General features: G+C 49.8%; 8 protein-coding genes, 2 long non-coding RNA genes and 2 pseudogenes across 32 annotated transcripts in view; 5 read left to right on the top strand and 7 right to left on the bottom strand.

Moving 5' to 3' along the window:
- 4930479H17Rik overlaps nucleotides 1-4471 on the top strand; it is a 7350-nt gene extending 2879 nt beyond the window's left edge. Inside the window, exons 2-3 of the long non-coding RNA XR_881936.2 lie at nucleotides 3203-3723; nucleotides 3867-4471. This is a non-coding gene — a long non-coding RNA (RIKEN cDNA 4930479H17 gene). The remainder of the gene's footprint in view (nucleotides 1-3202; nucleotides 3724-3866) is intronic.
- A 24221-nt stretch (nucleotides 4472-28692) lies between these two features.
- On the top strand, nucleotides 28693-29659 carry Sdhaf1 (succinate dehydrogenase complex assembly factor 1). Its single transcript, NM_001033140.3, has one exon. It carries the CDS (start codon nucleotides 28739-28741, stop codon nucleotides 29093-29095), a length of 357 nt encoding a protein of 118 aa, NP_001028312.2. The 5' UTR covers nucleotides 28693-28738; the 3' UTR covers nucleotides 29096-29659.
- A 2363-nt stretch (nucleotides 29660-32022) lies between these two features.
- Nucleotides 32023-36252, bottom strand: Syne4 (spectrin repeat containing, nuclear envelope family member 4). 2 transcript variants are annotated; one of them, NM_153577.2, is made up of 8 exons: nucleotides 35982-36252; nucleotides 35668-35806; nucleotides 34695-34838; nucleotides 34301-34495; nucleotides 33977-34225; nucleotides 33026-33100; nucleotides 32337-32395; nucleotides 32023-32244 (listed from the first exon to the last, which is right to left on the bottom strand). In NM_153577.2, the coding sequence occupies exons 1-8, from the start codon at nucleotides 36107-36109 to the stop codon at nucleotides 32067-32069; spliced, it is 1167 nt and encodes a 388-aa protein (NP_705805.1). In that variant the 5' UTR covers nucleotides 36110-36252; the 3' UTR covers nucleotides 32023-32066. The 2 variants fall into 2 exon arrangements, with proteins under 2 accessions (NP_705805.1, NP_001277494.1); NM_001290565.1 differs by lacking the exon at nucleotides 33977-34225.
- Nucleotides 36253-36764: 512 nt separating this feature from the next.
- Alkbh6 (alkB homolog 6) lies at nucleotides 36765-42315 on the bottom strand. Its single transcript, NM_198027.3, has 7 exons — nucleotides 42234-42315; nucleotides 41509-41587; nucleotides 41014-41082; nucleotides 39168-39228; nucleotides 38680-38831; nucleotides 38361-38477; nucleotides 36765-37149 (listed from the first exon to the last, which is right to left on the bottom strand). The coding sequence occupies exons 2-7, from the start codon at nucleotides 41560-41562 to the stop codon at nucleotides 36886-36888; spliced, it is 717 nt and encodes a 238-aa protein (NP_932144.2). The 5' UTR covers nucleotides 41563-41587; nucleotides 42234-42315; the 3' UTR covers nucleotides 36765-36885.
- A 385-nt stretch (nucleotides 42316-42700) lies between these two features.
- On the bottom strand, nucleotides 42701-59373 carry Clip3 (CAP-GLY domain containing linker protein 3). 3 transcript variants are annotated; one of them, NM_001081114.2, is made up of 14 exons: nucleotides 59226-59373; nucleotides 58702-58926; nucleotides 54081-54220; nucleotides 53902-53995; nucleotides 53552-53713; nucleotides 53030-53148; nucleotides 52020-52256; nucleotides 49087-49222; nucleotides 48804-48932; nucleotides 47555-47698; nucleotides 47337-47460; nucleotides 47092-47156; nucleotides 45237-45309; nucleotides 42701-44262 (listed from the first exon to the last, which is right to left on the bottom strand). In NM_001081114.2, exons 2-14 carry the CDS (start codon nucleotides 58865-58867, stop codon nucleotides 44208-44210), a joined length of 1644 nt encoding a protein of 547 aa, NP_001074583.1. In that variant the 5' UTR covers nucleotides 58868-58926; nucleotides 59226-59373; the 3' UTR covers nucleotides 42701-44207. The 3 variants fall into 3 exon arrangements, with proteins under 3 accessions (NP_001074583.1, NP_001347692.1, NP_001347693.1); NM_001360763.1 differs by having other exon boundaries at nucleotides 58702-58913; NM_001360764.1 differs by having other exon boundaries at nucleotides 58702-58890.
- A 1457-nt stretch (nucleotides 59374-60830) lies between these two features.
- Nucleotides 60831-70974, bottom strand: Thap8 (THAP domain containing 8). Its single transcript, NR_144498.1, has 3 exons — nucleotides 70588-70974; nucleotides 70369-70460; nucleotides 60831-61535 (listed from the first exon to the last, which is right to left on the bottom strand). It is a non-coding gene; the product is annotated as a THAP domain containing 8 (long non-coding RNA).
- Gm50588 (predicted gene, 50588) lies at nucleotides 61772-61966 on the bottom strand (annotated as a pseudogene).
- Nucleotides 69160-110930, top strand: Wdr62 (WD repeat domain 62). Of its 17 annotated transcripts, none has more exons than XR_391062.4 (33): nucleotides 69160-70912; nucleotides 75875-75966; nucleotides 77058-77120; nucleotides 78684-78741; nucleotides 79291-79461; nucleotides 80252-80389; nucleotides 80737-80919; nucleotides 83126-83286; nucleotides 85797-85986; nucleotides 88319-88456; nucleotides 89602-89780; nucleotides 92921-93012; nucleotides 95138-95263; nucleotides 96815-96882; nucleotides 96964-97085; nucleotides 98677-98752; nucleotides 99424-99535; nucleotides 99613-99676; nucleotides 100268-100390; nucleotides 101156-101289; nucleotides 103400-103452; nucleotides 105563-105781; nucleotides 106530-106595; nucleotides 107108-107235; nucleotides 107534-107637; nucleotides 107927-108034; nucleotides 108133-108322; nucleotides 108556-108670; nucleotides 108794-108923; nucleotides 109003-109054; nucleotides 109241-109837; nucleotides 110354-110490; nucleotides 110584-110930. XR_391062.4 is itself a non-coding variant. In XM_011250543.3 (33 exons), the coding sequence occupies exons 1-33, from the start codon at nucleotides 70733-70735 to the stop codon at nucleotides 110845-110847; spliced, it is 4599 nt and encodes a 1532-aa protein (XP_011248845.1). In that variant the 5' UTR covers nucleotides 69160-70732; the 3' UTR covers nucleotides 110848-110930. The 17 variants fall into 17 exon arrangements, 14 of the variants coding, with proteins under 14 accessions (XP_011248845.1, XP_006539943.1, XP_030098315.1 ...); XM_011250543.3 differs by having other exon boundaries at nucleotides 107162-107235; nucleotides 108191-108322; nucleotides 108535-108670; nucleotides 109184-109837; XM_006539880.4 differs by having other exon boundaries at nucleotides 107927-108025; nucleotides 108191-108322.
- Rps12-ps5 (ribosomal protein S12, pseudogene 5) lies at nucleotides 87404-87887 on the bottom strand (annotated as a pseudogene).
- A 2562-nt stretch (nucleotides 110931-113492) lies between the features above and the next one.
- Nucleotides 113493-117771, top strand: Ovol3 (ovo like zinc finger 3). 2 transcript variants are annotated; one of them, XM_011250616.3, is made up of 6 exons: nucleotides 113493-113850; nucleotides 114195-114293; nucleotides 115115-115702; nucleotides 115782-115846; nucleotides 116532-116733; nucleotides 117421-117645. In XM_011250616.3, exons 3-6 carry the CDS (start codon nucleotides 115609-115611, stop codon nucleotides 117627-117629), a joined length of 570 nt encoding a protein of 189 aa, XP_011248918.1. In that variant the 5' UTR covers nucleotides 113493-113850; nucleotides 114195-114293; nucleotides 115115-115608; the 3' UTR covers nucleotides 117630-117645. The 2 variants fall into 2 exon arrangements, with proteins under 2 accessions (XP_011248918.1, NP_001276746.1); NM_001289817.1 differs by lacking the exons at nucleotides 113493-113850; nucleotides 114195-114293 and having other exon boundaries at nucleotides 114303-115702; nucleotides 117421-117771.
- On the bottom strand, nucleotides 117681-118994 carry Polr2i (polymerase (RNA) II (DNA directed) polypeptide I). Its single transcript, NM_027259.1, has 6 exons — nucleotides 118664-118994; nucleotides 118532-118586; nucleotides 118245-118318; nucleotides 118087-118161; nucleotides 117950-118001; nucleotides 117681-117783 (listed from the first exon to the last, which is right to left on the bottom strand). Exons 1-6 carry the CDS (start codon nucleotides 118720-118722, stop codon nucleotides 117721-117723), a joined length of 378 nt encoding a protein of 125 aa, NP_081535.1. The 5' UTR covers nucleotides 118723-118994; the 3' UTR covers nucleotides 117681-117720.
- Tbcb (tubulin folding cofactor B) lies at nucleotides 118871-126939 on the top strand. Of its 3 annotated transcripts, none has more exons than NM_001360649.1 (6): nucleotides 118871-119488; nucleotides 119799-119942; nucleotides 123368-123464; nucleotides 124033-124175; nucleotides 126523-126595; nucleotides 126721-126939. In NM_001360649.1, exons 1-5 carry the CDS (start codon nucleotides 119375-119377, stop codon nucleotides 126577-126579), a joined length of 555 nt encoding a protein of 184 aa, NP_001347578.1. In that variant the 5' UTR covers nucleotides 118871-119374; the 3' UTR covers nucleotides 126580-126595; nucleotides 126721-126939. The 3 variants fall into 3 exon arrangements, with proteins under 3 accessions (NP_001347578.1, NP_079824.2, NP_001347577.1); NM_025548.4 differs by having other exon boundaries at nucleotides 124033-124224; NM_001360648.1 differs by lacking the exon at nucleotides 118871-119488 and adding an exon at nucleotides 119677-119710 and having other exon boundaries at nucleotides 124033-124224.
- The last annotated feature ends 9682 nt before the right edge of the window (nucleotides 126940-136621 follow it).

Here is a 136621-nt window from a genome sequence, read left to right as displayed (position 1 = left end):
AGAGACAGAAAGATAGGGCGTGCTTGAAGGACGAGCTTGAGGGAGCTGTGGTTGGAGCTTCCAGTGGGAGAACAGGCAGGGCAACAGGTGACCTGGGGTGCCCCGATGCTGCCCCAGAGCACTGTTGTGCCAAGGAGGGGGCTGGGCAAAGAGAGACAGCACTCAGAAAGCCACCTGACCCCTGTGGAAGGGGAAATTGAGGCACGTGGTCAAGAACAATGTGTATGGGAGGGGGTGGCTCTGCTTGCTTTAAAGGGAACGGAGTGTCCACAATTCTGAAGAAGGAACTGGGCAGGTCCCAGGATCAACCCTGTCCTTCATTCTCAACTGTTAAGTGTTCACGGGGAAGGAACACGGAGTGGCCGCTTACACAATGCCCATGCTAAGTGCTAGAAAATCTTAGAACCCAAGAACACTCATGAGTTGTGCTGGAAGCAACGCTGACAAGAATTTGAGAACATGGAATTTAAAAGATTTTACTCAGGATGTGTTCTGGCCCATACTCCCTGGAACCCCTGGGGCACAGTGCACTCTCCTCAGCCCCATGGGTACATCAGCACTTCTACTTCCTTCTAAATGCTCTTCCTGCCCCAGGGCTGGGGATGAACCCCCCCCCTCCTTCATCTTCTGTTCTTCTCAGCTATCAACCTGAGCCTGTGTCTGGCATCCTAATTTCACATCTGGCTTCCCACCGCTTCCTTGGCCCCCTTTTCCTAGATAAATATGCAACCTGCCTCAGCGTCTTTCCTGGCCAGCACCTTTGCCCAGTTTGTATTCCCACAAGCCCTGAGGATCCACTGTACCTCCCCATCCTCCTTTTCCTAGTTCGAGTCTGGTCTAACACTGCTTTAACTACCCGGATTCCTCCACGGACCTCCCTCTGGGATCCTGGCCACAGCATTCCTCTCTGACCCAAACCCTTCTTAGTGTCAAACCTGTCGGCTGCATATAAGCTTCCATGGCTCACCAGGGTCCCGGTTCAGAGTCAGAGCTGTCTGGGAGGCTGAGACAGGAAGGTTGCATGACTTTTTGAGTTTGAAGCCAGCCTGGGATACATCACAAGACCTTGTCTTTAAAAAAGCAAACAAAACCCTTCACTTTGGGGTATCTATGACCCCCGCCTTCCTCGAGTACCATCTCCAACATAACACTCCTTCAGTGTAGACAGAATACTAACCATTCCCAGGAAGCGAAGGCCCTCCCATCATGCCTTTCTTCCCACACCCCCTCATTTACCCTGCTTGGGATGACAAGCCTCCCGGGAAAGCGACACAGGAAGCTGTGGAAAGAAAGCTCCCTCTCTCTTTATGTCTTACCAACAACAAAGCTTCTAAGGAGAAGAGAGTTAGAATATGGGGGAGAAGGTGTTGAGAATCTGCCCCCCACCCTGTCTTTCCCAGCCCTCCTAGCTCCCCCTTCCAGCTACTCCCTTGTAGGAGCAGTCCTCGAGGGGACAGGAGAGGGGAGGCCAAAGCTATCCCTTGGAGGCCTCAGCGCCCCACCCTCCAGATCTCCTCATCCAGCCTTCCCAGTATTCTCTCCTGCTCTGTCTCCAGTCGCTCCTGCAGGCCAAACGGTAGGCCTCCAGGTCTCCTTCCCTAAACTTGGGCGTTCCCTAAAGTCTCCAGGTCCTCTTTCAGACGCAGCAGCGATCTCTACTCCCTTCCTCGGAACCCAGGCTTCCCACTGCGACCCTTCCTAGGGCCTCAGAACTTCTAGCCAAAAGCTTCTTCCTCCTCAGCAGGCTATGGAGGCTGTTCCTCTGTTCTAGAATGTTCTTCCGGTGTCGGCTTCCTCACTTGACCGCTTTGCCCCATTCTTCTGTTTACAGGAATATAGAGCCTCTGCTCCCTCCAAACACGATCAAACCAGTTCTCTATACTCAAAGACCCTTTTCTAGTCCTAATGTCTCTCAAATAAGCTCTCTCCTTCTCTCCTTCCCCACCAAGTCTCCTTCCCTTCCTTCCTGACTCTCTCCCCACTCGTCCCTCTCTGCCCTTCCCTCACATCCTCCTCTTCCTCCTCTCCCTCCTCCTTGTAATTCCTCAACATTCCCTCGTCATGTGCCTGTTCATCTCCAACATGTCTCACCTCCTCAACCAATCCCTCTTCCCCCCCTCTTCCGCCATCTGCCTCTAGTCTCTAACCCCACAATTCCAACCTGATGGTAACAGGTCAGACTGGAGCCACACATCCCTTGCTGCTTCAGGGAGCGTGATGAGGGCCAGGACCAAGCTTAAAGATGGTACACAAGTGACTTGTAGTATACACAGCTCCCCCTGGGTCCCGATAGGCAAGAGCCCCAGCCTACCTATCCTATCCATTTCTGGGAGTGTGCCCACAGGGAAGAGGGTCAAGAGGCCCTCTAATACTCGGTCATCGCTGCCTTCATACCTGCTCGAACACCTTGATGCTCTGGATTTCCCACAGACATGTGGATGTACAAAGACGATGGCTGGTGACCTCAGAGCCAAGGGTGGAAAGGCTGCCTGACATGGCTCAGTGAAAGTGGAATTTCTTTGGACGCGATTCTGGCTGGTTAGGACAAGATCTATTGACAGACTGTGCCAGTAGATACGACAAACTGGTTCTGGAAGCATAATAAGGCAGGCAGACCAGAAAAAGTAAGCCATCTCTCCCAGCTCTGTGAAGTGTGTGTGTGTGTGTGTGTGTGTGTGTGTGTAGCAGCTTTTTGAGATGAGGGAACCAGAGCCCACAGAAGTTAGGTGTATGGTTCAAGTTCCCATGGCTTGAAAAAGACAGTGGGGATTCAAACCTGGCGGAATGGCCTCCCAATTTACCCAACTATTCTGGTTCCCTCCTCTGCGCTCCGGGTTCACTCAGACTCAACAGCTGCGTTTGTGGGTTTCTAGGGCCGCCGCTTAATCACAGCTTTCTTGGAAAACGGGGGCGCTGAGAAACCCGACTTCCGGCTGTGTGTGTGTGTTGCCACCGCCCGAAGGGCCCCGATGGTGGTGCTACTGTCAGTACCAATGAGCCGGCGCCCAGTGCCCGAGGGCTGCTGAGGAATCCACGTGGGCGAGCCTGCCTGGACCCAACGCCGCGGCGCCACCTGCTGGGCGCTCGCGGTGATGCCGCGGCTACGGCCGGGCGACTCGCAGTCAGCTTTCTGGGGTAATGGGCCTCCTGCTGCACATAACCTGCCTGTCAGTATTCTTACATCTTGAACCCTTCCTTCCAGGAACGGCAGGTGTAGAGCAGAATGCGGGTGACCAATCAAGTTCCCATGATATGCCATTCATCCGGTGGCACTGATGATTGGACATTCTTGTCAGCAAGCAAGACACAAGGGTACCAACTACTGCTGCTCAAGGGTGGCAGGGACCGCCAGGGCCTGGAGAAGCGAGAAGACCTGTTGAGGATCAGGGTCGGGAAAAATTACAAAACTACATTCTATTCCTCATGAAGCCGCCCCGAGACCGTTTTTAAAATTCGAATCATGTCCCTTCTCTACTCAAAATCCCCCAGTGCAATCACCCCGCCTGCCAGCAGCGCCAGAGTCCTGACAGTGATTTATAAGTCCTACATGAGGGACTGGAGGTGGGGCGCACCCAGTTGATAGAGTGCTTGCCTAGGATGTACAAAGCCCTGGGTTTGATCCCCAGTACTTGCCTATTCTCTCAGCACTCTGGAAGTGGAAGCAGACACACAGAAGTTCATAGTGATGTGCGAGACAAGCATAACATCCTGTCTCAAAATCAAGTAGGTGAATTAAATTTAAAATTAGAGCCGGTGAGATGGCTCTTCATCTCACTGGTTGCTAAGCCTGACGACCTAAGTTCGAGTCCCCGGGACCCACTGAGCAGGAGAGCCTTGGCACCTACGAGTTGCCTTTTGCTGGGCAGGTCTGCAAGCTTTGGACCACCTCTTTGGCAGCAGTAGTGGCTGGGCGTGGTGATGGTGGTGTGTGCACACCTTGGTACTGCTGCGTCACAGGCCTATAAATAGGTGAGGCTTTATGGGCTAAGTGGTAAGTGCTTTTATATATAATGTATGCATGCACATTATGTAATATATTCCTCACAGTCAACCTGGAGGCAGGTCTTTTTATTATCCCAGTTTTATAGAGAAACCAATTGGAGGTCGAAGGCGCTAAATCATTGCCCAGAGCCACACTCAGAGCAGGTGGCTGCTTGTAACCAAAATTCTCCGGGGCTATTGGAAAGGAGCCGCTTTGCCTAAGCAGCACAAAGCTTTGCGCAGACTCTAAATGCGGTCGGGCGCTGGCCATGGTGCTGAACAGAATAGCCGCAGCTTCTCCGCTTGAGATTGTCAGGTAACCTTGGAATTAAGGAGCTCTTTCTCAACCATGGTGATGAAAGAAACGTGAAAGTGTGTTCGGAAAGAATCTATAGTTTCTCAGCAACGAAGACAGAAATTTTCCTGTCTCACAAATTCTGGGACCAAAGTATCTACTTTTTTGTTGTTGTTGTTGTTGTTGGTTTTTCGAGACAGGGTTTCTCTGTGTAGCCCTGGCTGTCCTGGAACTCACTTTGTAGACCAGGCCAGCCTCGAACTCAGAAATCCGCCTGCCTCTGCCTCCCAAGTGCTGGGATTAAAGGCGTACGCCACCACCACCCGGCTCGAAGTATCTACTTTTATTATTTTAAAATATTTATATTTATTCATTTATTTATTTGATTTTTGGAGACAGGTTTCTCTGTGTGGCTCTGGCTGTCTTAGAACTTACTCTGTAGACCAGACTTGCCTCGTATTCAGAGATCCACCTGCCTCTGCCTCCCTAGTGCTGGAATTAAAAGCATGTACCACCACTGCCATTATTATTATTATTATTACTACTACTACTACTACTACTACTACTACTACTACTAACTATTATTATCTTCGAGCTGTACTCTGGAGTGGGGAGCAAGCTTGGAACCCTGACCCAAACTAGATGAGCTCTCATAAGTCACTTCCCCTCTCTGACCTTCCACTTCCTCCTCTGTAACAGTGGAGAACACACCAACACACCATGTATTGGTAGCATTTTAAAAAGGAGAACCCAGTACAGTGATCCATGATTATATCCTAGTACTTAGGAGGTGAGGCAGGAGGATTGTTCTAAGCTTAAAGCAGCCTGGGCTATATACTGAGTTCCAGACCACAGTAACAACGCCTACAGTACAGTAGATATTTGTTCTAAACAGGGTCTCATTATGTAGCTCTGGACCTTGCTTTGTGGACCACACTGGCCTTGAACTCACAGAGGTCTGCTGGACTCTGGCTCTTCGGTGTTGGGATTAAGGGTGTCCACCACACTGGCTTCTCCTCTTAAAGAATTCCACAAATATATGGTGAGTTGGTGGTGTTCTCCACCTTTACAGAGGAAGCAGATGATCACCACTTTTAAGTGAAATTTTATACTATATTTTTTTTAGACAGGGTTTCTCTGTGTAGCCCTAGCTCTCCCAGAGCTGTCTCTGTAGGCAGGATGGCCTCAGACTCACAGAGATCCTTCTGGGATTAAAGGCATGAACAACCTCTGCCTGGCTAAGACAACATATCTTAAGTCACAGTCAAAAGACTAGCAGAGCTAAAGAGATGGCTCAGCAGTTACATGTTGCTTTTCTGGAGGCCATGGGTTCGAGTCCCAGCATAAATTTAGCAGCTTACAACTGTGGTTCACTGTATTTATGTGATATAGATGTAGTGAAAAGTAAATCTTTTTTTAAAACAACCATTAGAGCTGAAATTTGTACCTTGGGCGCCTGGCAGAAAAGCTCACACCTTCACAGCACGTGAGAGACCAAGGTGGTAGGATTTCTCTGTGTGTAAAACCATCCTGGGCTATACAGTAAATTCCAAGCCAGCCTGGACTACAGAGCCTGGACTACAGACCTTGACTAAAAACAGTAAGTAAATAAATAAATAAATAAATAAATAAATAAATAAATAAGAAATCCTGAATATCCAAAGGTCTTGGAATACAAGCCCTGATTCTCATGTGGACACCCCTCCCCTACCATACACAAAGTCTTCGTTGCCATAGTGATCCATCACAATTAATAGTAACAATTTTGGGGGTGAAATAGACATGTCAATTTTGATACTAAGCACCATAAAGTTATGTGCAGATTATACTAAAGCTGTGATTTCTTTGTGGTAACAAACAGATTTTATATAGTAAGTTTTATGTCTCGGCATTTTCTGAGACGAGGTCTCACCATATAACCCTGTCTTGCCTGGAAGCCTCTATGCACACCAAGCTGGCTTTGGACTCACAGAGATCTGCCTGCTTTGCCTCCATCAGAAGGCTGGAATGAAAGGTGTGCACCATCACACTCAGGTCGGCACTGGTTTGTTTTTTGCCTTTGGCACAGCGTAGACCCATCGTAAGCACTGGAGGTTTCAGGGGCTGATCCTCTACTTGTGTGCTAATTTATGTCAAAGCGCTGTATTCCATTTTGATAGAAAGTACACAAAGCGATCCAGGTCTGGTGCCACATACCTGAGATCCCAGGAAGGCCCCATCTCAAACGAGCAAGAACTAGGAATATGGTTCAGCAACACAGAAGTGGCCTTGAATTCACTAGTGAGGAGGGCTGGGGATGAGGCTCAGCAGCAAAAAATCATTTGCCGGCAAGTGTGAGTGTGAGGCCCTGGGTTCACTGCCACCATTAAGAGGGAGATAGAGGGCTGGAGAGAGGGCTCAGCGGGTAAGAGCACTGACTGCTCTTCCAGAAGTCCTGAGTTCAAATCCCAGCAACCACATGGTGGCTCACAACCATCTGTAATGGAATCCGATGCCCTCTTCTGGTGTGTCTGAAGACAGTCACAGTGTACTCATATACATAAAATAAATAAATTTTTTTTAAAAAAGAGGAAGATAGAGTGAGATAGAGAGAGGGAGGGAGAGAAGTATATAGACCAAACAAGATTACCTAAACAAGATTACCTACCTACTCATGTTGACTTCAGGTACCAATAGCTATGAAAAATGAGTGCCTCTTCCTTGGAAGTGGAAGCATATGCTCTCTCTCTCTCTCTCTCTCTCTCTCTCTCTCTCTCTCTCTCTCTCTCTCTCTTGCCCTCCCTCCCTCCCTCCCTCCCTCCCCTCTCTCTCTCTCTCACACACACACACACCACTCTCAAGGATGCTTGATGTGGCAAACTAAGTCCTCCCAGGATATGTTGTGCTTTGAGATGCTTGGCTCTGGGCTTGGGCAGGGCATGTGTGACAGGGCTTACATGGAAGTCAGACTACAACTTGCATAGTGAATTCTTCCCTTCCACTACGTAGGTTCCCTAGGCTCAAACTCAGGAAGCCAGGCTAGGTGGCGTGTGCCTTTCCCCCATCCCATAGGCGCTCCCCCAGATTTTTAAATAATTGAATCCAGCTGTCTTCACAGCTCAGCAGCTGCCTGCTGCCCTTTTCTCTAGCCAGGCTGTGCTGAGCACTGCCGTATTGTTCCTCAGGCCTGGCCTTCTCTTTCTGCTGATGCATACAAACCTACTTGATTCACAGCTGACAGACCTGCTGACTTCTGAATGCTGAGGAGCCAATGCCAGGGAGCCTGGGAGCCCAGATATGAAAGCAGGTCAGCGATGAATCCAGGTACCAGGATCCAGCTCTGACTGAGGGAAAACTGGACCCTTCCCAGGAATCCCTTTCTCTCCTGGTAATGCCACTTCAGTCCCCAGGCCCCTGCAATGTCTATGCATGTTCTGATGGGTCCACCTGTCACCTTGGAACACACAAGCCTAAATGTGAGCCCATTACCCAAGTCATCTGGGCACATGACCGGTTTTAAGACGGTGTGTGTGTGTGCGTGTGTGCATGAGTGCACATGTATGTTGGTTCTTTGAGATGGTCTCACAATTCTGTAGCTAATTCTGATCTTGAACTTGAAATCCGCCTACCTCATTCTCTGAGGCACAGCCCAGCATCCATGAGCAGAGGCAAACAGATTTCGAGACCAGTCTAGTCTACATAGCAAGTTCCAGGACAGCCAGAGTTACCTAGAGAAACCCTGACTCAAAACAAACAAACAAACAAACAAACAAACAAACAAGCAGAGGCAGAAAGAGAAAAAGAAGAGGAGGAGGGAGAGGAGGAGCAGCAGCAGTTGCAGTAGCAGCCATTTCCAGCATTGTTGCCACATATGGCCTCTGCTCAGCTTGTTGCCACCAATTGAAGGGTTCATTTGTGTATGTGTGTGCATATGTTCATGCGGGGTGTGTGTAGGCCAGAGTAACATAGGTATCTTTCTTGATCTTTCCCTGAACCTGAAGTTCATCCATTAGATAGACTATCTGGCCAGCAAGCCCAGAGATCTTCTCTGTCTCTCCCACTGCAGGCAGGCATTAGGGCTACAAGTGGGTGCCACCATACTGGCCTTGATATGGATGGTGGCATGCATCTGAGTTCCATCACAGCGCTCCCATTGCTTACTGAGCCACTTTCCCAGACCTATAACAGAGTTTGTGTTTCTTTTATTTGTTGGTTGGTTTTTTTTAAAATTTGTTTTGTTGTTGTTATTTGTAGAGTGTAAGGGGTTTTGCTTGTTTTTGTTGTTTGTTTGGTTTGGTTTGGTTTTTTGACAGTGTTTCTCTGTGTAGCCCTGGCTGTCCTGGAACTCTTGGTAGATCACAGGCTGGTCTTCAACTGACAAGAGACCCATCTGCCTCTGCCTTTCAAGTGCTGGGATTAGAGGTGTGCAACACCACACCACACTGGTTAATTAATTTTTAATTAATGGGTGTTTTGTTTTCATGGATATTGGTGTACTACAGCCATACACTGCCCATGGAGGGAGGAGAGGGCAGTTGTGAGCTACTGTGTGGTTGCTGGGAAACAAATCCTGGTCCTCAAGGAGAGTAGCCAGTGCTTAACTGCTGACACATCACCCACCCAAGTTTTAATATCAAGACCATGATACATCCTTCATCTTAGATCACTTTTAATATTTGGGAATTGTAGGGGTGATTTGGGGGGTGGACTTTGTCCGGCAGTTGTTTGTTGTTGTTGTTTGTTTGTTTGGGGAGAGTCTAGCTCTAACCCAGGCTAGCCTAGAACTCTGGAACTCACTGTGTAGCCCAGACTCAAACTCAAAGCAGTTCTGCCTCAGCCTCCCAGAGCTGGGAGGACACTGTGAAGCATGCCCAGCTGGCATTGAAGGTCTGACACTCCTACCTTGTCAAGTTCCTCTGAGAAGGGCATGAGTTTAACACAAGAAAAGTGCTTGGACCAGAGCCCGGGTCGAGTTAAGTGCCCCGGGAAGAGTGCTTACTGCACCGACCATTCCCAGCATGGCCTCCGAAGCCTCCAAGTCTTCTAGGACCACGTGGTGTAGCCACTGAACATCCCAAATTTCTCCTCGGGGTAGATATAGATATCCTGTTGTAAGGTTCTTGGTACTAGATTACAGATATATCTGTGTATATGTAATCATTTTGTTAGCATTTATTAATTGTACAAGCTAATGGGTTTCATTGTGACATTACATACATACATTACATACATACATTACATACATTACATACATGAATATGATGTACTTGGTCCTCTTCAATGCCTTATTCCTGTGTCCTGCTCTCCCCTCCCACTGCTCCCCTCTCTCTTCCTTAAAGCTGCACCTGCACTTCCTCCTTCAGTCATTGTCTCCATTGCTTTCATTTTTAATTTACTATCGTTACATGTGCACATACGCAACAATCTCATGAATGCAACCTGCTGAATCTATTTAGCATTGCTCCAGTGCATATGTTCTTAGGGCTGGCAACTTGGCATCAAATAACCACTTAGAGTAGTGTATTTAATTAGGTTATTCTAAGTAGGAAGAACAAATGGGGAAACAGGCCAGGCATGGTGCACACACCCACAACCCCAGCACTTGGAAGGCAAAGACAGGACAATCAGAAGTTCAAGGTCAACCTTGATGACACAGTGAGTTCCAGGTTAGCATGTGAGGGTCCCCCTCCTCTGCACCTATGTCCCCTCTCTGCCCCACACTTCTGGGCAGTCTCTCTGAACTTTATAGCCCCTTGAACTCTCTCTTAGGCATTCTGTAACCTGCTTATCTGTATAGTATTAGGTGAAGTATTGATGTGTGGCCTGAGCAGTAATATTAGTAATTAAAATTAGAATATAAACCTGTGTTTGGAGGCTGCAGGACTTAGCTAGGCTGGCAGAATGCTTGCCCAGAATCACAGAGCTCTGGCTGGGTTCATTCCCCACTTTGGTGTACACTGGGTGGCGTGATACACATCTGTAACTCCAGCACTAGGACACAGAGGCAGGAGAAGCAGAAGTTTGAGGTCATGCGTGGCTATACAGCAAGTTAAAGAGAGGAAAGAAATGAATGGCCAGCTATCAATGGAAGTCGGGACTATTTGACAAATTGCAGCCAAAGTAATCAATGCAGCTTGTGAATTTATTGGTTAATTGTGGGGAGATACAAACCTGTCCACCCATGTTTCTTTTTTTTCTTTAGTTTTTACAGTTTATGTGTGTGTGTGTGTCTATGTGAATGTATGTCTCTCTATGTATGTGTGTATGTATATTTCTCTGCGTGTCTTAAGTGTGTATGTGTGTATGTATGTATGTATGTATGTATGTATGTATGTATATTTGTGTCTGTGTGTGTATCTGTGTAGAGAGCTGTATGTCTATGTATGTATGTGTGTCTTGTGTGTATGTATGTATGTATATTTGTGTGTATGTATATCAGTGTGTCGTGTCTGTGTTATATGTATATCTCTCTGTGTGTCATGTAAGTGTATTGTGTATGTATATCTGTGTGTATATCTGTATGTTTGTGTGTGTTATGCATATATCATTTATGTATATCTGTGTGTATGTCTCTGTGCATATATGTGTGTCTTGTGTGTGAATGTGTGTATGTATCTGTGTGTCTATGTAAATGTATGTATATATCTCTCTGTGTGTGTCTCTGTGTATGTGTATATGTATGTGTGTCTTGTGTGTATGTATATCTTTGTATGTGTTGTGTGTATGTGTGTGTGAGTGTGCATGTGTGCCTTTCTGCCAGTTGGTAGAGTGAGGTAGCACAAGCCATGATGTACACGTGGAGGTCAGAAGACTAGTTGCAGAAAGTCCTCTCATTCCGCTATGCAGGATCTGGGCATCAGACTCAGGCTTGCAAACTTGGCAGCAAGCATCTTTGCCTGCTGAGCCATCTGGCCAGCCACCATCTATTTTTCTAATAGAACACACTCACGACACCAGGCAAACACTCTATCTACCGCTGGGCCATAAAGACCTTCAGTGTCTTCATTGTGGACTCATAATGATAAGGAGGCATACATGTAGGACTGTAGTGGTGATCAAATAGCTAATGTGGAGAGTCACAAAGACTCCAAAGACCTGACTTCCTCAGCATCCCCAGCCCCCACTCTTCCTCTGTCAACTCCAGCTTTTGGTCCCTGCCCCCACAGGAGAATCAGTGGCTTCAGCTGGGTAGGATGCAGTTGTAACTGCCCTCCTTGGCAGCATTCGGTGATGTGAGCTGTCCTGACCAGTGTACCTCCCATGCAGCCCTAGCATGCAGTGGCCATCTGACTCATGTCCCTTAGACTGGCCTCTGTGCCAAGTCCTACTTTAAACTTGAACTCATTAGATGCCCCAGGCTGGCCTCAAATGTGAGGTCCTCCAGCCTCAGTTTCCCAAAGTCTAGGATTACAGGTGCGTGTACCACACCTGGGCCCTGCACTGTCCTGGCACCTACAGTCCCCAAATTCCATAGCCTGTGTGCTTTGAGGACAGGCACAGCACCTGGAACTACTGTGCCGCGTTTTACACGACCCTGCACTTCTGCACTCTTGTCTTCCTCGGTGTCTGTGTTCACCCTGCAGGCATCTGGGAAAGGAGATTCTTGGAGCTAAGTGCTACATCCCTTAATTCCAGAGGCTTATTCTCCTGTCTGGGGTAGGACAGGCTATATGTACAGGGCAGGATGGCTGAGTCGTTGAAAAGAATAGGTCAGAGGTGTATGTAGTTTTCTTGTCACTGAAACAAGATTCCTAATGGAAACAACCTAAGAGAGGAAAGAGTCACATGGACACACGGGGTAGGAGCACCACCCATCATGCCAGGGAGGATCATCTACCACACCAGACAGAAACAACCTAAGTGCAGAAAGGATCACGTGGACACAGGGTGGGAGCACCACCCATCATGACAGGGAGCACTGTTCATCATGCCAGGGAGCATTGTTCTTCACACCAGACAGAAACAACCTAACAGAGGAAAGTGTCACATGGACTCACAGGGTGGGAGCACCGTCCATCATGCCAGGAGAGGCAAGGAAGCTGGTGCACAGTGGGTTGTTGCATCGGGAGCACATGGAACAACTTATTCAAGTCTTCATGAATCAGGAAGCAGAGAATCCTGGCAGGAAGCAGAAGTGAGCATCACCTTCAAGGCCCACACCCTAGCCAGGGCTGGAGAGATGGATCCATGGTTAAGATCACGTGCTGCTCTTGCAGAGGACCAGGGTTCAGTTCCCTGCACCCGTGTGCTGGTTTGCAACCATCTTTAACTCCAGTTCCAGGAGATCTGTTCCCCCTTCTGACCTCCACAGGTACCATGCATACATGTGGCACACTTACATACATGTAGGCAAAACACATGAATCAAATAAAATGAATACATTCAATAAAAAAATAAACTTAAAAAAAAAAAGATTCTCCCACCTCCAGCTACTCACTTCTACTTGCTGGCCCTCAGTTCCAAAATAGCATTTCCAGCTGGAGACAATATGTTCAAATGCATGCGTCCACCTATGGAGACATTTCACATTCAAGTTGTACAGTGATATCTGTGGTCTGGATTCAGGTCTTTGGAACCATGATGGGGTGATGGTCCCCAGATCTTATGGTTGAAGACATGTTGGTGTAGGACCAGGAATTCTGAGTTCTTGCTCTCAGGGAACTAGAACACTTAAGGTCTAGATTCCAGGGCATGAAGGGGTTTCTCTGCCCTTCGATAGGGACTTCCAGGGGCTGCGAATTAATACAGCTCCACTAAAAAAATGAATGGTTTTCTGGCTTGGTGGACTGTCCATTCTAGGAGGTGGGAATTCTGGGACAAAAATTCTGAGTCCAGGAACTGTGAGATGCATCAGAGGATAAAGGTCACTGTCACCAAATCTGATGACCTGAGTTTGATCCCTGGAAGCCAAACGGCAGAAGAAAAGAACTGGATCCTCAAAGTTGTCCTCTGACCTCCACAGGTGTGCTGTGACACATACAGCTCCCCTCCCCCATCACCACATATGCTGATCATGGTGTCGTACAGCTTCAATCCCAGCACTCAAGAGGTAGAGGCAGGCAGAGCCCAGTAACTTTGAGGCCAGCCTGGTCTACAAAGTGAGCTCTAGGCCAGCCAGGGCTACATAGTGAGACCCCCCCCCATCTCAAAAAAATAATTTTTTTAATTAAAAAAAGAACACATGGGCTGGAGAGATGGCTCAGTGGTTAAGAGCAGTGACTGCTCTTCCAGAGGCCCTGAGTTCAATTCCCAGCAACCACATGATGGCTCACAACCATCTGCAATGGGATCTGATACCCACTTCTAGTGTGTCTGAAGACAGCTACAGTGTAGTGTATTCATATATGTAAAATAAATAAACCTTTTTTAAAACTAAAATAAGCCGGGCGGTGGTGGCGCACACCTTTAATCCCAGCACTTGGGAGGCAGAGGCAGGTGGATTTCTGAGTTCGAGGCCAGCCTGATCTACAAAGTGAGTTCCAGGACAGCCAGGGCTACACAGAGAAACCCTGTCTCAAAAAACAAAAAAAAATTAAATAAATAAATAAATAAATAAATAAAATTTAAAAAGAACACACACATGAATTCTGAGTCTCACACTCAGGCTGTTGAGTGTTTTTATTCCCAGAGGAGAGCCCCGATTTCTTTTTTTAATTGACGAGTTATTCCTTATAACATCTTTGCTCTTGTGCATGGCGTGTACACATGTGTGAATCCAGAAGACCCGTGTCACAGAGCACACCCAGTACATGTACTGGATGTGAGAGAACAACCTTGCCTGCCAGGTTAGCTGGCCTGTGACGTCCAAGGTCCCTCCTGTCTCTGCCTCCCATCTTGTAAAAACACTGGGATCACGGGTGTGTGCTATCACACCTGGCTTCCCTGTGGCCTGGGAGTGTGAGCTCAGACCCTCACACTCCATACAGCAAGTGCGCTACCCACCGAGCCACCTCCCAAGCCTGGAAATCCTGGAGCTCTGCGGGGCCTTCCCGAGCCGCTGAACTTAACCACCTGGGGAGCCAAGGAAATTTGGTAACACTGATTCCCCAGAGCTCCACCCCCTTGTCCACCCTCACCCTCGTTTTCCCAATATGTGTTTGAAACTGGAAGAATGCACAAAGCATGGCCGCTGTGGAGAGACTTCTCTCCCACACCCCTTGGAATTGAGCCACAAGGCGCTTGCTTTTCCAGCAGCACACAGACGCCACCTAGTGGGACTTTGTGCTAACTGCAATGGGTGATTCCATATATGCCCAGAGGGGACACTTAGCTAAATGCGCACGCAGTGCTGGCGTTGCCTATAGCTGCTTGGTCCGTTCTCCTTCAGCAGGTACCCAGATACTGCTGGCAAGATGCTACTACTGGGGACTGGAGATTGTTCAACGGTTAAAATGTTTGCCTTACAATGTGAGGGCCAGAGTTTAAATCCACTGAAAAAGGCATGGTCATTTCAGTCCCAGAAGAGGAAGACAGGGGCTCTCCAGAAAAAGTTAGTGACACTAGCTGTAGTGACAAGCTCTGGGTTTGACTGAGAGATCCTGCTCCGGTGAATACAGTGGAAGCTCCATCAAGGGTATTCCCAACACCAACATCAGGCTCCCCGCATGCACACGCACAAAGGACCACGTACACGCCCCCACATGCTCAACACATGCAAACATGTATATACCTACATGCACCCCACACTCATGCATGAAAATGGGAAGAAGGAAGGTTCCATTACTACCAGCATCCCGTACCACCCTACCAATCACCAGCATCCCACCAGCTCTGCCTGCATCTGTGACATCCTTCTGGTCCTCCTGAGGTCCTTGCATCAGTACCATGAGTTGTTGGCACTGAACCCCTATTTTCAAGATCTCATGACTGATACATATACTCAACTCCACTGTGAAACCTGCCAGCTACTGAGTGGGCAAGGCTTTCCCTGGTAGAAGCTAAGCCTGTGGCATAAGTACCGAGGGCCTCCGTCCAACCACTTGGTTGCTCATCTGGAAAAGCTGGCTCCGAGTCTGCCTGGGCTCAGTTCACGATCCATCCTTGCGTGCCATGCACAAATTAGTTCTGAGACCTTATGCTTCCTCCTGGTGCCAACCTGACACCCACTCACTCTATTATAGCCCAGACCCTCAACATTTACCCAACCTGAAGTGTGTACTCTGAAATCCAGTTCCCAGTTCGTAACTGACATTGGCAGTACTTACGTAGCAAAGGCAGAAGGACTGTGAGCTCAGATCCAGCCTGGGCTGTACAGCGAGCCCGTTTCCCCCAAAAAAACCCCAAAAGGAATAGATACAAAACAGCATCTTCCAGCTCTTACATCCCTAAACCCCAGCCCTTCCACACTTTAGGGACTCAGAGCCGACTCCTCTAGCCTCAAACTCATACTCATCCCAAAGACTTATGCACTGATGCGAGATCAACCGCTGCTCTTTTTTTTTTTAAATATAAAACAATCGATGTGAATGTATTTAATATACACTGCTAGGGCTCAAGCAGACTTAATTAAAAAAAATAACATCACAGCTTAGTAATCAAGGAAAAGTCAGACCACCTAAGAAAAAAAGGTGACACAAGAGAGACTAGACAGCTTGAATCAGGGCTCTTGTTTGCCCAGAGCTCGGCAGCATGGTGTGTCCAGCTATTGATACTGAGTTGTCCTAGCGGCTCCGGAAAGAAAGCAAGATAGTCCTGACACCGCATAGCTGAATCCCTTATTCTTGAGGATGTCCAGTCAGATGCTGCCCTGGGTGGCCACACTGGAGTGGTAGCAGGCTGTGAGGAACTCCACTGTGGGTGTGTTGGAAGGCTAGCCACTGGAGAACCCCGGGGAGAGTTTACAGCTTAGGTCTTCTTCTTATACTGTACCAGCTGCTCCATGAAAGGTCCATCAGCAGGTTGTCTGATTCGGGAAGGCAGAAAGCCCTTTGTCACCAGACGGGTCATCCTGAGGGTCATCAGCACCTGCTGTCACCTCCTCTTGCCCACAGGGCCCTGGGTGGCACCCTGCTGGGCCCCACTGCCTTGTGAAAGGCCCTTCCTTTCAGACAAGGTGCTTCCTTGCCAACACTGGGTGAGGAGACGAAGGACAGCTACCAGCCACCTGCTCTTTATGTGTCTGAGGCTCCTGGCTTTGGTTTTGCCCAAGCTGAGCTCTGCATCCTTGCTCTACACCTCCTTGCCTTGGCTTCCCTGTTGCTCTGTATCTCCTGACATACACCTCGCTCCTCGCATCTCTCTTCTAACTCATGTCATCCTCCCGGTCCCCTTTGCAAAGGCATCAGGTACCCTTGCCCTCCGTCCTGGTTAAGGTTTCTACTGCTGCGATGGAACACCATAACCAAAAAGCAAGCTGGGGAGGAAGGGGTTTATCGGGCTCACACTTCCACATGGTAGAGTATCAATGAAGGATGTCAGGACAGGAACTCACACAGGGCAGGAATCTAGAAGCAGCTGGTGCAGAGTTCACGGAGAGGCGCTGCTTATTGGCTTCCCCTCCATGGCTTACTCAGTCTCCTTACAGAACCCAGGACCATCTGCCCAAGGGTAGCCCACACACAATAGGCTAAGCTCACCTATAATAATCACTAATTAAGAAAATGCCCCACAGGCTTGCCTACAGCCTGATCTTACAGAGACATTTTCTCAATGGAGGTTCCTTCCTCTCTGATGACTCTAGTTTGTGTCAAGGTATCATAAAACTAGCCAGGCTACCCTCTTTCCCCCATAGCTGTGCACGCCCCCTTATTCCTAGATCCCCTTACCCTTAATGCAGGCAGAGTGCCTATGAAATCACCCGCTCTTCCAGCTGACCGGAAGCAGGATATCTTTGCACATTGTCCTGAGGCCTGTAGTTGCTATTCACTAGGGGCAGCTACTCAAGTGGTGCACTGCTTGTGACCTACTTCAACCTCCTGTGTGGCCTCCGCAGTCCCATCAGTAGCCATACAGCCAACGACTCACAGCTGCTGAGGTCTCAGTCCTGTGCTACCTGCTATCCTTGTCCAAGGTTAGACCATCCACAGCACAGGTGCAGTCACGGCATAGCATAGTGTCTCCAGACTCTTGAGAGGGCCAAACAAGGGGTGCCAGCTGGCACCCCTCCAGATACACTCCCTGCTGAAGCTGCTTCCGGAACTGCATGGGCAAAGTGGGCCTCAGTTTCTAGACTCCAAAGTGCTCTGTATCTGCCAGGAAGCACATGGCTGCCAGCCAAGCAGTCGGTGTCAGTGTAGCTCCTTGGCAGACATCCAGTTCTGCTGTGAGTCCTCCCCTCAAGGGTGTCCGGAGTCAGTGGGGCCTGAGGCAGGAGGAGACCTGGGTCCCTCACTGAGTTATCCTAGGTCCTGGGTGAGGACCTTCTAAGTTAAGACAGGATAAAACAAGAAGGACTCCCATACCCAGCCTCCTGGAGAAAAAAAAAATGGATTTCATTTCTAAGCGCTTACAAAGCTCTCACTGCGCCTGAGGTGCTATTTTAAGACAGCAGTTTTCAAAATGCCCCAGGAGCATCAGCAACACCTGGGACTTGTTTTTTTTTAAAGGGAGGGTGGGGTGGGGGTTCTCAAAATACAAAGAGTCAGACTACAGATCAGTTGCAGAGTGTTGCTGGATGCACACAAAGCCGCAGGTTCTATCTTTCTCCAGCAAACACACACACACACACACACACACACACACACACACACTGTTATCTCAGCACTCAAGTAGAGGAGGGTTGTGGGTTTTGAAACCAATCTAGGCCACGTAACAAATCCAAGGTTTTGTCTCAAAACCAAACCACAAATATCGAAGTCTTTGGGCTGAGTTTGTAGCTCGCTGGTAGAGCGTGAGGCCACAGAGGGCGGTGGAAGCAAGCTGCTGCCCTGCTGGACATTACATGTCACAGATTTTCATATCAACTTTATTTCCACTTATTCCCTCCGCGTTTCTTGTGTGCTCTTGATCTCATCTTGACTTATCTTTCCTTTAAAATTGGGACAACCAGCATGGGTCGATTCTCTCCTTCTACCACGTGTGTCCCGGGGCTCAAAAGTAGCTCGCCATGCTTGGCAGCCAGCGCCTTTGCCAGCTGAGCCATCTAGCCGTCCCCGCGTCTCTATTTGGTAGTGGGGGGGTGGGGGGTGGGGAAAGAAGCAGTATTTTCTGCTCCCTCTTCGGGACTTTTCTACGTCTAGGTTCAAATGCTTCTATTTGAGAGCTATTGCTTCGTATGTGTAAAGTCCCGTGCTTCATCCCCAGGATCAAAAGTAACAAATCCTGACTTTCCCTTGTATACAATGACCTCCCCACACACTTTCTGTCCAACTCTGATCCTACCAGCGTTGCCAGAGGTGGAGTCGTGGGGACACAATATGTCCAAGATGTTGGGAAGCCTCCAGTCCCAGCACAACCAGGACACTCGTGCGCAACTGTGCTCCAGGCGAGATACTTAACGGCAGCGACAGGGATCCCACGGAAACTAAAGAGAGGAAGTCAAATGGCTCGGGAAACAGCATAAGGGATGTATTCTTTTCTTAAAGCTCTGTAGATGTAGAATATCTACTACAGGCAAGAGAAAGCCGCTTCGCTCATGTCTCAGCCCCTCTTCCTTTCTGGTTCTGCTTATTAGCTTCACCTCGGAGGAGAGTCTCCCCCTAGTGGTAGCAGCAAAGGCTCCAACAGCTTCGTAGACAGGCCCGACATCCTCTTTCCATTGGCTGCGTAATACGCTTGGTTGGCCAATTATAATAGCCCAGGAAGGAAGGTGTAATCTGATTGGCCAGCCTTGGACCCTTTGGGCATCCCTGCCTAGAACCTGGTTGTCTGGAATCACTTCGATCCACAAGCTGAAAATAAGAACCTGGAGGCGTGATGGTACAAGGTCGTCCCGTCACCCCGGAAACGGAGGCAGGAGGATCAGAAATTTCAGGCCAGTCTGGGCCCTATACAAGTTCTTGTTGAAAAAAGAAATTCAGAGCTATTGCTTTGTATGTGTAAAGTCCCGTGCTTAATTCCCAGGATCTGAAAATAAAATAAATGATGGGAGCGTCAGGGGAGAGGGGGAGGGGGTGTCTCAGTGGTAAATCTCTTGAAGGGCTGGGCCTTGGGTTTTAGAGTATTTAACTGGAGAACGAAAGGAGGATACTACACAGGAAAACTATTGGCTAATGGCATCAGGTTACGAAAAATTGAGTCAGGCTATACTGGACAATAGCCCCTAGCCACAAAGGATTGCTTGACCCCATCATGACCTTCTCTCTATTTGCAGAAACAGAATGCGAGGGTATTGAAAGCAGCCCACCGTGCTTCCAGTCAAACCACAAAAAATAGCTGCAACTTCCTGGTAGCTGTGTGTGTGTGTGTGTGTGTGTGTGTGTGAGAGAGAGAGAGAGAGAGAGAGAGAGAGAGAGAGAGAGAAGAGATGTACTCCAGCCCCTCTAAATGTTCTCAACCTTCATCCATGGAAAGGTTAGGGTCTCTCAATGTTCCAATAAAGCAGTCTCAGCCTGTTGATTGAGTCTGTCTGCTTCTCTGTCTCATTTTTCTTGCAAAAACAATGATAAAACACCACTGTCAAATGAACAGAATCACCAACAGTTTTCCCACAGACCCCTCTTAGGTTGGCAAGGTGGAGCCTGCCTATCATCATCAGCTCTCACAAGGCAGAGCAGGCAAACTGTCACAGCCTGGTCTATACACAGAGACCAAAAACGCCAAGGGCAGACATGGCAGTGTGTCTGAAATCCTGCAGTTCAAGACCAACCTCAGATACATAGCAAGTTTGAGGCTAGTCTGGGCTAGATCTGCCTAATCTTTTTAAAAGAAGAAAATGTATAATAAAGACACAAAGACTTGCTTTTCTTTTTCTTTCTTCTTTGTGTTTTGGTTTTTTGTTTGTTTATTTGTTTGTTTGTGAGACAGGGCTTCACTGTGTAGCGCTTGGCTGTCCTGGATCTCATTTTGTAGACCTGGGTGGCCTTAAACTCAGAGATCTGCCTGCCTCTGCCTCCCAAGTGGTGTGTGCCACCACCATCCAACCAAGAGATGAGTAGCTGTTAAAGGCTAGGCTCACAACCAAAAATATAAGACATGCCTTTTAATTTTCTTTCTTTCTTTTCCCTCCTCTCTCTGCTCCCCGTTCTTTTTGAGTGCTAGGGATGGAATCCACTGAACTGTAGCCCCAGTCCTGGAAAATCGGGGGCTTCTTCTGATAAAAAGCAGTGACTTTTTACTTGAGCCTCCCATGCCTGGAGGGTAGTTTAAAACAGAACAAAACCTTGTCATCTCTGTCTCCATTTTGTCTTTTTCTATTACTCTGTTCTTCTGACTTGCAGTCCTTTTAGGCTCCAGGAGAAAGAGGTTGTTATAAGTTGAGATGAACAGCACCACCACCACCACCACCACCAAGCAACAGCACCACCACCACCAAGCAACAGCACCACCACCACCACCAAGCAACAGCACCACCACCACCACCAAGCAACAGCACCACCACCACCACCACCAAGCAACAGCACCACCACCACCACCAAGCAACAGCACCGTCTTTTTATTAGGGACAAGACCAAGACTGACTAGTCCTGGGCTAGCCATCAACCAGACCACAGGCTGACCAACAGTAATTAACTTTCCATGCTTCCCACCCATTCCCTGCTCTGTCTATCCCCTGGTCAGTGTTGCTGGCGCAGGGCCTTGGGTACTGGTCTCCTTGTCTTCTGAATATTGTTATACTGATTAAAGTTATTTCCTGTGCTGGAGAAATGGCTCAGTGTTTATGAGCACTTAGCACCTTTCAGAGGACCAAGGGTCCCAGCACCCACATGCAGGCCTCAACCGTCTGTAATTTGACTTTTATGGGCTCCAATGTTCTTTTCTGGCCTCCTTGGGCACCAGACATTCAAGGCAACCCTGCTCTACATAGTAAGCTCCCGGCTAGCTCAGAGTACAGAATAAGATCCTGTCTTTAAGAACAAAAATCCCTTTAAGCTTTTATCCCTTACTTTTTCCCACTTGGGGTTTTTGGTGTGAGTGGTTGGATCTTGTAGGGATGATCTCTGTACACTGTGTGGAAGTATCACCTGTCAATAAAAAGCCAACAGCCTAATAGCAAAAGGCAGGAAGTGGAAGGTTCCAGGGAGAGAGACTGAAACTCTAGGAGATAGTCAGGGGTGAGATTTGTCATCCACACTCAAGGACTTTTGAAACTGAGGAGCGGTAACCAGTCATGTGGAGAACTTTGACTAATTTAAACAGGAGTTGAGTTATGAGCTAGCAGGAACAAGCCAAAGTTTAAATCCTAGGCATCTATTAACAAATAATAAGCCTTTGAGTTGTTATTTGGGAACAAGTTTAGGTGGAAAAGCCCAAAGTTACAGGACTTAGCTTTGGTGTTGTTTTGGGGTTTGGCTCGGGCTTTATTTCTAGCCTAGTGTGATGATTTGAATAAGTATGGCCCCCATAAGCCCATGTGTTTAATGCTTGGACCCAGTGGAACCATTCTGGAAGGGTTAGGAGGTGTGGCCTTGTTGAAGGATCTATCTCACTGGGGGTGGACTCTGAGGTTTCAAAGGCCCACACTAGGCCCAGTCTCATTCTCTCTTCACCTGCAGCTTGAGAACACGTGAATCTCAGCTGCTGCTCCAGCTTTGGGCCTGCCTGCCGGCACACTCCCCATCGTAATTATCATAAAGCCCCTGAGACTGTACCAAGTCCCCAGTTACAGGCTTTCTTTTTAAGTTGCCTTGGTTGTGGTGTCTCCTCACAGCAACAGAATAACTAAGACAGTCACGCACGCTGACTTGAAGTTCACAGTGTAGCCCAGGCTGGCCTTAAGCTCCCTTTGTGTCTGAGCCGTCATACCTGCTGTGGATTTGACTTGCTGGCTTTCCAGAATCAGGCTCTGTCTTAGTACTCCAGCAGCTGCAGTGGCTGCTGCTCTCCTTCCTGTCAGCTCCCCTGCCAACCCTCCCCCACCGGTTCTCCCCCACCGGTTCTCCCCTGCCGACCCTCCCCCACCGGCCCTCCGCTCACCATTTTTTGTTTTGATTTCTCAGCCTTCTGCATCTCAAGATGGCCTTGAACTCGCTGTGCAGCTGAGGCTGACCACCTCGTGATCCTCCTGCCCCGACATTCCAAACGCAGAGATGACAGGCAGGCACCAGGACACTCCGCTGTGAACTCCTTACTGACAGCCTTCCCTGGGCCTCCCTCTCTGACCTGTCTTCTCTGCCCACTGTGCTTCCCATATCTTCAGAGACTCACCTTCTGACCCCCATCGCCCCATGGGTACCCAAAGCCACTCACTCAGCCTGATTCTCAGCAAACCTTGGGCTGGTCCACTAGTTCCTGTTGGCAAACTTCTTGGACCTCCCATTGCTTCGTCTCTGCCCCCGGCCCTTCGATCCCGGCTGTCATTATACCCCATTTAACTTCCACTGACCTCTCAGTAGGTCCGACCATCCAATTAGTCCCCATTGATCCCCCCAACTGAATCCTTTATGACTTTCATGGTGCCTCTGGCCAGCTTCCTACTGAATCATTTTATGATTCCTAATGACTGTCCCAATTTACTAACCTCTGGTGTCTCCTAGTTCTTCTTCTTCTTCTCTCTCTCTCTTTTTTTAATTAATACTGAGTCTCACTGTGTTGCCCAGGCTGTTTCAAACTCCAATCTCCTGCCTCAGGCTCAGGAGTAATTATGACAAGTGTCACTGCACTCCACTTTAATCCCAGCCTCTCCCTCTTCCCCTCTCCCACAGTGCTGGAGATGGAACCCAGGGTCCTGCACGTTAGTTAAGTGTTCTCCTACCAAATTGTGTTATTGTTGTTTCAAGACAGGAACTCCGTGGCTGCAAACTTGAACTTGTTACTTAGACCAGGCTGGTCTTCAACTAGCTGTATAATCCAGAATAGCATAGAGTTTTTGACCCTACCACCTCAGCTTTCCAAGTAGCCTCTCAAGCAGGCTGACACAAATTAGTGAAATTCTTTACCGATCACTGAAATGAAAAGTACCAGAGAACATGGCAGTGTGACTCTGATGGATTCCAGACCCTTGGTTTTCTAATGCCTTCTTCATTCGCCTCTCTGATCCTGTCAGGTGACTTCTAATTGACATTACTGCGGCTTTTCGGGACCCTGTTTCTTGTGTTCTAGTCTCTTCTGTTACCCTGGGTTGCTCCTTCCCACAACCTCCGGCTTTCTTCCTTATCCACCCATAAGTATCCTGCCAGGGGACTCTGTTCTCTACCCCACACCGTCTGTGTCTCTACAGTAGTGTCATCCGGGGCCTGTGACACTACTGCCGCCACAGCCCACCCCAGCCTCGAGGTGGTTCCTGCAGATTGTGTTCCCAGACCACTGGAGCATAAAAGCAAGAGCTACGCTGGGCGCAGCGCCAGTGACAGCTACTGCTGTGAGTGTGACCAATGTGCGTGTGACAAGGGCTCGGTGCTGAGCAGTGCCACCTGTGTTGGTGACTGCAGCTAAGCAGTGTGTGGGCGGAAACCTCCTGCTGAGCGCAGTCTGGTACCCTGAACCTGGCTGCAGCCGCAGGATCTGGGGCAAGAGGTGAACAAAGGCGCATGCGCAGCCCGTTCTCGTTGCCCAGTCTCAAGAGAGGCCTACAATGCTGTCTAGTTCTATGTCAACTTTTGTTTTGTTTTGTTTTTTCGAGACTGTGTTTCTCTGTGTAGCCCTGGCTGCTCTGTTAGACCAGGCTGGCCTTGAACTCAGAGATCTGCCTGTTTCTACCCCATGAGTGCTGTGATTAAAGGCATGTACCACCACATTTGGCTTGGTTTTTCTTTTCCTTCCTTCCTTCCTTCCTTCCTTCCTTCCTTCCTTCCTTCCTTCCTTCCTTCCTTCCTGTCTTTCTTTTTTCCTTTTGATTTTGTTTTATATCAAGTTGACCCAAGCTGGGTAAGATGGCTCTTACCCAGTCACCTGTGTTGGTGACTGAGAGGCAGGACCTGGATTGGGAAATTTCATCCATAAGATTGGGCTGTAGCAAGATATGGTCTCACTGTGTAGCCCTGGCTGTCCTGGAACTCACTATGTAGACCAGGCTGGTCTTGAACTCAAAGAGTTCCACTTGCCTCTGCTTCTCCAGTGCTAGGATTAAAGATGTGTACCACCACCACCTCCAGTTTGTAAGGCATTTTCTTAATTAGTGGTTGATGGAGGAGGGCCCAGCCCATTGCAGGTGGGGCCATCTCTGGGCTGGTAGTCCTGCATGCTATAAGAAAGCAGGCTGAGCTGGGTGTGCCAACACTCCAGAGGCAGAGGCAGGCAGATTGCTGTGAGTTTGAGGCCAGCCTGGTTTACAGAGAAAGTTCCAGGACTGCCAAGGTGAAATCTTATCAAGAAGAAGAAGAAGGAGGAGGAGGAGGAGGGGGGAGGAGGGGGAGGAGGGGGAGGAGGAGGGGAAGGAGAAGGAGAAGGAGGAGAAGGAGAAGGAGAAGGAGAAGGAGAAGGAGAAGGAGAAGGAGAAGGAGAAGAAGAAGAAGAAGAAGAAGAAGAAGAAGAAGAACAACAACAACAACAACAACAACAACAACAACAACAACAACAAGAGGAGGAGGAGAAGAACAAGAACAAGAAGAGGAGGAGGAGGAGAACAAGAAGAACAAGAACAAGAAGAAAAAAGAAAGAAGAGGAAAGAAGGGAAGGAAGGAAGGAAGCAAGCAAGCAAGCAGACTAAGCAAGCCAGAGTAAGCAGCACTTCAAAACCTCTGCAGGTTTCTGTCCTGCTTGAGCTTCTGCCTTGGGTTCCCTTACCCAACAATGATTCAGAACATGTAACAAAATAAACCCTTTCCTCCTCAAGTAACTTCTAGTTGTGGTACTTCATCATAGCAACAGTAACCCTAACTAGGATTAGGTCTTGGACTTATCCTCCGGCACAGACAAAAGTAAAAACAGAGTAGCTGGTCTTTGTGTTGTCATCTGCCATATACTGGGCAAGAGAATCAGTCATTCAAGACCCATTCAGAGATGGGTAAGATGGCTCCAGGGGAAGAGGCAAGTCTGATGACCTGACCTACATGGTGGAGGGAACTGACTTGCACAGTTGTCCTTTGACATTCACACTGGCACTGTGGCATGCAAGCAGCGCCAGCCCAAGTAAATAAGCAAATGTAAAAGAGCCCACTCATTCACTCTAAGTGGGCTGGAGAGATGACTCAACAGTTAATGGGATGTAATACTCTGCAGAGGAACTGAATTTGATTCTCAGCCCTACATCCTGTTTCACAACCAGCATACCTCCAGTTCTAAGGGGATCTGGCACCCTCTTCTGGCCTCTACTGGTATTGCACACACATTTGGTGAAGACGGACATGCAGGTAAAAGACTCTGTGTGTGTGTGTGTGTGTGTGTGTGTGTGTGTGTGTGTGTGTGTGTGTGTGTGAAATGAAGGTGCCCTCAGAGGCCAGCAGCAGGTGGCACCATATCCTCTGGTACTTGAGCTGTAGCAGTTGCGAGTCACTCTACATGGGTACTAAGAACTCTTGTCTTAGTTTGGGTTTTCTATTGCTGTGAAGAGACACCATGACCATAGCAAGGCTTGCAAAGGAAAGCCATTATTTGGGGGCTGGCTTACAGGCTCAGAGGTTTAGTCTATTTTTGCTATGGTGGGAAGCATGGCAGTGCACAGGCAGACATGGTGCTGGTTAAGGAGTTGAGAGACTTCTGTGTATGGATCAGTAGGCATCAGGAAGACTGTGTGACACGGAGCCTGATTTGAGCATTTGAAACCTCAAAGCTCAAATCGACTTGCTTCCTCTAACAAAGCCATACTTGCAATAGTGCCTTTCCCTGATGAGCAAGCATTCAACCTACGAATCTATGGGAGCCATTCCTATCCAAAGTGCTCTTAAGCCATCTCTCCAGTCTTCCTCCTCCTAAGACGGGGTCTTAGGTAGCCCAGGCTGGCCTTGAACTCCCAATCTTCCTGTCTTCACCTGGAAAATGGTGGGATCGCAGGCATGTGCCACGATGCCTGGAAGAGCTTTCTGATGTGGGTCTGGCTATGCTCCCCAGTGGCAGAGTCATAAGCTGACTCCCACCTAAACACAAGGTGGAGGGGGTGTGCACACAGAGGGATTGGGCCTCTTCCAACTACACAAGCCAGAAATGGCACAAATCACTGCCTTCCACTTCCCACACATCAACACTTTGTAGAGCTTTATCATCTGACTACAAAGGAGATGGAGGGTACATCTTTAACATAGCAGTCAGGTGCACAGCTAAACATCCTCATTCTGGGGGGGATGGGAGGTGGAGATTTGAAGATAGCGACAGCTTGATTCACAGACCCCTGTTGTGTCTGCGGGGCACAGGTGCAGCCACCATTCCAAGTTCCTACAGTTTGGCAGTCCTGGTGGGGAGCCAGCATTTCTGTCTCAGTTTGAGCAAAAGTCTCAGGGCTGATCCTCATTGTCCCAAAGCTATTTTCCTATCTCTAAACCAATCACATTAGCTGGCTGATGGGACAGGTCTTGGGACATCAGTCCACATCTGGAAGCAGAGAGAAAGTATGTCACTTAGGAAAGCCCCACAAACTGAGAGCAAGACTAGTTCCCCAAAGGCAGATGGAGGGGTTCCAGGTCAGAAAGTCTTAGGGAGAGCAGGGACAGGGGGGACAGTATGTGTTTCAAGTTTTGTGACTCTCGAGGCCACAGGAAAATAAAACAAGCCTGTTAGATGAAGTTGTCTTAGAGGTAAAGAGCCACTTGATAGGAAATGAACGGAAGTTTAAAACCCAGAGGGAGCCTGAGAATCAAGAGGATTCAGTAAGAGGAGCAAGCTGAAAGAAGACATATCTGCACTGGTGTGGCCATCATACAGTTGACAGCACTGACCACTTCAGAATCTTTTTGCTGTTTTTGTTTTGAGGGAAGAGTATGGCTATGTATCCAGACTGGAATAACAGGTACAGCACCACAAGCTGGTTTTATTCAATGTCGGATCAAACCCAGGGTTTCATAAATGCTAAGCAAGCAAGCACTCTGGAATGGAAGATACATCTCTGGCCCTGTACAGCATAAATCATAGAAAACAAACAATTAAACATTAAAGTATGTAGAGTTGTTCCTGGCATAAAGTAAGAGTTCAGCAAACAACTTAGATGGAAAAATAATAAGACGGGGTTTGGGAGTTTGGGGGAGGGGTTGTTTTGTTTTGTGTTTCAAGACAGGGTTTTCCTGGCTGTCCTTGAACTCACTCTGTAGACCAGGCTAGCCTTGAACTCAGAGATGTCTGCCTCTGCCTCCCAGGTGTTGGGATTAAATGTCTGCACCACCAGGTAAAACAGATTATTATTAAGACATAGATAAGAAAGATGAGACAGATTCATTTAAGTTGTTTACTGAACATTGACTAAAACTCCAATCCCCTAAATTCCCTCCAGCTCACTAGCTTCCCTCCCCCAGATACTTACTCATTCCCACTATCCTGATATTCACACTGTTCTCTCTACACTCTCTCCTCCTTCTGTTTTCTCTGTTCACTATCTCCTGCTATTACGTTTTAAACCTGACAATAGTTCTGCTATACTGCCTCAACCTTCATTTTGTAGCTCATGACCTTAGTCTGACCTAATGTTCTTTGACTATAACATCATGTTGCTGTATGGAGCCTCGAGACCTATGGAAATTCCCTAGACTTCCTGCCTCTAGACCCAGCCAATCAGCTTAAAGGTCATACAGTACGGCTTTGTCTAGATAGCCAAATGCACCTGTTCGTGGGTTTTCCCATATAAAAACTGGCCCTGAAAACTGGCTAGGGTGTGCATCCCTGATTAATCAGTGTTGATATGTGTGTTCAGTAAACCGTTCCGATACCCTACTGACATTGGTGTCTCCCAGTGGTTTGTGTGGCTAATCCTTAACTTCAACAATATTCTCTCCCCTCTCGCAGACAGCCCTGGCTATGCAGTCTACTTCCTCTCTATTTTGGACTCTTCTAGATGCCTCTGGCTGTCCTCTCTCTCATATCTACAAACAAACAAAAAGTTTTCGCTTGGCCGTACCACGGAGCGGTCATGTCGTCAGTTTATGCACGTTCCAGCCCCCAAAATAGTAAAGATCTTTTTAAAAACTGCTCATCCCTTCCCAATATCCCTCTGCCTTCTGGTGAGCCCCGGGTTCGATCCCTTCGCTCTCAATCTTCCGAGGGCTCAGAACTATCTCCTCCTACACTCTTTCCAGAGTCTAACCGCTTAGGCCCTTCCCCATGCTTCCACTCAAGTTCAGAAATATCCAGGACTGTAAGGCACTCAAAAACTACTCTTTAGAGTGGCCCGGAGCACCAGAGACTCCGCCCACTTCCAGAGCCAGCCAAGATGTACTGCAGTACTGGCCAATCAGATGCGGCAGCGCCGGTGAGCAGGAGGCGGGACTTCTGGCAGACGTGCCAGTAGCCCTGCCCGTTAGCTTCTCAGCACTGTGTGTCGGGGCGGTCCTTCCGGCCAGTGTGGGGCCTCACCGCGACGCCGCGGTCATGAGCCGGCCCAGCCGGTTGCAGAGGCAAGTTCTGAGCCTGTACCGCGAGCTGCTGCGCGCCGGGCGCGGGACGCCGGGCGCCGAGGCGCGGGTGCGGGCCGAGTTCCGGCAGCACGCCAGCCTTCCGCGAACCGACGTGCTGCGTATCGAGTATCTGTATCGCCGGGGTCGGCGCCAGCTACAGCTGCTGCGTTCGGGCCACGCCACGGCCATGGGTACCTTCGTGCGCCCGCGGGGTCCGGCTGAAGAGCCCGGCGACGCGACAGCCCCGGGGACCAGGCTGGATGATGGTGGTGCCCCAAAGAATTCTTGTGAAGATACAGGGGCGCGGGAGACGCGATCCGATGGACGGTGACAGACAGACCTAGAGGAAGGTTCCTTCTGACAGTTTGGGGAGGATCGTGAACTCATCTAAATGGAAGCTGAGATGTCTTGAGAGATAACCGAATTTTCCCGATGCATAGTGAGAGATCAGACACTCCCTCACCAAGGAGGTTCCGGGCATTCTGTGGCACTGGCGGACTGCATAAGACATGCTGTGATACACCAACCCAAAGTCAAAGAGAGAGCACAGGCGCACTTTCTCCTCCCATCGGGGCCGTGGCACCTCTTGACAGACAGCTCTCTTGACTTCTTAAGAACACACCCACCTCCTCACTCCCCGCCCCTTGCTGTTTTTAACGTGGAGAAGACAGACTTTTTGCCGCGCTCGTTTAATAGAATACCCTGATGAACCGTGAGAAACTTGGCAGTCTGACTCGTTGTGAAGAACCGGGTTCATGAGGGAGATTACACTAGCTCATCTCAGCTGATGAGCCTGAGACTCTTGGAGAATCCCTAGTCCCTACTCCTGTTAGTCCTCAGGATTCTTGCATAAAGGAAATAAAAGTGAGGTGTGCTCACTTCCTTGTTGTCTTAACAATCTTGTTGATTCTTTTATTAGGGGTCTTTGCTTTTTCTTTTGAGACAGAGTCTTGTTATATAATATAGCCTAGGCTGGTCTCAGCATTCACCTCCTTCAGACTCAGCCTTCTAAACTCTGAGATTATAGGCATGTACGGCCATGCCAAGGTTGAAGAGGCAGGTGGGAGCAAAGGGGACCCAGCTAAGGCTTGGTGTGTGACAGAAAAAGATTCTGTGACACTTTTTACATAAGACTTTGACCTCACTTGCGTAACCCCATCACAGGAGGCTAGCTCTCTGCTCATCTCTCAGCTTCAGTTTTATTTAGCAAGGTGATCCTGGTTGCTTTAGTTTTTGTTCTTTTTAAGACATGGACTCACTTAACCCAGGCAGGCCTCAAACTGGTCATGTAAGGGATAATGGCCTGCAACTCCTCCCTTCTCCTCCAGATCACAGGCATGTTCTACCACAACATATGTTTGTTGTTTGTTCTGTTTGTGGCCTTGTGCTTGCCAAGCAAGTGCAATAACCACAAGGATTCACCTGCAGCCCCGAGGTGACCCTGTTAATCATGGTGCCATCTCAACTCCAGAGTTATGGAAGTAACTACAGAAGACCTACTGAACCTGTGCCCTTTACATACCCCAGCCTCCGTCTCTTCCTGGCTCCAGGGGCCTGAGCTACATAGAGTGACCTTGTCTCAAACAAAAAAAGAAGAAAGAAAAGGAGGGAAAAAGGGCCAGAGAGATGGTTCAGCGGATAAAGGAACTTGGTGACAAGTCTGACTAGCTGAGCTCAAATCCTAGGGACCGCACAGGAGAAGATGAGAACTAACAGCAATTTGTCTGATGTCCATCTGCCTGTGCACACACACATTGATAGAAAGATAAATGCATAGATAGATGTATTTAGGAAGACAGACCATAATGAGAGATTCCCTGACACACCCCTTAGCTCCAGGTTTGCACTAACTTATGTGGGCTCTTCTAGAAGCTACTGCCCCCCAGGCCTCTTCAGTCCCCATTTTTGCATTTCCAGTAGCCATTCCAGTTTACTTTGCAGACACACTCCCTTCCCAATGGTTAGCCTCCATGATTCCAGCAGACCTGACTATGGCTCCTCCTGAAGGTGGAACTCGTGGCCTAAGCCAGGGGAATCCTTGGGACTTAGGTCTGGAAGTTTAAAGGGAGAGCTATCTTATTGGCTGGTAAATTGATAACGACAGTCTGGCCACTAGGAAATGGACAAAGACAAAATGGATGGGGGCAGAAACGAATACATCATTTAGGATTTAGTTGTGCCAGGAGTCCTGAATTTCTCAGTTATCACACAAACTCCATTAAGTCAGGGAGGACTTGCCCTTAGTCACTCGCTCCTGTGTGGCTTTGTCACGGGGTGTGGCTATTCAGGAGATGTACATTCTATGTGCAGCTTGGGAACAGCTCAGGAAGGAGGGGCTGTGTTCAATGAACATCGGGCTAGCACAGGGCCTTGCTCTTGTGTCTGTCCGTTCCCACCTCTTCCCTCACACCTTAGATTTGAGGAGATCAGGTTGTCAACCCTGGGAATTTGGACTAGAGATTTGGATCAATGGTGGACCATTTGTCTGGCATGCTCCAGGTCCTGGGTTTCATTTCAAGCAACACAAAAGAGAAATATTAGCTAGGCCTGATGACACACACCTGTAATCCCGGCCCTCTGGAGGTTGAGGCAGAAGGTTCAAAATTAGCAGGGACTATGTGTAAAACTACCAAGGCGGGGGAAATTATTCTAGGAAGGAGAGTGACTGTCTCAGTCCTGAGCTAGCAACTGCCCAGCCTACATCCATCTGTGCAGAATACGGGAACATCTCCAGAATGGATGTGAGACAGGTGTTGGCAGCATGCCAAAAGCACCTGCCCCAGCCTGGCACCTGCGTCCTTGGCAGGTGCCGTCTCTACTTTTCTTTCTTTCTCTCTCCCCAGCCCCCAGAAACAGGTGTTCATGGGAAGAATAGTCAGATAGACAGGAAGTATTAGGGAGTCCACCTCCCTAGGAGACCTCACCAGCGAGGTGTGGAAGCCTGGAACCACTGTGAGTGTGTTCCACGTGGTTTCCCAGGGTCTCCAGACATTTGGCACTCTGGGTACCTACTGCAGCCTCCAGCTCTTTAAGTCAGCAGTGGTGACCTGCTTCCCTTCCTGGATCATGACCTCGTTCTCCTGCCAGTCAATCAACAGCTTGGGCTACATTTAATCTTTGTGTCACAATTTGGGGACCACCACTAAGACAGCCTCTCTGTGTCCTGCCCTCAAGGCAAAGGAATACAAGAAGGAGCTGTCAGAACACACCCAAGCTATACCTGTCTCCAAGTTCTCAAGTACTGATATTCTCAGACATCTCTTGAAAGTGACCATTTAATGCACGTGTCTTGGATGGTGGGCTCAGATTGGAGGGAGACCATTGACATAACTGAGCACCAGGTAGGGCGTCCTAGCCAGCCGGGCATGAGAACAGCAGGAGACCCCCGACAAGGGCAGCAACAGCGTGGCACCCACCAGAAGGAGGAAGAGAAGGAGAAAGAAGAGGGTCAGGGGCCGCTTGGATGCAGGAGCTGGGACCCTGAGAAGAGACACGGTATTAAAACCAAGGGTGGGCCACCACCACGATCCCTCTCTCCCAACCCCCCAGCCCAATCTTTTCAAGCCTCTCACCCGCGATCCACTTCCAGCATTGCATCAGGCAGACTGGGGGATACTTGCCTCTTCCTGTCCTGAGAGTAGACAGCAGACACCACAGAAGGAATGTCAGTGGCATGTAAGTGGGGACATTCTCTCACTACTCCAGACCTATAGGGCTGCCCTTATTCTCCTCCTTTCCTGGTACCCCTGAACCCCGCATGAACTTATAGTATGGTGGGCATCTGTACCTGTTCTTTAGACATCCACTGCCCTTTTTCTGATAATGCTGATGTAATGATGTGTGGTGTGTGGGCGCCTCTACATTCAGACCTTCAGGGTCACTTTAGACTGGCTTCCGCTCTCCCCTCTTCCATGATGGGGCATGTGACTAAGACCTGGCCAATCAGAGCACTCTGACTAGTTCAGGGTGCAGCCTGTAACCCAAGCAGGGCAGGTGAAGTCAAGCCTGAAACTTTGGCTACTTCAAGTAAGTCAGGGGTCATAGTGTAGGTTAATAAGCCAGGGAAAAGGGACTCCAGCTGGGGTTGGAGAGAGACCAAAGGACAGAGATGGAACCAAGATGCATTTTAGGTCCTGAATCTGTGGCGGTGTTTAGACTTTTCAGTTACAGAATGAAAAGAATATTCCTTCGTATGTGTGCCTGTCAGTACGGGTCGGCTCTCTTTTACTTGGATCAACATCCCCTGGTGTGCCTAGCTCACCTGAGGCTTCCGGAGCCGCCTTCGATGGTGAGCCGCTAAATGTTTCCGGTGGCCAAGCCCCAAGGAGAGCAGGTCCTGTGGGAAGAGAAAGGCTCGTGTTTCTTGGAAGACCGGCAGCATGGTTATGGAAGGGTCTGGAAGAAGGTGCCACAGAGAGGAAATTATGCCGATACACTCGGATCTCGTGGGAGAGACAGAGAGGGGCAGAGCCAAAGAAACCAAGAGGAGAGAAACTTTACTTATTCATTCAGTCAACAAATATTTAATGAGTGTCTATTACATGCCAGGCACAATTCTAGGAGGCTTGGTGAGAATGGAAATGGGCAAAAAGTCTGGTCTCTATGGAGCTTAATATTCCACCCAGAGAGGTAGGACATTAACAAATAAATATATCATGTCAAGCCCCAGTAAGGAACGTCAGAAATAATGGTGCAGGATGCTAAGCTGGGTCCCAGCAGCTCTTAGAAGAGGTGATGTGCAGAGACTGGACTGAGCTGGGAGAGGTGAGCAGGTCCTGTAGCTTGGAGCTGGGAGTGAGGCTGGTGTGCTTAGAGAAGGCTCAGGGCTGTGTCCACAGCACAGGGAGGGGCAGAATGAAGGGACAGAGACAGAGGAGAGGAAGGAAGCAAACAGGGATCCATGGTAACAAGGAGATACAGAACACATAAGAGAATCATGGTGACAGCTAGGGTGGTCACAGGGAGGTGGGCCCACCCCAGCAGTGAAGAGACTAAGGCAGGAGGATTGTGAGTTCAAGACCAGCCTATACTGCATAGCATGAATCTGTCTTTAAAAATAATAATAATAATAATAAAATCAAACAAGAGAGGCTTAGAGGAAGAGACACAGCCAAGTCTTCCTTGAAAGGGAAAGGCCATACCAGAAAGGTGTAGAAAGGTACCTTGTGGGGCCCAGCCAAGTAGGGAGCCTTTGAGGCGGGGCTGATCTCACCTCAAGGCCCTGTCCACTGCTCTGGGGTCCCCTGTAGCCACACAGCTCACAGGGAGCTCCTGGTATCCGAGATATCTTTTGCCCTGAGGGCCCAAGACCCCCAACATCCCCTGCTGGGTCCCACTCCAACTCTGCAGGAGTGGGGAAGGTACTGGGTGCCCAGGGCCCCCAGACTCCACCAGCTGCTGGCCCGTCTGAGTCTCCCTCAACTTCCAAGTCCTGGTCCAGGAGGTTGGCCTTCTCAAGCACCTGGAGCAGAGGACAGATGTCATGGGAGTTGGGGAGGTTAGGGTCTGGGCTGGGGACTACCAGGGCAGGTCATACCAGGCTATAGCTGATCAACTGGGCCTGCAGCTGCCAGAGCCGTTGGAAGATGGTGTCTCGGTGGGTTCCAAGGGCCCTCAGGACCTGCTCCAGGGATGCCCAGGCCCTGGGCTCACTCCTCTCTGCCAGGCCCTCACCAAATGCAAGCAATGCATCCACGCGCTCAGCGGCCCCTCGTAGCTCTGCCTGCAGGGCCTGGAACACATGGCTAGACACTCTCACATACGACAGTGATACCAGACCCCACCCCCACCCCAGAACCTGGAGTTATTTTGTCTTTCATGTCCTGTGCAGAAGTCAGAATATGCAATAAACCCACTTTCTATTCAAGAAAGCTTACACCCATACCAAGGACTCTACCCACTCCCCTATAACCTGGCCTCCCACTGCCTACCTGCATCTGGACAATCCTGTTGTGGGCCAGCGTCCAAGACCCAAGGCCTCGTTCCAGGTCCTGCAGCCGGAAGTTCAACCTCAACAGACAAAGATGTAGACTGTCCTGTTCAGCTTCTAGTACTTCCAAACCAGAGTCAGAGTGCTGGAGATTCCAGGGGACCAAAATCAGGGCCAATGGGCCAAGACACTACCCCTACTCCCAAGCAGGCTGCTGCCTTGTGGATGTTTCTCTGAAGCCACACCCATTCGAGAACCAACATTTGGGCTGCTCCCACTTGGCAGCCCTTTACACCAAGGCTGAAGACATCTAATTTAAGATTTCCAGGTTCCCGAGCCTTCTAGAAAGGTCTTTATATGGGTCTAAACTAGGAAGGATAATGGAGCAGAGTACCCCCAAAAGGAATGGGGTTATTAATAAAATTCTCATTTCCTACTTGGTAAAACGTGGAAATATGTCCAGCTTGGAGATGATAAAATGTAACTCCAGTTCTCTGAGGCAAGAGAACTGAAAGTTCAAGGGCAGCCTGAGCTACACAGTGAAAGCATATCTCAAATAAGGAGGTCGGGGGAACCGGGGAGATGGCTCAGTTGATAAAATGTTTGCTGTACAAGCAAGTGCTCAAAGAACCAAGCATGTGGCACCGGCTGGTCAGTGACTGGAGGCAGATTCGTGGCGCTCACTCACCAGCCACCCTAGCCAGGTTCAATGGGAGACTCTGTCACATAGTGGAAAGTGACTGAGAGACACTGGCACCGGCACGCATGATGTGCCTGTATCCCTGCTCACACTTAGGCACACAGAGTAAATACACAAAACGATTAAAAATAAGTGAAATACTGATTGGCAACCAGATGTCCTTACGGTGTCCCTTCCTCCACAGCACCCCCCAGAATCATATCATCTGAGCAAGGGGCAGATTCCGGGGGACAGACAGGAAGTGGGACTGGAACAGAGGGTGTGCTCAGCTCACCTCACAGGGCTTGCCCCCGTCTTGATGCTCATGGGAAGAGGCCAGGGGGAGTCTTGAGGGGCTGGTGGCAGACTCAGTGCTCTTCAGTTCACCCATGCAATGCTCAGGCAGGCCCAAGGAGGCCTGGACCTGCTCTGGCCTAGAGAGGAGAAAGGTTGATGGGCCACCTGTGAGGCACAGTGTCTCCTTTTCCACCTCACCATATGCCCACTTTTCTCCATGTCCTTCTTCAGTCAGTCACACATGGCCCTTCCCACAGACCCCTCCCTCCCTCCCTCCCTCCTTCGGAACCACTATCAAGCCCCAGTCCCCACCTGCTTGTCTCTTCCTCAGGTGCAGGGCAGATGGTCCCTCCGACAACATCCAGCTCTCTAGGAGCTGCCAGGGGACAATTCACAGGCTCTGGCGGGAATTCACGGCCAAGAGGTGGAACCAGGGCCATGGCCGTGCACTTGGGGATCGTCAGGTGAGGATGTCCAGTAACAGCAGCCGCTTTCTTAGACAGTCCAGACCCCCATGCTTTCTCAGCAGGACTCACAGCCTAAGTCCGAGGCTACTGAGGGGCCCAGGGGCCAGCCTAGCTCCACCCCTTCCTGGAAGAACCTGGACTAGAGAAATCTGATGCCTGGCTGAGGTGCGGAGGCATTTAACTCCTTCCTCCCCAGCAGGAGAACCTAAACCTTCCAATACCACCCGCTCGCCATCGTGGGGCTTTGAGAGAAAACGTCACCCATCTCAAGACCTTGGATCCTGTCACCTTCAGGGACACCTGTGTCTCAGGGCCCGTCCCATTCATTTAAAGTCTCAGGTATAAGGATACTGAAAAAAAGTCCCAGCACCTGGCAGCTAAAGCCTGTCACCTCAGGCAAGCTGGTCTCAAGTTCAAGGCCAGCCTAGGCAACTTATGGAAGCCCTATTGCAAAACTAAAAAATAATGCAATTGTTGCCTGGGTTGTAGTTTAGTGGTACAGCATTTGTCTAGCATCCAAGAAGCCCTAGGTTCTATCTCCAGTATTGAAGGGGGAGGGGGGGGCAGAGAGAAAGAAACTGAAGTATCTCTTCCCATCTAGTTAAAAAAAAAAAAATCCAAAACGAGTAAAGGTATTTTCTGTTTATTTGGAATGGTGTCTTCTCCATGGTTTCCATAGTTACTGGGGAAATAAATAACCCTGGACAGCTACCTCTGCCCTAGGGTTCCAAGGTCTTAGAACCTGGTGGTCACTTGCTCAGCAGGAGGCTGGCGCGCAGCACACGGGGCACGCGGCGAATGGTCAGTGAGACACGGGTGCCGCGCACCAGGTGGGCTCCGGGCAGCGCTGACTTGCAAGCGGTGGCATTGGGTGGCAGCGAGGTGGCGTCCAGCTCATCCACACGGGTAGCTGAGATGCCGTGGAGCAGGCGTGTGTAAGCTGTGCCCCGGAGCACCAGCAGGCTCCGTGGTTCCACCAGCAGCGAGGTGATGGGCCGTTGAGGAGGCCTGGGCTGCGGGAATCAGTTGATAATGGTAAATGGATATCCAGAGTTTGGGAGTGTGTGAAAAGTCAGCGGGCATCCGTAGCTGGTCAGGGGACAAGGGTCAGCAGGCCCTCAGGAGTGGTAATCTATAGGTTCTGGGGACAAGACTATTGGCCCGCCGTGTGTGTGTGTGTGTGTGTGTGTGTGTGTGTGTGTGTGTGTCCAGTTCTTTGGGAGGAGACAGGGCCTATGCTGCATTTTAAGACATAAAGGGCTACTACATTGTGGGAGCTTCAGCTGGCATCTGAGGGGCTGGGACAGACATGGGCAGTCCTAGGGATACTTACGCAGAGCTAATCTGGGGGTGCACTGCTGGGGTCAGGCTCTAATACAGAGGTTAAAGGGAATGGCCTATCCCGGGACTCTGGCTGTTAGGGAGGCTTTACTCAGGAATGGTATTACAGCAAGCCTGCCTGGGTAGAAGAGATGGAAAAGACGGAACTTTAGGGAGTGGAGCTAACATCTGGCCAGGGTGTTCGGAGAGTTGGAGGAAGACTCTATGAACACTGGGGTATCAAGAATGCATGACTTAAGAGCTAGCAGTCAGAGATAAGGGTGTCCCCAAAAGAGCCGTGTGAGGTTAAGGGGAATCTAGAGGTGATAGAGCATATGACTAGAGTTTCAGGACGCTGGTATTAAGGTGCCCTGTACAGTCTAGGAGGACACAGGGGCACACATGAGTGAATGACACAGTGGGATATCTTGAGGATGTCAAGAATATGCATTGGAGCCAGGCACGGGGGCACACGCTTACAACGCTGGCACTGGGAGGATGGGACAGAAAGATGGCAAACGTGAGGCCAGCCTGGGCTACATACATCTGTTCACAAAAATAAGTAAACAGTAGTTTCTAAAAAAAACTTTGTTGGAACACCGTGTTGAGCTCAAGTGGTCTGAGGGAGGGTCACAGGTCATCCATAGCCTTAGCCATCCAATACCATGGCGACGTATGTATCGGTATCCCTGGGTATCATGGCAGCTGGGGCACCGTACAAACAGATTGGATGGGTATGGGTTGGCTATCTGGGAGAAAGCAGGGATGCCCAACAAGGGACAGGGGAGCATGTCTGGGTGTCACGAATACTCTAAATACAGGTAGGATCAGACTGTCCTGGAGCATATGGGATGTCAGACGCTAGAATGCCCCCAAATGCCCGGGGCATCAGCTCAGGACCCACCTGCTCCATAGGGACATCATCGTCTGGCTGTCGAGGTTCATAGAAATCGAGGACAGTATGGGAGCCCAGGCTGATGGTGCTGACAGTTGGGTAGTACAGTGGTCCATCTTCATGAGGCTGGGGAGGAAGGGGGCACCAGGGAGCCTACGCCACTCCACTAAGTCAAAGTGGAGTTCCCAAGCTGGGACAGGGAGGACCGCGCCTAGGTGGAGTGTGTGGAGTGAGGGCAGGCAAACATGATGGCTAGCCTCCTCTTAATGACCTGGAGATCTGGGGGAGGTACTTAGCAGGGGAACTTGGGATGAGGATGTGCGGTTACCATGATGCCCTCCCCAGGCAGATACTGGTTCACAAGGACATGGTTAGCTGGGAGACCCCCAAAAAGGCTGAGGTCAGACACTTTGTCCACGTAGCGTTGAAGCCATGGAGGGAGTCGCTCAGGGACCATCCCCCGAGGATGCGGGAGCCCACCTGCAGAGTGCAATGGAGGTTTGAAGGGATTCATTCAGAGTCTTGGAATCTGGTACCCCCATTAAAGATATTCCAGTTGGTTGGAAGCATCTCTACCCACTGAGTTTTGGAGATTGCCTCTGGATCTTTCTGGAGTTTCCTTCAAAGCACTTGGCTCTTAGAGATACTCCCAACCAACTAATAGATGCCTAAATCCCTCAAGACCATCACCAACCTCTGAATCCTCCTTGCTCTGGGACCCCTGAGCCTTGGTGATAGCCTCATATGTTTTGAAACCATTGAACCTGAGTTCTTCTCGTCTTTGCCCAATCATATTCTCTAGCTAGGAACACTTACCCCAGTTCTGAAGCTTCCTCCCAGACAGCTGGGTCCACTTTGGCTTTGGGGCATTGAAAACCTAGGAGGCAAGGAATGGGGTTTTCAGGACTTTCCTGCCCATGCCAACACGAGGGCCTTTATGTGGAGTGAAAATGGGCTACCTAGAGCTTGTCTGGGGGTTCAAGTTGGGGAGAGCAGCTATTCATATCATCTTGACCGAAAGATGGTCCTCCTCTATCCAGGCAGGTTGTTTTATCAAGAGTTTAGCTTTGAGAAGGAGACTCATGATGGTGTGGGGAAGCACGGGGACACTTGCCAAGCCAGACAGATCAGTTGATTCAACTTTGGTAATCAATGGGGTAACAGATGTTCTATCCAGATTGCACCCACAGCTGCAAATGGGAATTTACTCTTGGTGTAGTATAGGCCCAGATTTGGGGGGAGTGGGGAAAGAGTATCATGTATCCAAGACTGCTCTCAAAATCTCCACAAAACTGAGAATGGCTGTGGATGCCTGAGTCTCCTGCATCCTCCCTCCCAGAGCTGGCACTGCAGACATGAGCCACCACACCCAACCTGAGATGTCTCAACACAGGGAAAATGAGCTCTGATCCTTTGTTCCCAAGGCTCTGGGGTTGCACTGGGCTATTCCTGTCAATGACACCTTGTTTTAGAGGTTAGACTGGACTATCTCAGTGCAGGGAATTTGAACTTTATAAGTGTGCCCTTAGGCTGGTGGAGGTGTGTCATGATGGTACAGTGTGTGCCTAGCTGTACGCCACAGCAAGAACACACACACACATACATGCACACATATGCACATGCACCAACCCACACACACGTGTATGCACAAGCACACACACACACATTTTAGTTTTCCTAAGCCTCTAAGGAACCTCTTTCTTGTTTATTTTGTTTGCTTTGTTTCAAACCAGACCTCATGATACAGAGCTAGAGAGCTGGCTCAGTGGTTTAAAGCACTTGCGGCTCTTGCCCAAGGACCCAGGTTCACTTCCTAGCACCCACGTGGCCGCTCACGCCCATCTGTAACTCCAGTTTCAGGAGAGAGGCAACACCCTCTTCTAGCCTTCTTAGACACTGTACAGAGGTAGTGCACAGACATACCTGCCAACAAAACAAACACACACTCATGAAATTAAAAAAAAAAATCTAAAAAACCAAAAGGCCTCAAATTGGGATCCTCCTGCCTCAGCCTCCGTAGCCAGGATTGCAAGTGTGTGCGCCTCTACACTTGGCTAAGAAAGCTCTTTCAGACAGAGCTAGAAATGTCAGAAAGAGGAATGAGGAGTATGGGAGTGTGCAAAGGTACTCTCCTTGCCAGGGGTTTCCCAGTTCCAGGGTTCTCATACAGGGGCTGAGTGTCGGGAAGGAATTATGAGAAGACAAGAAAGGCAGGGGAGGGGGTCCTGTTCCAGCCCCATAGGAGAGCAGCAGCCATGGCCCTGGGTCTCAACAAGGGCTGCAAGGTGACAGAATAACATCAGCAAGCCGAGGCACAGCCAGTGCCATGGCCCCTCACCGAGTACACCAAGGTCACGTGAGACATGACCCGGGAGGTGTGTAGCTCCGTGCCCACTGAGCAGCGTGCCATGGGGCTGCTCAAGGTCTCCAAGGACAAGTGGGCACTCAGGTTCATCAAGAAGAGGGTGGGCACGAACACCCATGCGAAGGGGAAGTAGGAAGAGGTGAGCAACGTGCTGGCAGCCATGAGGAAAGCAGCAGCCAAGAAGGACGGATGACCCCTCCCCCAATAAACGTTTATGTTTATGTCATGTGACCACAGAAACAAACACACATACACAAACACACACGCTAAAAATGAGCGAGAGAGAGAAAGAGGTACCTGTCGAAGCAAATATTCCTCTTCTTCCTTGGAGATGAAGTCAGGGACATAGTAGATTAGAGGTGGCGCCTATAAAATTAAGAACTACCGTTGGGACAGTGGTTCTCAACCTGTGGGTCGCGACCCCCTGCTGACCATCACGAAGTACAGACCTTTACATTATGATTCATAAAATAGTTATGAAGTAGCAACAAAGATAATTTTATAGTGGAGGGGAGAATCACCACAACATGAGGAACTATATTAAAGGGTCCCAGCGCTAGCAAGGTTAAGAACAGCTTTGCCCAACACAGGGATCCTATCGTGACTGGGCAACCTTTCCCTTTGGAGAGAGACTTGGGATGGCCTATGAAACTGCATATTGGAAGTGGGGCAGCCGGCTATACTCTGAGGAGAGCTGGGGCAGTCCAACCAAGAGACCCAGGAATGAGTCTGTCACTCCACCCACCTCACACCCATCGTTCCCACATTCCTCTACACCCCAGCCTTTTCAACCTGTTCCACCCTGAAAGGTTCCAGTGCTGGGACCCTGGCGTCCTGCTCCTCCATGGATACCAACTCCTTGTGCGCCGTCCTGTGGGGAGGAGGAAGTCACTAAGCCTCCTATCTTCAAGCTGTGACCAGCCTTCCTTCCAGCCCATTAGGGGCCAGACCCTACCCTCAGACTTCCTATAAACTCCAATCTTCAACGCTGGAGTCTTCAGTTTCTCAAAGCCACCCGAAGATCACTCCCCGTCCCGCGACCCCCATTTCCCAGCCCGGATATCAGCAGTCAGTAAAATCCTCCATCGCTCTGTCCACCGTTGCCCACCAAAGTATACGTGAATCTTCTTCCCAAGCATCACAGAGAACGCGCCCACACATGAAGCCTCTCTCGAATGCAATCGTAAGCACAGGTCCCTCCGAGCCTAAAGACCCTCCCTCCTCTCACCTCGGCTCCTTCACATCTCCCATTCTGAGCTTTCTCAGACTTGTCCACTCCCAGCTTCCTCTTATCTCCCCACTCAGAACCCACTTCAGCACCCTCAGATCTGAGCCAGATTGCCAAAGTTTCTTCCCCTGTAGAACCTCTCAGACCCTGAGTGTCAGGATTCCACACTGAGCCCCCTAGAGCTCTCACCCTGAGTCGCCTTAGACCTCCACATTCAGTCCTTTGGACACTCACTCCTACCGCTCCCCCCGTCCCCAAGACTCCCCTCTCTCCCCAAAATAAATCTGACCGTCTACAGCGTCTTCTCGGATATCCAGACTCAACGCGCGCATCCTCGCACGCCCCCCCTGCCACTTCCGCCAAGCATTACTGACGCAGGAAGGTTTAGACCACTGGGCATACTCAGAGAACCTAAGGGCCCGCCCTCCAGCCTATCCACGCTCTCACTCAGCATCCGCCATCCTCGCTCAGGCATAGGTTGTGTCCTAAACTCAGGCGGGACTTCGCCTGGTTCCTACCAATCAGTACTCCAGAACCTAACAGACCTGCGTGTCCTTGTGGACTCAGTTGAGACCCACAGCGAGGGCGACTGCAGGAAAGGAGCGTGAAGGGCTTAGCCTTCTGCAGGTCAAGTTGTAAGTCCTATGTCACTGACACAGGGACAGGACATTAAACAAACAAACAAACCTTCTGCCATTCTTACCCAGCAAGGGCACAGGGTCAATGCAGTAACCCCCCAGTGACCTGACACAAGAAGGCCATAGAAACGTCTTTATTGAAGAGGACAGGAGTCATGCTGATTTTAGGGACATGCAGTGAAGGGGCAGTCGTGAGCTGTCCTTGGTGGTCAGGGCCCCAGGTCTGCTCTGGACCTATGGGGCCCTCAGGTTCTCCCGCAGGCTGTTGGTCTGGCCCAGGAGCTGTGAAGTCCTTTGGGGCCAATGACTCAGATTTAGTGTCTTGGACCTGTGACCGGAAGGTAGATTGAAGTAGGGACTCCATGACTTGGGGTCCTGTTAGAGCCCTGGGGCCCTGCACATATTAGTAATCAGAGATTTGGGACTTGGGGGTTCCCTTGAAGCTGGGGCCCATGGAATTTGGAGGTTGAGAGATTAGATGATCCATGGACTAAGAGTATTAGAGTCCTCTATCCTTGTTCCAAAGATGGGACTTCCTGTTTGGGGTCTCCTGGTGCCTGGGAGTCAGGTTTGAGATGCCCTGAGAGCCTGGCAACAGGGTCCTTCCTCCCAGTCCTTAGGACCTTGTAGTTGGGGTTTCCTGAGGGCTTGGGATTGGGGTCTTAAGTTTGGGATTCCCTGGGGATTTGAAGATTCTGTTACTTGGGTAGGGAAGTCCTGGGAATTAGAAATTTGGGGTCTTCTAGAGATCGTGGGGCTTGGAGGGATGGGAAATTTGGGGACATATATAATATATATTCTCTCTGGAATTTGAACTCCCCAGAGTTCTAGAATGGGGCCTCCAAATTTGGGGATTTCCCCCCAAAGGGGGGAAGTTATCACTTTAAAAAATAGAGAATTTTCTGGGAGCCTTGGCCAGCACAGGGACTGTGGGCCATGTGGGGTGGGCTTCATACAAGGCACTGGGGGTTTCTCAGGGTACAGAGGGCAGGAAGACTTGCTGTCCTGTAATTCATGCTTCCAGGACGGTTTTGGTGTTTGTAAATTGGGGTGAGTGGGCCGACTAAGTGGGTGTCTTGTTCAGGGGTGAGAACAGGGACTTAAGTGAATGGGGGGCATCTCTGATAAGGAGAGTAGAATATAAGGGCTTTCTGGTGACCTTGGGGTCACAACATTTTGAGGAGACTGATGTTAAATGGGGACAGTGATGTGGCTGGCTATTCTGGAAGTATGACCTATGCTTAAGGAGAACCAGGGTGGGGGGTCTTCATTCATGGGACTCTAATTCACTGGTAACTCAAGAACGTCCTGTTGTGGAGAGGGTCAGCATCCCTTGGGTGAAGTGGAAAATGTTTATTGGGGGGAATCTGCTCTGAGGAGTAGGGGACAGGGACTAGCCTGAAGGTGCTACTCAGGGAATCTCTTTTGGGAAACATGAGGTCTGTATTTAGGGAGTCGTCGTGGTGGGAGATCTGTTAATAATGGGACCTCAGTAATCGAGGGCTGGCTAACGGGGTTTCTATTCTGAAGTCACTGGGAATCTCTATCTTGGGATGGCTGGGGGGGCTCCTTGTGTTAGGAGATGCTAGAGGGGACTCTGTCTCTGTGTTAGGTATCCAGGGCCTCTAAGACTGCATCTCTGCCCTCAGCATCCAAGGAAACCAGCAGCAGAAGAGTAACCTAGAAGAGGAAGAAGAACAGTCAGGTGGGGTGTAGGTGTGGGCATCTGGCTCCCTCACTTCACCTCTGTGCCTGGCGTTCTTCCTCTGGCTGTGCCTGTGTACGCTTGGACGGTGTGTGCGTGCGTGTGTGTGTGTGTGCGCGCACGCGTGTGTGTGTGTGTGTGTGTGTGTGCACGCGTGCGTGCACGTGCACATGTTGGGGGAGGGAGGTTTCTGCTTCCTCAGCTGAAGTCTCCAGAAGCCAGGCAAGCCTTGCTTTCTAAAGATGCTCTCTCCCCTCCTTTCCTCCTTTGCTGTTTTTGCACGGCAGGGTCTCCTCGCTATATACTCCAAGCTGTTCTCAGGCTGGGGACAATCCTTCTGCCTCAGCCTCCCTATGCTGCATGAGCCACTGTACAAGACAAGAATGGCATACTCTGTCTGTCTGGTCTTTGGTTTGTTTTGGCTTGTTTTTCCAAGACAAGGTTTCTTTGTGTAGCTTGGGCTGTCTTAGAACTTGCTCTGTAGACTAGGCTGGCTCTGCCCCCTAGTGCTGGAACTAAAAGTGTGCACCATCTCTGCCTGGCTTTTTGGGTTTGGGTTTGGGTTTGGTTTTTTGTTTGTTTGTTTTTGTTTTCTTGGGCAAGCTTCTCTCCGTGTCTCTCTGTGTCTCCCTGTGTCCTGGAACTCATTTTGTAGACCAAGTTGTAAGATGTCCTAGAACCCAGAGAGAGCCACCTGCCTCTTTCCCCTTTCCTTCTTTCTCATTTTTAAAGTGGGTTTCATGAATGAGACAGTCTCACACCATGTAGCTCAGGAAGGCATGGAATCCTTGATCCTCCTGTCTGCTGGGTGCTGGGATTACAGACATAACACCCACATCCATTCTACTTACAACTGAACTTCCATTTCCAACCCAAGGAGGGCCTTGCACACCACCGCCAGTGGCCTTGCAGGCATCTCTAACCCTCTGCTAGAAGGTGAGCCACACACCTGGAGATAGAGTTCTCTGACGCAATGTCCTTTGGGGTCCGGACTGTCGTAAAGGTGCGTTTGGGCTGTGTCACTAGAGAAGAAGGCAAAGTCTCAAGGGAGGTGACAGTTAAGTCACCTGTGTTATTGACAACCCTCCCCCCCCACACACACATACACAGTCATATCTATCCATGTCTCCAGACCCTGACTAGACCCCTTCATCATCTACATGTTCTTGAACCTCTTATTAGTACCTGGCGACCCCGCCATTAGTTACCCACGCCTCCAATACTCCTCTAATGAAGCCCTCTTCCCCAGGACCTGCTTACACCCTTATTTTTGTTAGTTAGGTTGGGTTTCATTTGTTTTAAATAGTCTCACTGTGTACTTGAGATTGGTCTAAAATTTGCAGTCCTTCCACTTCAACTCCAGGAATGTTGGTATTACAGATTTTTAATATTTTTTATGTACATTGGTGCTCTGCCTGCATGTATGTCTGTGTGAGGGTGTCAGACCCCCTAAACTGGAATTACAGATAATTATGAATTGACATGGGGGTGCTGGGAATTGAACTCTGGTCTTTTGGGAAAACAGCAGTGACCTTAACCATTGAGCCATCTCTCCAGCCCCACAGGTGTTCTTTTTTTTTTTTTTCCCCCTCTCTATTTTTTTTTCTCAGTGCTTAGGATTGAACCCAGAGCCTTATGCATGTTGAGTTATGTTCCACACCTAATCCCTCACTGGGGGATTCTAGGCAGGGGCTCTACCACTGAGCCACGCCCCCAGCCCCTCACTGGGGGATTCTAGGCAGGGGCTCTACCACTGAGCCACGCCCCCAGCCCCTCACTGGAGGATTCTAGGCAGGGGCTCTACCACTGAGCCACGCCCCCAGCCCCTCACTGGAGGATTCTAGGCAGGGGCTCTACCACTGAGCTATGTCCCCAGCCCCTCACTGGGGGATTCTAGGCAGGGGCTCTACCACTGAGCCACGCCCCCAGCCCCTCACTGGGGGATTCTAGGTAGGGGCTCTACCACTGAGCCACGCCCCCAGCCCCTCACTGGAGGATTCTAGGCAGGGGCTCTACCACTGAGCTATGTCCCCAGCCCCTCACTGGGGGATTCTAGGCAGGGGCTCTACCACTGAGCCACACCCCAGCCCCTCACTGGGGGATTCTAGGCAGGGGCTCTACCACTGAGCCACGCCCCCAGCCCCTCACTGGGGGATTCTAGGCAGGGGCTCTACCACTGAGCCATGCCCCCAGCCCCTCACTGGGGGAGTCTAGGTAGGGGCTCTACCACTGAGCCACGCCCCCAGCCCCTCACTGGAGGATTCTAGGCAGGGGCTCTACCACTGAGCTATGTCCCCAGCCCCTCACTGGGGGATTCTAGGCAGGGGCTCTACCACTGAGCCACACCCCAGCCCCTCACTGGGGGATTCTAGGCAGGGGCTCTACCACTGAGCCACGCCCCCAGCCCCTCACTGGGGGATTCTAGGCAGGGGCTCTACCACTGAGCCATGCCCCCAGCCCCTCACTGGGGGAGTCTAGGTAGGGGCTCTACCACTGAGCCACGCCCCCAGCCCCTCACTGGGGGATTCTAGGCAGGGGCTCTACCACTGAGCCACGCCCCCAGCCCCTCACTGGGGGATTCTAGGCAGGGGCTCTACAACTAAACTGTATTCTAAACCCTCATTCCCTTGGTAACTTCCCCATATCTACAGGACCTAACTTTCTTGGGGGCCTGTCTTATATTTTTCTGGCCACATGTATCAGGGTAAATGGCAGAGATTGTCACTAACATATAGCTGAGACCCCACAGCCCTTCTCCCATTCTGATACCCATACTCCTTCCTGCATCCCGGCCTCCAACTCACTTGTCACTTGATGCACTTTTTTGGCTCCAACACTGTCTCCGGGGGGATCAGTGGATCCACCAATCCTGGGGAGACACAGAAAATTCAGAACCATGAAGGGCTAGGAGCTGAATGAACCCCCAGGAGCGCAAAGGAAATAGGGAGAGTACAACAACCAACCATGCCTCGCCAGTCCAAAAGGACCATCTGAGGGGAGACATGGGCTCTAGGTGGCTTCCTGAGTGGAGGGGCACAGCGAGGCTCACCTCTGGATACGAGATGCTGGTGCAAAGACCCCATGCCTCGGGGCACAGGTAAAGTACCGGACGCCGAACACAGAGCCGTCATGTTTGCCTGTGGGCTGGTCCAGCTCGATGCCATACCAGTAACCTGTAACAAGGGTGTTGCCAGGAGGCCTCAACTTCAGTGCCAACCCAGGGCCTTGTGCATCCGAGTCACATCCCACCCCAGAGCCCACCCTCACCTGGAGCAAAGTCAGTCTTCCCATAGAAGCGCACAATCCCCTGCTTCTGGCCTGCCACAAGGACTTGGTCTCCAACTTCAGCTTTGGCCCCTTCACGCTGCTGCAGACTGCCCAGAGATGGGGAAGATGGGGACTTCTTCTTCCCTGGGAATGAAAGGTAAAGATATGGAGCCCAAAGGAAAAATGGAAGTGGAAATCAGGAGCCCCCAAATTTCCCTTCAATAATGCAGGGAAGGAAGTTGGAGCCATGGCTCAGAAACATAGCACTTGCTTAGCATATATTTGAGTCCTGAATACAATCCCTAGTGTGACCAGACAGCAAAAGAAAAGGAACTGGAGGTAGTGATAAGGGACTATAGTCCCAGGGCTCAGGAGACATGAACTAAGGTGGGGTTTTTGCTTTTGTTTTCTGAGACAGGGTTTATGTGGCCCTAGAACTCATTCGTAGACCAGGCTGTCCTCGAACCCACAGAGTTCCACCTGCCTCTGCTTCTCTAGTGCTGGGATCAATGGTGTACGCCACCATCACTCAGTAAGCCAAGGTGTTCAAGATCAGCCTATGCAACCCTGTGGGACCTCACCTAGAAAATAAATAGGGTTGAGCTCCGCTCAGCGTTGAGAACCCGAGTTTAGATTCCTGGCAGTCGTGTAAAGAGGCAGGGGCAGTCTTGGGCACCAAGACACTGGACACAGGCTGGAGCCTGTGTGCTGGCCAGTCTAGCCAAATATATGATCTTATGTTCAGTGAAAGATCCTGTCTCACAAAAATTAAGCAGAAGCTGGGCAGGGGTGGCAAACTCTTCTAACCCCAGCACTCAGGAGACAGAGGCAGGCGGATCTCCACGTGATCAGGCATGTATTTATGAGAGCGCCCACCAACACTTGTCCACACATGGTCTCATACATCAGAGAGAGAGGGGACAGTGGTAAGATAAGGTTGAGTTTTAGTCTGAGAATACCTTTATTCATAAAAGCCAGAAACTTCTGGAAGAGTGAAACCCCTACAGACAGATTCTTCCCTAAAACTGGGAGAGGTCTTGGGGCCTGAGAGTAAACTAAGTCCCAGGAGGCTGGGAACCCCAGACTAAAAGCTGGTTTGGGCCGGTGGTGGGTGAGAGGAGAAACTGAGTCACTGAAGGAGGGAGTCAGCTTATTCTCTACAGTTGGTGTTGAGGAAAGACAATCCTGAGCTACCCCACAGTGTTCCCAAGGCTGCCTCTTCCCACGCCTTTGACTCCACACTCCTGACCTTTGTGTTCTCTTCGGCCCTTGCCAGTTACACGGGAGAAGTCCATCCGGGGAGTCCGGGGCGTGGAGGTAACAGATGAGGGGGGTGCATCCACTGCCTTGGAGACTTTGGACACAGAGGCAAAGAGACCTGAGGAGGAAGCAGAGACTGGGATTAGCATTGCCCAAGCCAAGAGACCCTTAGGCTTTGCTGTGTCTCCTCCCCCATCCCCTTTCCCCAGACAGCAGCATCAGAATTGAGCATACCCCCATCCCTCCGACCTGGGCTCCAGTCAGAGACTGACCTTGCTTGGGAGGGCAGATGAAGTACCGGACACCCCCAACGCTGCCATCGTTCTTGCCTTCTGGTTCATCTAGCTCCACGCCCACCCACTGGCCGCTGGCGAACTCAGTGGTCCCACAGAACCTCAGCGTGCCCGTCTGGGGGGGACAAGGATGACATGGCTTAGGCAGGGACTGTGGATACAATGGTGGACCACTGACAAGACAGGCAGCATGGCAGAATGGATGCAGGAACCAGGTTCAAATCTCAGCTCTGGCTCTTATTGGCTAGGTGACTTCATAGGTCTCTTTATCCCTCAGCTTCCTCATCCACCAAATGGGAACAAAGACTGCATCCACTTAATAAAGATGTTGAGGGGATTGGGATATAGAACTCGATGGCAGAGTGACATTATGCATAAGGCCCTGGGTTCCAGCCCCATAAGCAAAAAAGATTGTCTCCGATCGGTCTTACCTACTTCAGTCATAGCTACAAGTGACATTCAGCTCAAAGTTTGACACTAGCTCTGGTGACTCATGTCTACAACCCCAGCACTTCAGATGCTGAGGCAGAGAACTGCAGGAAGATCAAGGCCAACCTTGATCACACAGGTTCCAGTCCAGCCTAAGCTACAGAGTGAGACCCTGTCTCAGTTCATTTGTGCCCCCACCTCCACCTGCCTTGAGCTAGGCTTCCCCAGTGCTGGGATTTCAGGCACGTGGTATCATGCCTGGTTTAAGAGTAGGGGAGATGACATTTTTTAAGACATATACAGATGCCAGAGACGTGGCTTAGTAGTTAAGAGCACTTGATGTTAAGATGGCAGAAGGTTGTTTCCCAGCACCTATGCCAGGAGGCTCACAACCACCTGTGACTGTAACTCTGGGAATCCAGTGCCCTCTTCTGGACTCCTGGGGTACTGCACCACTGTGCACACATTTAAAAACACATCTATACAAAACAAACAAAACAAAACAAAACAAAACAAAAACTTAGCTGCAGAGAGTTCTCAATGACTGTGGTCACTATAATCCTCAGAGGCCTCCTGATTATAACATACTTTGGATTCGTCTTTTTTTTTTTTTTTTTTTTTGGTTTGTTTTTGTTTTTCGAGACAGGGTTTCTCTGTATAGCCCTGGCTGTCCTGGAACTCACTTTGTAGACCAGGCTGGCCTCGAACTCAGAAATCCACCTGCGGAGTGCTAGGATTAAAGGCATGTGCCACCATGCCCGACTTTTTTTCTTTTTTGAATCAGGGTTTCAAGTAGCCCAGGCTGGGCTTGGATGTCTGACTTCCCTGTTTCTGCCTCCTGAGAGCTAGGAATGTGCCACCACACACAGCCATTCATTTTTTCTCTCTCTCTGCAGTGCTCATGCATGCTGGGCAAGCATTCTACCACTGAGCTAATAGCTCTCACTCCCAGCCATGAGTTCCTTGTCTAAAGAACAGGCTAACTAAAGCTGGAGATGTGGCTCAGCGACAGAGCACTTGCCTAGTATCTAGGAAGCACTAGCTCTCTCTCTCTCTCTCTCTGGAACAACAGACAGACGGATTGACAGAGCTAGCCTGCTAACTGTTCTCTATGGGGATGGGGACGGTGCTCGGCAAACAAAGCACAGTTAGCATATACCGGGCTCTCTTCTGAAGGCCTCAGACTTTCTGACACGCACCTCCAACCTGCCCGTGGTGGGCACTGTCATCTCACTTACAGGGGGAGAAGCTGACAGAGGAACATCACTATCCCAGGACCTACTCCTGGTGTGTGACAAAGCTGAACGGAACCTGGGCAAGCTACTAAGCCTAAGCTGGTTGTTGCTTTAACAGTGCTGGGTATCCCACGGCTAAGGACAGAAGGCGAGCGCCTCTTCTGGGCTATCAAATGGGGAGGGTACGCCTCATACCCTCAAACTGTCCAGTGAGTTACAGGAAGTTTTCTGGATGCGCCACAGTGAGCTCTTTAAAAATGGTGTTTGAGCTCAGGTTGCCGCACCTGTATGGCAAGCACCTTTTCCTCTGGGCCGTCTCATGGCCCCAGGAGCTTTTGGTTAGGAAACAAAACACTCGACAAACAAACAAACAAACAACAACAAAAATCCAAAATCCCACTTCCTACAAGAGGTCTGCGGGTCTGGTGCGATCCAGCCCCTTCCGATCTCTCTAGCTCCCCTCCTATCCCAGGATTCCTCTGCTTCCGCACTGTTCCTTCACTTTAGGAGCGCCTTCCTCAGCTTGAATATCACGTCCTCAGGGAAGCCTTCTCGGAACACTCCAGCTAAAACCTCTCCTGCCTCCAGCCAGGGTCTGTTTCCTAAACCCAGGCACTGAGTGTCTGTCACCATCCCTGCTGCCACTGGGACTGAACAGAGCCACCGCAGCACTTTACTGTCTACTCCATTATCAGCAGAACTCCACGGAGCAGAGCTGGGGTTGCCATGACCCTCTGTCCTAAAGCACAAATGCGCTGGCACGAGGGGCACCAGGCAAGGGAAAGAAAGCTGAGGTGGGTAGAGGAAACACACTTTCTCTGCCTCTTCCCCAGCCGCCCCCTGTTGGCTTTAACTCAAGACACTTCCTGCTTCTCTTCTCCTGGGTCACTTAGCTTCTACCCTGAGGCCCCTAACATCCCAGTGAAAGCCCTGACTTTGCACCCGAGGGTAAAGTGGGTCACAGGCCTTCCAGGAGAACCACGGTTGTGCAGAGAGCTATGCTAATCACTGTTTCAGCTGTGACTGTGACTGCATTCAGGGGACAGGTCTGTCAGAGCTCAGCACAGGGTGTACATCGTACAAACGTAGTGTGCTGATAACAACTTCTAGGAGAAACAAAGTATGGTGTGACTGCCGGGGAGTCTGTCCGAAGCCCATGCACCCAGCTCTAGGGGCTGGGGGCAGGGGGCGGGGGGGGGGGTCGGTGCGAGAGCTGAGTCCTCCCCACCCCTCATCCCAGCCCCTGACCTTCTGCCCATCAAGGAGCACTCTGTCTCCTAGGCGCAGGCCCAGCGCGCTGAGCATGAGATTGCCTGGGACGTTGTCATAGTTGGGGAGTGTAACTTTGGGCAGGGTGCAGGACAGTGGCACAGCCTCTTCTAGGAGTGTCCGCAGTTCCTTGGCCACCAGGGCCGCCTCTGCCTTGTCAAGGGACATGTCCATGGGGTCTGGGACCACTTCCGCTGGCACCTGTCCCTTTCGGTTCTGTGGATCAAAGAGAACACAAGAAACAAGGACTGAGTGGGACAAGTCATACCCCTTTAGAGACCACACCTCAGACCTCCAGATTGGGTAAAGCTGGAGTTATGCTAAGTTACACTCTACGTCAATTTGGGAAGAGGAGGAAATGGAGGGTAAAGATGCAGATGTGACCTGGGTGCAGCGGTGCATATCTGCCAAGTATGGGGGAGGGGGGGGAGTTCCAGGCCCACCAGGGCTACATAGTGGAACCTTGGGGGAAAAAAAAGTGGTGGTACACACTTTTAGTTCCAGCACTAGGGAGGCAGAAGCAGAAGTAGGCATAACTCTGAGAGTTTGAGGCCAGCCTGGTCGACACAGAGAGTTTCAGGCCAGCCAGGGCTATGTACATAGTAAAACCCCATCTCAAAACCAAACAAAAGCAGACAATAAAAAAATAGAGACTCAAAGTCAACCTCCAAGACTCTAGGCCTGTTACATCACTGACCCTGGTCACCCAGGACTGAAAGAACACACTCCTCACGGCACATCCTGGGCAATTCTTCTGATCTCTTCACCTCAGACTCCCCATTGTAAAACGGGGCGTATAGTAATTAGAAGTGACCTGCTGCACAACGAACAGTACATGAATCTCAGGTGTGGTTTCACTTGTTTGTTAAATGTGCAGAGGTGTCCTGATGTTTTAGGAGAGGGCTTGATCCTCTCTCTTTGGAGGCCAGGCCTGCTGAAGGGAAAGAGAGAAGGCCGGAGGGAGGGGATGAAGGGGTGGGTGACAGTACCCTCAGTGCTGGGTTGGCACCATGCTCCAGTAAACATTTGGCAGCGCCCAGGCACAGATTCGAGGCAGCGATGTGCAGAGCCGAGCCATGGTTGAAGTCACTGCAGGTGGAGTTCACCACTGGGAAGTGGGCAGGTGAGGGAAGGGTAAGAGTGAGTGTCTGCCACATCTGCATGGAGCCTCACCCCTGCCTGCTCAGGGCTCCCAGTCTCTAAACATCTTGCCCAACCTACCCTTCTGTCACATATATGACCCCATCACCACTTACCCCCCACCAACACAACCAACACAACCTGCCATCCCGAGCCCGTGCATGTCTATCTATCCCTTGTTTCCTGTTTGAATCCTGGCACCCTTCAACCTTAGGCCTCAGTCTTTTATCCTTTCATCTTGAGTTTTTCCCCCCTTAACCAGATGGATGGTGGCCCCCACGCTCTCAAAACCCTGGGTACCCTTCTCCCTATAAGAAACTCCACCCTTCATCTAAGCCACACCCCGTTCCAGAGAGACTCCGCCTCCTCACCCCTGGGCCTCGCCCCCTTCAGCAGCACGCGAACAAGGTCTGGCACATCAAAATAGGCGGCATAGTGAAGGGCGTTCATGTTGGTCCAGCGGCTGCGCAGGGTCACATCTGCGCCTAGCGCCAGCAGCTGCTGTGAGAGACGCACAGCGGCCGCAGGGTCTCCTGCAAAGAGCGGGTGTCAGCTGGGAAGCCATTTTCCAATACAAGTGCCCAACACATCAGGAGGGACCCTTGTGTCTCAGTTATGCATTTTGGGGTCTTGGATAACAGTCACCAGATGTGCTATTTGGGCCTGAGTCCTCGGTGGTCTTGAGGGCTGGGAGCCTAGGTTGTGGGGTCTGGGCTCTTACCAACTCCATGAGCCCCAGCTTTGCACGCATAATGGAGCAGTGTCATATCTGTGAGCCCATCACGATCATTCACGTGGCAGCCACGACGAAGAATCTGTGAGCACCAGATAACAACATGGGATTACCCAAACACGGGCAACCGGGTCTCCTCCCTCCCCAACCTCCCGAAGTGCTCCTACCTCGTTGCCAATGACATCAATCTTGTGCTGGACTTGGGGGACCCACTGGCGTACAATGGCGAACAGCTCTGGGATGGTGGTCTTCGGGTCAAACAGAATTTCCTGGCACGCAGGGTCATTGGGATCGAAGAAGGTAAAAGCTGGAGAAAGAAGTACAGACTCACCCCAGGCAAGCCATCTCCCCTTTACATCACGAGAGGAGACTCTACATTGTTGCCTTTAAAGAGTCTTGAATACATGGTTTGAAATGGTGGCACACAGGCCACAGTCAACCCACAGGTGTTGTCTGGAAAACCAGCAGGTTTCAGCACAAGGAGGGCACTAAATGAAAAGCATACAGATCCCCCCCAGTGTCTTAAGAAATTGGTAATTCCACCCTTTGAAAGAGAGTGGTTGCATGTTCAGCATCTTTGCAGCTGCATGTTCAAGGGTCCTACTAAGCCTCTGGGCCCCAGTTACCAGGTCAAACTCTGGGCACAGTGAGCTGGGTGTGGTAGCACACGCCTGTCATCTCAGCTCGTTGGAATCTGAGGCTAACATGGACTGCCTGATCTACACAGCAAGACCCTGCCTCCACAATGTAGTTGTTAGAGACGGAGCTCGGTGGTAGATGCTGGCTTAGCAAATGCATGAGGCCCTGAATTCAGTCATCAGCACCGTGTGTGTGTGTGTGTGTGTGTGTGTGTGTGTGTGTGTGTGTGTGTAGAATGGACACAGTCTAGTCAAATTCCAAGAGGAGGTAAGTTTTTCTTTTCAATTTTTATCCGAAAAGCCCGGTCAGACACAAAGCACATGAGAGACAGAAACAGATGGAGCTCTGTGAGTTCTAAGACAGCCTGGTCTAAACAATGAGTTCTAGGCCACCAGAGGCTATACAATGAGACCTTGTCTCAGATAGATAAATATGCCAGAAATCTTTTGTGTTTTTGTTATTATTGTTGTTTGTTTGCTTTTTGGTTTTCAAGACAGTTTCTCTGTATAGCCCTAGCTGTCCTGGAACTCACTCTGTAGACCAGGCTGGCCTCGAACTCAGAAATCTGCCTGCCTCTGCCTCCCAAGTGCTGGGATTAAAGGCATGCGCCACCACTGCCCAGCCTTGTTTGTTTGTTTTTAAAAAATACTCAAAGGTATCTTTACAAATTTCTGGAGACTGGGGAGATGACGTAGCGGTTCAGGTCCCATTCTGTGCTTGCTGAGGACTTAAGCTCAGCCCCCAGCACCTTCCTCACGTAGCTCACACCTGGCTGTAGGTCTTGTTCTAGGGTGACACCTGACCTGACCTCTGGACTTCTCAAGCACCTGCACTCACTTGTATGTACCCACACACAGATGCACATGAATACACGTAATTAAGAACAATAACAAAATAACAAATCTTTAAAAGTTTAAGCTCTGTGTAGCATCTCTAAAACAGAGCCATGAATGGGCTCGGTCCGATCTGAGGCCAGCCAGGGCAGTGCTGGAAGGCATGTCTGTTTCTTGAATGGGATGCTGGTGAGCTGCTCTGGGTGACACTCCACGGGGGCCTCAGCCTGTGCTCAGTGGACGAATAAGTGAAGACTGGATCCCACACATCCAGAGGCGTGACCATGGACAGCGACCATGAACAGCGAGTCAGGAGTCTGTCCCCATCCACTGACGTCACAGCCTGTCCTGGCTCAGAACATTCCTCTGGCTCCCAGCTGCCCACAGGCCTCCCCGTGGTGCACAAGGCTCTGCACAATCTGCTCCCTTTATCTTCTGCACCCTCCCTCTCCCTTAGCCCTTCAGCCAACTGACCTTCTGTCCCTCCAACGTGCCAAGCAAATCCTGGCCTCTCCGCGCTGCTGTTGTCCAGTGTCCTCCTTCAGGCCTTCATAATGCTTTGCACACCCAAATCCACAGAGAGGCCTCCTCACACCACCCAGTCTCAACTGCTAGCCCTGGCCTCCTGTCCAAGCTGCCTGTTAACGTCTTGGCGTAGCGCAAACCCCCCAAAAATGGTTCGTGTGGTCCTTCCTCTCCCCTCTTCTCTCCCTTGCCTTCTCTCTCCTTCCCTTTCTCCTTCTAGTCCTCTCCCTGCTGAGGACAGAATCCAAGGCTTGAGCTAAGCAAGCTGAACAACACCCCAAGTTTCTCTCCTCTCTTGTCTCTCTCCCATTTTTGATTGTCACCTTCACCATAAAGACTTCATGTACACACTGTGTTTCTGTCCCGCCTTCCTTATGCCTCTATCCTCACTGGGAGGTGTGTCTACATTATGCCCACTTCACACAACACCACCATGCAGGAGAGGTCTAGTGGATCTCTTCAGAAATAAAACATGAACGGAGCAAACAAACACCACTGGCAGCTTTCTCCCTGAATAAGCCACACTTCCAAGACCTTTGTCCTACAAGCAGGACTATTCCTGGGGCCCGGCCTAGGTTCTGTGACTTCCAGCCAGATCCTGTTCAATTTCTAAAGGTTCTCCACTTTGCTGGGGTGGATCCCAAACTCCCACATGAGACTGTTGTGTGTGACTCTGTGTATACACATATGGACAGTGTGCACCGTGGGAACAGAGGTTGATGTCATCGGGTGTCTCCCTCTGTTGGCCACCTTAGTTTTGAGATAGGGTCAGCTCCAGGCATCCCCTGTCTCTGACTCCCTGGCACTAGCATTACAGATGCCAGCGGCCAGTGCCCAGTGCCTAGCCTTGTATGTGTGTACTGGGGATCTAAATATGTCTAAATGGCAAGGACTCTCTCAAATGAGCCATCTCTCCAGATAATATTCTTTTTATTTTTCTAGCTAGACTAAAATTTGTCCCTCTGATCGATCCCTTGTAGGTGACATGTCCACAGGCGATTCCTCCTGCCCCATCCCCCAACTCTCTGAACCTAGCACTAGTTTCTGAATCTCACAGCCCCTGGGCGCTGCCAGCCAACGCCTTCGCTGGAGAGGTCCTCACGCCTCTCCCCCACATCCAGTCGGGGCTGAGCGCCATCTCTCTCTCTCTAATCAGAAGCCAGAAGGAGCTTTCAAGGTTGTCAATCAAGAGCCAGTGGGATGGCTCTGCTGGTAAAGGCCTGTCACCAAGCCAGATGACCCAACTTCGATCCCGGGGATTCACGGGGTAAAAGGAGAGAAAGAGCTACAGAAATGTGTCATCTGACTGGCACACAGATGCCATGGCATGCACGTGCAAGCACACACAAAATCAACTAAAACGTAATTAACAAGGCTGCCCTACTCTATTTTTAGACTGCACACATGCACACACTGTTCTCTCCTTTTCACACTCAGAAAACAGGGAAAGCCCTTGGTGTGGCCTGGAAGTCCCTCCCAGACCTGTCCCCATTTCTGATTACTCCCTAAATGCAGCTTTGTGGTCTTGCAATTCCAAATGCATTTCTGCCCCTGGGCCTTTGCACATATTCTTCTACATTTCTGCCCCCGGGCCTCTGCACACACTTCTGCATTCCTGCCCCCGGGCCTTTGCACACACTCTTCTGCATTCCTGCCCCCGGGCCTTTGCACACACTCTTCTACATTTCTGCCCCCGGGCCTTTGCACACACTCTTCTGCATTCCTGCCCCCGGGCCTTTGCACACACTCTTCTGCATTTCTGCCCCAGCCTTTGCACACACTCTTCTGCATTCCTGCCCCAGGCCTTTGCACACACTCTTCTGCATTCCTGCCCCCGGGCCTTTGCACACACTCTTCTGCATTTCTGCCCCAGCCTTTGCACACACTCTTCTGCATTCCTGCCCCAGGCCTTTGCACACACTCTTCTGCATTCCTGCCCCCGGGCCTTTGCACACACTCTTCTCCAACTGGAGCTATTGGTCCAAGCTGCTTACAGCTGCTTCCTCCTGGTGCTTCTGGCCTCAGTCTGCAATGCACCTAATCAGAAAGAGCCAGCAACTACCCGCGTCTTCTGCTGGATGTCTCGCCTTTTGATACTTTGACAGCACACACTCCACTGTGCACAGTGAAGGTAGTATGTCCCTTCACTTGTTGGGTCTCTCTGAGAGCAAGGCTGATGCCTGAATCCTCCGTCCTCCACGAATGAAGACACTTCGTTTCCCCAGTTCCTCTCAGCTCCTCCCTCACACCCCTCCACCCCAGACCCTTGACTCCTGTGTTTAATTCTCCTGCAGCCTCCTCCTCCCTGCTCCGACCTGGGTTTTCCCCACATGCTACCTCTTAAGGGGAACCCTGTCTTTAAAAGCTCTTGCAGCATTCTGTGCTTGATAAAATCAATCTCATTGTCTCCTGTAATCTCATATTTAGCCTCATTTGTGGGACTGCGATTGGGGAGTTCTCTTGGCAAAGTCTTAGGAAAATCTTGCTCTGTGCTGTAGCTCCAGTTCCTAGCATAAAGTTAGGCTCGCAGTAGCTTCCAGACAGTGTTTGTTGAATGACTAAACGACTGAATTGATATGTCATGAATGGAGGACTAGAATTTTTCCAACCCCCATTCTCTAACAGATGATAGTGTAATTAACGAAGGAGAGCAGTCTAAAGGGCTCATCAACTAAGACTCCAGTGGACCACCTTCAGCATGCCCCCATCATCACCATCAACACAGCTCAGCCAAGCCACCCACCATCACCTAAAGCTCCAGACTAGATTCTAGGGTGGGGACAGTGGTTACCGTAGTCTTTGGGGAGCGGAGCAGGTGCTGAGGGGTGCACAACTGGCTTCTGCCGGCGCTCCTGGGTGGGGCTGGGGGCTTCTGGAACTGGTTCGTCTTCTTCCTCCTCCTCTTCCTCCTCCCCTCGGGGCGGAGGGGCCATTGGGGCAGGATCCGTCTTAGTCATGGTCCTCTGTAGCCCTTGGGGGCCTGTGCAAAGTTGGGGGGGTGGCCTGGAGGCAAACCCTTAAGATATAGGTCAGCATGAGAGGGCTCCCCACAGCGCGGGGGTCCAAGCCCCTTCAAGAGCCACGGGCGGCCCCCTAGTCCCCAGCTCTGGATTTGGGCAACCAAAGGGATCCCCGTTACTCGTTAGAAGGCCCAGGGATATGGGCCCCAATGCCTGCCACTTCTCTCAGGCCCAGCCTCCCATTCTTCTCTTCGGGTGCCAGGCCCCTGGGTCTCGGCCGCCCCCTCCCGGGGTTTGTTTATCTAGGGATGCAGGATGCTTCGCCCCTCCCCTTCTCCCCAGCCTCCCATCTTACCTCAGATGGCGCCGATTGGAGAGCAAGGCTGGGACTGAAGAGAGTTCAGGAGTATCGGGGTGTCAGTGTCGGGGGACGAGATGGGGGACGAGAGGGAGACAGAGAGAAGGGGACGAGGCCCAGACGCTGGCGGGGGATGGGGATGGAGAAGGAGGGGCGCTGGCGGAGCATGCGCAGTGACAAGACGCGGGGGAGGAGAAGCTGGGAGACAGAGCGCTGAGGCAGACGCTGGAGGCCACGGGAAGGGGCTAGACACTCGGGATCTCCAGAGGAATGGGAGATAGTCCCCTGGAAGGATGTGACAAACATAGAGTTGGAACAGGATGAGGTAGACAGAAGGACTAAAAAGACATGGGTGGGAACGGGTGTTTTCCTCCACTTAGCAAACCAGGTCGTGTTTAGCAGTGGTGAGTCTGGTACTGTGTCAGCCCTTTGTAAACTTCAGTCCTACTCCTTCTATGCTCATCCCACGTCCCACGTAAAGGGAGGGCCACATTTTTCTCTTCACTCTTACCCTCATCACCCAGGACAGAAAGGTTAGCCACCTGCTCAAGGATGGTGGTACTTGAACCAAGCTTTGTGGTTGCGGTAGTGTAGAGAGGTGACCAACGGTCTCTGGGTGCCATCTCTAAAAATATGTATCACTTCTAGCTCAGGGCCACCTCAGCCTCACACCTGCCTGGCCTTATCTATTACACCACAAATCACCGTGGCTTCGGCCTTCCACCTCTTCCTTCTAATGGGCAGACTGGGAATTTCCTCTTCGAGATAGTTCCAGAATTTTATCCTGCCTCTCCCTGCCTGGACCAGCCTCAGCCTCCTCTATTCTCTCTGTCCTCAGCCTGGCTGAACTGGTGCCGTAATAACAAGCTCTGCCTCTGGACCTTGCTGGACTCAGACACATTTGCTTGCCTGACACCAACCCCAGCAATAGCCAGTGTTAGTAGGTATGGTACAGGCCTACAACCCTGGCACTTAGGAGGCTGAAGACGGAGGCCTTGGATCCAGAGCCAACCTGGGCAACATAGCAAGAACCAATTACAATCGCTTCCTCCTCCACCTCCTCTTCCTCTTCTTTCTCTTCCTCTTCCTCCTCTTCCTCCTCACACACACACTCTCCAGTGTGGTCCACCATAGCCCACCATGTCCCTACATGACCTTGCCTGTCACCTCTCCATCTTCACCTTCCCTTAGGATCCACTTAGTTCACTTCACTACATCTGTACCACATCCTCACAGTCTCTTCTGCCTAGGAACTCTTCCCACAGACACCTGGATGGTTCCCTCCCTTCCCTCTTAGTATTTTACCCATAAGTACCTTTTCAGTGACATCTTTGCTCTTTATAAAAATTGTACCCACCCCCTTAGGTGTTCTCTAGGGCAATCCAGCCGTCCTCACTGTGATGGCCCAGATGGTAGGGGCTCTGCAGAGTTGCTCTTACCCTGGCCCAAGTGCCCTCCAGACAGGCTCCCTCTCCACCCACGTGTCACAGACACACTGCTGTCAGCCCCTCTCCTTCAGTCTTGATTGGCTCGGAGTGATTTGGTTTATTAGTTAACTAGTTCACCTTCTTCTCAAGCAGACATGAACTCAAAGGCAGGCATGGTTTGAGGCTGTGTCACCCCACAACAGGTGTTAGCAGGCCTGCTCATTTGTGACACGGTTGCAAATGGCCTAAGCTAGCCTTGAACTTGCTGTCATTCTCCTGCCCCTGCCTTCCTCTTGGTAGGATTACAGGATTACAGGCCTATTTTGGTTGGCGGGTGCTGGATGGAACTCGGGGTGGGGTGGGGGGTGGCTCTTATAGGCAAGCCCTCTACTGCAAGGCCACTCCTACACCCCCACAGATACAGAAGGCTCTTTAACACTGGACCCTGGTTTAAAGCAGAGACCCTGCAGGTGGAGCCAGTGTCCTGGTTGCCAGTCCCAGAGGCTCTCAGACAGTACAATGGACGCTTGTGTGCGCAGGCCAGCAGGCTCTCCCAGTACAGCTGCCACACCAGCTGTTCCAAAGCTCACAGCTGTGCCCGGTGCTGCTCTTGGTGTCTCTGAACCTGTGAACTCGTTGTTTCGGCACCCCATGAGTAGCCTGGTGTTGGTCAGGGGCTCCAAGCCCTGGCACTGTGGAAGCAAGTAGGAAGGACAATAGCGGCTGCTGCCTCAGGGTCTCCCCAGAGATGGAGGTCCCAGCACCATGAAATATACTGAGCCAGAGGCTGTGTGGCTGGGCTCCAGGGGCGCAGGGGAAACTTCCTGTCCAGGAGGAAAGGGTAGTGCCTCAGGCTTCTTGGTGTTCCTGGTTCTTGGTTCTGGAAGACAGGATGGAAGGGAGGGGTTAGAACATCAGAGCAGTCAGTGCTCCCAGGGGCATTCCTCTGGGTGTTAAGGGCTGGGGTCAGCTTCTACAGGGACCTCCCTTAGAGGGGAAGACTGAGGGGCAGAATCGAAGAGGGGCTTGCCTTGGTGGGTGGGGGCTGGAGCCCAGATTCTATGGTTATTCCCTAGTGGAGAAGGCTGGGATCAGTCTCTGCAGGGACCTCCTTACCTTGTCAGTTGATGCCCTGGAGACGGTGGAGGATACCGCATCAGGCTGCAGGGAGTGAACTCCCCATCGCCATTGGAAGCAGGAGGGTGTGGAATGCTCACTTGCTCAAGTACTAGGGGCAGCTGGACACCCAGTGCTCACTGCCCATGTGCTGCAGACAGGCCTACAGCCTGGACCATCCTTCAGGGGAACTTGCAACATGGTGGATGCGTGCTACAGTTTCCCATATCCCCTGACCTGAGGATATTCATACCCAAGGGCCCTGAGCATGGCTCCAGGTTCATGCCTCCCACCCAGGCTGGCTCTCCAATGTGCACATCCTATTTTGGGGGCTCCATTATCAATCATCTCCCCTGCTCCTCTCATCCCAACTTGATTCCTCCTTCTTCCAGCTGGGTTCTATCGTGGCTGTCCACTGCCAGCCTCCAATTCTGTTCCTGTGCATGACTTTGAGAGAGAAGTTTATAAAATTTGATATATAGGATATGAGAGTCTGAAGCCAAGGGAAAACACTTCCTTCTTATCTATACAACAGGGATTCTTCCGCAATATAATCTGTGTGTATATGTGCATGCACACTCACACACACATCCAAGAAACATCCACCTACAGCTGGACATGGCGGAACACATAAGCCCAGCATTAAGGAAACTGGGTGTCTTAGTTAGGATTTTACTGCTGTACAGAGACACCATGACCAAGGCAACTCATAAACAGCATCTAATTGAGGCTGGCATACAGAGTCAGAGGTTCAGTCCATTATCATCAACACGGGAGCATGGCAGCATCCAGGCAGGCATGGTGCAGGAGGAGCTGAGAGTTCTACACCTTCATCTGCAGGGCTTTATTGGAAGCTTCCAGGCAGCTAGGGTGGGGGTCTTAAGCCCACGCCCACAGCAACACACACACACACACATTGAGAGAAAGGGAGACCAATATTTCTAAGAATGGCTACTGTATTGGTTTCTGTAGTGTTAGCGTGGATTTGGTGGCGCTCCTGTGATCCCAGCATGTAGGAGGCTGAGGCAAGAGGATTGTGCGCTCAGCCTCCTGCTTTCCACACGACTGAGTCCTGGCAGGTTCATCCTGCAGCAGCTGCTACAACCTCTGAGGCAGTAAATGTTTATCAGTAGAAATGGAGGTAGTTTGCTACCCAGCACAAGATCATTTACACAAGCACTCATCTACAAAGATCTTCACAAGGCTTTCCACACACGTTTCTTTAATGTTTTTCTTCAAATGGATCAACTTTAAGTATTAAATAATGGCAGATAGAAGAGAAATGACACCAGAAACGGAAAACTAGTAGGTGGTAGTGGTGCACACCTTTAACCTCAGCAGGCGGGAAGCAGATTTGTGAGTTGGAGGTCAGCTTGTTTCATATAACAAGTTTCAGATCAGACAGGGTTACATAATGAGATCCTGTCTTTATGCAAGAAACAACAATCAGAACTCTGCCTGGTGTGTGTGTGTGTGTGTGTGTGTGTGTGTGTGTAGGGATGGTTGGAGCATTTGCTGCTCTTGCGGAGGACTGGAGTTCAGTTCCCAGCACCCACATCAGGTGGCTCACACCTGCCTATAACTCTGGTTCCAGGGGATTCTATGTTCTCTTTTGCCCTCTGTGGGCACATGCACACACGGGACATACATACATTTTTAAAAGTAATACTAAAATATCAAAGGGAAATAAGGATGTGCATTCCAGTTTGCTTATATTTACACAAAGAAACCATAGGAGGTGGGGTGTGGTGACATACGGCTGTAATTCCAGAATGCGGAAGGCAAAAGCAGGAGAATTGCAGGCTTGAGGCTAACCTGGGCTACACAGCAAGTTACAGGCCAGTATGGGTTATAGAGAGTTCCTGTCTGAAAAAACTACATCAACCAACCAGAAGAACTATGGGAGGGAAATGTGAAAACCTAAAAAGACTAAAAGTGAGGAAGTCAGTGGGACGGAGAGATGACGGGACAAGACTTCCCTTACAAAAGCTGCACAGAGCAGGGACTACGGGTAAAAGGGACGAAAGGGCTGACTCAGAGACACTGTGGTACACACACAACAGAACTCCAGGCACACAGCCAGGGAGGCTGAATGTCGCAGTCCCTTCAGCCTCCATCTGGGAGCCAAATGTCCTCACTAGCCCCATACTTCCTGGACACAGATACGAGACCTACCGAAGCAACACCCCTTCCCTCCCTGAACAGAGCCTGCTAGCAGGCTACTCCAATAGCTACCCTCTTTTTCCTTCCTAACAGAAGTCCAATTTTGAGGTCATTAGCATCTGCCCCAGGTGAGTCACACAACCATGTTCTGGCCAATGTACTCTTTCCTGTAGTGTAGGATGCAGAACTGAGACCGGATACTCCAGCAGAATCAGAATGGTTCAAAGAACAAAGAAGAAAGATGATTAGCATAACAAAAACCTTCTACAACTAGGTCTGGTTTTTTTTCTCTCTCTTGTATTCCTCTAGGTAGCAGCATCTATGATGCTGGGCCCTCCCTCCAGACACTTACACTAACTGGACAAGTGTTCACCTTTCCATCATGTATGTTAGCCTGGCTGGTCACATTGAGAGGACAGAACAGCATCCTCTAAAGGCTTTTATTAACATAACTAGCCATTTCTTCTAGTTGGTTAAGTGTATAGCTAGAAGACCTCACCCCAGCCTCTTTTGCAGTTGTTGGGGACCAATAATGACAAAGCGACCAGTGAATGGGGTTCTTAGGAAGGCCTGGTAAAGAGAGCTGGCTCAGTTTAGAGTCGAGACCTTTTTTGTGTTTCCTCCCTCTCAGGAATGCCAAGGGCATGGGAGCTGGGGCACCGATAGCCATCCTGGTGCCACAGGCTAAGGATGACTGAGCAGGAGAGAACCCCCTCATCATGGATGATGCTGGAGATGCTACCCCAGTGCTGGTATGCCAACCTCTGCTCTTGCTTCATACAAGAGAAACATAAGGGTGCTGGAGACATGGTTCAACAGGCAAGAGAGCACACTGTTTTTATAGAGGAAATGAGTCCAAGTCTGGTTCCCAGTACCCACCCCAGGAGGCTCACAGGCACCTCTAACTCCAGGAAGATTGAATGTCTCCATCTCCCTAGATATCTGCCATCACATGCATATATAACACACATAAAGAATTAAAAATATATCTTAAAGCAAAGCAAAATCCTATGGTGAGTCGCACTGAACAGAACCTTTGCTGCCTCGCCCTACATGAAGGGCATGCATCCCCACTCCATCGGTGAGCCACTTACTACACGCAATTGCTGTGCCTGAAGAACATGAGTTAACAGTATTATGGGCTACTCCTGCACATAACATTTCCCAGGAGCCACTCAGTAGGTGTCTTCCAAAGGCAGGCCCTTTGGCAGAGCAGACAATGCTCTTAACTGCTAAGCCACACAGATCTACCTTTGCTCCCCTTGAAAGACCAAATGCTCCAAGTCGGGACAGCTCCTCCAAGCTGAGTCGCCGACTAAAATCCTGAAGAGCTGGAATACTGAAGACCTACACAGCACATAGCATAAGCAAGGCCTATACCTGGGCTGTAGTAAGCCAGAGCTTGGGGCGTTTGTGACTATGGTATAACTTCATGTTGCTGGTTCCATGGACTTCATAACTTGCTTAAGCCACTGTGAGTTCAGGACTTTGTGACTGTTAAGAGGATGTAATTCCTCATCAGTAAGCCCCTGGAACAAATCCCAAACGGACCTAAGAAGGACTAATGAATGTTCTTTCTGGCTCCCAGGCAGGCTTTCAACTTACTTCCCAGAAGCCCTTTCTCACTGTTTCATTTCCTGTGCTTCTTGGCACCAGGCCTGCTTTTGAACCTCTTTGGGTAGTATTTTTTCCAGTCTTTTTTGGGGTGGTGATGACAGTAGTAGTTGAGACAGGGTCTCTCTAGGTAGCCCTGACTGCCCTGGAACTCAGTCTGTAGATGAGGCTGGCCTTGAACTCACAGAGATCCACTTGCCCCTGCCTCCTGAGTGCTGGGATTAATTAAGGGTGTGTGCTACCACACCTGGCTCCTCTTTCCTTTTTAAAGAATTTGTTTGTTTTAGTATTATTAATGTTGGGGAAAGGAATGCAGGTGGACAGGCACGTATCATACATGTGCACATGTGTGAAAGTCAGAGGGCAACTTCCAGGAGACAGTTTTTTTCTTCCATTGTGGATCCAAGGACTGAACTCGGGTCTCTGGGCTCACACTAGGCTTGTACCAGTCGTGCAAAGGACCAGAGTTCAGTTCCCAGCACTCATGTCATACACAGCTTCCGGCCACCTCCTCAAGCTCCAGGACACCCAGTGTCCTCATCAGGCCTCTGCTAGCATCAGTACCATATGCACATCCCTGGCACGTAATCATAATTTTTTTTGGTATTTTTCTAGACAGGGTTTCCCTGTGTAGCCCTGGCTTTCCCAGAGCTTACTCTGTAGACCAAGCTGACCTTGACCTCAAAATCTCCCCGCCTCTGCACCCCTAGTGCTGGGATTACAGGCATGTGCCACCACTGCCCAGCCAATATATATTTACTTAATTTTATTTTATGTGCACTGGTGTGAGGGTGTCAGATTCCTTTGAGCTGGAGTTACAGTTGTGAGCTGCCATGTGTGTGTCCTGGGAATTGAACCCTGGTCCTTTGGAAGAGCACACAATGCCCTTAACTGCTGAGCCATGTCTCTAGCCCTTGAGTTTAAAGTGTTTTTGTGTGTGTGTGTGTGTGTGTTTGGTTTTGTTTATTTTATTTATTTATTTATTTATTTATTTATTTATTTTTTGAGACAGGGTTTCTCTGTGTAGCCCTGGCTGTCCTGGGCTCACTTTGTAGACCAGGCTGGCCTCGAACTCAGAAATCCACCTGCCTCTGCCTCCCAAGTGCCACCACCACCCGGCCTTAAAGTTATTTTTAATTTCATGAGTTCAAGGTCACCCCAGGCTATATAAGACTTTATCTGAAAACATACAAGCAAGGCAAAAACAAAGCACCCTGAATTTTTATGATGTCATCTGGCTGCTGCACGAAGCTGTTGCCATTCTCCTCACTGCTATTACGTTCCAGGCAGTACTGAAATGCTCTGTGCATGTTACGGCTAGAAGCTAGGTATGGGCTGTGCCTAGCTAGGAGGTGATGAGATGCTGGGGATGAGGAGGTGACGGGTAGTTTGCCAGGTGCTTTCCTCTGCCCTCGATTTCCTAATCATTCGGTTGAGATTTTTCCATTTGCAATTATAACTGTACAGCCGAGGTCTTCTCGGTTTTGGCTGCGCGTGCCGCTGGCAGGGAGTGTTTTGAAGGACAAACTAAAGGATGGGTTGGTTACTGGCAGGAAGGATTGCTGATGCTCCCTGTTTAGGTGTTCAGTTCTGCAGTGTTCCACTTTTCACCTGTGCAGTTTTGCTTTTTGTTTTTGAGACAGTCTCAGGTTGTCCATACTAGTCTAGAACTTGCTACACAGCTGAGGAGGGCCTCGAGCTTCTGATCTGTCTGCAGGCAGACAATATGCTTAGCAACCTGTCTAAAAGATCTGTCATAAGCTGGGTATGGCGGAACAAAACACACCTTTAATCCGCACACACATGAGGCAGAGGCAGGAAGATCTGTTTCTGTGAGTTCCGGGATAGCCAGATCTATAGTGATACCCTGTCTCAATAAAGAAAAGATTCAGCGTAGCAGGAACAAGATTTGTTAGGACCTTTGTGTGCCACTATGCTATTTATTAAAGTCTTTGGCTTTTGAGACAGTCTCTCACATAGCCCAGTCTGGCCTATAACTCTTCAACTACTTCAACTACTGATCTTCCTGCACAGGTGGAGGCCTCTGTGAACTACCACAACTAGTTTTCATTTTGGCTTGAAATAGGGAGACTTGTAGCTCAAGTTAGTCTCTAATTGACTGGTGTAACTTTAATTTTTTAAATCTTATTTTTAAAGACGGTTCTTAAATGCTTTTAGCCTTCCTTGTAGCCCACCACCCACCAGAGGTAGTGGGAAAGAAAGCATACAGGGGAAGTGGACCTGTTTCAAAAGGTTTTTTGGAGCAACTTCCACCTGTGTTATCTGGAAATTGGCAGTTCAGTTCACAGGTCAGCAGCAGCAGCTCGATCCACACGCAAACACTTCCTGGACATACCAGCAGTCCAGTTCGGTAGAGTCGGGTTAGCAACAGGGGTGATAGGACCTAGCAGAGACAGCCAGGCCTCAGCCTCAGCCTGAGCCAGCAGGAGGGACCGACAGGAACACCAGGTTCTCGGCTGTGCCTCTCTCAGGGAAGTGAAGATCAGAGGAAATGAGAGACCCATAAGCACGGCACAGCTAGCTGTACCAGCAAGCCAAGCTCTGTCTCTGTCACTCTGTGGAGTCCTATTTATACCCTCCAAACATCACGTGTCCTCCATGCGCCTTGCCTCAGCATGTGTGTCTGTCTCGGCTGACATCACCCTGCAGTCTGAGGAAGAGGCAAGAAACTGCAGTATACCACCGGGAGTTTTTTGGTACATTTTGGTATATTTGGTACATTTGTTGTTCCAGCAAACTCAGCTCAACTCTGCAATGTAAGGTGGACCAATACGTGCATTTTGTTGGCAAAGCATCCTTCATCACGTGACTTTTCATGTACTTGCTTTAGCAGAACATCCTCTCTCCTGTGTGTGCCTCAGCGAAACGGTCCGTCATAAGTCTGCCTTAATCTTTCACACCTGTGTCCACGGTAAGGCAACGTTCCTGCAAGTGTTGGCCCCAGCAAAACACCATCCAACTGACTTTCCAAAGAACCCTTAAGTTTCCACCTCAGACTGGAGCTGAGGATGACCTTGACCTCCTGCCTTCAGGTGCTCGGATTACACGTGTGATACAACATGCTCACAGGACAGCCAGTGTCAAAAAAAAATGTATCTAAAGGAATTCACTGACTCTCTCTACCCTGCACAAGAGCCCCTCAAAGGAGAGCTGGGAGACATGGACTTGATGAAGCCTGCTAGCTTAGCTGTAACTCTTTCTTTCTTTTTATTATATCTAAGTACACAGTAGTTGTCTTCAGACACACCAGAAGAGGGCGCCAGATCTCATTACAGGTAGTTGTGAGCCACGATGTGGTTGCTGGGAATTGAACTCAGGACCTCTGGAAGAGCAGTCAGTACTCTTAACCACTGAGCCATCTCTCCAGCCCCCTTAGCTGTAACTCTTGTTTCATGCATGCCAGCCATCTTGTTCATATTGCTGACATAAAAGCAACTTGACTGTAGACACAGAAAAATAGTTTGGCTCAGAGCAAGGGCAAATTGACCATCTTCTCCCTTTCTCCTCCTCCTTCTTAGAAATTCCCCAACTGCAGTCTTCACTCAGGACCCATCAAAATAGAGGTCAGCCTGAACTGTTATGTCTTTTTTTTTTTTTTTTAATATATATATGAGTACACTATTACTGTCTTCAGACACCAGAAGAGGGCATCTGATCCCATTACAGATGGTTGTGGGCCACCACGTGGTTGCTGGGAATCAAACTCAGGACCTCTGGAAAAGCAGTCAGTGCTCTTAACCATTAAGCCATCTCTCCAACCTTGAACTGTTATGTCTTAACTACTAAAAACTTAGGAGAAGGCCAACCACGCTGCAGCTCTCCCTGCACCTACTTATCAGATCATTATGCCTTTTCCCCCTATATAAACTGGCCCCGGAAATGTTTAGGGTTGTAGCTTACAGTTCCGAGTCTGGGTGATCAATCAGTTGGGTTTTTTTGTTGTTGCTGGTTTTTGTTTTTTGGGGGTTTTTTTTGGGTGGGGGGAGTTTCAATAAACCAGTCCTGTTTAACTGAGATCGGTTTTTAAGCGGTTTGTGCGACGCTTCCCAAACCCCAACAGACTTCTGGGCTAAAAATCAAACCCTTCCAACAAACATTTGATGGACAATAGTATGTGTTAGGCATTAGTCTAGCAACCTAGGAATAACAGGAAATGGGATAAAATTTGTTGGCTTCAGGGAGGGGCTGACATTCTAGTGGTGGGGACACCGTTGCATACCTCAACCTGTGATGCCCCAGAAAACCGTTTAAAGAGAAAAATAAGCCAAAAAATGAACAGGGAGAATGATGTGTGTGCACATCCCTCTCACCCCTTCCGCTCCCAAGGTAGCAATGAACTATCTACAGCTTCATAGCAGTAGCTCCCAAGACTCAAAGCTGGACCAACCCCGCCCCTCCCAGGGCCACGCCCCATGTTCGAATCTCCCAGGCCAATTGTCCCTGCCCAGGCGCCCCAAAGTGTTGGAGCCCTAATGTACTTATGTGTAGCTGTCCTACCCTGGCCAGTCCTGCCCAGTCAGCAATAACACTTGAGTCTGGGCCAAACCCTGTCCGGGTCCCCGAGCAATCCATCCGCCTCACGTCATCCCAGGGAAGAGCAACACTGCAACACGTGACAGGGGAAACTGAGGGCGCATGCGTACAAAATGTTCCTCGTGCTACCGCGGCTACGCCCCAATCACGGGATGGAGAGCAGCTGGCTACAATCTTCGCAATCCTAAACCTCACTATTTGTATAGGCAAGAGTAGGGCGGTGTTGTTCCCGACCCCAAGCCCACGGCTCTTTGGCTTCACCCTACCCCTATATCCATGAGACTGGTACAGCTTGAATAACTTCCCGGGACTGTTGCAAAAGACAGGATGAGCTCCATCAAAGTTAAAAGCTGTGTGTCTATGAACAGAGAAAGCACAGGTTAGTAGAGAAACCCAGCCAGACTCAGTAAGCAGTGAAATAGACAGGCCCTGGCCCCACCTTCCTTTAGCTCCGCCTCTTATCTCCCATTGGGCAATGAGCCTACCCGGAAGCTTTGTGATTGGCCAGCCGGGGTGCCGGCTGCGTCCAATGGGCGGTGGCGCCGGCTTTCCCGCGGCCATTCGCTATTCGAGTGGGTGCTGGCTACAGGCGGCTGTTAAGAAGCGTAACGGACACTGGTCTCCGACAGCATGATGGCTGCCTTAGCGGCCGGAGGTTATACGCGGAGTGACACGATAGAAAAGCTGTCCTCTGTCATGGCGGGAGTTCCGGCGCGGAGAAACCAGTCCTCCCCGCCTCCTGCCCCACCGCTCTGCCTCCGGCGGCGGACGCGACTCGCGGCGGCTCCCGAGGACACTGTGCAGAACCGGGTGAGAGGCTGGTCGTCCTGTTTACCCAACTCCGGGCTTCTCTGCCACCTTGGTCCCGCCTCGGGGCCTCGGTCCCTCCCATCGCTTCTTTATTTGCTCCCTCAGGCGGCTTCCCAGGCCCGCCTGGTCCGGAAGCCCCGCCCCCTTGGCAGAGGCTTTCCCCCTGCGTTCCTGCTGGCTTCAGGGTTTGGTGCTGCCCATCTTTCTGGCTCCACTTAGAGTTGGCACATTGCTTTATTTTAGTTCTAACTCCCGGGAAATGGTTTTGCATTTACAAATCATCTCTAATATCACTTTACTGTTCAGTGAGTGACCTAAGACACTTATCCCTTTCATTCCAGTGTGTCTTTGATTTTATTGGAATAGGGCTGGGGACCACTGCAGCCACCAGTGTGCTGTATCGGAGTCTGAGCGAGAGGCTGGCCTGTTGGCTCTTGCCACGCCTCCTCTGTAGCGCCTCGGGGTAAGGTGTGCTCTTCCAGGCCCCTATTTGGTTAACATTCCCCTGGTTTTGTTGTTGTTATATTGTTGTGGGTTTTGTTGTTGTTGTTATATTGTTGTGGTTTTTTTGTTTTTTGTTTTTGTTGTTTGTTTTTTCCTTTTGAGACAGGATTTCTTTGTGACTGAATTCATTCTGTAGACCAGCAGGCTGGCTGTGAGCTCTGAGATCTACCTTTCTGCCTCCGGAGTACTTGCCTGGCTTATTTGCGTAACATTTCTTGGTCTTCCTTCCTTTTTCTGTTCCTGATTTCTTTCCTGTTCCTTCACTAGAACTGATTTTTATCTACTTACGGCTTAAAATTATGGAGAATGTAAAAATCTTAGCACTGCTGCCTGGGGAGCAGGGTGTACAAAACAGTTCCACAAAATTTGAGTCACAGAAAGAAATGACTTTGGGTAGAAGGAATGCTATTAGTAAAACTTTTTTTTTTTTTTTTTTTGGTCAGGGTTTCTCCGTGTAGCCTTGGCTGACCTGGAACTGGCTGTGTAGACCAGACTGGCTGAGGTCAACTTTTGAGAGTTCATTCTCCCAGAGTCAGCTTTGGCCCCAAGGGCTTTTACCTACGGAGCTATTGGCTACTAGTCTAGAGGCAGTGGGACCTGGGAGAATGGAGTCATAAATGAGGCAAGCTAAAGTCTCCTGTAGTAGCCAACTTTAGTCTGAGCAGCAGACAGTTTGTACCCTGAGGGTTAAGAGGAGTCACAAGGACAAGTGACACACATGGCAAAAACATGTTTTTCCATCGAGACATATAAAGAAATAACAATACTTAGTGTAATGAATAATCTGAAATAGACTCACTCCTATCTCCTACACCTGGAGGGGCACAAAACCAGGAACAATTCAGTTCTGTGTTTTTGAAGAAACTGAGATCATGAGATTCTTGGCTTGGTTTCTTGGAGTTTTCTTACAAGCACCCAAATCTCACAGGGGTCCATTCTTGGACCATGTTCTGACACTGAGCTACCTCTCTGGCCCCAAAGCAACAGGTTTTTGTTTTCCTGTTTGCTTTTAAGGTTTATTTATTCTTATGTGTATGTGTTTTGCCTATGAGGGTGCCTGGTGCCCCAGGAGTCCAAAAGAGGACCTTCTTGGGTCCTCTGGAAGTGGAGCTACAGATGGACAAGCAAGTGCACTTGTTAACTGCTGAGCCATCTTTCCAAACCCCACTCCCCAGCAACACTTTTAAGAGTGGTTCTCTAGTCATCGCCTGAACACACAAATCTTAGTATAAAATAGAGATGACCACATACTGTGGAATTGAAGGGAGATGGGATTGTGACTGTGCCCGTGGCACACACAATGTCCACATAAAAGATGGATGCATGGCAGCTGCTGGTGGGCTTTTGATGCCTCAGATAATGTATCCCCTCTCCCCACACTTCTGGGTTCTAGGCAAGCCACCCTTGCCCACCAGGTCTATTATGTAGCTCTATAGTCTGGAACTCTTCATAGACCAGTCTGGCCTTGAACACACAAAGATCCACTTGTCTCTGTCTTTCAAGTGCTGGTATTAAAGGCCTGGGCTACCACGCCCAGCCGTGGCTGACCTTTCTGGCTATACCTTCTATGACCTCCCTCTCATTGAGTTCAGCCATGCTGGCCTGCCTTCTCTTTCCTAAAGTTGCCTCCTGGATTTGCATCTAATGAGTCCTTTGCTTGAGTGTTTTGCTGTACTCTTGTCTCTCTGGCTCCTTCCCATCCCTTAAGTCTTAGCCTGAATATTGCTGTCCAGAGAGGTGTTTATGGATCCCAGCCTAGAGACACCCACTTTAACTCACTCCCAGGGCCCTTATATGCTCCTGAAAGTGCCTTGGAATTCTTTTTTTTTTTTTTTTTTAAATAGTTTTTTTTTTTTTTTTTTTTTAAGATTTATTTATTTATTATATGTAAGTACATTGTAGCTGTCTTCAGACACTCCAGAAGAGGGCATCAGATCTTGTTACAGATGGTTGTGAGCCACCATGTGGTTGCTGGGATTTGAACTCCGGACCTTCGGAAGAGCAGTCGGGTGCTCTTACCCACTGAGCCATCTCACCAGCCCCGTGCCTTGGAATTCTTAAGCTGTATGTAGGAGATGCCAGAAGCACAAACAGAAAGAGGATGCAGTAAGCTGGTTTGAAGCATAGACTCCACACTCCACTGCCTGAACTCAAATATTCATTCTGTTTCTTGTAAGCAAGTTAGGAACTTCTCCCTGCCTCAGTTATCCTAGCTGTAAAACAAAGATAATGATGTAGAATCCCCCACAACATACATCTTATTATAATCCAAACTGCCCTTAAACTTCGCTCCTTCTGTTTCCCAAGTGCTGGGATCACAGATGTGTGATACCTTACCAGGTCTCCCTCTTAGGGTACCTGTGAGATTCTGCGGTTTCCTATATCTTAAGCCTCAGAACAACACCGGGCAGGCACACTGCAGGTGCTCTATTAGTGTTAGTCAGCACTGTTGTTACTGTGCTTTGGGTTAGGTCGTTGATGTTTCTCATTTGACAAGCACATCCCAGAGATCATCTGGCTTGCAAAAGCTGTCCTCTAAAAATGTCAGCTCTAAAAATGTCCGGTTACACTAAAGCCGGGTAAGTAACCATGAGTGCTGTTGCCCGATTGTCTGTGCCAGCCTGCTGGCTGTTGCTCTTTCTGGATGGGTAGCTGCTCTGGGGCTCTGTTTGCTCATCTGGAGGGCGACAGTGGTGGCTGTATCTTAGGGCTACCATGAGTGTTACTACGCCGAGGCTGAGCACAGTCTGATTGTGATAAGAACTTCATAACATTCCAATGTTTGCCTGTCAATTCTGACTGGACTTGAGAAGTGTTGTGAGAATTTTGGTTTCTTTTAAAACACAGAAATGGCAGGGCATGGTGGCACACGTCTTTAATCCCAGCACTCGGGAGGCAGAGGCAGGTGGATTTCTGAGTTCGAGGCCAGCCTGGTCTACAAAGTGAGTTCCAGGACAGCCAGGGCTACACAGAGAAACCCTGTCTCGAAAAACCCCAAAAACAAAACAAAGAAACAAACAAAAACCCCAAAAAACCAAAACCAAAACACAGAAATGTTATAGGAATAGTTCTGTTTTACTCCTAGGTGTGGGATATGGGATGCTTCAGATTGTCTGCAAGAGAGGGGCGTGGTTTTGAAAGCTACAGACAGTTTCTGGGAGTGTGTGACATTCAGAATTCTGGTAACTTTTCAGAGGATATGTAAATGCTAGAGTCCTGATAGAAGGGGCTGGTTGACCCGTTGTTGGTTGGATGAAGTTGGTTGCTGCTAGTTGTGGTTGGTTGCAGTTTGTCAAGCAGTTCTGTCCAGAGAGACAAAAAGAAGAAATTAGATGTCCTGACAGTGAGGATCAAACTTGCCCCAAAGGAGCCTGACGCCTCTGATCAGCAGGAAGGAGTTTAATGATACCTCCCTTTCCCTCTAGCCTCTTTTGCTCTTCACCTGCTGTTAGGGAGTGGAAAGGGTGGAAAAGGTTGGAGGAGGGTGGGAAAAAAGGAACCCACAAAGTAGCCAAAAAGGCCAGCTACAGAGAATGGTTTTCTCTACAGTAGTTAGAAACCAGTATATTTAATATATGAAAGTATCACACTTCTGATAGTCTGTAGTTTCTTACTTATTGTTTTAGCAACCATGATGGAGTTCTGGCACATAAATTTTATTGTTAGATTAAAAAAAAAAAAAAACCTTTTAGCTGGGCATGGCAGTACAGACCTGTAATGTGAGCACTCAGGAGGCAGAGGCAGGTTAAGCTTTGTGAGTTCGAGGCCAGCCTGGTCTACAGAGTTCCAGGACAGGCAGGACTGCACAAATAGACCTTGTCTCAAAGAAAAATTTTTTTCTTTTCTTTTTTCTGTGCTGGGACTCAAACCCAAGGCCTTGTACACACTAGGCAAGCATCCTGTTATTGGGCTTTAGGTTCAACCTGTTAAAACTTTTTTTTTTAGTGTGACTTGTTTCCCTACTCAAGACTGAATCTGATGAGAGAACACTGCTTTTGCTCAGTGTTGTGTCTGCTCTGTGTGGCCTGAAGTGCTGGCCTTGGAACTTCAGTGCTTTGGTTTGCACTGCAACCGTGCTGCTCTCCTGTGGCAGGACTGACCCTCTGGCTTACCTGTAAATAAGGATGATTTACATTTATCTGTAAATTGTGATGCTTTCTTCTCCACAGATTGTCAGGATTTAGGACTTTCATCCACAGCATCCTTTGACATGTAGTCAGAGGCCACCTTGTCACCAGGCGCTCTCCCTCCCCTGTAGTCCCAGCTTCTTCCTCTTGCAGCAGACAGGGGAATACTATCAAAGGTCAAATGCTAGTTGCTGGTAGCCAGCATAGCATGACTTCAGAAGCCCAGGGCATGTGTGGAATGCAGCAAGAACTAAGACTCATGGCTGAGGCAGCCGTACCATGTTGGGAGCTGCTGGAGCAAATATTTTTCTGACAGCCCTTTTCTTTGCAGGTGACACTTGAGAAGGTGCTTGGCATCACAGCCCAGAACAGCAGCGGGCTAACCTGTGACCCTGGCACAGGCCATGTGGCCTACTTAGCAGGGTAAGCACATGTGTGGGCTTCAGCAGCTGGTCACTGGTTAGGGATTTGGAGTTGAAGTCACTGGTGTATCTCTCTGGGCCTGGGTTTTCCCATCTGTAGAAGGCTGCTTCCTGTGAGGGCTATGGAGGGGACTCCACAGGCCCATCTGTGTCAGGAGTAGTACCCAGCAAGGCAGTGCTTCGAAAGCCTTTTAATCAAATGTCAGGTGGTGACAGTTATGGGAAACTCAAGTGGCTAAAACCCAAACTTAGGTCAAGCTCAACTGCATATGCTCTTCTTAGTGCCTGTGCATCTCCCTAGGAGTACACTCCATTCGGGTAGGTGAGAGAGCTGAAGGAGTCCAGTTAAGTCTGGAGATGCTTGTCTAGCCCAGCACTGCTTAGGCAGTGAAAGGAGCCTCTTCCTCTCCCCCAGCAAAACAGGGTCGGGTAGACTCATAGTAACATGGTATCAGTTAATGAGGCCTTGGGAAACAGATTGAGCACAGGCTGAGCTCTTAAATCCAGCTGGCACACATTCATCTCCACTCCGTTTCTGACCTGTGACCTGCCGGGTGGCCTGTGCAAAGAGCTTCCCCTCTCTGGCCTGCGGTCCTCTGAATCAGATATAAATAAATGATATATAAAGCACCCTGGCCTCACCCGACAGCCGAGGATTTAAGGCAGTTATAGCCATAAGGTCTGTAGGCCTAGGGCCTGCAGAATAGTCCCCACAAAGGAATTGCTTGGTTTTTGTTTAACAATGTATCAATATTTTTACAAGTGCCCATGCTTTCTCAGCATTAGTATCTAGAGGAAGGGGCGAGCAGAAAGAGAATCTTCTGCCCAGACGAAGCTTTATAAAAGCTGGAGATGCAACTCAGCCGTAGGGTGCTTGCCTAGCATAATGGACCTTGGGTTCCATCCTCAGTACCACACCAAAACCAAAAGCTTCCTGGCATGGGAGCCAACCTAGGCTTCATGATGAGACGAAACCCAGCAACAAAACCGGGGGAGCCTTATTAACACGGGGTTTTTCTTTGGGAAGAGAGTCGTCCCTGGGTCCAGTACTTCTCCCAAGCCCCCAGTTTAGACTTGTATTCTTTTCCCTAGGTGCGTGGTGGTGGTCTTGAACCCCAAGGAGAACAAGCAGCAGCATATATTTAACACAACCAGGTAGGCTGGGACTGGGCTTGGGGCAGGGTTGGGGGACCAGGGTGCTGGTCCAAATCCCCGTCCCCTCAGAGCATGGAGGTGTTCATGGGTGGTGACTCACTCCCTAAGCCATGTTCACGGGACCTGCTTTGTGCTAAGTACTGTTCCAGGTGTTGATGACCTAGCAGTGAGCAGAGACAAGGATCTGCCCTCTAGAGCTCTAGACTGCATGAGAGACAGACCACAACCCACTAGCTGATTACTAGCTGATTGTTGAGAGGAAAATGCCTGCAGGGATGTTAGAAAAGAAAACAGGGAAAGCTATATCAGAAGGCCTCCCTGAGCTTGAGACCAAGCGGAAGTAATGATACCCATGTATAGGAACACTAGCAAGGGCCGAGGTGCAGCAGAGATGAAGAGTCAAGGAACAGCAGAGTTGTCATGGGCCCAAGTGCTGGGTGCAGGGGGGCAGGAAAGGGGAAGGGAAGCTCCAACAGAAGCTGCACCACCCCTTGCATCTTAGGGAGGGAGCTGATGTCATAGGGACGATAAAGAGATGTCACTAGATGGCATACACAGGCCAGGGAGGATGGCAGACATCTGTGGGCTTGTCAGGCTCACATAGAAGCCAGGTGGGTGCCACACGAGCCTGTAATTGCAGCACTTAGGGTGCTGAGGCAGAAGGATTGCGAAGTAAGGCCTGAGCTATACAATGAGATCTTGTCTAAGAAAACAAAAACAAAGTGCAAAAACAGGATTGAAACGAAGGAGGAGCTAAAGCCATACAGTCTGGGCATGGGCTTGCTTCCAGAAGCCATGCCAGCTCCTCAACCCATGTTCAGGCTAGTTAAGCGTATCAGAGACTGGCTGGAGAGAGAGCTCTGTGTGTAAAGTCCTTGCTATGCAAGCATGAGGACCTAACTCCAGTCCCCAGGACCTACATAAATAGTTAGGCATGGCGACATGCTTATAGTTCCCAGTGTGAGAAAGGTAGAGACGGGAATCCCTGGGGGGCTCATTGGCCAGCCAGTCTACCCTAACTGGTGAGCCCCGGGTCCTAGTGAGGGACCCTGTCTCAAGAAAATCAGCCAGGTAGCTTCTGAGGAGTCACACTGAAGATTGACCTTTGACCACCACATGCATTCACGCACACACAGAGTAATAGAAACATTTCAGTTGTTGGGGTTTCTAGAACACTCAATGAGCTATATCTGTGCCCTGTCTACCAGGGTCCACCCATGAGCATAGCTCTTCTTTAGTTAGGCCAAGCCTGTACCATTTCCTGCATCTGAGTTTCAGGACTGTGTTACAGGTGGATAAGGTCCTGGAAAGCTCACTCCACACTGGGGGAAGGAAGCAAAAACCTCGATTCTGGGTCTGCAGTGTTTGGGTTTGGTATTGAGGGAGGAGGAGACCTCTGCTTTCTTGTTCCATTCCCTGAGTGCCATGCTGGGCACACAGGCTACAGTGGCTGTGTAGGAACTGCTGGCTCTTGTTTCCCCAGCCTTGGGGACCAGGAGTGGCTAGAATGGCAAGAGCACAGTTCTTGGTGGAACCAGTGACGACCCCTTTGCTTGTCCCCAGGAAGTCCCTGAGTGCTCTGGCCTTCTCCCCAGATGGGAAGTACATAGTGACAGGAGAGGTGAGTCTTGACTGAGCAGGTGGGAAAGGTCTGGGGGCCATTCCTTCTGCTTCCAGCAGGCTTGGCAATCTCTGAATTGGCTCCTGATTTTAGATAATCCCTGTGGCAAATAGGGGAGGTGGCTTTGGGAACAAGTCACAGCAGTGCCAACTTCTAGCCCTGTCTGTGTCTCAGTTAGGGTCTTACTGCTGTGAACAGACACCATCATCAAGGCAACTCCTGTAAGGACAACATTTCATTGGGGCTGGCTTACAGGGTCAGAGGTTCAGTCCATTATCATCAAGGTAGAAACATGGCTGCATCCAGGCAGGCATGGTGCAGGCAGAGCAGAGAGTTGTACATCTTCATCTGAAGGCTGCTAGGAGAAGACTGGCTTCCAGACAGCTAGGATGAGGGTCTTAAAGCCCACACCCACAGTGACACCCCTTCTCCCAACAAAGTCACACTTCCTAATAGTGCCACTCCCTGGGCCAAGTGTATACAAACCATCACACCCTGCCTTACATATAGTTCAGCAATAGTAATGGCCTCATCCCCTCTGCCTCCCAGAATGGACACCGGCCAGCTGTGCGCATCTGGGATGTGGAGGAGAAGACTCAAGTGGCAGAGATGCTGGGCCACAAGTATGGTGTGGCCTGTGTGGCTTTCTCACCCAATATGAAGCACATCGTGTCCATGGGCTACCAACATGACATGGTCCTCAATGTTTGGGATTGGAAGGTGAGAACCGAGTGGGCAGGTGGGCAGGCAGGGAGTCACTAGCACCCTAAACCTTGGGCATTAGGGAGCACTACCAACCTATTGCCTGCTGTTGCACCATGCTTACAGTGAGGCTTCTGTCCCTGAGGTCACCTGGTGGCAAGGCAGAGTTTGGGTCATCATGTCTGTTGGTATAGGGAACAGATCAGGAACCGAGTAGCCACACTGAAAGGTTAGGACAGAAGTGCTATTTTTGTGTTGACTAGCTGTGGCCGTGCACAAGCGCCTTGACTATTTTTTCGCCTGTAGAACGGCTTTCCTAGCATCTACCCTTGGCTATGTGAGCTCCAGCTCCCTGACACGCACTCTAAGGCTGGGCTTTGGCACAGCTATAGCAGGACTTGAAGTCCTGGTTCTGCTTCCGACCCACCATGTGACTTTGAACACAGCCTGGCAGGGTGGAGGAACACTTCCCTCATGAGCTGGCATCCACAGCTATGAGGGGCTCAGGGCAGGGCCCAGAGCAACAGCCCTTTGTGTGGTAGCCATAGATTGTGTTCTCCTTACCACCAGCTGTTACCATTCCCAACATGTGGCTGCAGAGCTTGGCCCTTGGTGGGAGTTCTGAAACTTACTCTTCCTGGGACCTTTCTCTGTCTGCTCCTCTGGAGCCTAGGAATGACCAGAGTTGCACAGTTTTCCTTAGAGTTTAGACCACTGCCAGGTCCAAGAACAATGGGAGAGAAAGCAGGGAGAGCCCAGTATGGATGGGTGGATGGTGCTGTGAACCGCTCTGTGCCTACTCTTCCAGAAAGACATTGTGGTGGCTTCCAACAAGGTGTCATGTAGAGTCATCGCTCTCTCCTTCTCTGAGGACAGCAGCTATTTTGTCACCGTTGGGAATCGGCATGTGAGGTTTTGGTTCTTAGAAGCCTCTACTGAGGCCAAGGTGAGTTTTTGCACCCATTATGGTCAGGTCTCAGAGGGTCACTAGCAGCATGCTCCTATGTCTACCTGAGACTTGGAGGCGGGGTCTCCCAGGTCACCCAGCTTCTTGGGCATAAAAGTGCTGACTAGTAATCCTGCTGGACTCTGCCTCTAGGCCAGAGCTCACTGATGGACTGCTGCCTCCTGGCCCCTCTGCCCTGAGTACGGGTTCTGCTTTTCTTCCTTCTCCTCCACATGGAAGACCCTCTTAAAAGCCCTCCTTTTCAGCTGTGTCAGTAAAGGACCTGCGATGGCCCTGCTGAGCACGAGGCAAGGACATAGTCTCTAACATGTCTTGCTGTGTTCCAGGTAACCAGCACAGTGCCCCTGGTAGGACGCTCAGGCATCCTGGGTGAGCTGCACAACAATATCTTTTGTGGCGTGGCCTGCGGCCGGGGCCGGATGGCAGGCAATACCTTCTGTGTGTCCTACTCTGGCCTCCTCTGCCAGTTCAATGAGAAAAGGGTGCTGGACAAGTGGATCAACCTGAAGGTACCCGCCTCCCTCTCTCTCTGCTGGCTGTCAGCTGGGGAACTGCTCTTCCCACCCGCCGATGATCTGGGGAGGGGTTGAGGTGTTTTCTCTGAGACAGGGTCCCCTTCATTGTGAAATTCAGTCCATCCTGAGGCTCACCATCTCTTGCCTCAGCCTCCTGAGGGATTGCAGGTGTGCACCACCATGCTTGGCTTCATGTCAGTGGCTGTCAGCACAGGTTCCATGCGTGACTCTTCTTTCCTTAGTTTTCTCATTTCCTCATCTGTCAAAGCAAATACTGAGCCAGTAAGATGGCTGAGCAAGTCAGTGTGCCAGCATCCCAGCCGGGCAGCCCAAGTTCCTCATTGGAAGGAGAGAGCTGGCTCCCACAGTGTCCTCTCACTGCACATGTGCTAACACTGTGCCCAGAGCATCCCTTCCCCCTGCATAAATACACGAATCAGGAAAAAGGTTAAATGGAAATGCCTCCTTCTCTAAAGTGGACACGGAAGTTACATGACATAATATGCAGGAGTCATTTTTTCCCCGTAATTTAAGGTATCTTGAGTCTACTATTTTTTTAAAAAAATTTTTTGTTGGTTTTGTTCTGTTTTGTTTTTCTTTTTTTTTTCTTTCCTTTTTTAGATATTTTCTTCATTTACATTTCAAATGCTATCCCAAAAGTCCCCTATACCCTCCCCGCCCCTTCCAGCCTACTATTTTTTTTTTTGTCAAAAAAGAAAAGCCTATGCAAATATGTAGAACTTTAGACTAAAGGTCAGTGTTTTAATAAATTGCAGAGTTGCTGGGTTTTTCTCCCAGTACCTGAAAGTTGAGTCCAAGCCGTGAACCCGCTCCAAGCTCCAAGCTCAGTTTCCCATTGGCAGTGCACATCCCATGGAAGCAATGGGCTTTTACTCATTTTCTAGGCTGGCCTCTGTCACTGTCCCCAGCACTTGTCTTAAGAGCTTACAGCATATGGAAGTGTTCCACATTTTATCTGCTGCCTGGGAACTTAGACATCATTTTTAGAATGATTTTATTTTTACTTGTGTATATGTGTGTTTATGCAAATGAGTGCAGGTTCCTACAGCAGCCAGAAGAAGGTGTCCGCTCCTGGAGCTGAGGTTACAGGCAGTTGTGAACTGACCACTTGGGTGCTGGGAACCAAACTCTGGTCCTGTCACCACATAAATGCAGGTGCCCACGGAGGCCAGCAGGTGATGTAGGATGCACGGGTGCTGGAGTTCCAGGTGGTCTTGAGCTGCCTGCTGTGGGCACTGGGGACCAAGCTCCTGTCCTCTTCAGAGCCGTCAGCACTTGTGTCTGAGGAGCCGTCTCTTCAGCCGTAACCTCTTTTTCTTATTTTTCCTTTCTTTTTTTTTTTTTTTCCTAGAACGTAAACAACTTAAAAGCTATTTTGTTTGTTTGCTTCTGTTGAGACAGGGTCTCTTTATAGCACTGGCTGACTCCAAACTTGTGGTCCTTTGTCTTCAGTCTTTTTAGTGCTGGGATTACAGTTGGTCACCACCACTGTTGGTGTAAGAAAACCCCTTTGTTAGTAAGGTGTGGTGTTTGTTGCACACCTTAATTCTAGCTCTTGGGAGTCTTCGGCCAGGGGATTGCCACTCTGTCTCAGGCTCCGTAGTGAGACCCTGTCTTATAAAACAAACAAAGCCAAGAATAACACACACACACACACACACACACACACACACACACACACACACACTTTTACAGAGCACCAAATGATTCATAAATTAAATCCCTATAGGAAACTGGAGTTTGTGTAGAGTCTGGCACTTACAACCCTTTTGTCTGTGTGTCTGAGTCTGACCTGCCACTGTCTGCTGAAGACATACTTTTTTTCAGATTTCTTTCTTTTTATTTTATGTGTATGCTTGTTCTGCCTGCATGTGTGCATATGCACCACTTATGCTTTGGTGCCTGTGGAGGTCAGATGAGGGAATCAGAGCCCCTGGAACTGGAGTGACGGATGGTCTTGAGCCACCATGTGGCTGGGACTTGAACTCAGGGCCTCTGCAAGAACAACAAGTGCTCTTAGCTGCTGAGCAGCTCTGCAGCCCCGACACATTTTTTTACACACAGTTAAGTTGTTCTGTGAATAAGTGTGGCAACTCTGCCCCAAACCATGCTTCTTCATACTGGGACATCTTCAGTGGTGACTGTTGCTGTATTTCAAAATCTTGTGAACTACCCTCAGGTCTCCTTGTCTTCCTGCCTGTGTGTCAGTGACGAGTTGATCTTCTGTGGATGCACAGACGGGATAGTCCGCATCTTCCAGGCCCACAGCCTACTCTACCTCACCAACCTGCCCAAACCACACTACCTGGGAGTGGACGTGGCCCACGGACTGGACTCCAGGTACTGTCCTACACTGGGGGAAGAAGGGTATGCCCAGAATCTGTTGGATAGCATCCAGCCATGCTTTCACATCCGTTCACCTTCGAGCCCATACCCGCTCTTAGCTCTGAGCATCGGTGGTGTGTGTGTGCCTAAGAGTCCTGCTCCTCAAGCAAGCTTTAGGGTAAGGGGACACTGCTGCATCAGGGAAGAAATGCTCAGGGCAGGAATGGTGACAAGCAAACGTGTTCCCCTGGGCTGTAACATTTATTAGGCAGCTACTCAGTGACAGACCAAGGCTGAAAGCAGAAATCTGAGCCAGAAAAAAATCTCTGCCAGCACCCAGGCATTGTGTTTATCATATTTAACCCCGGCACTTGGGAGGCAGAGGCAGGCAAATCTCAGTTAAAGGCCAGCCTGGTCCACAGAGTGAGAGCCAGGGCAGCCAGGGCTACACAGAGAAACCCTGTCTTGAAAAAAAAAAAAAATCTGACAACCAAACCCCTGCTCCATGAAACCTCAGTCCAAGGGAGGGAGCTCCATGGAAAGTCCACAAGTGAGATAGTGTCAGAGGGAAGCAGAGACTGAGAGATGTGCTAGGCGGGGCTGTGGCCACTGAGTAGCTGGAAGAAGAAACCTGTGGTGTTATTAATGGCCAGTATAAATGGTGCAGCATGTTGCAGAACTAGCAAAGGGTTGGGGGACTGGGTGGCTGGAATGCTGATGGGGAAGCTGGGTGAGCCTGTGTCTCTTGTGAGGTTCATGGTGCTACCTGTAGGGGGTTGCACGATAAGCCCTTGAATGTGGAATCCTATGAATGCCTTGTCCTGGGTGGAGGGGAGGGCCAAGCTGCGGCCTGTTCCCTTTGTTGCAAGTCTCTTTGTGGGAAGTAGCGTGGATATCTAATCATGATAGGCTGCCTCTTTGGAGGTTGTTAGCTCCAAGGACAGCAACTTCTCCAAGAGAAAGCTGGAGAGAGTGGCTGAGTGTGGAAAGGGAAGAGAAGGAAAGAATAAGCTACAGATCCTGGCCTGTTGCAGTAGCCAGACTGCTAGCTCCTCCTGCTGTAGTGTGCTGTGGGGCCTCATCAGTGAGCCCCTCTGAGTTCGAGTTCTCATCTGTGAAACAACTGCTTTTCCTGGGGAGAGTTGAGTGGCACGCAGCAAGTACTATATATATCCTGTGTAGGAAACCCAAGGCTTCGAGGCTGTGCCTCAGCCCTTTGCACTGCTGTTTTGGATCAGTTATTAACGAAGCCAAATAGAAGAGACGAGGCCTGAGGTATATGTTCATTTTGGACAGAAATGGACAGGATCTTGGGTTGAATGGAATGGGAATAGAAATGATAATCAGTAATTCAGCCAGGCATTGTGGCACACACCTGCAGCAGATCTTTTTGAGTTCAAGGCCATTCTTTTTGTTGTTGTTTTGTTTTTTTGGTTTTTGGTTTTTGTTTTTTTTCGAGACAGGGTTTCTCTGTGTAGCTCTGGCTGTCTTGGAACTCGCTTTGTAGACCAGGCTGGCCTCGAACTCAGAAATTCACCTGCCTCTGCCTTCCGAGTGCTGGGATTAAAGGCGTGGGCCACCACGCCCGGCACTCAAGGCCATTCTTATTCAATTCACACCCACTGTGCCATCAGAAGAAGTACCAGGCTAGCTAAGTAGTGAGGTCCTATTTCAAACAAAAGGGACTGAAGAGATGGCTCAGTGATTAAGAGCACTTGCTGATCTGCCAGAGGACCTGACTTATGTTCCCAGCACCCACGTGGGGGTTCACAAAAGTTCAACTTCCAGAGGATCTAGCACCTTCTTATGACCTTAGTAGGTACCAAGCACACACAGGATGCATTTTCTTCTTCTTCTTCCTCCTCCTCCCTCCTCCCTTCTCCTTCCTCCTACTTTATTCCTCTTCCTCTTCCTCCTCCTCCTCCTCCTCCTCCTCCTCCCTTCTCCTTCCTTCTCCTTCCTCCTACTTTCCTCCTCCTTCTCCCTCCTCCTTCCTCCTACTTTCCTCCTCCTCTTCTTAAAGGGTTTCTCTGTGTAGCCCTAGCTGTCCTTGAACTCACTCTATAGACAAGGTTAGCCTGAAATTCAGAGTTCTGCCTGCCTCTGCTTCCCAGTGCTAGGATTAAAGGCGTGCCCTACCACGCCTGGCTTCACATTTGCCGTCAGTGTCCTCGTTGGTGTGTAATTGCAGACGCAGATGCTGTTGGTCTTCTCACCATTGATGACCATCAAGGGTGTGGTCCTTGCACAACTACAGACTCCAGTGGGTGCCACCATTTCTTCATGATCTTCATGAAGCTGCATGCTTTTGTAACTTCTCAGTTATACTTTCATTTTTAGTGTAGCAGTAAATAATAAGTGCTATCATTTTCAGGAAAATGAATGTGCTCTCTGAGCCAGATAGGCACTTCCAGTTTGCAACTTATATTAGAAGCAAAACAGAAAAGAGAGGGCAAAGAAGTGGGATTGGATTAGGAAGATGGCTGACTGGCACTGGTGGTGACTGACCCGTATGGCTTTGGTAGCTTCCTCTTCCACAGAAAAGCAGAAGCAGTCTACCCAGATACAGTGGCCCTGACCTTTGACCCCGTCCACCAGTGGCTGTCCTGTGTTTACAAAGACCACAGCATCTACATCTGGGATGTCAAGGACATTGATGAAGTCAGCAAGATATGGTCAGAGCTCTTCCACAGCTCCTTTGTCTGGAATGTAGAGGTGAGACTGCTTTCCCTCTTCACTGTCCAGCTTTGTCCCCTTGGGCTCAGCTTGGGTATTCTCCGTAGAGCTTAGAGAACTCATTTAACCATTGCGTTAAGAGACACAGACTGAGATAGGTTTGACAGCACACCTGTAATCCCCACACTTGAGCTGCAGAGGCAGATGGGTTGGGAGCTCAAGGCCATCGCTTGGCTGTACGGAATACTCAAGGCCAGCCCAGGGTGCAGGAGAACTTGTCTCGAAGAAAAGGAAAACTTGGACAGGGTTGGTGGCCCATGTATGTTTTTTTAATTCCAGTATTCTGAAGGCAGGGGCTCTGCTATGGCCAGCAAGTTCCAAGGCTGTACAGAAAGCGAGACCCTGTAATAAAGAGAATAGATGAAAGGCCAAAAGCTCTGTTTAGAGACTAGGGAGATAGCTCAGTGGTAAGAGTATATGCTGCTCTTGGAAATACTGGGAATGATCGTGGCTCACAGTGGCCCTCAACCTCAGTTCTAGGAGATCATCGCCTTCTCCTGACCTTAGATGGTGTGCAAAACTGTCAAACATAAAATAAGGAGAAAGCTGGCCAGGCAGTGGTGGCGCACGCCTTTAATCCCAGCACTTGGGAGGCAGAGGCAGGTGGATTTCTTGAGTTCAGGGCCAAACCCTGTCTCAAAAAAGAGAGAGAGTGCACTCTGTGTACAGCTAATTGACTGTTGTTAGCAGCAGATATAAAGGGGTTTGCTATGGGCCGTCCTCATCTGTCAGTTCTTTTGTCATCCTGCTCACGTAGATGGGGAGTTCTTCTCTGTAGCATTTGGTCACTTGGTGTGTTTGGTGCAGTGATGGCCAGCTGATGCTTGGTTCTTTCCCTCTGCTTTCCTGTTTGCAATACAGCCAATTGATTGTCTGCCTGCTGCTGGTCCCTGGTTGTTTCAGTTTATGGTGTTGTATAACTTATGTATTTTGTCATGGTGGACATGCTTTTGCTGTCACCATCCATATTGTTGGAGTTCACATTGTCCATTCTTGCTCAACGGGAGTTTCTCTACACTGCCTTCAGTACGGTGCCAAGATGCTCTAGCATTTCCTTGTACATTTCTGGTCCCAGGCCTGGACCAGCCTTTTTTTTTTTTTTTAATAACTTTTTTTAGTGGGAATTGGCATGGATGGTTTAATTTTTGCTTTGATTTTTTGCTTCTGAGGTTGAACCCACAGCTTTATCCATACTATATAAGAACCCTACCACAGAACTGCATTTCCATCCTGCCACTCATTCAGGTCACTAAGGTGACTCCTAGTTGTCACAGACACAGGGAATTATAGAATAAAAATACCCTATTATTTATTTGGGTTTTTTTTTCCATGTTAAATACCAGAATTGAAGAATGGCAATTACTCAATTCTGAAAAGGTCACTTTTTTTTTTTTTGAGCAAAAATTTATTTATTTCTTGCACTTGAAGTATTCCTCGATGACATCCTTGGCCTGAGATTCTTTGCCATAGTCCTTAACCACTACGCAACTGCAACCAGTGGTTTCCCCTCTTGATCGATTTTACAGAGGCCTACCCATTCCCCTAGTTTCTTGTTGTCATCAGCCTTTATCAGGTTGATTTGGTGCTCAGCACAAAGTGCCTCCACCAGCTTGACATACATGGGCTCATCACAGTTGGATGCGAGCACACAGAGATGGGCTTGGCGCTTGTCTAAGGCTTTGGCAGCTTCGTGTATGCCACGTGCTAGGCCATCATGGATGAGGGCGGCCTTCAGCACCTCTTGTAGAGCAGTGTTGACGTCCATTACACCTCCAGCAGCTATGCCTTCCTCAGCCATGGCGGTGGATTTTGGGTGACGCCAAATCTTGAACGCACCCGAGCTTCCGCCTCCACTCAAGTCGGCAGCGGCAGGGGAAAAGCAAAAGGTCACTTTTTTTAAAACATTTTTTCCTATCTGGGAAACACACACACACAGAGACACACTTTTAGACAGTGTCTCATTTGTAGCCCTAGCTGGCCTTGAACTTGCAGAGATGTATCTACCTTTTCCAAGTGCTGGGCTTATAGGTATGCACCACTGCTCCTGTCTTGTGTTCGTGAGACCGGGATCTTGTTATGTAGTTCTCAAAATGTTTTTTTTTTTCTTTTTTTGTTTGAGATGAGGATTCCTGTAGCCTAGGCTAGTTTTGAACTTAGTATGTAGCTACGTCTGAAGTGACTTTCTGACCCTCCTGCATCACCTCCCAACTAGGCGGTCAGCACCACTTCAAGGTTTAGCTTGGTTTTTCGCCCAATGCAGCAGTCCATCATCACTGTCATTGCAGTGTTGCCTTGCTCTCTGGGACTGTAGGTGTACCCTGAATTTGAAGACCAGAGAGCTTGCCTGCCGTCCGGGACTTTTCTGACTTGTTCCTCAGACAATACCATCCGCTTCTGGAATTTGGATAGCGCCTCTGACACTCGATGGCAAAAGAACATCTTCAGCGATGTGAGTAGCTTCTGCACTCTGGTTCCCGGGAGTGTCCCGGTGGAGCAGGGACGTTAGGCCTCCCCAGGGCCAGAGACCAGGAATAGTGCACTCCTGTCTCTCTCTGTTCCTCCCTCCCCTCACCATGCTCTGTGGCGTGATGTCTCTTCTTTCTCTCCCACCTGGCTTCTGCTGTTCAAGTCTGTGTCTGCATCCTCTCCTGGCAGCCCAACTGGAGATGATCTTGCATCCAAGTCTTGAGTAGCAACCCAAGGGGAGCACAGTGGGCAGAACCAGGCAGGGACTTACCTCATCTAAGTGGCTGTCACACTGGGAACCTCAGCTGGTGTGCCAGGTGGATCATAGGAAGAGGCTGGTGGAGGCCGGAGAGAAACAGTTTCCTGAAGTTTTGTTCAGTACTGCTAGGTTAGCAAGGGACCTTTTCCGGGGAGCTGAGAACTGAATCACTCATTTTATGATTTGCTAAAAGACCCACCTCCAGGTCTAGTGTGGAACAGATAGGGGTTCAATAATTTCAAGTCATACGCAAACACAACTGCAGGAGCACCATAAAGGAAAGGACAGGATGCTTAGACACCGTTACGCCATCCCAAGAGTCCGTCCCGTCAGCAGAGGCAGCTTCTCCCGGAAGAAAATGCTTTAGCCCCAGAAAAGAACATCTTAAAACTCTTGTGAAAGTGTGGTTTTCTAGGCATAAAAGGGGCGTGTGGGCTATAGAGGTGGGGCAGCAGGTAAGAACACTTGTAGAGGACCTGGGTTCCGTTCCCAGCATCCTATGGCAGCTCACAGCTAGTTAACTCCAGTTGCAGAGTATGCAAAGACTGATTCTGTCCTAGACACAGCACATGCATGCAGGCAGGCAGAACACTCACACATTTGTTTCAAAAGGTCTGGAGGCAGCTTATTGAGCTCCAACAAGCTCCTAGAGACTGGGGTCCTCCATCTCCTCATTCTGTCACGTAAGATAGCTGTCATCCTTGTGGCCAGATGGAAAAAGGCCACCCAAGCAATCTCTCAGTGCCTAGCATCGCCTCTAACCGCAAGGAAGCTCCTCTTTGACCCGGAAGGTCTGTGCTGTGGGAGGCGCTGAGCACAGAGCCGCTGTAAGCTCCTTGCAATACTGACCATAGCCTCTCTTCCCACAGTCTCTGCTGAAGGTGGTCTATGTAGAGAATGACATCCAGCACCTGCAGGACCTGTCTCACTTCCCAGACCGGGGCAGTGAGAACGGCACTCCCATGGATATGAAAGCTGGGGTTCGAGTCATGCAGGTCAGTCCTGACGGCCAGCACTTGGCTTCAGGCGACCGCAGTGGAAATCTGAGGCAAGTGGCCCTTATAGTGGCTGGTGTTCACCTCCTGGACCTAGCATGGGGGGCTCTCAGGGTACTGGGGAAGAGTCCTGGTCTCAGGACCATGGATATAATCCAGTTACCAGCAGCACCCAGGACTTCAACTGGGAGGGGCTTCCTGAAGGTCCGAAGTCATAGTAGCTACCAGGACCTCAGCAGCTTCGTGGAATAGCTTCCTCACTGGTCAGGGATTTATGGAACACTTTCCCGGGCATTGGGCACAGAAAAAAAGAGGTCAGTGGGAGGAGCCAGCTATAAGGGCATGGGTACTGAGGATTCAGTGCAGTAGAGCAGGGAAGGCCCAGGTGGTCTACCCACCTCAAAAGGTTGTTCACTACTTTTGTTTGGTTGTTTTGTTTTGGTTTGGTTTTGGTTTTTTTTTTTTTTTTTTTTTTTCGGTTTTTCGAGACAGGGTTTCTCGGTATAGCCCTGGCTGTCCTGGAACTCACTTTGTAGACCAGGCTGGCCTCTATTTATGGCTTTTCGAGACAAGGTTTCTCTGTGTAGCCCTGGCTGTCCTGGAACTCAGGACGCCCGGCTGGTTGTTTTGTTTTTGTTTTGTGTGTCTCGGGTGTGTGGGTGTGTCTACCTAGAAGATGCTAAAGGGATTCCAGATCATCTGGAGCTTAAGTTGCTTGTGCTTGTGAGTCACCTAACAAACTCAGGTCCTCTGGAAGAGCAGCCAGTGCTCCTAACTGCTAAGTCATCTCTCCAGCCCCTGGTGTGGTTTTTTTTAAAAACAGACTTCTATAGCCAAGATGGCCTTGAACTCCCAATTCCCCTGTTTCTACCTCCTGAGTTCTGGGATTACAAGTGTGCACTCCCGTGTCGAGATTTGTTGTCATTTATGTATGTATCCGTGTGTATGTGGGTATGCATACTTGTATGTGCCTGTATGGAGGCTAGAGGTTGCCGGGTGTGGTGGCCACGCCTTTGATCCCAGCACTCGGGAGGCAGAGGCAGGCGGATTTCTGAGTTCACGGCCAGCCTGGTCTACCAAGTGAGTTCCAGGACAGCCAGGGCTACACAGAGAAACCCTGTCTCAAAAAAAGACAAAAAAAAAAAAAATGCCCCTGGTTGGAGGCTAGAGGTCAAGGTTGGATCTCTGCTTTTGTCGCTATTACACTTATTATCTTCTGAGACAGCTGTCTCACTGATCCGAGCTCACCCGTTTGGCTAGACTGGCTGGCCAGCAAGTCCCAGGAATCCCCTTTATGTCTGCTCCCAAGCGCTGCAGTTCTAGGCACACTCTGCTGTAGTTAGCTTTTTACGTGGGTGTTGGGGATCTAAACCTAGACCCTCAGACTTACACAGCAAGCACTTTACCTACTGAGCAATCTCCCCACTCTGTCTCGGGCATCGAGACTGGGTTTCAGACTATGGCCTAGAACTTACCGTGTAGCCTAGTTTGGTCTTCAATTTGGGTGTGCCTCAGCCTTTAGGGTGCTAGCGTTGTAGGACAGGCATGAGCAGCCATCATGCCTAGCTGATGGGTGCTAGTGGAACGTGAGCTCTGGTCACGAGAGCAGGTTTTAAGGTGGTACGTGGCCGCTGTGCCAGCCTAGAAGGAACAAGCAAGCGGGGAAGAGACTGCAAAGCATGTGCCCCCATAGAGGGGCAGCTAGCTACCATGGAGTGACTAGTGAATTGCTTCTAATGTATTTATTTACTGCACGTGCATGTGCATATTATACTGTAAGTGTGAAAGTCAGGAGACAGCCTTTAAGGGTCAGCTCTTCCGAGTGTGGTTCCTGGAGATTTAAATGGTTAGTCTTGACAGCAATCACCCTTACCACCATCTCTTTAGCACTAGTCTGTTTTTTTTGGTTTTGTTTGTTGCATTTTTCCTGTGAAGTTCTGTGATTTTTAAATCTTGGCAATGTGATATCAGTCACTGCGTTGAGTGAGGTGAGTGTGTCACTAAACTCATGGTGACAGCTGCCCCTTGACTGGCAAACAGTAAAAGGTGCTAACATGGGTGAACACTATTGCCCCCTGCCTGGTGATAGCCAAGCACTGTGATACCATTATTTAGTCCTCTGAGCCTGCTGGGCCTAAGCCCTGGCTTACCTCTCTTTTATACAACTCACAGCAGACGGTGGAGGAGCTGTGGTGGCAGGAATGAGCAAAGTCTGTATTTGAGACTGTTTAAGAATGAGGGATGAGCCAAATGTGGTGGTGACACCTTCTATCCTGGTATCAGAGCAAGTTCCGGGACACACAGGGCTACATAGGGAGACCCTGTCTTTAAGGAGAGAGGGAGACAGAATGGAGAGTGAACAAAGCATAATGGAGAATTTCCTTAAGCACTGGAGTGGAGCCTCGGTTACAAGTGCTTATGGCACACACACACACACACACACACACACACACACATTTAAAAAATAGGCACAGGACAGAGACAGGTAGATCTCTGCGAGCCTGAGGCCACCTTGGCCTACATAGCAAGTACAAGGCCAGCGAGGGCTAAATAGTGAGGACCCTCTCTCCCTCTAAAAGGATAAATAATCTAATTTTATTTCCATGGGAGGCCTCCCCTCTTCTGAGGAGAAGGGAGGTGGGTGAGAGGGAGAGACTGGAGAGAGGAGGAAGGGGAAGCTTGGATCAGGATAGAAAGAAGGAAAACGGCTGGGCCATGATAGTGCACGCCTTTAATCCCTGCACTCAGGAGGCAGAGGCAGGCGGATTTCTGTGAGTTCCAGGACAGCCAGGGCTATACAAGAAATCCTGTCTCAAAAAAAAAAAAAAAAAAAAAAAAAAAGAAAGAAAGAAAAGAAAAGAAAAGAAAAGAAAAGAAAAGAAAAGAAAAAAAAAGAAAAAAAAGAAAAGAAAGGTAGATCTGTGAATATGGCCTCTGATGCTTTGCCTGTGATATTTAGCTCTGTAAAGATGGCTTTGCTCCAGAGGACTGTCCACAGCCCCTGTGGTTATATTTTGACCTGCGAACTATAAGAGGTCTCCTTGCCTCTGCATTGTTCCCTTCACCATAGCCGTGTTCTGGATGGGAAGATGTGGTTAGGCATCTCAGACTACTTGACATGATAAGACTGCAGTACTGCCTAGAGCCAGGCCAGGGCTTGTGGGCAGGGTACAGTTGGCAATGTGTCTTCCAGGATCCACGAGCTGCACTTCATGGATGAGCTGATCAAGGTGGAGGCCCACGATGCTGAGGTGCTGTGCCTGGAGTACTCCAAGCCTGAGACAGGTGAGCCCACAGCATGCTGAGGTCAGGCGGGCAGAGCCACAGGAAGCAGCAGCTAGTGGGAATCTTCAATAAGAGCTCTGTTGCTAGACTCTGGACCACATTGGCTTGGGTTCCACAAAGTAAGACAGCCAGGGCTCATGCTGGTCTCAGAACCTCATCAGGGCCCGAGGTGGCGTGTGAGTGAGGATGTGAGTAAGCTCGTTATCTGCTGGAGGGACGGACTGCGTGCTCCGCGTGCCTTTTAAAGTGTTAAATTGCTACAGAAAGATTGCCAGGAGATTATAGCAAATACACACAGCCCTTTCATCTAGATCCAGGTTTCTCTTGTAAATGGAGTCTAACCCTTTGACTGTGCGTGACTTCCTCTGCTTTTCTCTCCTGTTGCTCTGTGGGTATGCGAGTGCTACATGCAGATCAAAATAAGAGCATACACATTTTATTTTTTTGCAGGGTGATGTAAAAGTTCAGGCATAATGTCCCCTGCCCCTCCCTCCCCTCAGAAGAAGACATCTGCATTTGTATGACTGTGTTAGCGGTGTGGCTCAGTGCCGGAACCTTACCTGTCATTGTAGATACCCTGGGTCTCATCTTGGTCACGTGTATCCATACATGCATGCACGTGTGTTTATATCCATTTATATGCACACACATATGGAACACTGTGCTACACTTATCAAATATGTGTATTCCACTTTGATACCATGATATTTATACAATGGTTCTTACTCAAATTTTGTCTGTTCCTAAGTACTGTCTCTAATAGAAGCATTGTTTCTCATCTAGGTTCACATGTTGTAGCTGTCTTGGCTTTATTATCGTCTTTATTCTGGAGTACTTCCCAGTCTTAACTTAGTATTTGGACTTGGGCTTTCTGCAGTGTACAGGCCAGTCATGTAGAGTTTCCCTCCATGTGGGGTTTGTCTGTTTTCTTCATCTTTTGGTTCAGACAATACACTTGGAATATCCTGTGTTGAGTGGCTTTTGTGCTGCTGTAATGAAATACCATGACCAAAGATCATGTACAGAAGAGAGAATTTATTTTACCTCATGCTTCAAGAGAGAGAGAGAGAGAGCGAGAGAGAGAGAGAGCGAGAGAAGCACTCTACCCTTTATGTCAGGGAAGGCCTGGCCTGTGACAAGAACAGGACATCAGCTGATGATCTGTCTGCACACAGGAAGCAGAGAGAGCAGGAAGTAGGGTGAGGCTGCAAGTCCTACAGCTGATCCCTGGTGACTGATACCCTTCCAGCAACACGGCGAGCTCCTGGAGGCTCCATTACCTCTCCGTATGGGAGGACCAACTGGGAACCACGTGTTCAACCACGTGACCTATGGGGCCATTTCTCATTCGGACCACCACATTATCCAGTTTAGATGGAGTTAGATCCTACTATAGCATGACGATTCTCAGTACCAACCTTCATTCTTTCATCCTCCACACGCTGCCCACCAGATTCTCTTTCAGTGTCTCTTTCCTGAGCTAGCCCAGCCTCGGGCGGTGTTATTAAAACTCTACTAGGGGGCTGGTGAGGTGGCTCAGCGGGTAAGAGCACTGACAGCTCTTCCAAAGGTCCTGAGTTCAAATCCCAGCAACCACATGGTGGCTCACAACCACCCATAATGAGATCTTATACCCTCTTCTGGTGTGTCTAAATGAATATTTAAAAAACAAAACAAAACAAAAAACCTCTACTAGGTGACCAGAGCAGGCAGAGTCTGAGAGCCAATAAAGAGGAAGAAGGCCCAATGAAAGGATTGGCTGAAAGTGGTCAGCAAGGCCTGCCTGGGGTCTGGGTAGCCAAAACTCAGAGCTGGACCATGGTTTAAAGTGAGGCTAAGAGAATGCATGGCAGCCCACAGTAGGACTCACAGGAGGAGTGCTGTGGTATGCTTAGGTACCTACTGCAGATAAGTGTAGTACACACACACAAGATTTGCCTTTCCTAAACTGGGGCTCTGGGAAAAGACTGTCTGGAGTCCAGGACTTGGCCTGTCTTGGTTTGGAGCAGCTTAGGTGAAGCTCTCAAGCCAAAGACCCCCTTCTCCAAGCATTGGACATCTCAGTCACCTGCTTATCTGGGAAGTAGAAACATTGTTAGCCCAGGCTTGTCCTCTCCACTTACAGGAGTGACTTTGCTGGCTTCAGCCAGTCGGGACAGACTCATCCATGTGTTAAACGTGGAGAAGAACTACAACCTGGAGCAGACCCTGGACGACCACTCCTCCTCCATCACAGCCATTAAGTTTGCTGGTAAGCTCTTCCCTCCCTCCTGCAGGCCCCCAGCAGATGGGGCTCTTTGTTTGCAAGGAAGCACAGTCGTGCCCTGTGGCCTGAGAGAAAGGAGTATCAACCAGGGGAATCTAAAGACTGATTTATGATTTACTGAAAATATCAGTAATGCTACTTTAAAAGTGATTGGGAGGCCTCAGCAGTACTGTCTCGAACCTTTAATCCCAGGACTCAAGAGGCAGAGGCAGGCGGATCTCAGAGTTTGGGGCCCACCTGGTCTACAGAGTGAGTTCTAGGACTGCCAGGGTGACACAGAAAAACCCGGTCCTGGTCTCAAAAAGAAAAAAAGGACTTGTTTTGGTTCACAGTTTAGGAGAAGATAGAGTTTTGGGTAGGAAGACATGACTGCAGAGTAGGAGACAGTATCCACAGTCAGGAACAGAGAGGTGCATGCTGAGGCTACTCCATACAGGGCTGCCCCCATTCAGGGAGGGTCATCCCGCCTTGGTTAAACCTCTGCAGGTTTCCTCACAGTCACCTGCTGTGTTACAGAGGTGGTTGATCTGGTACTGCAGCTGTACCAGCACAGAGGCAGAAGAGATGGCTCAGTGGGTAGAATCCTTATAAGTAAGCATGGTGATTTGAGTTCCAATCCCTATCACCCACATAAAAAGCTACCTGTAATCCCAGTGTTGAAAGTGTAGAGACATGAGGATTCTTGTGAACTCCAGCTTCAATGAAAGATGAAGACCTAGATAAAAAAAAAAAAAAAAAAAAAAAAAACTAAGGTGGAAGAGGCAGACACGATGGCTCAGCTGGTAAAAGGTACTCGCTGCCAAGTCTGATGACCCTGGAACCCACATAGTGGAAGAGAGAACCAGTTCCTGCAGGATGTCCTCTGACCTCCACATGCACACTATACACTGTGTGTACAATAAGTTAATGTTAAGAAAAGGTAGACGGAGACAGGAAGATACCTGCTTGAGTCTTTTAACCTGTGGGATCGTGGGCCTATAATCTCACTACTTGGAAGTGGAGATAGGTAGATCCTGTGCAGCCCACACTAGCCTCAGACTTAGTGTGGAGCTAACTAAGGATGACCTTGAGTTGATCTCACCTCTGTTTCTTAAGTGCTGGGATCACAGGCATGGATCACACACACGGTTTTCACTTGTTCTGATTTATCTTACAGTACTGTGGCCTTGAATATACTAAACAAGGGTTGTACCAGTGAGCTACATCCCTGGCCCTTAGTTGTTCTTGTTTTTTTGTGACAGAATTTCCTATAGCCAAGCTGGCCTAGAATTTGAGTTCCTCCTGCCTCGGCTGCCCAAGTGCTGGATTACAGAGTGCTGGGGTTGCCAGTGTGCACCACCCCCCGTGTCCTGTGTGCCCATGCTCTGCCCAGACCTGCCTCACACAGTGTCTTAGAAGGCCTCCCACCAGTAGGAACCTTTCTGATCCTAATAGAGTTGGTCGCTTGCCCTGAAGTAGGATTTCCTAGCTTCCCATTTGCCTCCTTCCTATGTAGCATAGGGTAGCCCTGTCCAGCCCCTTCTCCTCCTCTTCCAGGCACCAGAGATGTCCAGATGATCAGTTGTGGAGCTGACAAGAGCATCTACTTTCGCAGTGCCCAGCAGGTAAAGTGGGGTGGCCTCCTTGGGGACTAAGATCAGGATCTTGTCAGGGGTGCCCTCTGAAGGTCTTGCCTGCCCTGCCAGGCCTCGGATGGACTGCACTTTGTCCGTACCCACCACGTAGCAGAGAAGACCACCTTGTATGACATGGATATCGACATCACACAGAAGTATGTGGCAGTGGCCTGCCAGGACCGCAACGTAAGGTGAGGAGTTCCCTGTGCCCTTTGTTGGCCTGGCCCCGGCTTGCTTCCAGCTTGGCCTAGTAAGATCTTGCTTGCTGACTGTCTTCTCCCTGAGGAGACACTGCCTGCTTTTTCTCACTGTGCATCTGTTTCTGGAGAAGCTGGTAAGGCTGATGGACCCCGCCTTTGTTTCTTAGATGTGCGCTTCAAGCAGGCAGGTATTATACCTACTGTGATAGCAGTTCTTAAGCTGGGATGAGGTCACTCTTCAGAAGAGCTTTATGAGGAGAGCCAGAGGCTCTTGGCTGTAGGCAGCCATGTGGATAATATGACAGAGGTCCCAAAGGCAGTGGCAGCCTTTCCGTTTCCAGAATATTAGGAGAGGCACAGCCTCATGCTAGTGTGATGAGATTTTTTTTTTGTTTTGTTTTGTTTTGTTTGTTTTCGAGACAGGGTTTCTCTGTGTAGTCCTGGCTGTCCTGGAACTCACTCTGTAGACCAGGCTGGCCTCGAACTCAGAAATCCACCTGCCTCTGCCTCCCGAGTGCTGGGATCAAAGGCGTGTGCCACCACGTCCGGCTGTAATGAGATTCTTAAAGGGAGAGAGAGCTGGAGCACTAGGAGAGTTAGTGCAGTCTATGACGAGCACAAGAGAGTCAGTGGTAGACCCTTCCATGCCCAGAGTGTTAGGTCTAACATAGGCAGCATTGAGGGGCCCCAAAAGGAGAGACGGGCCTTTCAGTTCTGTAAGACAACGTAGGTTTCTGAGGGGCTCAGGGTAGGAGGATTCATGTGCCCTAGAAGTTACACGGCACTGATAAAAGTAGTTATAATTGAAGGCTGTCTCCCAGCTGTCTGAGGGAGAGAGAACTCAGCTCTGTAAGAGTCGCAAGGTCACAGCAGCTCTGCTCTGTAGCTGAGAAAGACTGCAAGAGGACAGAGCCTCTCTTCAAGGGGAGGAGAGTGTCAGAGGATCCTGATCCTCATAGCAGTGTGTGCCTGTAATCCCAGCACTGGGGAAAAACTGGGGGTTCAAGGCCAGCCTTAGGTACATAGCAGCAAATTGGAGGCCACCATGACCTACACAAAACTAGGTGCCTCCAGCAGGCTTAGCCAGCAGCAGCCCTGCAGACTGTGGCTCTCCTGGGTCTGTGCGGACAGAGAAGTCACAAACTCCTCATAGCTTACTTAACTGTCTCACTGGGCACGAGAATGCTGCTGTCACAGTGGGGCCACAGTAGCCCAGCCCTCCATCATGAAGCTCAAAGTCCAGGAAAGTGCACAGTGGTCAGGCCTGAAATGAAGGGAGCCTTGGGAGTCCTGAGTGGCCTGTAGGAGGGTCAGGAGTTGTCAGGGTTAGTTAGCCTGGGGAGTGTGTTCTCTGCTTCCTTCCTGGCTCCTCCTGCCTGGGGCGAAGCCCTAAACTTGCTGTGTGAAAGGGAGTCGATGCCAAGTCAACAGTGCTCCAGGACATAACCTCTCTGCCGGAGGCGGGGCTCCCTCCCAGATGTCATGGAGACTGGAAGAAGCAGAGGCTTCTAGAGCAGAGGGCAGCAGGGCCAGGAGGAAAGGAGGTGTCTTCTGCTCCAACATGGCAACCCCACTTCCCCAGGGTCTACAACACCGTGAGTGGGAAACAGAAGAAGTGCTACAAGGGTTCCCAGGGCGACGAAGGGTCCCTGCTGAAGGTGAGGGTGAACCTCAGACATAGCCCCCAACACAGCCCCCACTCTCTGTTGTCCGAAGGTCTCTGTCCTTGGTGCTTATTAAACACTTGCACTGAACAGTGCGTACTCAGACCTGGCTAGCCAAGGGTGCTTGAGTGGAGCAGAGGGAGGAGTCCTCTTGCTGAATGCACTGTAGTTTGGGTGACCGTGGGGTGTGGCTGGAAGAAGCAGAGAGACTTTCAGTCCTTTCCTGGCTTGTTCTCCCACAGGGCACAGAACAAGCAGGCACTTCTCAGAGACTCTGGCCCTAGGGAATTGTTCTTAGGTTAGGGTCCCTGAAGAGTTACCAGCTGTACCTCAGACTGACTGTGACCTTGGGCAAGTGTCAGTCCTGTTTGATCGCTGTCAAATGCAAATAAAAGCAGCTTCTATGCTAGGGTTGTTCTGCAGAGGGTTAAGTTCCCAGGCACTCAGTCCTTAGCCTGGGCCTGGCCACCACCATTTCTGCCCTGGTGGCTACTAATTCTTCACCAGCAAAGTGAGAGCAGAAACTGCTCTCCTGAGTTGATTCCCTGGACCAAGTGTCCAAAACAAGAGAGGTGGTCCCTCGGGGTGGTACTGAGATGTTTGGCCCAGGCATCCAAATTGGGATAAAGCACGCAGCTCAGGGTGACATGTGACTCTCCCCTCAGGTCCACGTGGACCCCTCAGGCACCTTCCTGGCCACAAGCTGCTCTGACAAAAGCATCTCCTTGATTGACTTTTACTCGGGCGAGTGTGTTGCCAAGATGTTTGGCCATTCGGGTAGGTGCCTGCCTGTGCCTTCTTTCCTGCACCCACAACCTGGCCCAGATTAAGAATGGCCTCTCCTTTGCTTGCAGAAATTGTCACTGGCATGAAGTTCACCTACGACTGCCGCCACTTGATCACAGTATCTGGAGACAGGTAGGACAAGTGTGGAGGCTGCCCTGGGTGGGCCTTACTCTAGGAGTAGGTGGGCATGCATCGTGGGGAGAGGGGCTCAGTCCTAGCATGCTGTGCTTTTAGCCTGCGTGGAGAGTGCTTCAAAGCTCCTAGCTTACTCTCACTTCGGTCAGTATACACCTTGAGTCATTTCCAGCCCTAAGTTCCACCCCAGATCTGTCGTTTCCTTGTGATGTTGAACAGGCCCTTTCCCTCTCTGAGCCTCAGTTTGCTCTGTAAGAGAGGTGGCCCCATTTGTCTGAAAGCACGATGCTGTACCCTGTCTATGGGATTGGTTGGTCCTGGGGAAGGAGGGTTCTTGTTTCTCCCTTTGATTTACCAAGGTTCTGCCCAAAGCTCTTTTCCTTGAATCTTGAGGCCCCAAAACAGCCCCTAGTGAGCTGGAATGGCTGGACCTGAGCCAGGATCCAGAGCCCTTAAACTAAGCTGACAGGGCATCTGTGGAGTGGGGTCTTTCTTAGCCATGGTGATGTGGGGGACTCCAGACTCAACTGTAGCTTTGGCTGTGGCTCCCAAGTGGACTACTGCTGCTTTGTGCCCTGGTCTTTGCAGCTGTGTGTTCATCTGGCACCTGGGCCCGGAGATCACCACCTGCATGAAGCAGCACTTGCTGGAGATCAACCACCAGGAGCAGCAGCAGCAGCCCAAGGACCAGAAGTGGAGTGGCCCTCCCAGGTCCTGCCAGCCCCAAGACCAGTCAAGTGGCCAAGGCCAAGCAAGCCCCGGCTAAGCCCTCTTTAGCCTTAGCCTGTTGGGAATGTCAGGCTTCGAAAACAAAGTTCCAAAAACACACTTAGGAAAGGCTTTACAGTGCAGAAATCTCATGCTTAGAAGGTCCTTCCTTCCATCAGTGGAGAGGGGTGCTCAAAACGAGAACCAGCAGAGACTCCAGTGTCACTGAGTGTCTGTCCTCTTACCCTTCTGCACAGAGCTGCCCGTTCACTTGCATGAGTTCCCTAAGCCTTTCTCAGACTGTTTGGGAGTAAACTCCCATAATGATTTTTAATACAGTCTTGTCAGCTAGCCCAGGCTGTCCTTAAACTCAGGCAGTCCTCCTGCCTCAGCCCCTAGGTGTTAAGATCATAGGCATGAGCCACAATACCTGGCTCAGATAATGATTTGAGATTGAAGGTGTTGGTGAATGCTCATTTTAGCAGGAATGTTTAGAGATTTCTTTTCTGCTCTGGGTCTGTTCCTGTCTGGCTCCCACCCTGGAAGCTTTGCCAGGGCCTCCATGTAGACTCCCAGGTGCCTGTGAGGAGTGACTGGGTAAGGCACCACGGGAATGGGCCCTCGTTGGCGCTGTAGCTTTGAGACTAATCCCCTGCCTTGTGGCTACCAGCAGTCATAGCTGAACCTTTGCACAGACTCAGTTCTAGACAAATCCCTCTCTCCTACCATTTACCTACGTTTCTCTCCTTTCTGATTTCCTTCCCAAAGCCAGGAGACATATGCATCCACACCAAGTGAGATTCGTTCCCTGAGCCCTGGAGAGCAGACAGAGGATGAGATGGAGGAGGAATGTGAGCCAGAAGAGTTGCTGAAAACACCATCCAAAGACAGCTTGGACCCAGGTTAGGGAAGGGGACCAGTAGCCTTGGGTCAAAACTATTAGTGTAATACTGAGCTAACGATTTGGGCTGATGTAACTGGAAAAGTGAGTACTGGCCAAGGTTTGCTGGGTAGTCATGTGATACTAAAGGGAAGATCCTTTCCCATTGAGTGCTGTGCACCTGCCTGTTATCCCAGCATTTAGCTACATAGCAAGTTGAGGCTAGCCTGTGCGTTTAATCCCAAATGATCCCTGAATTCAAGACCAGCCTGGTCTACATAGGAAGTCTATACATAGCAAGTTCCAGGACAGCCTGTTCTACATGGAGAAAACCTGTCTCAAAAAGAAATTTTGCCGGGTGTGGTGGCACACGCCTTTAATCCCAGCACTTGGGAGGCAGAGGCAGGCGGATTTCTGAGTTTGAGGATAGCCAGGGCTATACAGAGAAACCCTGCCTCAAAAAAAAAACCAAAAGGAAAAAGAAAAAAAAGAGAGAGAAATTTTGCTGAGTGTGGTTGCCTCTTAGGATGAAGGAAGAGGATTGCAAGTCCCAGGCCAGCCTGAGCTACATAGTAAGACTTTATCTCAAAACCACAAAGATGAGAGAGATGTTTTTTCTCCATCCTCTGCCCCTGCTTTCTTCACTCTGCCTTTGTGTATAGGCAGACTGTCCATTTTTGAGGGGAGGAGAGGCCTCTATCAGCTGTCAGCATATGGAGCTCAGCAGAGAAGTGAGCACCCTTCCTAATTCTCAGGCAGAGTTCTGGAGTTGTGATGTGTGCTCTGGAAGTTACCTGTGGCCCGCGTCTCAGTCAGTTGCTGTGATGGGCCAGATCCTACAGGCTAAGGCTTAAGTACCTGAGCGAGGCCAGGCAGTGGTTGAGGACCAAGCAAACTTCCCACAGGGTTTCCCAGGGAAAGAAGGGAGCTCTTGTTCTGCCCAAGGCGAATACCAGCTCTATTTGATAAAAAGCGAGCTGTGCCCCTGCTCCCCTGCAAGATGTCTGCTCAAGGTCCAGGCATTAGAGCTGGCTGAAGAGGCAAGGCTGTCTTTCCTAAGAATCGCCCTTTAAAGATACTCCCAGCAGACCTGTAATCATGGATGCGCAGGAGGTTGAGGCAGGAGAACAGAAATCTCAAGACCTATCTGGTTTACAGAGTCTGAGCCTGGGAACCTGTCTAAAAAAAAGCCGAGGAAGTAGCTCGGTGGGCAAGCGTTTGCCTGGTGTGTGTGCGAGCCTGGGTGCAGGACTACACGATGCATAAAGAGAGTTCCAGGACAGCCAGGGCTACACAGAGAAACCCTGTCTCGAAAAACCAAAAAAAAAAAAAAAAAAAAAAAGAGGAAGCCTTTTCTCAGGAGTCATGTCTAGGCTTTCCATGGACTGAACTGGCCATTATGCTTCCAGCTGTAAGAGAGGCTGGAAACAGACAGAATGGTGGCTCTCCCAAGAGAAGGATTTCGGCTTCCTGATACATAATAGCAGTGTGAGAATTTAGCTAGAAAAAGCAGCTGTGACTTTTCTTATTATCTCCCATACTCCCAGTCTGCTGTTCCACGTTGACCACTAGGCTGGTTTAGATTGTCGGCCTTTCCCTGAACACTAATATTCTGTGTGCATTGCAACACATCCTATTATGGATGTAAGGGAACCCCAAGAGTGCTCTAAATTCAATTGGTTGTGCTATCCAAAATGGTGTGTAAGGCTCTGCTTACTTAACCCCACACTGCCATACGGATTGAACTCAGGGCCTGCACATGCCAGAGCTAACACTCACAGCCAAGGCCCACCCATGGCCGTGGTTTTGGTCTTTTGCAAACAGGTTGTCACTTTGTAGCCTGGGCCACCCTGGAGCTTTTGCTTCTCCTGCCTCAGCCTCCTGAATGCTGAGATGATAGGCATGTAGCAGTACACTCAGCCCCTCTCCAATATTTAGAGTTGGTGAGTCTTCTAAGTAACAGTATACCTTATTTAAATTTTCATTTCTCTAACAATTAGTAAGGTTGAACATCTTTTGACCCTTGTTTGGGTTCTTGTGCCACTCCTTTTGGAGAAGACTCAGTTGTAAGTGTGGTCCATTCATCTCTGTGGTTGCCTGACACGTCTTCGTGTATCCATGTGTGTCTGCAGATCCTCGATGCCTGCTGACAAATGGCAAGCTGCCACTCTGGGCAAAGCGGCTGGTGAGTGTCCTGGAAGGATGGGAGGTTTAGTGGCTGCCAGGGGAGCCCTCCCCTTCCCTTCAGGAAGTCCTTTTTCCTCTCCATGTCTCCTTTCTGTGGAGAACCCATCATACTTTCAGCGTCAGCTGAGGCAGCCCTTGGTCCAGGCAGCCATCGGCCCCACGCCTGCCACTGTTCGGGCCATTGGAGGTGGCACAGGGAGCAAGGGATAGGCCCGCTCTTCCAGGCCTGCTGTCCTGTGAAGGGAAGTGGGAGAGGCCGTGTACCCCACATTAAGGAAGTAAGCCACATAGTGTGTGGGAGCAGGTATGTGCAAGAGAAGAAATGACACTAGGAAGGAAAGTTAAGATTGTTCAGGATATCAGTTTAGTAGCAAGTGGAATCTGCTGAAGTTTCCAGAACTTAAGGTAGTGACAGGAAATAGGCCAAGGGACAGACAGGTGAGAGGCCTGGAAGAGAGGCTAGGGGCTGGAACAAAAGGAAATGAGTGGACTCTAAAGGGATTTCAAAGATGGGGCCATTCAGTTGGATAGAAGGGAAAGAAATACTACAAAGATAGTGGTAGGGTGGAAGGAATGGTTGCTTGTTGCTATGGATGAGGGACAGGCTTGGAGCCCGTGAGGAGAGACTGGTAGCAGAACCCTGGCCTTTAGCCAGAGCTGTGGTACAGGCCTGTAATCTCAGGTGTTCAGGAGACTGATGCAGGAGGATCACGAGGTCAAGGCCTGTGTGCACTGAAGAATGAGGAAAAGACCACCCTGGGCAGCTTAGTAAGACCCCTAACTGGAAGTGAAGCAGTAAGGCGAGTAAACACCCAGCATTTCGGAGGAAGGGGAGGGGATGTGGAGTTCTCAGGAGTTCAAGGCCAGCCTAGGGTAAAAGCGACTGTCTCTTAACAAAGTGATGGGTTGGAGGTGACAGAGATTGTTGGCGTTTGTGATGCCCTTGGCTGTGGCGACGCACCTGTCGAGCCCCAGCACCAGAGGGTAAAGACAGGATTAGGTCATCTTCTGCTACATAGCAAGTTCCAGGCCAGCCGGGGATACATGAGGGCATGAGACAAACAAAATAAGAAGTGGTAACAAGTGAAAGGAAAGGGGGCAGCAGGTTACAGCACAGCGAGGCTAGGCTTAACCTCAGCATTGAGCACAACAAGGAAGCTTTCTAACTTTATTCCTTCCTAACTTTATAATGGAAATCACTAGTCTGTTACGTTAATTTCCTGGAGGACAGTTGTATTTTACGTTCTTAAAAGTTAGAGTATTAAAAAAAAATTAGCTGAGCAGTGGGTGGCACACGCCTTTAATCCCAGCGCTCATCAGGAGGCAGAGGCAGGCAGATCTCTGAATTCCAGGCTAGCCTGCTCTACAGAGTGAGTTCTAGGACAGCCTGGGATACACAGAGAAATCCCGCCTTGGAAAGACAAAACAAAAAAACCAAAGCAAACCCTTCAGTGGGGTTTCCTATCCCTATTTCACAGACAGGAAATTTGAAGTCCAGAGAAGTTAAGTGTATATTCTCACAGTTGGACATGAGAAAATGGAGGATTAACACAAATCACAAGTGTGTCCTCTCCAGCAACAGCTTTGGTAGAATAGGAATAGGGCTGTGTTTGAGTGACAGCTGACAGAATTTGTGGGTGAAATACTGTTTGGGGCTTAAGAAACTGCTAAGAATCATTGGATCTGGTGAGGCTTTGGGAGTGGGGCAGATAACGGGGAATCGGAAGTAGAGCCCCCAACATAGTAACTCTGAGACACCCATGTGGAGAGTGGCAAGCCTTGTTGGTAAGAGGTTCCGAGCTGGCCTGGTGGCTTACACCTATAGTCCCAGTTCTTGAGAGCTGGGTCAGAAAGATTGGCACTATGGGAGGTTCCAGCCACCATGGGTAACAGGGTAAGACCTTATCTGGAAGAAGGAAGGAGGGAGAGAGAAAGAGAGGTGTGTGGGGGGAGGTAAATAGGTTCAGGACAGAGGCTCATCATGTCTGGAAGCTGTTTGCTTAAAGGGTGTAAGGCCAGGAGACCACACGAGATCTGTGCAGTCCTTGTCGAAAGTAGCAGATGCATGGCGATAGTTACCTGCCTGACGATTGTCCCTGTCCCTCTAGCTAGGGGATGATGATGTGGCAGACAGCTCAGCTTTCCACGCCAAGCGCAGCTACCAGCCACATGGCCGTTGGGCAGAGCGGGCTGAGCAGGAACCCCTCAAGACCATCCTGGATGCCTGGAGCCTGGATTCCTACTTTACACCCATGAAGCCTGAAAATCTCCAAGACTCTGTTCTGGACTCAGTAGAGCCACAGAACCTGGCAGGCCTGCTAAGTGAGGTACAGCCCCTCCCCCAGGCCACCTGCCATCCCTGCACTGTGCTGCTCACTCGAGAGGGTGACAGGGGAAAGTAGGGGGCAAACAAGCAGTCTTTAGGAGTGGGTCACTCAGAGGCTTGACCAAGCTCTTTTCTTTTTTAAAGATTGATTTATTTGCCGGGCGGTGGTTGGCACATACCTTTAATCCTAGCATTGGGGAGGCAGAGGCAGGTGGATTTCTGAGTTCAAGGCCAGCCTGGTCTACAGAGTGAGTTCCAGGACAGCCACAGCTACACAGACAAACCCTGTCTCAGAAAACAAAACAACAATAACAACAAAAAGATTTATTTATTTTATGTATATGAGTACACTTGTAGCTGTCTGTAGACACACTGGAAGAGGATATCTGATCCCATTACAGATGGTTGTGAGCCACCATGTGGTTGCTGGGAATTGAACTCAAGACCTCTGGAAGAGCAGTCAGTGCTTTTAACTGCTGAGCCATCTCTCCAGCCCTTGACCAAGCTCTTAAAGTTGGGGCTCCAGGATAGGCTTCTCTAAATGGAGTGCTCAAGTGGGTAGAGCCCTGGATTAGCCCCTCCCTGGCTGTGACCTGAGGTAAGAGGTTTGCCTCTCTTCTCTTAGTTTCCCAAATAATGGTTCTATTGCCTCTGAGTACTCAGAGATGCAGGACTCAGCCCTTCCTCTTTTTTCCTAGCGGGCGATCCTTTCCTGCTCTAATGCATACATTTCCTCTTTACTGTGACAGTGTTCACTCGGTAATGGACACACGTCTCCGGGAGAAGGCTTGGTGAGCTACCTACTTCACCCAGAGGTACTTGCCACCTCCATCACCCACAGAGCATGTTCTACCTCTTGGAAAATCTCTTCTGACCCCAAGTCCGTACCCACCCACCCCACCTGAGCAAGCCTGTGCTCTCACCTCTCCTCATGAACTGGTTTACCTGTTTTTGTTGTTGTGTTTTGAGATGGTCTGATCATGTAACTGGCTGTGCTAGAACTCACTATGTAGACTAGGTTGGCTGTGAGCTCAGAGCCCATCTGCCTCTGCTGCTGGGTGCTGGGATTTAATGTGTGTGCTGCTGAGCCTGCTCAGCTAGCACTTGGCTTAGGCCTCCTGGACTAAGTCAGACCTACACTTTATCTGTGAAGGGGCTGCTGATGTCAGGGTGGGGGAGGAGGTCTGGCCGAGTGCTGACTTCACACTGTGTCTGATGTGTCTGGCAGTGGGGATGTGGGGTCACTCCTTGTGCATAACTGCTGGCAGCATTCTTGGGCCTGGGGTGAACCTGGCTACCTCAGAATGGCTTTGCTCTTCACTCCTAGTTAGGGAGTCCCAAAGAGGACAACCGAGGCCACCCCTCCTACCTGCCTCTACAGAGGGAAGCCACCGAGGCAAGCGAACTCATCCTCTGCTCCCCAGAGGCGGAAGTGTCACTTACAGGGATGCACAGGTGAATGTCCTACACACAGGGACCCCATAGTTGGAGAGAGGGAGCCCTGGTGAGAGGCCCAACCTGGAAACATTCTTGTTCTTCCAGTGGCTTGTGGGAATGGACATGGGTGAGTTGAGGGACTGTCTCAGACAGGCTCAACTGCAACCTCATTTTCCTTGGTTCCGGGTTGGATGAGGGATTTTGTTTGGAGGCAGGAGAGCTGGGGTGTGCTCTGGGAGCAGGGTGTGGGCCTCAGGGTTCTGGGAAAGGGCCAGTTGTTAATTGCCAATATAACCCCACCCTGACGGTGTTGCAGGGAGTATTATGAGGAGGAGACAGAGGCAGGACCTGAAGACCAGCAAGGCGACACCTATCTCAGGGTCTCTTCCGTCAGTTCAAAGGATCAGAGCCCCCCTGAGGGTGAGTGGGGAGCAAGCAGGCACCCTCGTGGTCTGTAGTGGCCTCTTGTGGGCACTGGTAGTGGTCTTGACCTAGTTCTCCAATGTTGATAATGTCATAGAAGACAAAGGGGTTTCCTGCCGTTTGCTGAGGATGCTAAGCCACTAGCCAGGTGCCCAGCTCTGCCACTGCTTCACGTGCTGGTCCATAAAGAAGTGAGGGGATGCCTGTCACCCCATCCTCCAGAGCATCTGGGCAGTGCGCCCTGTCTGACTTGGGGCAGGCTCCTGACCCACCTCTATCCCTTCAGACTCAGGGGAGTCAGAGGCTGAACTGGAGTGCAGCTTTGCCGCCGCCCACAGCTCAGCTCCTCAAACGGACCCTGGCCCTCACCTCACCATGACAGCAGGTAAGCCAGGTAAATGTTTCCTCAGTGGAAGACTGCCATTTCTGCTCAGCCTGGTAAGCAACCCGGTGTGTGGCAGGCGGGTGAGTCTGGATTTCTCCATTGTCAAGCGTCGTCCGCCGTGACTCAGAGTGCTGACAAGTCCTCTCCACCCTGCCTCCCATCCAGAGTACCCAAGTACAGAAGAGCTTTCCCAGCCTGAGCTGCCAGGCTTGGGCAATGGCTCCTTACCCCAGACACCTGAGCAGGAGAAGTTCCTCCGCCACCATTTTGAGACACTTACTGATGCCCCTACTGAAGGTAGGACCTGACTTTGCACCCTGATTTCGTGTGTGTGTGTGTGTGTGTGTGTGTGTGTGTGTGTGTGTGTGTGTGTGTGTGTTTAGTGACAGGAACAGTGTGAGTGTTCTTGGGTAGTCTTCCATGGTAAGGTGGTGAAGGATGGGTGGAGGAGCAGGCGGTTTGGCCCCTCGATTCACACCTGAGGCATCTGAGATGTTGGCTGGCCTGAGGGCCCATGGGTATCTTCCTAGAGCTCTTTCATGGATCCCTGGGAGACATAAAGATCTCAGAGACTGAGGACTATTTCTTCAATCCCCGGCTGAGCATATCCACCCAGTTCCTCTCCCGCCTCCAGAAGACCTCCAGGTAGAAGCTAGTATGCCCTGCTCCCTTCTTTCTACCCCCAGCCCCAGGTGGAAAGATGTCCCTCAGTTACCCCAGGGGGGGCTATGTGAACTATGTGTCTTTCCCATCCGGCTTCCTCCCCAGGTGCCCTCCCCGACTGCCCCTGCACCTTATGAAGTCTCCAGAGGCTCAGCCTGTGGGCCAAGGGGGCAACCAGCCCAAAGCAGGGCCCCTGAGAGCAGGTACTGGCTACATGTCCTCAGATGGGACCAACGTGAGTATTGGGATCACTCTCTCAGGACACAGGGCTGCGTGCCAGGAGGCCTTGTCCTTACCAAGAGTTGTGCTTGCAGGTCCTCTCTGGGCAGAAGGCTGAAGAAACTCAAGAGGCCTTGAGTCTACTGGGTAAGTCTCCCTAATCCTAGAGGAACAGCCCTGGGGGTCCAGTGGAGCCATGGGAGTGTCTGTTCAGATTTGAAGCTTTTTTTAGGGCAGGGCTCTGAGGCAGGGGTACAAGTGAACCATCTTTTACAGTCCCTCCCCTCTCAGGCCTGACATCCTGTGTCCCTCCTTCCTCGGTGCCACCCACAGACAGGAAGCCTCCAACACCCACATCTGTACTGACCACAGGCCGGGAGCAAAGTATCTCCGCCCCATCTTCGTGTTCTTACCTGGAGTCCACAACGAGCTCACATGCCAAGACGACACGCAGCATCTCTCTTGGGGACAGTGAGGGCCCTGTGACAGCTGAGCTACCCCAGTCACTTCACAAGCCCTTATCCCCTGGCCAGGAACTCCAAGCCATCCCCACTACAGTGGCACTGACCTCCAGCATCAAAGACCACGAGCCTGCACCGCTTTCCTGGGGCAACCATGAGGCCCGAGCCAGCCTGAAACTGACCTTATCCAGTGTCTGTGAGCAGCTGCTCTCTCCACCTCCACAGGAGCCACCCATCACCCATGTGTGGTCTCAGGAACCTGTGGATGTCCCACCTAGTATGGCAGTCACAGTAGCCAGCTTCTGTGCACCCAGCCCTGTAGACATGAGCACCCTGGGACTCCACAGTTCTATGTTTCTCCCAAAGACCTCAGCCTCTGGGCCCCTAACCCCTCCTGCCCACCTCCAACTTCTAGAGACCAGGTCTAGGGTGCCTGGCAGCACTGCTGCTCTCCTGGAGCCCACCCCCGGTGAGTACGACCCTTGGGGCGTGGCTAGAACCCTAGCCCATCTCCAGGGCTGCTTGACTCACCTCCCCAAGTGGACACAGCCTGGCCACAGGGGCTGTGCCAGGTTCACTCATGCATCCATCCATTCCCTCATTACAATAGCCAATGAGCATATGCTGGCCTTTGTTCTAGGTCCTGCGCCTGCGCGTAGGAGACATAGTAGCAAACAAGAGAAGGTTGATTTCCTACACTAGGTGAGAAGCCCAGACAAAAATTGGAGTGTCAGGCTTATCACCAGGTGATATAAGCTAGTGAGAAAAATAGGAGAAGGGGGTCAGCAGTGTAGCTTCAGTTTCAGGGTGGCAGCAAAAGGCTTTAGGGAAAAGATTACTTTCAGCAGAGCCCTGTGGGGAAGAGGAGCCTAGGGGCCTGAAGGCCGTGGTCCAGGGCCAGCAGTCTTTAGCCCAGCTACCTGTCCTCTCTTGGGCCATCTAGAAAGACAAAGTTTCCTAGCCATTTATTCCTCTCTACCCCTAGATGCATCAGGTGTGATCGCAGACAGCCCTGGACACTGGGACACAGAAGTCCCTACCCCAGAACTCCTAGGCAGTGTGGAATCAGTCTTGCACAGGCTGCAGACTGCCTTCCAAGAAGCTCTTGACCTTTACCGCATGGTGAGCCAAGGGAGCCCAGGGCAGGGTGGGACGATGGAGAGGGCTCCCTGCCACTCCCTGGATGTCCTCTAACGAGCTTGCCGTCCCTTACAGCTGGTCTCCAGCAGCCAGCTGGGTCCTGAGCAGCAGCAGGCACAGACCGAGCTGGCCTCCACCTTCCACTGGATCCTCAACCAGCTAGAAGCCAGCAACTGTATGGCTGCAGCTAACTTGGCCCCACCCCAGACACTGCCTAGCCCAGACCCTCTGTCCCTACCTACACTTTGTCCCCTGGCCAGCCCAAACCTGCAGGCCCTGCTGGAACACTACTCAGAGTTGCTGGTGCAAGCAGTGAGGAGGAAGGCAAGGGGTGACTGAGAACCTGAAGCCCCTCTACCAAAGCCCCGCTGCCCTGGAGAAATAGATTTGTAAACCAATAAACTGACAGTTGTTTCCTGGAACCTTCCCTGTCTATAAAGCCCTTCTCAATGGATGCAGAGAGAAAGGGCAGAGGGCCCCTGCATGGATGAAGCAGCCTGCATAGATGAACCAGCCTGGAGACTCATTTAGCTCTGGGCCCTGTACTGTGGACCTGCTGACAGGGAACATGGGGCCAGCCATAATGATGAATGTATAACCTGGCTTCCCATGTAGCCTGTCCCTAGCAAACTGAGCTATTGCAGGGTCATACTCTTTGCCATTTCCCCCAGGGAGGGACTAACTTTACCCTATGTGTGCTTACAAAGTCATTGGAGCCACTGCAGTCTCGACAGGCCTGAACTTGTCGTATACATATACTACTGGCCAACAGCCAACCCTGGGCCAAATCCACACTGAATCCTGCAGGGTCCCATGGCTGTTGTCCTTTCTGCAACAGGGACTAGAAAACAATCCCCACTGAACAAACACTGCTAGGCAGCAGACCCAAGCCACTCGGACGCTAAGCTCTGTGCTGCCTTCACTAGGAAGAGGACTGTCCATCCTTATTCCTTGGGCCGCCAGCTCCCTCAGGCAGAATAGTCCTAAGAAGGCCAGTCTCATGTCCCTATAAAAGGGAATCTAGCAGAGAGGTCTAAAGCTCAGAGCCAACACACCCAGCTTCGTCCCATCCACTCTTACGAAGGTTCACAGGCCTGGTCTGTGGGCAGTCAGGGTAGCTCTAATTAAGATAACAGGTGCCAGGCAGTGGTGGTGCACACCTTTTATCCCAGCACTCAGGAAGCAGAGGTGGGTGGATCTTTGTGAGTTCAAGGCCAGCCTGGTCTACAGGACACCAGGGCTACTTGAAGAAACTTCTCTTGAAAAACAAAAACAGCTTTGTTAGACCTGAGTGCTGCCCAACAGCTTGACTCTAGGTTTCTCCTAGCATGGTAGCAGACATAGGGCACCTGAGAGGAAAAAAAAAACAGCTCTCCTCCATTAGTGTGTTGGCCTGGTCACTCATTTCTTTTTGTTTTTTGGGTTTTGTTTGTTTGTTTGTTTTTCAAGACAGGGTTTCTCTGTATAGCCCTGGCTGTCCTGGAACTCACTTTGTAGACCAGGCTGGCCTCGAACTCAGAAATCTGCCTGCCTCTGCCTCCCGAGTGCTGGGATTAAAGGTGTGCACCACCACGCCCGGCCTGGCCACTCATTTCTGTGCCCCAAACCCACCCTTGGCTCCCCTGATAGCAGGACGGTTCCTAGGTAGTGAGACACCAACCTACACCAGAGACATTAATGATAATGAATTTGAGTCTATGAGATGGAGCCTCTTCAGCTGTTTCTCAGCCAGCTCAGCAGACACTCAGAGCCTGCCTAGCCACCTCAGGACTTTATAAACCTACCCATTTATATGTCCATCCTTGGCTGACCTCACACTGCACATGTGACCATAACAGGAAGGCATCTTAACACCTATTTGCTATATGAACAAGCTGAGGGTATATGGCACACACCTGTCATTCTGATACTCCCGGGCACTTGGGAGGTGGAGATTAGGGGGTCAGGAGTTTAAGGCCAGCCTCAGCTTCACAGTAAGTATGAGACCAGTCTGGTTGCATCAGCTCAGCACAAAAATATAAAAAAAAAGGCTGACTTGGTCCACGGTTAAAACCACAAACTGCTCTTCCAGAGGCCCCAAGTTTAACTGAGACTGGGTTGAGCCGGCTTCTGGGAAGTGAACAGGATGCCAAGTGAAGAACGCTCTGAGCTGGAGAGGTGTTAACAGAGGACCTGGATGGAGTAAGGGCAGCCAGCTTTTGTACATGAGTGGAAAGCCATCCCCATCTTAGCTGCCCTGAGTTTTTCAGCACCCACACTGGATGGTTCACAACCACATTGGAGTCGCGTAGCTCCAGGTCTGTGGGCTGCAATGCCTCTGGCCTTTGCGCTATACTCACGCTCCTTCTCACAGACACATGCACACACAGAAGTAATACTTTTCCAAGGCTCAGTGAGAAGTGACTTTTGCCCAGGTCCTGCAGAGATTAGGTGGGAAAGTGAAGCACGCAGATGAGCTTAGGACCCTCATGTGCTAATCAGCTCTCAATTGGATTCACCAGTCACATGAGCCTCCCGGGGAACACTTCAGACTCCAATCAGAATACAGGAGAGGCAAAGAAACCCTTCCTGGGCAGGGAATGTAAAGAGTTCAGGCCTAGCATACACCAAGCCCCCAGGGTGCAGCCCTAGCACCACTAGAATGAGTATGGTGGGATATACCTGCAATCCCAGCACTTGAGAAGTGGAGTGTAGGCATACATTTTTTTGCAGCCATTTTAGTGAACATTCAACTGTCCTCTTGTCCACCACCCAGCAGAGGTAGTAAAAGAGAAAAGTTATTAGGCTATGGGGGAAGTGGACCTGTTCAGCAATAGTTCTTTGGGGGCGATCTCAATCTTCTTTGTCAACAGTTCAGTCCCAAAGCAAACACCAAATACAGCTCAGCAGCTGCAGACCAGTCCTCTAGGCAGGCAGACACCACACACAAACCAACAGCTGCAGACCAGTCCTCTAGGCAGGCAGACACCACACACAAACCAACAGCTGCAGACCAGTCCTCTAGGCAGGCAGATACCACACACAAACCAACAGCTGTAGTTCAATCCTGAGGAAACCACAGTGCTTGCCAACTGACAGTGGAACCAATACATGCGTGTTGTTACTGAAGAATATCAAAGTGGAGCAAATCAGACCAGTGCTCAGGGTGTCTTCCACTGTCTGTGGGGTCGTATTTATACTGCATTACGTGTCTTTTCACGGATCTGCTATAGCAAAACATCCTTTAACCTGTGTGCCCCAGCAAAACATCATTTGACATAACTGACTTTCCAAACAGGCCAGAAGTTTCCACTTCAGTGGAGCCAGAAGGATCCTGAATTCAATACCATTCTTGGCTACATCGTAAGTTGGAAGTTAGCCTGGGATACATAAAACCCTCTTTTGTTCTATTTTGTTTAAAAGGGGGAGGGGTTGAGATGGCTTAGCAAGTAAAGGCACTTGCAACACAAGCCTGGTGCCCCAGTTCAATCCCTTGAATCCTCATGTCTTAGGGTGTCTATTAGTGTGATTGAACAAAACAAAACAAAACAATCACAAAGCCCGTACATCACTTGGGGAGGAAAGGGTTGATTCACTTCCACCTCATAGTCCATCGTTCAAGGGAGGCAGGCACTGATGCAAGGGCCATGGACGAGTGCTGCTCACTGGCTTGCTCCCCATGGCTTACTCAGCCTTCTTCCTCATAGAACCCAGGGCCACTAGGCCATGGTGGCACTGCCCAGTGATCTAGGCCCACCCACATCAATCAAGAAAGTTTACCAGAGGCTTGCCCCCTGACCAATTTGGTGAGGACATTTTCTCAATTGAAGTTCCCTCTTTCCAAATGACTCCAGTTTGTGCCAAGTTGATATAAAACTAGCCAGTACACCGCATAAAGGTAGAAAGTGAGCCAATTGCTATGGCGTCCTCATGGGCCATTGTGTGTGCCCTCACACCACCACCACCAAACTGTGAAAAATGGAAGCCTTTGTAATGACTTTCCCCCTGGCTGGAACTGGGGGTTGGTTTTCCTCCCCAGCTAAGATCAGATTGGGAATATTAAGATGGCTGGGGGGTGGGGTGGAGAAGGCACTTGGAATGCAAGCCGGAGGGCAGACCCCACCCAAACCTGTAGGCTGGATTAGAATCCTTTGGTTCCAAGAACCCCGCTCTCCGTTTTGCCTATTCCAGCTTAGATCACTTCACGGTTGACTATTCTTGGTGTCACTGCTGTCTCCTTGTGGCCCTGCACAGTGTGCTCATTTTCAATGCTGAGCTAAGTTAAGATCTGCCTATAGTTAGAAGTATAGAACCACGTTCAGAAGACTGTCAGATAAACCAGAGAAGGTAACTGTGAAGAGAGTGTTCACAGTTCTGAACTTCTAGTTCAGAGATCAGAGAAGGACTGAACTAGAACAGCCTACCCAGAGTGGATGGGAGGAGTCCCTACACTCACTAGGTCCTAGTCATTTTAACGCCCTAAGCCTGAATGAGGCCATGTCATCTTTGGAAATCTAAAGATCAGATAGTGAGAAAGAGAGAGAGACAGAGAGACAGAGAGAGCGAGCTTGAGCTTCCGGCTTGTGGAAGCACAGCTCCCATCTTTATTTTTCCTTTACCTACTCAGTTTGCTGCCACCCTACACCAGCGGCACAGAACAATCACAGCTGTCCCCACCTGCATCCTCGGACAGCTGCTGTGATTTGAATAACTAGGCAGGCTGATGGATGTCCTGGACTGATTTGCCTGGTAAATAGTCCCTAGAGTCCTGTACCCTTCCAGGTCTGGAGCCATGTGTCTTTTTGATCTCCATCCCCAGGAGCAGCCTAGGCTCTTCTCTCACTCAAGCCTCCCTGGGGGGTGAGTTCTCCACTGTCTCCATTCTCAGGAGATGGAGGAGTTGCCTGGAAGCCTAGCCTAGAGAAGGAGCCATGATGGCAGGCCCCAGCTGAGGTAACCAGAGCCAGCTAAGGTTGCTCCCCAAGCTTGTCTCAAAATTTGCATGAAGAGAATGAGGCTTCCAGGAGTCTCCTGATTTCACCTAGTTCTGGGGCCCAGGTCTGACAGGCAGCAGGCAGAGGCAGCAGCTCTGTGAAGAGCCATTTCACCATCCTGAAAGCAATGCCCAGGGTCTTTCTTGTGAGGAGTCGGCGTCCACAGCCACCTAACTGGAGCCACCTTCCTGACCAGCTCCGGGGAGATGCTTATGTCCCAGGTACGCATGCACCCATCTGGGCCTGGAGGTGAAGGCACTCGGGAGGCACTGGGCATCACCATCTGGCTTCTCTTCTCAGACTGCAGCAGCCTGGCAGTGCCACCAGCACACAGATCTTCTGGTCTGAGAGACACCTGGGCAGTGGTGAGTCTGCAGCTGGCAACTAAGATGGGATGGCTTTCCACTCGTGCACAGGAAGCTGGCTGCCCTTACTCCATCCAGGTCCTCTGTAACATCTCTCCAGCCCCGAGTATTGTTCTTTACTTGGCATCCCGTTCCCTTCCCAGGACCCAGCTCAACCCAGTCTCAGTTAAGACCCCTATTCCTGAGGTAGGTGGGCAGCTGTAAGGCCCTGCTCCAGGGATCTGTGTTCAGTGGGTGCGAAGAGGATTCCAAAAACTAAGTAGAAGGTGATTTATGTCAGAACACTGGATAAACAGTCAGGGGTGGGGGCTCTGTTTCCTTAACTTCCCAGGAGTAGGTTAACTGCGGACTTTGAAAGGAAGAACAATACTAGTCAGAACTCAGTGTGTGAGGCCACTTCTGTATGAGTGAGTGTACGGCAGGAGGGACAGACATCCATTTCCTCACAGAGCGTCTTCCTGGTAGGAGCTAGAGGCAGAGAATAAAACTAGGAAAGCTTGTATTAGCAAAGCGTGTTCTTGGGTATGGAGGGACATAATGGTCAGATTGATGGATTTGGTTTGGAGAGAGGGTTGCAGCTGTCCCCACTACTCACAGCTGCCCTTCACTCTGGGCACACAACTACAGAGTAGCAAAGACTGAACAAGATCCAGCTGGCCATACTAACCCTTACACCCTCTGGCAGTCCTCACAGGGGACACTGACCTCTGCTCCCAAGGGCCCCGGGACACTTGGCTGCCCACTCTGCCCCAAGGCCTTCCCGCTGCAACGCATGCTGACTCGGCACCTCAAATGCCACAGCCCAGCGAGGCGCCACGTGTGCCACTATTGTGGTAAAGGCTTTCACGATGCCTTCGATCTCAAGCGTCACATGAGGACTCACACTGGTAAGCAACAGCAGGAACAAAGAGCGTCTTCTGGACGCCAGATAGTGATGGTGATGGAATGACAGAGGCAGACGCATGGGGTATGGGGTTTCCAGGGATCAGATATACAATAGGGGCACAGGTAAGGAGACATAGTGTTCCAGCCAGATTGCTCAGTGGGTAAGGCCATTGCTGGCAACTCTCATAACTGAGTTAAATTCCCAGGATCCAGGTGGTATAAGATTCCTGCAAATTATTTTCTGACCCCGAAACTTGGACCATAGCATTTGTGCATGCATACGTTTGTGAGCAAACACACACGTACACAGACACCCCAAATAAGCCAGGCTTTTGGTACTTGCCTTTAATCCCAGCACTTCTGGGCAGAGGAAGGCAGATCTCTGAGTTCCAGGCCAGCCAGGGCTACACTGTGAGACCTTGTCTCACAATAAATCCATATGATATATTTCCAGGTTCCAGATTGAGAGCAGGCAAGTAGCTAAGAGTCCCTCCCTCTCTCACAAGACGCTTCCTGTTGAGGGATGGAGGAGACACATGGCCTGGCTCCTGTTGCCTTAAGCAGAAGTAGCAGATGGCTAGTGGACCACAAACATAAGTGTCTGCCTAGCTAGGAATAAAGATAGGGAGTGGCAAGGCCAGAAGCCTACGCTCCAAGGCCGCCATCGCCCTCTCTGCTCATCTTAACAGGAATACGGCCATTCCGCTGCGGAGCCTGTGGGAAAGCTTTCACCCAGCGCTGTTCCCTGGAAGCTCACCTTGCCAAGGTGCACGGGCAGCCAGCCAGCTACGCTTACCGGGAGCGCAGGGAGAAGCTGCACGTGTGTGAAGACTGTGGCTTCACCAGCTCTCGGCCGGATGCTTATGCGCAGCACCGCACCCTACACCGCACGACCTGATAAGACTGGCTGCTCCCTACCCACGAGAGAAATAAACACGGGAAACACTAGTGTAGAAACTGGCATTTATTACAGGTGGAAGAAGGAACGATCACTCAGTCCAGCGGTGGCCGCAGTGTGGGGCAGTGCAAACATAGTACAGGCGCATGGCGTCCTAGCAATAAGAACGTTCAGTCAGGGTCTGGACCCAGAGGATAGTGTGAGGACCAAAAGAAACGATCAAAGAAACTTTCCCAATCTTGATTTGAGTAAACAGGATCAACCCAAAACTGGCGTGTCCCCCCCACCCCTACCCCCCCAAGCACCCAGCCGCCACTCACCTCAGCTCGGGCACTGTGTGACTGAAAGAACACTGCCTCCTTGTGGCCACACCTGAGGGAATGGTTCAGTTACTAAACCGCGAAAGACCTCTCTGTGCACAGCCACTCCTCTTTCCCTATGCCAGCTGCGTACTCACTTCTGGCACGGGTGGTCCTCCGTCCGGGGCAACGTGGGGTCCTGGGACACGTCTGCGATGATCTGGGTCAGCTCGCTGCAGGCATAGGGAAGTAATTAGCGGTCAGGCCGGGTGTCCTAAGAGGTGACCCGTGCCCCAAGCGAGGTCCCGCCACTCACTCCACTTCGTGCGTGATTTTGTTGACGTAGATGCAGCTGTTGTCGGCTTCCTGCTGGTAATCGCAATTCCGGCACTGCAGACGGGAGAGCATGTGGGAGGAGTGTCACAAACAGATCAGATCTCCAACAAGACTGGACAGGAAGGCAGGGTGTTCCCAAGGAGGGCATGGACAACATGGGAGAGAGGGTGTGCTGAGGGGTAGTCAAGAGGCGAAAGCGTGGGGGAGCCAGCAGGGAGCGCGCAGGGAAGGCGTGAACCCGCGGGCGAGAGGGTTGCCGGTACTCACCGCGTACAGCAGAATGCGATTTTCCTTGTCCTCCTTGGGGTACAGCATGTTATTACTGTGGGGAGGGGAGGTCAGAGGTCAGCCCTGGAGCCAGTCCTCACTGCCTTCCCACACCTACTGCCCGGGCCTCACCATTCCTGGCAGAACCGAATACCCACGAAGCCAGGCTCGTACGTCCCGTCGGGTTCCATAGCGACTGGGCTGCTGAGCCTTCTGCGCTTGCGCGGGCGCGCTACGGAACGCGGGAAGGGTCGCACACCGAAGCTGCACCAAACTAGGGCGATGCTGCGCGCATGCGCGGGTTCCTTATTTTTTTATTTTTTTTATTTTTTTTTTTATGGATGTCTGGCTGACGGCTTGCGTCGATCCTTTGATACCCTCTGCTACTCACTCCCGATTTCGGAACCTGCTTCCCAACTCCGAGTGGAATGGATCTAGGACAAGGGCTGGGACTATGATGCGCGATGTCATCCGCAAGGCGCTGAGCGTGAACGAGAGAATCCGCTGCTCTCTTCTTGGCCCAAGGCCAGTGCACATGCGCCGAACTTACACTCGGCGGACCGGGACAACTCCAGCCATTCTTCCCGGCTTCGGCCTCCTCCCGCCCTCCTCTCCTGCTTCCCGTGCACGGAAGGCCTCTCGGGATTGGTTGGACGTACCCGAGAATCCGCCTGTCCGTGGAGAAAGAACAGCAGCGATTGGCTGGCCATGTTAGGTGGAGAACTTGCATTGGTCAGCTCCAGAACAAGGGGCGGGACCTATATCCCAGAAGCAGCGGCGGCCACTGCGGAGCCGGTGTGAGACGGCTGAACCGCACCGCGGGCCACTCCGGGGCGCAGCGAGATGGAGGTGACGGGGATATCGGCGCCCACCGTGATGGTTTTCATCAGCAGCTCCCTCAACAGCTTCCGTTCGGAGAAGCGATACAGTCGTAGCCTCACCATCGCAGAGTTCAAGGTGTGGCCGTGGGGGCGGGGTCCGGAGGGGCGGGGCAAAGAAAAGGGAGTAGGGGGCTGAAAACTAGTGGGCGAACCTGGAGGGAAGGTTGCAGAGACTGACAGCCAGCCTCCCAGGCCTGGGAGCCCCGGAGAACAGAGTCCACCGAGTAGGGGCAGGACCCGGGAAAAATCAGACACTCCAGAGAGCCGAGGGGGCGGGTCCAGAAGGAACTGGTCCAAGGTGGGTCTTTTTGGAACTTGTTTGTTGATCAAAGTCTGAAGATGAGGCCTCTGACAGCCTTTCTCCTCATCTTGCCTCTTTACTGCAGTGTAAACTGGAGCTGGTGGTGGGCAGCCCTGCTTCCTGCATGGAACTGGAGCTATATGGAGCAGACGACAAGTTCTACAGCAAGTTGGATCAGGAGGATGCACTGCTGGGCTCCTATCCTGTGGATGACGGCTGTCGCATCCATGTGAGGACACCCTTTCCCGGGACCCGCCCCACATTCATTCACTAATTTATTTCTTCAACAAATACCATGTTTTGCCCAGTGTGATAACCAGTATAGGCTCTAGCCACATGGAAGCCCCAGTTCAGCCTGGTCAGAAGCAGACATTCAGTAGACAGTGACAAACCAGAGTTGTCTGAACTGGCTTAGGGGGAGGGAGCTCACGGGAAATTCATCAGAGGTACCAGGCTTTACCTGGGGATATCTGAAGAGGCTTCCTTGAGGAATGGGTATTTGAGCTGATATCTAGAGAATGTTCCATGGAGAGGACAAAAGTATAACACTGTAAAGAACTGAGGTGAGCCATCAAGTTCTGGCCCGATTGAGAGCAGCAAGAACACAGAAGGCCTCTGTGTGTATCAGCTCACATCATTCTGCCCTCAGCCTCTCCCCACCTTCCCTACTCATTCCCTCCCTGCTAAACTCTGTCCATTCCTTTTTCCAAATCTTTACTGAAGGTGTCATCCACCACCGTGGCCTATGGTGGGCCCAACACACCTGTAATCTCAGCATTCAGGAGGAGTTAGGAGGCAAGCCTAAGAGAAGCAGTGGGACTCTGTTAAAAATGAAAAACTAAAAAGGTGGCACACGCCTTTAATCCCAGCACTTGGGAGGCAGAGGCAGGCGGATTTCTGAGTTCGAGGACAGCCTGGTCTACAAAGTGAGTTCCAGGACAGCCAGGGCTATACAGAGAAATCCTGTCTCGAAAAACAACAACAACAACAACAAAAAAAAAAAAAAAAAAAAAAGTCAGAGGCTGGTCATGGAGGCTGTCAACTTGAGTTTAGTCCCTGGACCCACGCAAAGGGAAGAGAGAACAATTCCACGGTGTCCTCAGACCGACACACAGACACTCAAAATAATGAAAGAGAGACCGTTTAGCAAATACAAGGCCTAAGTTTGATTGTGAGAACAGGAAAAAAATTACAAGTGTCAATAATTAATTTTTCTTTTTTTTTGTTTCATTTATATTTATTATGTGCCATGGTGCAAACACATGGGTATGACCGCATGCTTGGAGGTCAACAATTGTTTTTCTCCTCCCACTGTGGTCCTCTGGCTCACTCAGAGAACCAGGTTTAGTACAGGAGCCACCATCTCTGTCTCCCTGAACCATCTCACTACAGCTGTCCTTCTATCCTTCCTCTTTTTGTTCTTTTAAGATTTATCTGTTTGGCTGAATGTGTATGGGGTTTTGGCCTGTGGGCGTGTATATGCATGGAGTCTGGAATGGACACTAGAACTGGAATTACAAGTGGTGTGAGCTGCCCTGTGGTGCTAAGAACCAAACATGGGTCCTCCGCAAGAGCAGATGGTATTCTTAACTGCTGAGCCATCTCTCCAACACCTCTTTTGTATTTTGAGATAATTTCATATAGCCCTGATTGGTCTGAGTGGTCTCAAAACACTCTGTGTAGCCATGGGTAACTCTATTCCCAAGCTTGTCTCTACCTCCTAAGTGGGATTATAGCTCTGTATACAATTTTGACCTGTCTTTCTCTTTCTTTTTCTTTTTCTTTTTCTTTTTTTTTTTTTTTTTTTTTTTAGAGTCAAGGTTTCTTTGGCTGTCCCGAAATTCTCTCTGTAGACCACGCTGGCCTTACACCAAGAGATCCACCTTCCTCTGCCTTCTGATTGCTGGGATTAAAACTGTGCACCAGCACCTTTAAAAAACAAAACAAGACATATTTTGGGTTTTTCTTTTCTCTTTGGTGTTATCATGGTCCAGTATAGTATGGGTTTTTGTTATTGGTCTGGTTTTATTGTCCATCTCCCTGGTTAGAATTCCAGGAGGACAGATGTCTCTCTCATTGTAGTTCATTGCTCTGTCACCAGCTACCGGAGTGGGGCCCAGCACAGACAGCATCCTCTATGAATCACCGCTGAGATGCTAAATCCCCAGGATAACATGTGGGGAGGGTCCTATAGCACAGGACTGTGGCTGGGATGTCTCCATTTGAGGAAGAAAAAAATTTCATCTTCAGGATGGAATTTGATATTTGTTGTTTTGTTGTTCTTTTTTTATGCAGTTCGGGGTATGTGTGTGTGTGTGTGTGTTCCAGTCCTTGAACTCTTCATCATCTTGCCTCCACTTCCATAGTGCTCTAAGATTGCAGGCCTAGCAACCCTCCCAACACTGGAATTTAATTTTTTATTGTTATTATTGTTTTGTTTTGTTTTTCGAGACAGGGTTTCTCTGTGTAGCCCTGGCTGTCCTGGAACTCACTTCGTAGACCAGGCTGACCTTGAACTCGAGATTCATCTGCCTCTGCCTCACATGTGCTGGGATTAAAAACGTGCACTGCCACCATGGCTTGGAATTTACTTTCTTTTTTTTTTTTTTTTTTTTAAAGATTTATTTATTGGTTATATGTAAGTACACTGTAGCTGTCTTCAGACACTCCAGAAGAGGGAGTCAGATCTTCTTACAGATGGTTGTGAGCCACCATGTGGTTGCTGGGATTTGAACTCCAGACCTTCGGAAGAGCAGTCGGGTGCTCTTACCCACTGAGCCATCTCACCAGCCCGGAATTTACTTTCTTAAGAGTGAACTCTTGCTAGAGTTTTGACCTGGGTCTGCATCGACTTCAGAAGTCTGACCCAGAGAACTGGTTCTTTCTCTGTCTTTCATTTGTTCTGTTACTGGTTCCTCGATTGCCTGTGTTGTTTAGGTAGAGTTGGAAGCCACGATGCAGAAGGCCTGGGTTAGCCTTACCTGATGTGTGTGGTAGCCTTAGCTAAATGATCACAGAGTCAGATAGGAAAAGTCTGTGGGGATGAGGGAGGTGCAGGAGAGCTTGGCATCCATGTGTGCTGGGGAGGCCGACCTTGAGTGAGATCGGCGAGCATTTCCTGGAGTGGTTGCTTTGTGAGCACCTCAAGAAGAGGCAGGGGAGGGCAGGGTTTGTGAAAATGTTCAAGGGGGCGGGGGGGACCACAGCAGCTCCTGGGAGCTGTCGGTGAAGGACTGGGGAACCTGGGAGGGCTTTGAGCCAGGAGGGATCTGCTGAGCCTCATGTGTTCACAGGCACCCTCGGGATGTAGGTGGGAAGTCCAGGCAGAACAGGGAGACCCGAAAGGAGGCTGTCGTGACCCGGATGATCCTGGTTCTGGAGGTTGGGAGCATCACAGGGTGCAGAGGAAAGATGTGAGCCAGACCTGAGCTCTGCCGCTGGTTTCAGGGATGTGGGGGGCACATCAGTGATGTTGATGCCAATGTGTGGAGGACGTCTGGGGGCCGATGCCGTCTCCAGTGGCAAAGATGGGATGAGAAAGAGAAGTGGCCCCTGTGCGTTCTGCTATAGTCTCCAGAGTGTGCCGGTGTGGTGTGTGACGTCATGCCAGCATCCCACGTCTCTCCCCCACTGACCACTCTCCTCTTACCACAGGTCATTGACCACAGTGGCGTCCGGCTCGGAGAGTATGAGGATGTGTCCAAAGTGGAGAAATACGAGATCTCACCAGAAGCTTACGAACGGAGGCAGAGTACATGCATGGGCAGGGCTGGGAGGGGTTTGTGGGTCCAGATAGTGGGGCAGACAGGGCAGGGCCATCACAGGCTAGGAAGTGGAGATGGGGCTTGGAGGGTGGAAGAGGGTGGGGTGGGACTGATGGCGGGCACAAATATGGGGAGAGAAGAGCAATGGGGGCCAGGTAGGCAGACAGGGGCTTTGAAGGAAGGAAGGGGTTTGAGGTGGTTGAGGTTACGTTGAGGGAGGATTCATGGTGAAAGGGCATGTGACCAGGCAAGGAGGATGTGTCCAGGGTGGTGTGGCATTTGAAGCTGGCTTCTGAGGACAGGTCAGAGTAGGTAGGCCAGAGAGATGTGTAGCGAAATAGGGCGAAGTGAGCGGCTGGTGACAGGTGGCATCCCTATAGTTCTGAATTGCTAGGAGATGCAAAAGAAGAGAGGCCAGAGCTGTGGTAAGGGCCTTGAGGATAGCTGCTGAGAGCTCTAAGCATTCAGAATAGACTCTCTTCATGACGCTCAACCCTTCATAGGAGGAACATGATCTAAAGGTCAGGTTTGACCCCATTCTCACCTTGCCCACAGACACAGTTCGATCCTTCATGAAACGCAGCAAGCTAGGCCCGTACAATGAAGAACTCCGGGCCCAGCAAGAGGCAGAGGCTGCCCAGCGTCTCAGTGAGGAGAAGGCCCAAGCCAGTGCCATCTCTGTGGGGAGCCGTTGTGAGGTGCGGGCACCCGACCACTCCCTTCGCAGGGGCACTGTCATGTATGTAGGTACGTGTCTTTTTGTCACTGTGACTGGAAACTTGATAGATGTTAAGGAAAGATTTTTTTTTTCCTTTTGTTTTTTTGTTTTTCTAGGCAGGGCTTCTCTGTGTAGCCCTGGTTGTCCTGGAACTCACTCTGTAGACCAGGCTGGCCTTGAACTCAGAAATCTGCCTGACTCTGCCTCCCAGGTGCTGGATTAAAGGCGTGAGCCACCACCGCCCGACAAGGAAAGATGTCTTGACTTATGGTTCCAGAATCTAGAGCATAGCCATTTAGCCTCATGCCTGTGGGCTGAGCATCATGAAAGAGGTGGTATTCAGCAGAGGAGAGGGCCAGGGCAGGATACACTCACAGACCTACACCCAAGTCTTCCAGCTCAGGCCAATTCCTGTTGTTTCCGGACCTTATGCTTTTAAGACAGTCTGTAGCCATGGGCAACCTCACTTACTGTGATCCACCTGCATCTGCCTTTCCGATTGCTGGGATCAAAGGCGTGCCCCGCCATGGCCAGCCCACCTCCTAGCCTTATACGTATGAACTACCCCTGTCTCAGCAAGGCTGTTTTTCGTTGCTGTTGGTTGTGAGTTGGTTTGCTAAGTTGCCCTGGGAACATTCCCTACAGAGAAGCTTAAACACGGCTCTGACCACTCCAGAGGCTAACCATCTCAGTGTCAACTGCTGGCAGATCTGGTTTATCCATGGCCACAGTGCCACATAAGCCATTCTCCTTGACAATATAGCAGTAGCAGTGTTGCCCTGCTCTGGATGGGGTCCTGAGCAAATGGGACAGAAGCAGAAAGAAAGGCCAGCGAGAAGGCCACCATCTCTTGGGGTCTGAAAATTGTCACACAAACTCTACTCCAATCTCAGTCAGTTTGCTGAGTGCCACAACCCAAGGCTGATCAATCAGGGCAACGGGACAGACTCGGGAGCTGAACTGTGATCGAGTTAAGATCATACAAGGCTTTTAAGTCTAAAATCCACAAACAAGTTAATCGGGATTAGGGATAGGGGCTTCCTTAGGGACACGTCTTTGTTGTATACTTACCCTGCTCCCATTGGTTGGGGTGTTATTCAACTGTGGTAGGGGACTTGCCTTGCCTAACGTTCATGTCTTAACTTGCCAGACAGGGCATCAGCTACCCACATATATGGCTCTTTCTGCTGAGTAGGATGTCAGTTCCTGGGGAAGTTTTGGGAACTTAAATTTTACTCGACCCCCACTCAAAATGGAAGTCTTATTCCAAATAGCCTTCTTTTCTTTTCTTTTCTTTTTTTTTAAGATTTATTTATTGGGCTGGTGAGATGGCTCAGTGGTTAAGAGCACCCGACTGCTCTTTCGAAGGTTCAGAGTTCAAATCCCAGCAACCACATGGTGGCTCACAACCATCCGTAACGAGATCTGACTCCCTCTTCTGGTGTGTCTGAAGACTGCCACAGTGTACTTACATATAATAATAAATAAATCTTAAAAAAAAAAATAAAAAAGATTTATTTACTTTATGTGAGTACTCTGTAGCTGTCTTCAGACACACCAGAAGAGGGCATCAGATCCCATAATAGTTGTGAGCCACCATGTGGTTGCTGAAAATTGAACTCGGGACCTCTGGAAGAGCAGTCAGTGCTCTTAACCACTGAGCCGTCTCTCCGGCCCCCAAATAACTTCTTATATTGGTATGGGTATCTCTCTTTTATTGGGGTTCACCGCAGGGGCAGCTTAAAAGCAAATACCATAAAAACTCGTATGCAGGTACAAACAATGCTGCCTGGTGGTTGATTTGGTCCGAGCTTATTGTGGCTAACTATACAGAGCAGGTCTAGCCGGCCGTGGTGGCGCCTGCCTTTAATCCCAGCACTCAGGAGGCAGAGGCAGGTGGATTTCTGAGTTCGAGGCCAGCCTGGTCTACAGAGTGAGTTCCAGGATAGCCAGGGCTACACAGAGAAACCCTGTCTCGAAAAAAACCAAAAACAAACAAAAAAAAAAAAAAACCAAACCCAAAAACCAAACAAAACAGAAAAAAACAGAGCAGGTCTAACTGACTTCTATTGTGATTGGTTTCCAGAAACACCAAACTACAGGGCATCCTAGTAACAGCAGTAACAACACATGAGAAAATTCTCTTATAATATAGTAACAGGACAAAGTAGCATGCCGGACAGGTAGCAGTGACCTAGGCCTTCACACTGTGTAAGCAATGGAGGGAGAAGGATTTGTCTCCATGACAGCTTTTCCACTCCCCCAGAAATTGGGAACAAGGAGTGAGCTCACTGGAGAGGTTTCACTGAGATTTCTCTCCCGGACAGGACTCACAGATTTCAAGCCAGGCTACTGGGTTGGTGTCCGATATGATGAGCCGTTAGGAAAAAACGATGGCAGGTAATGTATTGCCGTGTGCTCCTGCATGTATGTGGAAGTCCGCCTGTGCTGCTGGCTGAGCCTGCGCACACTGGCTTGTGGACTGGAAGCCCCCCCCTCACCACTGCCTCCCATCTTGCCCACAGTGTGAATGGGAAACGCTACTTTGAATGCCAGGCCAAGTATGGTGCCTTTGTAAAGCCATCAGCTGTCACCGTAGGAGATTTCCCAGAGGAGGACTACGGGTTGGACGAGATGTGACTGTACCTGGAAGGAGGCCCCGCCCCTGACACAGCCCCTCTGAATGCCTGTGGCCCTTTTCCTCTGAGATTTGTGCATTAAATTAAACAGAATTCAGAAGGTTGTGCAAGTCTCTTGATTCCAGAAAGATTGTGATGAAGCACTTCTGGCAGGGTGTGGTGGCATTCATCCCAACACTCATCTGCACTTGGAGGAGGAAGCAGGTGTATCTCTATGAGTTCGAGGCCAGCCTGGTCCACAAAGTGAGTTCCAAGAGAGTAAAATAATATCCTGAACACTGGGAAGTGGCCCTGTGGTTGAGAGTGATTGCTGCTCCAGCAGAGAACTAGAGTCCATTGCCACATTCACCCCAGGCACCTCACAAAGGTATAACTTCAAATTCCTGTGCACACACAACATGCATAATCATGTAAATTTCTTTTGGAATTAAATATTCTGAAGCCAGGCAGTGGAGCACACTCCTTTGATCCTAGAACTTCAGCAGAGGCAGGCAGATCTCTGAGTTCAGTTTGAAGCCAGCCTGGTCTACAGAATGAATTCTAGGACAGCCAAGGCTACACAAACAAACTCTGTCTCAAAAAACTAAAAAAATAAAATAAATTTATAAATAAATACAAAATAACAATAAACATTCTGCAGTAACATCCCATAGTGATAGAGGCTTAAGTAAGATGGAAGCTCAATTCTTCCTAGTTTTGTTTTTGTTTTTGATTTTTGGTTTTTCGAGACAGGGTTTCTCTGTATAGCCCTGGCTGTCTTGGAACTCACTTTGTAGACCAGGCTGGCCTCGAACTCAGAAATCCGCCTGCCTCTGCCTCCCAAGTGCTGGGATTAAAGGCGTGCGCTACCACACCCGACTCTTCCTAATTTTGTTTTGTTTTGTTTTAAGATTTATTTTTATAGTGCACATGAGTTTACTATAGCTGTCTTCAGACACCAGAAGAGGGCATCAGATCCCGTTACAGATGTTTGTGAGCCACCATGTGATTCCTGGGAATTGAACTCAGAAGCTCTGGAAGAGCAGTCAGTGCTCTCAATTGCTGAGCCATCTCGCCAGCCCTTTCCTTCTGCTTTGTTGTTTTTTTCTTTTTTTTTTGGGGGGGGGGAAGGGGGGTCCTGGAACTTTCTCACTCTGTAAGCCAGTGTGGTGGTTTGAATATGCTTGGCCCAGTGACACTTTAGGGGGTGTGGCCCTTTTGGAGGAAGTATATCACTGTGGGCATGGGCTTTAAGATCCTCGTCCTAGCTTGCCTGGAAACTAGTCTTAGTGGCCTTCAGATATAGAACTCTCAGCTCCTCTTGTACCATGCCTACCTGGATGCTGCCATGCTCCCACCTTGATAATGGACTGAACCTCTGATCTTGTAAGCCAGCCCCAATTAAATGTCCTTTGTAAGAGTTGCCTTGGAGCTGGGCGGTGGTGGCGCAGGCCTTTAATCCCAGCACTTGGGAGGCAGAGGCAGGCGGATTTCTGAGTTTGAGACCAGCCTGGTCTACAGAGTGAGTTCCAGGACAGCCAGGGCTACACAGAGAAACCCTGTCTCAACGAAAAAAAAGAAAAAAGAGTTGCCTTGGTCATGGTGTCTGTTCACAGCAGTAATACTCTAGAGACAACAAGGCTAGCATCAGACTCACAGAAATAGCTCTATGCTTCTGTTTCCCAAGTGTTAGGGCTAAAGACATGGTGCAAACACACCCTGAAGGTTCTTTTCTTTTCCTTTTAAAGGCTCACAAACTCCTCAGCGCTGTTATAGTGATCTCTGCATGTCAGCAGCCAGTCTCCATATCTGTAAATCTTGGGGCACTCCCATCTTCTCCCAGCCCCATATCATATACTCCAGCCCCTAGAAAGGCGAGAAGGGGCGGGGAGTAGCCTTTACCTTTAAGGAAGAGCCACAGAGCCAGGCATGGTGGTTCACTGCTGTCCTAGCATTCAGGAGGTGGAAGCAGGAGGTTAGCTATGGTGATTTCTATGAGCCGGGCAGTGTTGGCGCACACCTTTGATCCCAGCACTTGGGAGGCAGAGGCAGGTGGATTTCTGAGTTCGAGGTCAGCCTGGTCTACAAAGTGAGTTCCAGGACAGCCAGGACTATACAGAGAATCCCTGTCTCAAAGAAGAAAAGAAAAAGAAAAAAACAATCCTGGGGAGAGGGGATGAAGAGCAAAAGGCACAACTCAAAACTTGTTTCTAACTCATTAGTCAAAATGTTATCCCATGGCCACATGGAAAAGCTAAAGGGAGAGTTAGCCCTTAGCTGTCAACAGAGCTGTACCAGAGAAGTAGAGGGAGGGAGGAGGATGCTGGGGAGAAGGAATAAATATTGCTTGAGGATACAGGACGTACAGGGATGCAGCTTCCAGGACTATAGACATCACAGAGGAGGAGCTGTCTGGATAGTTCCCCACAATGGTCTCTGAAATGTTGGTGCATCCATATTCTGCCTTCTGACCCAGAATATCTGATGGACATTTGTCTGGAGCAGGAATTATGAAGGGCTAGCCTACCTTGTCCTTGTAAAACAGCCAACTTCCCTGCGTCCATGTTTGTCCATTTTGGACATTCTGTCTGCAGTTGAAGCAGGGCAGTTTTTGCCCGGTGGCAGCTTGCCACCTTTGAATCAGACTTCAAAGGAGATTTTTCAATGCTCATCATTTGCTTTGAAGTAAAAATGGGGGTGCTGTGAGGAGCAGACCTGACTCGTTTTCCAAAAAAGGCTTAAATTGATAAAAGGCATATTTTAAAGATTTATTTACTTATGTGAGTACACTGTAGCTGTCTTCAGACACTCCAGAAGAAGGCATCAGATCCCATTACAGATGGTTGTGAGCCACCATGTGGTTGCTGGGAATTGAACTCAGGCTTCTGGAAGAAGTCAGTGCTCTTAACCACTGAGCCATCTCTCTAGCCCTGATATAAAAGCATCTTTAACGTTATATTCTATAAGTGTCTTAGGTTTTTTGAGACTATCTACTTATCTAGTACGTCTGAATAAGCAAGCTTTCTTTTTTAGCTATTTACTATCTGTTTAGCTGAAAAAGCATATTTTGTGATAGACTAGTACCTAACATGATCAGGAGCTGTCCTGGAAGTCACTTTGTAGACCAGGCTGGCCTCAAACTCAGAAATCTGCCTGCCTCTGCCTCCCAAGTGCTGGGATTAAAGGCGTGTGCCACCACCAGCTTAATTTGCATTCTTAATTTCCCTGAATACTTTATAATAATAGCTTTAAAAGGGACTAGAACTTTCCATTACATTATTAAGAACCATCTATGTACAATACCTCAAGTAAGAGTTGAACGCATATATACAGAGTGTGTTATAACAAACATAACCTTAACATGTATCAATATACAAAAATCTGTACCAATGTAAGATTATTGGCTATAAAATTTTGACATGAATAGATTCAGGCTGGAGAGATGGCTCAGCAGTTAAGAGCACTGGCTGCTCTTCCAGAGCTCCTGAGTTCAAATCCCAGCAACCACATGGTGACTTACAACCATCTGTAATGGGATCCGATGCCCTCTTCTGTGTGTCTGAAGACAGCTACAGTGTACTCATGTACATAAAATTAAAAAAAAAAGAATAGATTCAGTAATCTACCCATATCTCTATTATTCATACAATATCCCTATACTCCCCCTTTTTCTTCCTATAAAAGAAAAAAAGGATAGAGGAAAGGAAAGAGTGTAACCCCTGAGTGTAACCCCCGATCAAGACCATTGTAACTAACCCCTTTACAATAAATAACAAGCATCCTTCAGCCAAGAGAACCCCCGAAACCTACCCACCCAACCTCCAACAAGATCTGGTGGCACCAGCCTGCCCTCATTCCTCTCTCTTACTAAAGTAAAGGAGCGCTTGGAATATTGCTTAGTTGTAAGAGTATTCGCCTAACATGTGGTTCCATCCCAAGCAGAGAAAAATAAGTAAATAAAGTATCCACTGGAGCAGATACGTACCATTGTATAGCCTGGCCGAGAACATTGTGTCCTAGGGTGTGTGATGCCTGCGCAGCCCGTGTGTTCTGCGGACTGTGAGTCACGGGGGCATGGACCTGCCCGTTAAATAATAATCCTCGTTAGCTCTGTGAAGGGATTCTTGGTAGAACGACTCTTTGGAAAGTGGTGTAATTGTTGTAATTGCTTAATTATAACTTCTGAAGGAGGAGGAGGAAGCAGTAACATTGAGAGCAGCTACAGTAAGTTACAGGAACGGAGGAAAGTGCCGGGGAGCTTGGGCACACAGCTGGTGTTAACCACAAAGTAGATGGGCTCACTGTGATAGGACACTCAACCCGTGGAAACTCACCAACCCCAAACACAGTCAGGAGACACCGCATGCAGAAACTGCCCGCAGATTTGCACATACTGAGTGCCATCAAACATTACAAGAAATACATCCATAGAACATGCTGCCGCTCCCACCCCAGCCCGCTGCCTGCTGCCCACTGCCCGCTGCCCTCAACCCAACAAGCGAGAGGATTGCCCCAACTTTCCCACCAGCTTATTTGTCAGCTTTCTATTGTGACAAATACCTGAGTTAATTTTTTCCTTTGTGTGTGTTGGTGTGTGTTCATGTATGTTGGCATATTTGCATGTGTGAACACGCATGGGTATGTGTGTATCTGTGTATATAGGCATGCTTGTGGAGATCTGAAGTTAACGTTAGGAATTGCTCTGTTACTTCCCCACCCCCACCCCACCCCCACCCCAGCTCCGTCATGCAGGCAGGCGTCTCAATCAAATCCAGAGCTCACTGATCTGCCTAGTGTTGCTGGGAAGCTTGCCCTGGAGACCTCTCTCCTTCCTGATGTTCAGTGGGCATGCAAATTCCACTCGGCAAGCACTTTAACCCTCAGCCCTACCTGAGACACGCACAGAGGGAAGGAGGCTGGGCGCAGCTCAGTGAGGCAGAGCTGCTGAGCGGTCATGAGGTCCTAGACCTGACACATCACAAGTAGGGCAGAAGTGGAAAGGCTCACGGTCGCAGGGATTTCCACCTGTGATTATGTGACCTTCTTACTCTTACTATCTCAGCCTGTGGTGATACAATACCGCACCAAAGGGCCTGTGGCAACGCTGCACCTCTCACAGTAGCCCGGGAAGCCGAGAAACAGGCTAGGATCCTATCATCCCCTGCAAGCATGCACCATCACACCCTCTTGTCCTTCATCTAGTTTCCAGTTAGAGGTTCCACTGTGTCTTAGTCAGGGTTTCGATTCCTGCACCAAGAAGCAAGTTGGGGAGGAAAGGGTTTATTCAGTTTACACTTCCATGTTGCTGTTGATCACCAAAGGAAGTCAGGACTGGAACTCAAGCAGGTCAGGAAGCAGGAGCTGATGCAGAAGCCACGGAGGGATGTTCTTTACTGGCTTGCTTCCCCTGGCTTGCTCAGCCTGCTCTCTTATAGAACCAAGACTACCAGCCCAGGGATGGCACCACCCACAAGGGGCCTTTCCCCCTTGATCACTAATTGAGAAAATGCCTTACAGTTGGATCTCATGGAGGCATTTCCTCAACTGAAGCTCCTTTCTCTGTGATAACTCCAGCCTGTGTCAAGTTAACACACAAAACCAGCCAGTACACACCGTCTGTCATAACAACACAGACAAACTGTGAGCCTTTGGGGGGACACTTAGGGTCCAGACTGTAACACATGCCAACCTCCATTCAGCAAGAGAACTCATCTGGGAGCACCGAGGGCCTGACCGACCTCAGAGTGCACGTGCATACGATGAAGAAGAGGACCACGTTTTGCCCATTGGTGCACTGACCACTCAAAATCACAGTATGGGCTCCAGGTAAGTCACAGCCACTGCACACAAGATCTACCAAACATCAGCACAAACTTTCCAGGACTTTCAAAAGCCTCCCATTAGAGCTGTGGAGATGGTTCAGTGGTTAAGAGATTAAGCGCACTGACTATACTTCTGAAGGACATAGGTTCGATTCCCAGTGCACACACACACATTTGTAACTCCAGTTCCTAGGGCTCTAGCACCCTCTTCTAGTATCGGTGGGTGTTACCTGCATGAGCTTGCTACACAGACATAAATGAAGCAAAACTATTAACATACATTAATCTCAAAAAAAAAGAAAAAAATCTAAAGATGAATAAAAATAAACAAAGGCTCCCAGTTATCAAGTGGTAAACTGACAATGGAAAAGATACTTCGTGCGTGAGAACGGCACTGCTGGGGGTGCAATGCAGGCCCTCACGTACATGAAGCTCACCGTCACCCACTGAGCCACCGCCCTATCCTCTCATGATGGATTCTGGTCATGCAGTCACCACAGCGCCACACTCCCAGCATCAGACTGGCGATCCTCTTATTTATGTGTTTACTTAGCTTTATTTGTTTGTTGTTTGTTTTGACAACGCTGAGTATTGAACCCAGGACCTTGAGCATTCAAGGCAAACATCCTACCACTGAGACAAAACTTTAGACCTTCTTGGGTTTTTTGTTGAAAATTTTAAAAAGTGTTTTCATTATTTTTATTGGTGTGTTTGTGTGTGTTTCTGTATGCAAGTGTATGCACATGAGTGCAGGCCCTCTTGAAGGCTACAAATATCCAATCCCCTGTCCCTAGGCTATAGGCAGTGGTTAGCTGCCCATTGTGCACACTGGCAACCAAACCCATCAGTGCTCTTGGCTGCTGAGACATCTCTCCAGCTCCTACTTTTGTTTGTTTGGTTTTTTCGTTGTTGTTGTTTTTAAGACAGGGTTACTCCATGTAGTCCAGGCTGTCCTGGAACTCACTCTGTGGGCCAGGCTGGCCTCACACTCTGAGCTCCACCTGTCTCTGCCTCCTTTGTGTATGTGCCACTACCGTCTGGCTCTACTCCTACTTTTTATTATTCTATGAGTTCTATATGAATTAGCTTATTATTTTAAGAATGCCAAGGCAGATCTTAAACTCCTAATTTTCTTGCCTTACCCTCTGACCAAGCTTTGCAAATACTGACCTATGTTACTGATTCCAGCTTTTTTGGGATCTGGGGGTATAGAATAGACCACTCTGTTTCATGCAACCCTCAGAGCGGCGCCTTCTTTTCTCCCATCACTCTTTCATTCCCTAACGCTCTCATAGGTTTGTCTACTCTTTCCAGAAAAGATTCCCACAGCTCTCCAGGTCACCACCTGGCTGTCCTCCCTTTTCCCTCATCTCAATGACCCTCGCCTGGACCGTAACCGCACAGCGTCCACCAGGGGGCAGCAGCGTGTCGTTCAGCCGTTGAGCCCACGCCCCCCCCCCCTCCCTCGCAGTACAACGCTGCCGGCAAATTAAAAGGACTTCATTTCCCAGAAAGCATCGCGACATCTCAGCTTCTTCCTTCTTATCTGTCCCCCCAAGTGGAGGTAGTCGTCATCCCAGGTCCTTCCCACCCCCTACTCCTTCCATACCGGGAATTGTGCAGAGGGATATTTTGTCAGGCCACTGGGAGGATGGTAGTTCTGGGCAAAAATCCTGCCACTGTGTATCCCAGGTTAACCAGTGTGGAATATTGTGACTATAGGCCTGTACCATCAAGCCATGCCTGATTCGGTTTCATTAATTGTCATCATATGAGCGTCTTGCTTCGTTTATTACACATCTCCTGTTGTCTTGGTTAATGAAGTCGTTTACTTGGTTTTTTTGGAGACAGGGTCTTGCTATGTAGCTGTCTGTGTCTGACCTGCCACTAACTATACAGCCAGTGCTGATCCAACTTCAGCCTCCCAAAAACTGGGATTACAGGCATGCGAAACCACGCCTGCCTCTCTTGGGCAGGGTTAACTTCTCATCCAGAAATGTTTTGGTGTGGTTCTTTAAAAGAGAGGGGTTTCTATTAAATCTTTCAAGAAGTTGCATAATTTTAAAGTATTATTTAGTATTCGGTCAGTATCCGTTGATTTATACAAATCAAAATCTAAGGCCCCTCTCTCCATCCAGATAGCTTTCAAGTATTCTGCAATAGTCTGCTTCCTGGCACATTCTGAGATTTCCCACAGTCTTACTTAGCCAGTTGTATCTCTTGATGCCTTTCAATATGTTCTTTTTAAAAACGTTTCTTTCTTATTCATTTCTTTTGTGTGTGCTCCTGAGTGAGTCTATAGAGGTCAAAGGATCGAAGGACAACTGGCAGGAGTCAGTTCTCTCCTTCCACTCTGAGTGCCAGGAATTATAATGAGCTCACGTGGTCAAGTTGGCAGTAAGTGACCTTGCCACTGAGCCATCACACCAGCCCTGAGATGTCCTTCAATTTCCAATTAATCTTATGTAAATAGATAGATTGAAAGGCTGTAGCAGTATTCAATTGGGGGGGTGTGAATAATGGTATTTTGGAGTAAGTACTATTTTATGAGTAGTATTGAATTCTTTTTTTTTTTTTTTTTAAAGACAGGGTTCCTCTGTGTAGCCCTGGCTGTCCTGGAACTCACTCTGTAGACCAGGCTGGCCTCAAACTCAGAAATCTGCCGGCCTCTGCCTCCCAAGTGCTGGGATTAAAGGCGTGCGCCACCACTGCCTGGCCTGTAGTGTTGAATTCTTTTTTTTTTTTTAAAGATTTATTTATTTATTATATGTAAGTACACTGTAGCTGTCTTCAGACGCTCCAGAAGAGGGCGCCAGATCTCGTTACGGATGGTTGTGAGCCACCATGTGGTTGCTGGGATTTGAACTCCAGACCTTCGGAAGAGCAGTCGAGTGCTCTTACCCACTGAGCCATCTCACCAGCCCGTAGTGTTGAATTCTTACAGAATCAAATTCTACAACTTGCCTCCTTGTCGCTTCTTGGGAGACAAGTTCTCCTTCCATAGTTCAGGCAAGTGCTGAAGTTACAGACTTTTGTAACTTCAGGTTTTGTAACTTTGTTTCTTTAAGGTACAGAGGTACCACCCCTGACTTTGGTTGTCTTTATGATGTTAGGATCCCATACTGGTTGGGCCTGGAGAGATAGCAGAATGGTAAAGAGCTCTGGCTACTCTTCCAGAGGATCTGAGATTCAGTACCCAGTACCCGCATGGCAGCTCACATTATTTCTAGTAACAGAGGATCTAATGTCCTCATCTGGCCTTCAAGGAGCCCTGCTCAAACATAATACAAAGACATACATGCAGGCAAAACAACCATACACATAAAATTTAAAACAGTTTATTACTTTAATCCCAGCACTTGGAAGGCAGAGGCAGGCAGATTTCTGAGTTTGAGACCAGTCTGGTCTACAGAGTGAGTTCCAGGACAGCCAGTGCTACACAGAGAAACCCTGTCTCAAAACAAAACAACAACAAAAAACCCAGTTTATAAAAAGATCTGAATTTGGTGGCCTATGCCTGCAATCTCAGTTCTTGGGAGGCTGAGGCAGGACAATTGTAGTAAGTCTGCCAGTCCATCTGAGGTACATATGGAGAATTGTCTTTTTTTTTTTTTTTTCTTCTCCTTCTGGCCTTGCTCGCTCTGGCCCAATGATTTATTTACTTACTATATGTAAGTACACTCTAGTTGTCTTCAGACTCACTAGAAGATGGCATCAGATCTCATTATGGATGGTTGTGAGCCACCATGTGGTTGCAAGGATTTGAACTCAGGACCTCTGGAAGAGCAGTCAGTGCTCTTAACTGCTGAGCCATCTCTCCAGCCCCTGAAACTTGACTTTAAAAGGAGAGTGAATTATGCATGAGGTCCCTGGGTTTGAACTTCATCAGAAAAGGAGACAAGGGGACAGACAGACGGAGAGAAAATACAAACCTGGCTGGTGAGAACGCTCAGTGGTTAACAGGGCTTGCTGCCAAGCATAAGGAC

The sequence above is a fragment of the Mus musculus genome, chromosome 7 (genome assembly GCF_000001635.26).
Source record: "Mus musculus strain C57BL/6J chromosome 7, GRCm38.p6 C57BL/6J".
Taxonomy (NCBI): Eukaryota; Metazoa; Chordata; class Mammalia; order Rodentia; family Muridae; genus Mus; species Mus musculus.
Note: the sequence above shows the minus strand (reverse complement) of the source record. Positions and strands in the feature narration are given on the sequence as shown.

What these genes read in the sequence shown, in the direction of transcription:
- Tbcb (NM_025548.4), top strand. Translation starts at nt 119,375, where the DNA reads ATGGAGGTGACGGGGATATCGGCGCCCACCGTGATGGTTTTCATCAGC. An exon ending in ATGACGGCTGTCGCATCCAT is followed by an intron (nt 119,943 to 123,367) that starts GTGAGGACACCC and finishes CTCTTACCACAG; the next exon opens with GTCATTGACCACAGTGGCGT. An exon ending in AGCTTACGAACGGAGGCAGA is followed by an intron (nt 123,465 to 124,032) that starts GTACATGCATGG and finishes CCTTGCCCACAG; the next exon opens with ACACAGTTCGATCCTTCATG.
- Ovol3 (NM_001289817.1), top strand. Translation starts at nt 115,609, where the DNA reads ATGCCCAGGGTCTTTCTTGTGAGGAGTCGGCGTCCACAGCCACCTAAC. An exon ending in TGAGAGACACCTGGGCAGTG is followed by an intron (nt 115,847 to 116,531) that starts GTGAGTCTGCAG and finishes ACCCTCTGGCAG; the next exon opens with TCCTCACAGGGGACACTGAC. An exon ending in TCACATGAGGACTCACACTG is followed by an intron (nt 116,734 to 117,420) that starts GTAAGCAACAGC and finishes TCATCTTAACAG; the next exon opens with GAATACGGCCATTCCGCTGC.
- Clip3 (NM_001081114.2), bottom strand. Translation starts at nt 58,867, where the DNA reads ATGACTAAGACGGATCCTGCCCCAATGGCCCCTCCGCCCCGAGGGGAG. An exon ending in TGCTCCTTGATGGGCAGAAG is followed by an intron (nt 49,223 to 52,019) that starts GTCAGGGGCTGG and finishes TGTCCCCCCCAG; the next exon opens with ACGGGCACGCTGAGGTTCTG. An exon ending in CATCTGCCCTCCCAAGCAAG is followed by an intron (nt 48,933 to 49,086) that starts GTCAGTCTCTGA and finishes CTTCCTCCTCAG; the next exon opens with GTCTCTTTGCCTCTGTGTCC.
- Wdr62 (XM_011250540.3), top strand. Translation starts at nt 70,733, where the DNA reads ATGATGGCTGCCTTAGCGGCCGGAGGTTATACGCGGAGTGACACGATA. An exon ending in TCAATGTTTGGGATTGGAAG is followed by an intron (nt 79,462 to 80,251) that starts GTGAGAACCGAG and finishes CTACTCTTCCAG; the next exon opens with AAAGACATTGTGGTGGCTTC. An exon ending in AAAAGAACATCTTCAGCGAT is followed by an intron (nt 88,457 to 89,601) that starts GTGAGTAGCTTC and finishes CTCTTCCCACAG; the next exon opens with TCTCTGCTGAAGGTGGTCTA.
- Sdhaf1 (NM_001033140.3), top strand. Translation starts at nt 28,739, where the DNA reads ATGAGCCGGCCCAGCCGGTTGCAGAGGCAAGTTCTGAGCCTGTACCGC.
- Alkbh6 (NM_198027.3), bottom strand. Translation starts at nt 41,562, where the DNA reads ATGGAGGAGCAGGACGCCAGGGTCCCAGCACTGGAACCTTTCAGGGTG. An exon ending in AACCTTTCAGGGTGGAACAG is followed by an intron (nt 41,083 to 41,508) that starts GTTGAAAAGGCT and finishes TTAATTTTATAG; the next exon opens with GCGCCACCTCTAATCTACTA. An exon ending in GAGGAAGCTTCAGAACTGGG is followed by an intron (nt 38,832 to 39,167) that starts GTAAGTGTTCCT and finishes TGCACTCTGCAG; the next exon opens with GTGGGCTCCCGCATCCTCGG.
- Syne4 (NM_153577.2), bottom strand. Translation starts at nt 36,109, where the DNA reads ATGGCCCTGGTTCCACCTCTTGGCCGTGAATTCCCGCCAGAGCCTGTG. An exon ending in ACGGGGGCAAGCCCTGTGAG is followed by an intron (nt 34,839 to 35,667) that starts GTGAGCTGAGCA and finishes TGGAATCTCCAG; the next exon opens with CACTCTGACTCTGGTTTGGA. An exon ending in GGCGGCTCCGGAAGCCTCAG is followed by an intron (nt 32,396 to 33,025) that starts GTGAGCTAGGCA and finishes GTCTACTCTCAG; the next exon opens with GACAGGAAGAGGCAAGTATC.
- Polr2i (NM_027259.1), bottom strand. Translation starts at nt 118,722, where the DNA reads ATGGAACCCGACGGGACGTACGAGCCTGGCTTCGTGGGTATTCGGTTC. An exon ending in ATCGCATTCTGCTGTACGCG is followed by an intron (nt 118,319 to 118,531) that starts GTGAGTACCGGC and finishes TCCCGTCTGCAG; the next exon opens with TGCCGGAATTGCGATTACCA. An exon ending in CACACAGTGCCCGAGCTGAG is followed by an intron (nt 117,784 to 117,949) that starts GTGAGTGGCGGC and finishes TCTTATTGCTAG; the next exon opens with GACGCCATGCGCCTGTACTA.